Here is a 130,876-nt window from a genome sequence, read left to right as displayed (position 1 = left end):
ATTTAGTGTGAAGCTGTATGAGCGTATCAACTCTTATTTCTGGTAGTATATAACTGCGGAGAGACCAGAGGTCACAGAGTCAGTAAGTGCGGTCAAGCCCAATGCTTGGAAACGCTTCCCTAGCTGTGCCTCTGATTTGACTGTGCAGTTACTTTATGGCATATCTGACGTACTTGAGACCCTCCTGTAAAGACATCGAAGCAAGAATGGCCATCTTACATTTTCTTCAGCTCAAAGTATTTTCTCTGTTGGTTTTACCTGCAGGTTGAAATTAACGACCTTTGCAAAACGACCCCAGTAGTTTGTTTAGTACATGTGTGTGTAGATTGCTCAGACAGAACTTGATGTGTGTTTTTTTTTTTTAAAAAAATGTTTTCTGAGTTTTTTTTTTCCTTCTACCAAGGTACTGCGTGCTATGTCCCATCCGCGAGGCCTGCCTGCCCATCTGTACCCAGAGAGACCTCAAACTGACCTCCCAGTGCTGTTGGCGGGGCAATGAAATGATGATACAGACCCAGTTTATACGCCGTAAATAGCTATGAAAATGTGAGCCATTGTTAGTATCCAAGCTCCTCTTTGTTCCTGCCCACTTTTCCAATTTGAAAAGGTCATTTTCAATTCAGCTAACCAACAATGGCAAGTGGATTTAGCATCCTAAGTTCACTGCTTGAACTTTGGAACTTGGAAGTCATCTGCATATTCTAAGTTCCCAGGCTAACTCACTAGTTTTCAGTGTGTTGCAGCACAGGGCATCGAACCCAGGACTTTTCTCAAGGCAAGGCAAGCACTTGACCTTGGAGCACCACTCCAAGTTTTTGTCCCCTCCCTCCCTCTTTCCCTCCCTTCTTTCTTCCCTCCTTCCCGTCTTCCCTCCTTCCCTCCCTCCCTTGTTTTTATCTTTGAGACAGGTTTCTTCCTAAGAAGCTCAGGTTGACCCCAAGTCATTAATCTCTTGCATCTTGCTCCAGAGGTTGGGGGTACAGTGCCAGGCTACCACGTCCCCTGATGAAATAACTTTCAAACAACAGTATAAAGTATTACTATTGCCAAATAGATGGAGGGTTTTGTAGACATTTTTCAAAAATAGAATTTTTAAAAACTTTAAAGGATTTCGAAGTTTTATTCTGATAGTTGGAGCAAAGATTTCATAAGAATTTGAATGTTTTTATGGGAGTGACCTATGTAGTAAGATTAACTGAACTATGACCTAGGAAATGCATACAAATGAGAGTGAACACAATCTATGCATGGCTCTGAGAATGAATGAAGTTTGTAGGAGGTGCAGTGGCTCTAGCTTAGCCTGTAGCTTCGTCTGCTGGAACTGTTGGCCAAGTGGGCTGCCACTTGGTTGCTGTCAGAATGAGCCAATGAGGTGCATGACGAAGATATCTGTGTATGGACACAAAAGAATCATTACTTGGTTTTCTACACTTTCTCTTTAAGAAGGGACAAGAAAATAGTTCCCACTGTTCATCAGTTCCCTTGGGCAGCATTGATTGGGATCTGTGTAAGTTGGTGTTGAGAGGACAGATGTTAAGTAGGAGTGAGCCCCATCTTCAAGGAATCTATGAACCAGAAGAGGGGGTAACTTTAACACATATTATACTGTAAAAAATACACGAGAGAGATCAAGGGCTTTGGAGTCCATGAAGACAAAGCAATGGCTTCTTACTGACCATGGAGACAGCACTAGAGGACAGGAGTGTGCTTGGGAGTCAGTTGATCCGAATGTGTAGCGAGAAGATAGCATTACAGGTAAAGAAAACAGTGAGCGCAAAGACATGGAGGTAGAACACGGCAGGACTGTCGGCAATGTGGTTTGCATTGGCCAGATCACGGGGTATCAGGTGCTAGGTAGGAGGACAAGGATGTGAAGGGGACTGTTGATGTCTAGTGTTTAGTTCCCTCTTCTGTTTCTCCATATGGGACTCTGGCAGACATTATGAAGACTTGCCTCGGATCTTCTTGCTTGCTGCTGAGTTTCCCGGGTTCACCTGGTGCTTGTCGAGAGAATTCCACACACAGAGAAGTCCAGCTTTGTAAAAAGATATCGAATTCTGCTCCAGGGAACAATACCAGGAAGAAAATGTTCAGCTCCCGTCTGCTCCTGGTCTTGTGAAAACAAATGACAGTCCCCAGACTCCCTCTTCGCTTATCAGGTAGAACAGGAAACCCTGGGAAAGAAAAATTTGGAGTCTGAAGGGCTCTTGTATCAGGGGGAGAAATACTGTCACCTTCTAACCTGTCATCTTGCATCCCGGGTCAGCTTCCTCTGCGCTTGCCAGAGTGACCTTTTCATGACCCTAATCAGACTATGCTATTTCCCCCTTCAAAAAAATTTCTCATTCTCCTTTGCCACCAGTGGAGCCTTCGATTTCCTTGTTACAGCATTCAGATACCTTCTCTGCTGAGCTTGTAGACTCTCGGGGGACTCCAGGAAGTATATGAAACTGGACCCAGGGGGATCAGATCTGGGGTTGGAGTTGTTGCTGTATGAATCTCAGTTCTTCCACTGGGTCATCAATTATAATTTCTTGCTTACTTACCCATCCTTGGCTCCAGATCACTGTGCGGGTGGGTGCTGTGCCTTACTCTGAGATTCCCCAGATCCCAGCTCAGCACTCTGCCTCTAGTAAGTGGGGAGAAAGATTTGTGACAAGAGTCATTCAGTAAACTCATGGCACCTGCAAGGCCTGCTGTCACCCACTGTTGCTAATGCTGAGTCCAGGTCTGTTATCCCTCAGGGATTGTCTTATTGGTATCTATTTTCAGAAGAAAATGCAATTGCAAGGTGTCTTGTGGAAGGCCCTGGGCTCTCCAGGCTCCTGTGTGCGCCACATACTTGCCTCTCCCACGTTCTTTGCTCAGGGTGATCCCCAAGCCTTTTACTTGAGTGTCTGCTGGCTGCTGCCTGCTGGATGAAAACCTCTCTTGTTCCACCCAGCACAATGTTGGCATTATCGCCCTGGTCCAGGGAAGTGACACATGCCTTTGGTCCACCCTGGGCCCCAGTCACAGACAGCAATCTGGTGACAGCTGCAGGGAGGAAAGAGGGTGCGTGAACACTCCTCTTTCCCGAGAGCCTTTACATTCCTGCTCCAGGGTTTGTGGTTTATGTGCAGCCTGGCTAGGGGGCTCCCGCGGATCTCAGGGCTCAGGCTCACAGAGGCAGAAGCTGTGAGGCCAGAGGAAATGTTTGAGGGACCCTTTGTCATCGTGTCCAAGTGCCTCCTATAGCCTAGTCATACCCTAAGTTCTGCCCCAAGGTCAGAGCACCCAGGCCCCTCAAGAGTACTCTGAAGTCTCCAGGGGTAAAGGGTTGTTTGAAGTGCTGGGGACACGGGTAAAGCAGGGCTCTCCCCTCCCCTTTAGAGGGGGAATGGCCAACAGCTCAGACCTGGAGTGGCCAGGTTGGCATCTTTTTAGAAGAACCCAGAAACTCAGATCTTTCACATAAACATTACAAAAAATTTTGCACATATACATGTGAGCTTATGTGTGCCTATGTGGTGGTCAGAGGACAACTTAAGGGCATTGACTGTCTTCTCCTGCCATGTGGGTCTCACTGGATTCATGTCATTTGACTTGGTGACACACCTTTACCTACTGAGCCAACTCAACAGCCCATACAATCTGTTTTGACGTAAGAACGCTGGTCATAGGCTAGGGATATTGCTCAGTATATGCCCAGCATGCCTGAAAGCCTTGGGTTTGTGCTCCAGTGCCACACAAACTGAGTGTGGAGGTCTATAATTACAGTACTAAGGAGGTGGAGATGGAGGATCCGTATATCATGGTCATTCTTGACCGTTTAACAAATTTAAGATCAGCCTGGGATACATGGGAACCCTGTCTTAGAAAAGAAAAATGCTGATCATTAATTTCTCGTTTTAGAATAATGCTTCTCAACCTTCCTAATGCTGTGCCTCTTTAATACAGTCCCTCATGTTGTGGTGACATCCGACCTAAGACTATTTTCATTGCTACTTCATAATTGTAATCTTGCTACTGTTATGAATTGTAATATGAATTATCTGTGTTTTCCGGTGGTCTTGGGTGACCCCTGTGAAAGGGTTATTTGACCCCCAAAGGGTTGCGACCCACAGGTTGAAAACCACTGTTTTGGAATATCAAGAACCAGCTAAGCCATGCCCGTGGGCTGTATCTGGCCGTGGACTCCTTCCCTATGGAGACTTCTGGAGTGCCTGTCCACCCAGGACAGAATGCTAAAGCAGAAGCCACCTTTTCTGAGAAGCTGACTATTTTATTCAGATGCTCAAGGCTCAAGGGAAGTACTGGGCTCCAGGGTCCAGAATGAACTAACCTGGAGCAAGGAAAATCCCAGAGCAGAGAGGAAACTGAGACACCAGCCGATCTCATCTTGTCCTTTGTCATGTGGGGAAATGGAGGCCAAGAGCAGGTAGAGACTTCTAGTAAATTACACAGGGCCGTAAGGGCGGAATGGGGAACAGTGGGGCGGGAATCCAGGCTCCATGACATCTTTGCCATAGTCCCTGGCCGGTCACTCTGCCCAGTTTGTGGAACACAGTGGCGAAGAGCTAACCTTAGGAAAGAGTCTTTGCAGTCCAGGGCATGACCTTCAACCCTTCTGAACTATACCTTCCTCATCTAGGCTAATACAACTCCCTAGCAGAGTGACAGGAAGGTTTAAACATGACTCTGTGTGTTGAATGCCTGGTGCCATGCGTGACATAGAACGAGTATTCTTCAAACGCCACTTGATGATTTAGGGAGGTAGTTATTCAGTGGTTAAGAGCATGGGCGTCAGGTGAGATGACCCTGAGTTCAAGTCCAGACTTTACCACATGCAGCTGTGGAAAACTGGATGAATTACTTCCCAAAGGCTCAATACGTTCATCTGCAAACTGAGGATAAAACAGCAGCCGGGGGACAAATGAGACCAGAACACAGAGCTTATGTCTTTCCCACTGTTGGAAGTCTTGCATTATGTCATCCGTGTGGGTTCCCTTTGAGAAAGTTGTCAGAAGCTTATGGAAATAGTAGAGAAATCTTGACTACATAGACCCAGGCTGCCCCCTGCAGGGAGTTTCTTATGTCAAAGCCCTGGCTATGGAACCAATTCGGCCAGCTTCCTGACCCCTGCAGGAGCATCTGGGCTTCTGGATGGGAGAATTGCCAGGCTTCCAGCACTTGCTGCCACTGAGGCTGATGAGGAGTGACATTTTGTATAGATATGAAACAACAAAACCAAAGCCAGGCAGTGGTGGTGCACGCCTTTAATCCCAGCACTTGGGAGGCAGAGGCAGGCAGATTTTGAGTTTGAAGCCAGCCTGGTCTACAGAGCAAGTTCCAGGACTGCCAGGGCTACACAGAGAAACTCTCTTTCAAAAAAAAAAAAAAAAAAAAAAAAAAAAGAAAAGAAAGCCAAAATCAAATAAACGGCTATGATATTTCATCAGAAGGACAAACTTTGGGTCACGTGGAGTTTGTTCTGATCCAGGTGATCCAGTGTGTTGGGGTGTGGGAGGAAGGCACACTTATGTGTTACAATCACATGTGGCACTGGGAACCAGAGATTGCATAAGACTCTAGAAATCCTTTTCCAGGGCTGAAAATGCAAACTTCTAGTCCTTCACATGGACTTTTCCGTTTCCCTAGTGAGTCCTCACACTAGGACGGATAGGTTGCTGTGGTCACCCCTTACATGGCCAGCACACGAGACCACACTGCCAGTGCTAATTCAGTGTATTTGTTATAACTACTTTGGTGGAACTCTGAATAGCTTAAACCCTAAGGCTGATGTAGGGAAAAGTTGCCTCCAAAGAGAGCGCAGATCTAGGCATGCAAACAGAGAATTCCCTCCCCTCTCCTGGCTCTTCCTTGTTTTCATAGTATCCACTCTCAGGTTCTCTCTTACTCAATCTGCTGCAAGCTTCCCTAAATGCCGGAGCATCCAGTGTATGCCTGATAACTGGAGAATCATGCCTGTCTCCCTGCAGTTCCGGCAGTGGTCCAGAGGGGGCACTCATAGCCTGGAGAAGCAATGATTTGAGACGGCTGGAGATGGTGGCATTGATGAGAGTAGTGTTTAGGTGGGACAGCTCACTTCAACTAGGAAATCCACTGGTCGCAGACTTAGATGACATATCATATTTTAGTTTTACTTATGTGCACACTTGTCTCTGCTGGCCTTTGGTGTCTTTTGCCTGTCTCCCTCAGGTATGGTGGCAGGAGGAGTTAGTAAAAGGCTATGCTTCTCATAGATTGTACATTTTGATCATTTAGAGCCCCACTCCAGGGCAGCAGCTCATAGTGGTAGATGTAAGCGCGTGTTTGTCACTGTGTAGTCAAAAATTTTAGTGCTGTGAATGCTTAGATCCTCATTCCACACAGGGCACTGATGGAGCGGGCGTAGCTCGGGGATGCCAATTGCTATTAATTTTTTAAAAAGTAGTTTTTAAAAATTTATGTATATAGGTATTTTGCCTGCATGTATGTCTCTGCACCACATGTGTGTCTGGTGCCCAGGGAGGCCAGAAAAGAGGGTGTTGCATCTCCTGGAACTTAAACTATAGCTGCTTGTGAGCCATCACGTGGATGTTGAGAACTGAACCTGGATCCTTTGCGAAAGCAGCAAATGCTCTTAGCCATTGAGCCAGCGCTTCAACCCCCATTTGCTGTTAATTTTTAGCAATGCTTTGTTTTCCCATTGTTTTTTCCTAGCTGTGTTGAATAGCGACACTTCTAGCTCATGTGAAACTCCTCTGAGGCCTTCCATAGCGGCCTCAGGTATCGCTGTGCCTGCAGTCTACTATGGGCCAGTGTCCCTGGTGCAGCTGATCAGACTCCCCATCTCAGTGAACAGACTCAAGACTCAGTTGGTCTGTTTGTAGCTACAAATTGCAGCTATCGTCGGGTTTGATTATAACCTGTGATGTTGGAGGCCCCTAACGCTGTGTTCTGGCTTGTGAACGTAATGTTGCCCTCCAGTATTCCAAGAGGTTTTATATATGGGAAAATACCCTTCTCCAAGAACCTCAGAATGTTCGACAGAAAAGGTTGAGTCTGTCCTTAAAAGGCAGGTGGCTTAGAGCAGAGTGTCTCACCTTTACTGCTGCACAGCTCTCGGAGATGCTGAAGGGGAGACCAGGGCAGGCCCTGTGGTTCTGTATTCCTCATCAGCATTCCTGATTGGAGATGACACTCTCCGTTGGAACAGTTTGAGCAATTCTTTCTCACACTCGTTATTAATAATCACAGAGCCAAGCCAGACTATCTGTACAGAGCATGGAGGAATGGGAGGATATCTTCTAGGCCTTCCACGTTCCTACCTGGCTACCGTGGCCCCTGCCTACCTGGCTACTCTTGGGGGATATTTGTACCCTGTGTGACCATGTATTTCTGTGATTCATTTAATAAAGAGCTGAACAGTCAATAGCTAGGCAGGAGGTATAGGTGAGACTTCTGGGCAGAGAGAGGAAGTAAGAAGAGGTAATCGAGACACGGAGGAGACAGGGAGAGGAAACAGGGGGTGCTGGATGGAAGAGAGGCAATGCCATGTGATAGAATGTAGATTAATATAAACGGGCTAATCTAAGTTATAAGAACTCATTAGGAACAAGCCTAAACTACAGGTTGAGCTTTCATAATTAAGAAGAGGTCTGGCTGTGGTTAATTGTGAGCTGGCAGTCAGCCCAAAGGAAAGTCTGACTCCAGCCTACCTCTGATATCACTTTTTCCTTGACTTGTTCCACTCCACCCTCACTTCCAGATCCTCAGTAGGACAAGCTCTTGTCCACCCAGTGCCTTGCACACACTGACTGTTTCCCTCGGCCTAGAATGTTCCTTCTTCCGCTTTCTCTGCTGATGCATTTTTGCCTTTCGCTAGGTATTTGAAGGGAGTTCTTTTCCTGGGGCACCCTGTCTGCTGACTCTGTAGCGGTTGTTTTCATGTACCATCTTTTTCTGTTTACTCTCTGTAATCCAGGCTGGCCTCAAACTCATGGAGATCCACCTGCCTCTTCTTCCCAAGTGCTGGGATTAAAGGCGTGCGCCACCACCGCCGCCCATCTTTTCCTGTTTACTTAGAACTTGTTTCTCTTCTAGACCGGCGTGCAGATGGCACATCTTCCATGCTGTTTATCTGGCAGCAGATGCCCCTGAAGTAAACATTTGTTGGGTGCATATGTAGGCAGGAACAAGGATATTCTTGGTATCTTTTTGTGCATTTGAACCACTTGTCTGGAAGGGAAGGAAAATGGAAGAAAAGTAGAAATATATTCCTCTTCTTTTTTTCTTTTTCTTTTTTCTTTTTCCTTTTTTTTTTTTTTAAAGAGAAACTGGGCCGAATGGTGGTGGCTCACGTCTTTAATCCCAGGACTTGGGAGGCAGAGGCAGGTGGATCTCAGTGAGTTTGAGGCCGGCCTAGTCTACAAAGCAAGTTCCCGGACAGTCAGGAATGTTGCACAGAGAAACCCTGTCTCGAAAAACAAAACAAAACAAACAAACAAAAAAGGAATTGGTGTGCACAACTTTAATCCTAGCTCTAGGGAGGCAGAGATGGCTAGATCTCTGTGAGCTTGGGACTAGCCTGATCTACACAGTGAGTTCCAGGATTCTAGGACAGCCAGGGATGTTGTACAGAGAAACTCTGTCTCGAAAAAAATGTATTGTGTCTGTGTGTGAGCATGTATGCATTCATGCACGTATGTGCATAGCGCATATGTGGAGGTCTGAGGACTAATTATGGAAGTGAGTTCTCTCCTGCCACACGGGTCCCAGGCATTGAACTCGGGCCATCAGCATCCTACCTGTGGAGCTATCACACTGGACCAGAATTATTCTTGCTAAAAATTATAGAATAAGAGGTCAGGAAAGAGGCTAACCCATGCCACATTTTCAAATTTTCAAGATTATTTATTCATTCATTCCTTCATTTATTTATGTGTTTCTGAGTGAGTGTGTGCACACAAGTGAGCTGGTGTGCGCACCTTTGTAAGCATGTGGAAACAAGAAAAGAATGTCAGATGTCTCCTTCTATGTCTCTCTGTTCTTTCAAGTCAGAGGCTCTCTTGAACTTGTGTTTTTTAGCTGGGCTGGAAGTCAGCAAGCCCCAGAGATGCTCCCAGTCTCCCCCCCCTCCCCTGGCTGGTTGCAGGTGCTTTGGATGCTTAGTTTGTTACACAAGGACTGGTCCTCATGATTGCTCAGCAGCTGCTCTTTACCACCGAGCCATCTCCTTAGCCCCTGCATCCCGTCTTCAGAGATGTCAAGATGTGAGCAAAGTGGGCAGCTTAAAATAGATGAAGCGCAGTAGGTCTATGTTTCTTTAAGAGTCGATGCAGAGTAAGTTTATGAAATCCTTGGTTAAATGAAACTACTGCAGGCCATCTCAGGGTCCTTGGCAGTGTGCATTGAGTCTCTTAAATGGTACAGTGTGGCCAAAACTCCAACCCTCACTCATAGGTCATTGCTATTCCCTTTCTCATCTTTCTATTCAGTAGGGCCTGACCCTCACTGTGGCGGTGGCTAAAAATGCCAAACCTAAATGTCCTCCCCTCCCTGTGCCAAACACATGGATGTGCTCCCTGGTGCCAACGGGCAAGGCCGGAGCAGAAGCTGACTCAGGAGCTCTGGGTAAGTTTTCCCTGTTAAATTAGACTTCTGGAGGAAATTTCTTTCCTGTCTTTAAAATATGGTTGTGTGAGGAGACGCCTGGGATCACAGCAGCCTCCTGTAAATATGGGGGACACACTGGCAGAGGATAAATGCCAGAATATAAAGGATGATGGGATTGGGGGGGGCACAAAGAATCTGACTCTAGATGGCATCGCTGAGCTGTTGAGTTCAGAAATCTTGCATCCTGGGTTTCGGGTTGCGCTTACCATCCAAGCCACTTTTAAGAAGGCAGTTTGGACTTGCAGGTAAAAGGGAATTTCCTGCTAGGAATGGGAAGCTGGTCTTTCTAGTTAGACAGGCTGAAAGGACTCATGACCCTCCTGGTAGTAATTACGTATCTTCAAAGGGGTTCCATCTGTGAGATGGGCGTGTTAACTATGGCTACCTGTTGGGTTGCTAAGAGGCCTAAATGAGATGCTGTGCCTGAAGTCCTTGCATAGGCACACTGATGGGATTTAACACGACTTCTGTTACAGAGTCTTATTTGGGACTGAAATCCCCTCTGCCATCTCAAGGACCCTGCGTTCTGCAGAAAACAAGCCACGTAGCATTGACCTTGCATGTTTGTGTGTATGTGCACATGGTACATACACGGAGGACAGAGGACAACTTTGGGTGGTGTTATGCAGATGCTCCTACCTTGTTTTTTGGGACAGGGCTCTCTCACCAGGACTTGGGACTTGTCAATTAGGTGAGGCTGGCTCGCAAAGGAACTGTAGGTATCCAACTGTCCCGACCTGCCCAGAACTGGGATAGCACACATGCATCATCACTCCTGGATTTCTTTTCCTGTAAAGCTTATGGATTGAACTAAGGCAGTGGGTTCTCAACCTGTGGTTCTTGATCCCTTTAGGGGTTGTCGGACGACCCTTTTACAAAGGTCCTATATCAGATATCCTGTATAGCAGATATTTACAATTCATAACAGTAGCAAAATTACAGTTATGAAGTAGCAATGAGATAATTTTATGGTTGGGGGTTATCATAACATGAGGAACCTGTATTAAAGGGTCGTAGCATTAGGGAGGCTGAGAACCGCTGAATTAAGGTTTTTTAAATTTTATTTATTTATTTATTTATTTATTTGCCTTAACAACTTTAGTGATTCCAGTCCTGGTTCTTAGTTACTTTTGTGCATAGTCAGCTTGTTCCCACGCCAGCTACTTCCCACCCCCACCCCACTCCAAAAGACAAGAGGACATGGGTTTGGGTTGAAATGATGTGCTTTTATGAGAAACAAAAATATCCAACAACAATAACAAAAGCCCTTCAATCTCCCAAGTCATTAACCAGTGACAATGAGGCAATTTCAATGATTGCATCTGGCTGGGGACGTTTCTAATGGGTCAGGAAAGTTGAAAGACATTGGCCAGAAAGAGAAGTTGCAGGGAGGTGACATTTTTTTTAAATGAGAGTACATTAGACTTCCCTCATAATCCCTCTGCCCTCTCACCCTTCCAACTCGCAGATTTCTCAGATCCTTCCTGATTTTGCTCACACTCAATCACTTCTAGAAGCTTCCTTGGTCTGCACCAGCTGCACACACCTTCAGCAACGTCACACAATCCTTTCTCAGGCCTCCGTCCATCCCTTTCTGCCTTGCATCCGATATGTCTGGTACATCTTACCAGGACTTTCTATTACTAGGCATGCCCCTGAAAGCAGGGCCCTCTTTGAGTCATCCCAGTGCCCCTCCCCCCTCCCCCACTCCGTGCTCAGCATTCAGCAGGTGCCCAGGAAGGGTTTGCTGCAGTCAGCTGTACACTCGCTATGCCACATCACCAGCATTTCGAGCATCATCCTTGTCTTTTCACACTTCTCCATTTTTCCTCTGTGAGCCCCCCCCCCCCCAAAGAGTGTGACACAGGCATCTCCAAGAAGGAAGAGCGGCCACCAGTAAACAGCTCAGAATGGTGGGGGGGGGGAGGGGTGAGAGAAGGTTCTGTTTTCACCTGTCGCGGGAAGAGAAAGAGTTCAGTCCCTGAGGTCTCTGGGGACAGAGCATGAGCAGGGCTGCTCAACGCCTCATTCTGGAATCCCCTCAACATCCACGCTTCTAAAAGCTTCCCCTGTGAGATGTAGCAGACCCAGGGGGATGTGTGTGTGTGTGTGTGTGTGTCCAGTATGGATGCATTGCCATCTAGGGAGGGACCAGTAGCATAGGCCAAGATTTTTCTTTGGGCTGTGGCCTATTTTCCCTGGACAGGGGCGGGGAGGAGTTGTCTATCCCGGATGCTTGCTGGAGCTATGGTGGGAACATTAGCCCTGTGGTGTGTAGGTCATCAGGCACATAGATTGTAATAAGGCTGAAGAGTACAGGCTGCAACAATGGCCTCTCCTATAGAAGGGGAAGGGTGGGAGTGTGTGCTGGGACCACTGTGGGGCAGGGAGAGGAGCCAGTTGGAGGTGGTAGGGGGAAGGGAAGTGCCTTTTTCCTTTTCCTACCATGAATTCTAGATTTGCACGAGGGAGTGGTCAGGACCAAGGGTCGAAGGAGGAGGGGCTGCTGCGCTGAGGAGAGGCCAGGGCCCATCCACGCTGTACTGATGTAAAGAATGGATTTGAGGCCCACATATCTAACTGCATCACCCCCACAGAGCGCTTAGCTCCTATTTAGAGGTGTGGAGGAAATTCTTCAAGAGGCCTCCAAGGTGCTCACTGATTTGGGTGGATCACGGTGGACTTCCCACCGGAGGGCTCGTTTGGGACCACAGTGAAAACTGCAAGGTCAGCATCAGCCCTGGAGACTGGGAGATGGTCCTGAAGCGGGGAGGAGAGGTCCCTCCAGGCACCTTTCAAAAGGAGAGTTAGACCTTGGGGACTCAAGGTGGGACAGATGTTTCAGTATAAAAAGGATCCCAGCAAAAGGATGGAGTCCCTTCAAATCCCTTCCCAGGTCCCACAGTACTTAGAAAAGAGAAGTAAGGAGCATAAAAATACCTCGACGATGTGGGCTCGCCTGACAGTACAGAAAAGCAAGTCTCATGGCAGGCAGCATGTTGTGTCCCATTATACAAGAGGATTATATCGCGTGTCAGGATAGAGATTTACATACATCTTTATATAAATGCATCTATATGTATAGAGCCTCCGCCTAGAACAGCCGGGCTTGCTTCTTCAGTTCGTTCCTCTTCCAGAGGGCGAGTCTCTCGAACTCGGAGATGGTCATGCCAAAGACTTGATAGAACTCCTCCTGGGACAGGTGGCGCTGCATGGTGTGGAGGGAACACAGGCAGCATGAGGATGTGAGTTGTGGATTCAGAGGTCTCTGGACTTCACTGTGGGTTTCCTGGACCTGGCCCAGGGTCAGAGCAAGGGAGTTGCGTGGTATATGATGAATGGATTGAGGCGCAGGAGGCCCTCCTGGGGGACCTCTGGAGGTATGCATGCTGGCTGGAGAGGCTTCCCTCGCCTCCAGCTCTGGTGGGTGTTGACTTTACCCAAGCTCTATTTGTACACTCTGGTTGGCCTCCCCTTTATAAATGCATGTTCCATGTATCTATGTCCATAAGTACACGTGATTAATGCTACCCAACTCCTCTTTGGGAGAAAAAGGGGTACACCCAAGGATTCAGGGTATACTGACCCTTAAATTGATACTTTTAAAAATGACCTAGCTGGCTTCTCATCAGAAGAATGAAAAAAATAAAAACAACCTCACTGCTTATATTTCTCTACCCACTGAAACATCCTTTCTTTTCCTTGTATGGAAATGAGTTTATCATGTAAACAAACACTCATCTGCATTTCACAGCAGGTTCTCATCCTCCCTTTTATTTTCCCTTCTTCTCTGTTCTCAGAAATCTGGAAGGTTCATGTCAAAAGCCTTTAACTTAGAAGTATATGACATTTAAAATACAGCAAAATATTAGGAGTTGATAGATTTAGGTGAAGGGTAGGTGGGTGTTCATTTTCCTATTCACACACTTTTACTGGAGGTCTACACATTTTCAAAATGAGATTTAAAGTCAAGTTTAAAAAGGGAAGTAAGTGCATTCCAGTGTCAACCCAGTGTGGAGCTCCACAGCTTCAGAACGGTTATTCCAACTGTTATTCTAAGTGTACAGAAATTCACTGAGATGTATACACTTGGTCTGATCAATTTCTCTGTGCTTTTTTTTATAATAAAGTTTATTTTAAAAGAAAATATATGGCCTATCTTTTGACTGCAAGCTTCCTGGACTCTCTGAGCCTTTAGTGTCTTCAGTTGGGCATTGAAGAATACCCAGTGAGGATTATGCATACAGCCACACAACAATTAGCCAGTTTGTTGACTTATTGCCACCGTGAGCTAATATTTTCGCACAGTTTTTAGAGTTAGGTAGACATGGATGTATAGCCTTGGGCAAATGGGCAGTCCTTCCAAGCCTCAGTTTCCAGTTCTAGAAGAAGGGACTATTCCTGCACCTACTTCATTGGGATGGCAAGGGTGAACTAAAGCACAGGGTTCATGGACATGCCTGATTCACTCACTTTTAGCATGGTGTGAGCTAGAGAGTCAGTTAAACAGATGACTCCCTCCCCACTTGTGGTGTTACTTCCTTTTCCTCTTATCTTCTGTGCTCGATGGTCCCAGCCTCGCTCACCCCTTGATATCTTCTATCACACGAAGCTCTCTTCTGTCTTAAAGCCTCAGTACTGGCTGTCCCTTCTGCCCAGAACGTGCTCACAAAAGCATGGATAACTTGCTCAGATGTCACATAACAGGTGAGACCTACTCTCGTCAGTTTATTTGCAACCACAGCTTGATTCTCCTAACTCCCAGTTTTATGTTCAGTCCTTCTTTGGCTTTTTACCCTTCCCCTTATCGCCTGCTAGCACAGAGTCACATTTGTTTTTCATCTGTGTCTTTTAGTGTCTGTTTTCTCACATAAGAATGCAAGCTCTAAGAGATCAGGTCTCTGTTTGGTTCACCGACACATGTAAATACATAGAACAATATTTAGCACCTATAATAAACTTCTAAATTATAAACTTAATTTGCTATTATTTTGTGTGTATGTACATGTGTGTACATGTGTATGTGATGTGTGTCTGGGGGTGCACATGCCACTGAGCATGTTTAGAGGGCAGAACAACTTTGTGAACCCCATTCTCTCCTCCCACCTATACGTGCTTTCTAGGGATTGAACTCAGGTTGCCTGGCTTGCATGGCCAGCATTTTTACCTGCTGAGCTATCTTGCTAGCCCTTTAACAGAGTTATGATAAATATTTATTGGATAAACGAACTTCTGTACTCTGAACTTCTTGAGGACACATCAGGGTCTAGAGCTGGTGCGATTTAAAAGCCATGGTGAATTGACCTGAGCTCCTTCCCCAGGTTGCGATTTATCTGGTTTGGGGTGAGAACTATGTGTGATGGATGCTTGCTGGGTGGTTCTGATGCTTGGGAAACTTGAGCTCCCTGGAGATGCTTTCATAAGAGACTCTTTTGAGATGGCGGGGAGCTGTCCCCTTCAGCACCACTGGCCATCTGAAGCCCCTTGTTAGGAAGATGTGAACAAATCACCCAAGGTTCTTGGGCTGCTAACTCAGGACATTAGAGCTGGGTATACTTACAGAGCTTCGTGGCTCATTTGCGGTATCCCCCACCCCCCACCCCCACCCCTTCTGCCTCTACCCTGGGTGAATTTCTAAGCATCAAAGCAAAGCTGGTTCCCATGCATTTCCTGAAGAGCACAAAACTTCCTCTTTAGAAAGCCTGCATTCTAGTCCACAAATGTGTTCTGACATCTCTCCTAACCAGGTCCCATGGTGCAGTACAGACAGTCTTTCCCATAGGAAGCTCAGGGTCTGGCCGAGGAGTTGAAATAAATGAGGGTGAGATATGTTGAACTGTGCTTGATGAAGGCAAGGGGAGGCTGGAGGACCAGGCATGTGATCCATCCTAGGGGAGGCCTTGGGAAGGATTTGGGTACTGTGGTTTCTAGAGCAAGGCCCTAAGATGTGAGACAGTCACAGGATGGAAAGCGCATGTAGGAAGAGTCAAAGGCATGGGGAGGCAGGAAGGACACATCATGAGATAAGGTAATTCAAGTTCCAGGTCAGAGGTAGCCTGGGGTGGGCACTCTATGCTAAATGATCTGTACTACCCAGTGCCGTGCCCAGGGCCTCTCTGCACTTATTATCTACACTATTTCAACCGCTCATGATGCTTCCCTCCCATCCAAACCTTACCTACCTCTTCCCGCAAGTCTGTGTCAAACAAGTAGGACTCAGTGACATTCTTTGAATAGCAGCATCCTAACATCTAGCTAGTACTTAATCCTCGGCGCATTGCCAAACTCTGCTCAGGGCTTGATGTATAGCCTCATTTGCTCCTCTTGGAAGCTTGAGGGAAGCATTAACCTGACAGTCTCACACAGCTGCAGCTGTGTTATCACCTGGTTGAAGCTGCCCACCTAGTGAGGGCAGAAGCAGAATGCGGGTTTGTAACGTGGGACTTCTTCATGCTTTCGTCCTTTAAGCAGTGCCATTTGCCCCATTCCTCATACCCATCAAAGACCTGGCTCTAGTGCAGCCCTGAGTACACAGGGACCAGATCTAGTTGTTGTTCTGCAGACAGAACATCCGCCCCTGGTGAGGACACCGGCAGCTCAGAACGGCACAGCTGGGCTGTGGAAGCTTGCTCGAGTCTCTGCTCTTGCAACAAGTTCCAACAGGTCCTTAAATGTCCTCATTCTGCCCCTAGCGGGGTCGGCTTTGGCAACTATGGGATCTCTTCAACCCAGACATCTTCCTCAGGGTTGTACAGTGCCAGACATGTTCAGACTGTGCCCTGAAATTGCTATGAATGTAGCCTAATGCAAAACTTTAAACTTACTTGAAACAGTAGGAGCGTTTTCTTGAGCTTTTTTTTTTTAAAAAAAGAAAACAGGTTCTTGAGTGTGACCTTTATAGATGACAAGGTCATACTATAACGCCAGCAAATCAGACATGCCAGTCCATACCTCTAAGCGCGTCCGGTCCACGTCCTTTGGCAGTCGGTTCCTCCCTCTTGTTGTCACCAGCAGCAGCTCATACGGGTAGATCTAAGGAGAAAGGCGGGCATGTCTAGCTTGGGTGGGGGATAAGTTTGTCTCTTCCAGCTTCAGTTTGAGCCTGGGCTCCTTTTTCTACCCACTAAGGCCAGACATTTAGTCAGGAGGAAGGGCTGGGTCCGCCCTCCTTGGGTTGGCATGATCCCCAGAGTGTCTTAACATTGCCAAAGATAAGCTTGGTGGTGGCAACGTCACATTAATGTAGGCCCAAGGCCTTCTAAATGTGTCTAATGGTCGGTGGCTGTTAAGCCGCCCAGTTGGCCCCTGTGGTGTCCTAGAGTCTTTAGGGACAGGAAAAGGGTTAGAGAAGACTTAAGGGAGAATCAGGGACAATGGGCCGAGGTGAGACAATGTTAGTCCTGAAAGGTTTTTCATCTATGCTTCTTCCCTGCATAGATGGTGCTGCCATCCTCTTGCTGCTCCCCAAGGTAGTGGTTCCCAGAATCCTGGAGACCCCAGGGTCTATGTGTTCTTTACCTTGTATTCTGCAAAGAGAAAAGAGACATGTACCAACCAGAACCCGCCTGTGGGCCGTACATCACTACCTTGGCTTCTGTCTCAGTGTCCTATGGATCTGCTCTCCACACAGTGATTGCTCTAAGCCATGGGAACCCCTCTCTTCCTGAGTTTATCATGGGGAGCATCAGGGCTGGTGTGAGCATGGTCAGTGGCTGGGGGTGGAGGGGCTTGCTGTTCTTGAGATGGTTTGTGAGGAAAGCAGCCTTCGAGCTATGTGCAATAGGAGGAAGGATCTGAGGCAATGGAGCCTGGGGACGTGATCTTCACCATCTAGGGGCCCTTGGAGGCTGTGTCATGGCCACTCAAGCCAGGGCCTACTCCAAGCAGCCAGGGGAGTCTGGCATGAGAGTCTGCCTGGCAGAGAATCTCATGGGGAAATTTCTGGGAACACTGGGCAGTTGGCTCCTATTGTTTCTCTCTACCATGTCTGACTGGAAGCGTTAGCCCAGTACTACAGGGTAATCAGTACTTTCAGGTGCTCTGAGAGCCCGGATGGGACAGACGGCCTGGAAAGCACCCAAGGTTGGGGACTAGAGAGGCTGAGGGAAGAGTAGGAAAAGGAGAGAGTGGAAATGACAGGGAGTGGGAACTCAGGGTTTAGGCAGAGCCCACCCTGGGGACAGAACCGGTAGCCATGGCCTGCAGGTAAGCAACAGTCAGTGCTCTACCGGGAGTCTCTGGGAAGTCTCGGGATGGCCTGCCCCTGCAGCTCCAGCCAGCAGCGCTCACCTCGCATGCCCCAGTTGACCGCGTTCATGCTGTCGTAGTGGAAGAGGTCGGCGCTCGGCGTCTGCAGGGAACACAGAGCGGCGCTGGCCTGAGAAGCTCACTGCTTCCCAGAAGCACTGGCTTACCTCCAGAATGTGGACCAGGCCCGAGGCACGGGGCTCTTTCAGTGGTCTCAGTCTCAACTCAGGGAAATGTAGATCTTCCTGCAATTTAGTCCCAGCATGCAGTGGGCAACCAGTACGGGTCCACTAATTCAGCGGAATGGCCCTTTAGTCCAAGATCTTCCCCGAGAGACAGCCCTATTGATAACTGGAAGTACCCCTTCCATGAAATCTCAACCTTCTTTATCCTGCGCATCCCTTTTCTTTTCTTTTAATACTGTCTTCCAACATTGTATATATTGGATTTATTTCCTGTTGTTCCTTATTAATACTTTGTTTTCCCTTACAAGAATCTAAACTCTGAAGAGACAGGAAAGTTTTAAAAGCATACATGAGTGTTTGGCTTGTATGTACGTATGCGCACCATGTGCGTGTGTAACTAGTGCCCGTGGAAGCTAGAAAGGGCTCTCGGAGCCCCTGGAACTGGAGTTATAGAGAGTTGTGAGCAACTGTGTAGGTACTGGGAACTGAACCTGGGTCCTTTGCAAGAGCAGCTTGTGCTCTTAACTACTGAGTCATCTTCCCAGACCCTGGACAGGGATCTTTTGTTTTGATCAATTACAGGTTCCAAGCATTCCGAAAAGAACCTGGCATGCAGGAGGAGGCTTTGAGTAAAACTGCTGAATGAATGAGCGCTGACCCAAGTGCACTGAAGACGGGCTTCTCTGCGGGCCAAGGCCTTATTTACCATCTTCTCCAGTGGCGCCCTGCCGCTTTACAGGTCCCACCCTAAGATGGTCTTAAGCCATCATAAGTAGGTTTACGGCTCCCACTCTTGAGTGTTTACACAGCTGACAGACAGATTCCTCTAAAAATCCAATTGGGTTCACAGGCCCCCTCTGAAGTTCCTTCCTGAAGTAAATGGCTTCTAATGATATTTCCATCTGGCTTCAGAGCCTCCCTCTTTCCATTCTGGTCACGTGACCTGGGACCGTGACTCCCCTCTGGAGCGTGAATTTAGGCATTATACTTCTCTGTGTCTAAAAGGCTCTTGCAGATCTTCAAGTGTCGAGGTCCCTCCCTGTACTGCTCTCAGACCTTCGTTTGAATTTATTTCCGTCTTATAGACTTTCTACCCGCTTGGCTATTTTTTCTCGTCTTGGCACCTCTGGCCACCCAACGGCTACATTTTCTTCGGGTCCATCTTCTAATTAGAACTGTGAACGTCACAGGAATAGTGACTTCCTTCGCTGTAGGGGAGACCCTCAGAACCTGGAACAGTGGCTCTTAGTCAGGGCTTAAAACTCAATACTTGTCTCTGCGTCCTTCCCCAAACACTTGCTCAGTGGCGACACTCCCCCACCCCGCCTCCAGCCTTTAACTAGCTCACTGTTTAAATGGAGGCTTTATGAACTGCTCGAGAGCCTAGAAGGCTTGAATCCTGGCTCTCCCTCTCACTGGGTGAGAGAACTGAAGCATGCAGCTCCCTTCTTTTTGCCTTTATTGCTCCACCCACAAAATGGGTTTCACATTAGTGACGGCCTTGCCCGAGGTGTGAAGTTAGTTGGCGCTGGTAAAGCCAGTGTGTGGCACAGAGTTCTTCACCAGATTCTCCCTGGGACTTCTCTCTACTGGGTGACCAGAGGGGAGGGGGGAAGTTACTACCACTTTCAGCAACCCCACCTCCACCGCAAAGCCTCTCCTCGGTTCTCGGGTTAGAGTGTTAGCATCTGGGGCAGAAGTTCCCAGCATGGCCCCCTTACCCTGTGCAGCCCATTTCTCCTGTAGGCAGGCAGTGAGGCAGATTTGGAGATGAGGGGATCTAAAAAGGAGCCAGAACAACGATCAGATCCCCGAGCCAAGGTTCCTCTCCCTGGGGACATTTGACCAATATTACCCTTGACCTAGTGGGAAGTGGAGTGGGATCCAGGAGATACCAAATTCTCTGCAAGTTGCCCAGATTGCCATGTGGAACCCTGCTCCAGCAGAATTCTAGACCAACCAGAAGCACCTCTTTATGCGCTCTGGCCTTGGTTTGTACGCATCTATCCTCTTAAGACAGATGTTTGTGTTTTGACCACAGGCCTCAGAATTAGAGTTAAGCTCAGAACCAGAAACGCAGGTTCCCAGGTGGGTACAAGAGACATATGACCTTTCCTTTCCTTTGGGAGTACCCCAAGTGGAGACCCACAATCCGACAATGACGATGGGTGGACTAACTTATCCTAGGACTCTGTCAATAGAGCTATGGGGAGCAGCGATTGCCATGGCTCTGTCCTTACAAGACCCAGGGGCTTTGGTGGGGCAGGTAGAACATACCGCTGTCAGCCAGGTAGTGTGAACGAGGAGCTGCAAGGGAGAAAAGTCCCAATTAGTGCTCACGGGTACAGACGGGCACGGTGGAGACATTGATTGCTTACAAAGAAACATGGCTTCATTCTCAAAGACTCTGGCTGCTAGGAAGTGGGGGAAACTCAATCAGCACTCCTTTCCAAATAGCCAGTTTCCTACTGTCGAATCTATCCTCTCCTCTACATCCCCGTCAGGCCCCAGTTCTTAGCACCTGTCAGGGAACACATGTTCTGGGATATTTGTTATATAGATGTAGCTGGGATGTGTATGCATGCATGCATGTATGTATGCATGTATGACTGTTTCCATATGTTTTTATGTGTTGTGCTGGTGATGGATGGCAGGGCCTCACACATGCTAGGCACATTCTTTTTCACTCAGTCTCACCCCTAATCAACAGGTGAATTTGAAGCAGTCTTGGTGCCCTGCAGAGCCAGAACCAGAGATGGAGAACAGCGCCCCATGTGGTTAGGCAGGGAAATGGCTTCATCAGTTCATACAGGCTCTACCCTTCATATATTCTATCAGTCAAATTAGTCCCCCTTCATCAGTCAAATTACTTACTCACCCTTCAGTCTCTTGTTTGTAAAATGGGAGTGACAGTCTGTCCTTTGTAGGGATACTGTGAAGACTACATATGTACTGGCTAGTTTTATGTCAACTTGACACAAGCCAGAGTAATCTGAGAGGAGAGAACCTCAATTGAGAAAATGCCTCTCTAAGAATGGTCTGTAGGCAAGCCTGTAGGATGTTGTTTTATTAGTGATTGATGGGGGAGGGTCCAGCTCATTGCGGGTGGTGCCATTCCTGGGCTGGTGGTTCTGGGTCTTTAAGAAAGCAGGCTGAATCAGGCAGTGGTGGCACATGCCTTTAATCTCAGTACTCAGGAGGCAGAGGCAGGCAGAGCTCTGTGAGTTCGAGGCCAGCCTGGTCTACAAGAGCTAGTTCCAGGAAAGGCTCCAAAGTTACAGAGAAACTCTTTTATGAAAAAAAAAAGAGAAAGAAAAAAGAAAGCAGGCTGAGAAAGCCACGAGGAACAAGCCAGTAAGCAGCACCCTTCCATGGCCTCTGCATCAGTTCCTCCTTTCCTTGCTTGAGTTCCTGCCCCGACTTCCTTCAGTGATGGACTATGATGTAGAAGCCTGAGTCAAATAAACCCTTTCCTCCACAAGTTGCTTTTGGCCATGGTGTTTCATCACAGCAATAGTAACCCTAACTAAGGCAACATCACACAACACGGTAAGATACTTAACACAATGGCAGGAGAGATGGCGCAGTGGTTAAGAGCATGCACTGCTATTGCAGAGGACCCAGGTTCAGTTCCCAGTACCCACATCAGGGGTCTCACAAGTAACTGTTAATTCCAGATGCAGGGGATCCAATGCCTCTGGCCTCCATGAGCACCTGCACTCAAGTGTACACACACACACACACACACACACACACACACACACACACTCTTAAAAAGGTATTTAGCACAGTCCCTAACCCATACATAATACTTCATAAAACTGGCTTTATCACCACCCCATGCCATTTTCAGTCTAAGCAAAACCGAGGTTTAGCAAGGCGAAGAGATGAAAGTTTGTAACCTTAGGTTCCCTCCAAATCAGGTCTGACCATGGCTTAGTCACTTCCTGGCTTTCTGGCCATAGGCAAGTGGATTAATGCTACTTCTCTCATCTATTGAGTGAGTGTTTCCTACACTGTGTGGATTGTAAGGACCAGCCGTGATGTCTACAAAGACCCGAAGCATAGTAGATTAACCAACAATGCCTTCCATCACCCAGCAAGCAGTGTTTGGAGACAGCCCTAGCAGGACTGAACTCCACAGAGGTGAGAAAGGAAGGAGGCAGGTGCACCTCTCCAAGGACAGGAAGGAGCTCTGTGAGAAAGTCTCAGGCTGAAGAGCTTGACAAAGTTCTGCTTGTTTACTTCCAGGCCCTGTATTTTTAAGCCATTCAGATGACTACATCTATATCTATATCTATATCTACATCTACATCTACATCTACATCTACATCTACATCTATATCTATATCTATCTATCTATCTGTCTATCTATCTATCTTATAAGATATATATATCTTAATTAGAAGTCAAAGCTCTAGATGGCCCAAGAGGGGGTTACTCAGGACAGCATGGTTTCATTTGATGCCCCATCTAGCCCTTTCCACACCCAGGAGAAGCTCAGGAGGATGGCAAAAGAATCAGGAAAGTGACAGCGACTGGGGCTACCTTCATGGCCTCTCCTGAACCCTTCATTAGATTAAAAGGTGGAATCTGGGGACTGGCTATGGTCCAACAAAATCCCAGGGAGAGGGAGATCCAGTTCTACGAATTCAGTGTTCTTGGGTTTCTGTGCCTCGGTTTCCTATGTTTCCTATCTCTGATGTAGGGCTCCTACTGCAGGGAGGAAGAAGACGTGGTGACTGTGCCTCCCAGGGGCCTGGTCCAAAGTAAGTAGCCAAGAGATGCCAGGACAGAGCAGTGCTTACAGCCATTGAGGGACATGTCATAGCCCGCGGTGTGCAGGGCCTCCCGGCTGCTGGTGGAGCTCCGTGGAGGGGTCCAAGGATCCGCGTAGGAACTTGACCGTGCCTTCATCTCTTCCTTCAGAATCAGCCGGCCAATCCCACTCTGGAGCTAGCAGGGAGGAGCATGAAGTCAGGAGGAGGCAATGGGGCAATATCAAGAATGACTGAGCCATTGTGCCTGACAGGAGCCTCTGCTGACCCTTCCAGAACTCTCTCTCCTTGTGAACTTCTGTGAGTTCATCTCTGCTCCCCGAATAGTCCTGAGTTCTGGATAAGGCTCTGGAGGTGTGCTCCCCAAACAGGTCTAACTGGTGACAGGACCACATTGCTCTGCCTGCAGCCACTGGTTCATCTCCCCATTTTACTTGAAATTAAAAATCTAAAAATTAACCAGTCATCTCTCAGTAGCAACAGGGCATTTGTTTGAGGAACTCTCCCTGACTCCAGGGCAATGAGAATCCTCATACACTGAAGTCGTCACTTATAGAAAGTGGTATAGTATTTGCATATAGCCTATGCAACTCTTCCTGTATGTTGAAGAAACTTGCATGAAGTTTCTTGCATGAAGTGATGAAGAGCTTGCATCACCTCTCACATGCTTATTAGCATAATGGGAACACCTTGTGGAAGTTCTTTCTTTTTTTTTTTTTGTTTTTTTGAGACAGGGTTTCTCTGAAACTTTGGAGCCTGTCCTGAAACTAGCTCTTGTAGACCAAGCTGGCCTCAAGATCCACCTGCCTCTGCCTCCCGAGTGCTGGGATTCATGGCGTGCACCACCACTGCCTGCCTGGCAACTATGCATTTCTTCTGAGATGAGTTTGAACTTGGTTTCTGTCACTTGCAAATGAAAAAAAAAAAACAGTCTAAGTCTTTGATTCGATGCTGTAGCCTGCTCACCTTGTGCATGCTGCGATCAAAATCCTCCTCTTCTCCTCCGGACGAGAACCTTCTGACTCGGGGCACTGTAGAGGCCAGGCAAGATTAGTTCCCCCGTGTGCTTTCTGCTCAGCCCTTTGGCTCCCTTCCTGCCTCCCTCCATTCCCCGGTTTCACGTGGCCATCTTCACTGCTGCTATCCCCCTCCTATTTGGGTTGTGGTTGATCTGTGTCATTCTCTTTCTCTTAAGTGGAGGCTTCTGAGGAGGCAATGAAGCCACCCCTGAGCTTGTACAAAGCTCTGTCTAGAAAGGAGATTCATTAGTGAAGTCAAATGTTGCATCCAAGTGGATATTGATGGGAACTCCTCCACACAACAGAGAGAAACAGCTTGGGGTGTGGTGGAGTGTCATGGCATCTGGAAGGTTTATATCTTCTACCTTTAAACACTAGGTTGCCGTCCTAATTGTAGGAACTCGTGTTTTGCTCCCCAGTGTATCCCTAGGGTCTGGGGCTGGAACCTAACAACTGCTGTGGAAGGAGTAAGAATCAGTCCCATCCCCTCCCAGGATTCTCAACAAATGATTGTGGGGAAGAGTTGGTGACTGCTCCCGATATGGATGGTAGAGTGCCGGCCTTTGGGCCTCTGTTAATACTACCTTTGGGGGACCCATGGTAGGTCCAGTACTCGGACTCTGAAGCATAGTAGGGGTCTGGTGAGTAGGCTGGACTATACTTGGACGCCTGGCTGATGTCTTCACTTGTTTTACTCTTGGTTGCTGTGGACAAATCACCTGCAAAGGACCCAAGGACAGCACTTCAAGAAGGCAGAGTGTCAGCTGGGAGCATCCCTTCCATGTCTTTGTCAAGCTCCAGTCCCGGGAGGCAAAGGCCATTTAAGGTTAGAGGTCTCTGGTAGGAGAGCCTGGGACATGAAACACCCGAGCTGGAGAAGCCCTGGGCTAGCCCCTCATTCTACATTTGAGGCCAGAGACGGGAAAGGGCTTGAACAAGACCACCCAGCCAATTTGTATCAGAATTGACTAGACTGCGGCTTCTTCCTGCACATTCCATGGACTCTCATGGTATACATTAATATCATATCCTTAGAGTAAAACTCAAAGTTTCCGAGTGAGCCTGACCCTTTCCATCCTGACATCTTTGAAGCCTGCTTTATTATGGCTTTGAACCACATTGAGGAAGGAATTGCTAGGCAGGGCCAAGGAACTTGTTGAGTTAGGTCAGCTGTCTTCATGTCCTGTTTGTGGAGGCTACATGCGAAGGAAGGGGCCCTAGACAGGAAGTAAGGAGAGTGGGGGTCTGGTTACAGCTAAGGCCACTTAATTTGAACACAGTCCTGGGTAAATACTATCCTTCTCTCTGTCTCAGCTTTCTCATCTCTAAACTAAGTACTTGGATGGTGTGGTAGCTCAGGTTCCCCCTGGCATCATGCATCCTTCCATCGGAAGTAATCCTGTAGCAGAGGTGACCAGGGTACTTACTCCAGAAACAGTATTCACAGGGCAGTAACTTTACAGTGGGGTAGACTGGAGACAGGCGGACAGGACAGAGAGCAGGGCTGGAGAAACCAGTGAGGCTCTTCAATCACTTTTGAGGAAGAGCTACAGGGAGGCAAGATCTGTGGTCCGAGGGCCAGAGTAGGGGCAAGGTCTATCTATGATCTGAGGACCAGAGAGGGGGCAAGGTCTATGATCCAATGACCAGAGCAAAGGGTCCCGGCATCAACGGGCTTTCATTCAGCTGAGGACTGTGCATCACACCCTTGCTGCTGCACCTGGTCTTTTAACTTGAGTCCTGGACGCCTTCCATTGGTTGGTGGTGTTTTTGCCATCTCTTAATGATGCAGCCACCTTCATCCTGGACTCCCGAGTCTGCTATGCTGCTATCTCCTGGAGCCCTTTTAGAAAACCTGAAGGACCCTAAGAAACACGGTTCTCAGGGGGCCTTTTCTCTGTCCAAGGCAAACTCTCTTTGGGAGGGTCAAATCATCTTTGGGAGCACCTTTATTTCTAGCCACATGCACAGGTACATAGGCTTCCATCTCACTGTGGGGCCTCTGCCCCACCAGCTTTGAAAACTGAAGGTGCCTGTTTAATTGCAGGACCTTAGTCAGATCATGGAGGTGCATATCTGCAGTTCTATCCACCGAGAATGTCTAGAACAACCAGGAGTTTGAGGCCAGCCGGGGGCTATACAGGAAGTTTAAGGCAAGCCTCTTAGCGAGACTCTGCCTCGCCCCCAACTCCAGGGTCTTTGGTGGCCAGAGCCACTACTTGCACTTGCACCGACCCTTTCTCCATCTGACTAGCTGGGCTCAGGGTACAAGATGGCTCCTTCCATCTCCAAGCTCGAATCCAAGCCTATGCTCTCCTCTGTTACTGCACTAGAACAGTGGGCAAATGCCAGCAGCCAGGCTAGCAGTTGTCTGCCTCCCCAAAGGGAAGACGTGCGCAGTCACTTGAGCTTTAATGAGTGCAGGAAGTCCCAGCATGGGCGACCTTGGTACTGGAGCTCAGGCAGAATCATGGGTACAGGAGTTAAGAGAGGACGCCTGGGCTGTGCATCCAGCCTTTCTCATTTTAAAGAGTCTGGGTCATGGAGGCAGCCTGCGAGTCTGTATTTTTAAAATTAGTTTCCAAGGAACAGGTGTTCCACAGGCCATTGTTTAAAAAGCACCAAATGAATGAATGAATGAATGAATGAGGGCCCAGGGAAGTAGTCGAGTGGTAGGACGCTTGTCTAGCATGCACAAGGCCCCAGGTATGACTTCCAGCATCAGGGAAACAAAATGTGAAAGGATGAAGGGTTTTCCTGTTCCTTTCTCATCTATGAGCTTCCATCTACACTCAGAAAAGCTTAAAGCAGAGGCCCCAAATTCGGTATAGGAATCTATGCCTCTCATAGAATTCTAATGAACAATTTGAATTATCAGCATTCTGAGTGCAGCTCTCATAGGGACGCAGGCATTTCCCGGGATCGCTCTGATCACAGAATTCAGAGCAGTAGAGAGCAGGTGAGGTAGGTTGGGGAGGTGGTAAGACAGGATTTAGGGGACATGAATAATTCCTTGCTCTTTTGAAATGACATGGACACACAAAGTCACCCCGAGGGATTGGTGGGGGGGTAGCAAGAAGGACTATGTTGTGGTCTTGCATCGTCTCATTCCTGGAAACCTGAGCAGAGCCATCTGTATTGATTATAACCCCCACACCTCCGTGTTTGGCCAAACTCTGTCTGCCTCTGACCATACCATGCCGTTTGTAGATCGGGGGTTTTCGGTAGATGTTACTTTCTCCAGCTGCCAGAGACCAGGAAGGAACAGTGGGGAGGAGAGAGAGGGGGTGGGGAGGAGGAGACAGCACTTGGTCAATTGATCTGAGAAGAGAGAGCCAGTCAGCAACTTTTCCCAAGAGGCCGCCACCTTCCCCCAGGCAGGTTTCCTTTTCCAAAGTTGAGCTTTCACTCCCACACGACAGGTTCCAGTAAAGCAGGAGAGAGGGCAGATGCATACAAATGGTACCAGGGAAAAGGAGGTGGGTTAAGTGATGGGCATGCAAGAGGTAGGGGAAGGCTAAGCAGGGCCTGGTGCAGGAAGTGTGCCCTGCTTCTCCCCCTAGTGGCTGCACTTCACTCCGTGCAAGAGTCCTCAGGAAGCTGCTCAGTTGTCTACCTTGCCCTCCCTCAGAATCAGACATACCGGCCCCTCAGGAATTGTTGGGAATGGTGTTAGTGAAACAACAGGAAAAGCTCTTGAGGGTGACTGAGTGGGGGTTACAAAGTTGGAAGACCAAGTCTAGGCCTGGCGCTATTGTAACCCAGTGGGCTCGTTAAGTTTTGTCAACTTGATACAAGAGAGCAACATCTGGGAACTGGGAAGCTCTGTTGAGACATTATCGCCATCGGACTGGCCTGTGGGCAAACCCGTGAGGGCCTTTTATCGATTAATGATTGATGTTGGAGGACCCAGTCCATTGTAGGCAATGTCACACCTGGGCAAATGGCATTGTGTTGTATAAAAAAGGAAGCTGGGCAACCTATTAGAGCAGGCTCATGAGCAGCATTCCACCATGGTCTCTCTTGAGTTCTTGTCTTGGTTTTCCTCAATGACTGACTCTACCCTGCAGGATCGACTCAAACCTATAAATAAACCCTTTTCTCTCCCTAGCTGCTTTCGGTCATGGTCTTTATCATAGCAATAGAAAGCAAACTCCAACATCCATGGTGGGGTTTCCCATGAGGCCACACCTACGAGGCCAGGCCTCTGGCTTCCTCTCACCCCCTCTAGTCCTACTGACTTTATTCCTGCCGCTCCCTCTGCCTGGGATGTTTCTTCTAGGATTGTCACATCACCAATTTTAATGTCACTCCCTCCAAGAAGTCTCTTTCTTCCCACCTCACCTAGCACAACCTCCCCAACTCTAGTTGCTCTTGTACAATGCTCTGGGCTTTTTATCCCTGTTTATATGATCTATTATAAAAAACAGTATATTAATATGGTATATTATATATTATAAAAGATATTAATATACAATATAAAGTTGCTATTAACATCTTCAATTACCCTTTAACCTTTTTTTTCATTCATGCACCGTCTCTATCCACACATTACAAGTATCACACTAACAATTGAGCTTACCAGGCAGCTGGTTCTCTCAATACTTTTATGCATATTCACTACAAAGCTAAGATCTTGGATGGAGTGAGCTCAATTGCAACCTCAGGAGCCAGAATACTATCTGGCTACCCAGAGAAGCCTAGAGATGGACCCCAGACCACCAGCTTACAGGCATCGTGGTTCAAGCCAAAGAATCCCAAGGCAAGCACCTTTCACCATTTTGTCTTTACTGTCAATCAGCAATGTACGAAGCCAAATCTTGGACATTTCTCTCTTCCCTGTCCCTTCCTTGTGGTCCTGATCAAGGTTGGTTATATGGAAAAGAGACCAGAGCCCATAGGTATGTTAGGACTGGAAGGATGAGTTAACATGGATGATTGGTTAGGGAAGGTTCCCCCAGGAACAGACTTCTCCTCAATGCCTGAGCAGCATAAAGCAAGTGGCTCAGGCATCTGGCACCCCCACAGAGAGCATGCATGCATGCTGGGGCTGGCGGGCTGGCAGCGCCTACCTGGGATGTGAAAGTGCTTGGGAGCCTGGTAAGAGGTTGGAGTGGAGGACCTCACATCTAACTGGCTATGGTATGGAGAGCTCCGGCCACTCTCAGGCCCTGGAGCATGCAGGCAGAGAGAACAGAAGCACAGAGAAAACAGGCATTAAACGAGGTAGCACTGAAGGAAGCAGTGAGGTGATGGCAGCAGCCGTGGGGTGGGCTGGATGTCCCAGCGTGCTCAGCTCCAGAGTGGAAGCAGCTTGTGCATTCATGCACCACGTCGGCAGAAACAATCTGACCTTTCCCCTCATTTAACCCCAAAGTCTGAGTCTGCCAAGAAGATACCTTTACCTGCTTATCCCCCCACCCCACCCTGCATAGGCTCCTCCCTCAGTTTCCCATTTTCTCCATTCAAACACTTGTTACTTCCCTTACCTCAAGGTGACTGTATATACTTTAACTGGCTAAGTGGGGTTGGGGCTTTCAGGTGAAGACCAGACCCCAACCTTGGAGCTATGTGTTTCTTCTCTAACCAGGGTCACTGGGCTGCCTGACACTTCCTCTCCTGGCAGTTCCCTACCTACAATCTTGCTGCTTCTCAGTATACCCATCTTAGAGACTCAGTCTAGGCCCACTAGTCACCAGAGAGGCCACGGGCTTCCAGAAAGCCATGCTGCTATGAAAAGTGTATCTTGTCCTTGAAGCTCAGAGACAGGAAGTAATCACATTGTCCAGACTCTTCAATTCTCACAGGGGTTTCCTTTGCCTTACCTGAACGGTAATAGTGATGAGGTGAACGGGAGAAGGTGGGAGACATGCCTTGCCGACTATAGGTGGGGGAATCGATGTATCCTGGGCTGGAGGCCCGCCTCTGCCGGAGGTCCAGGTTCTCATAGATGTCCTGGGGGAGGAGGTGGAGCTGTGAGCAAGGTCTGTGGTGTAAGTCTTTTAGTGGGGCAGGGGGACGGGGGCATGCTATGGAGTCTGGAATTCTAGGGGCTCAGGTTTAAGTCATCACACAACCTGCGGAGGGTGGGAGAGAGCTCTCAGGCCTTCATGCATTGCTCGAATCCCTTGGCTAGAACCATGGGCAGTGTCTGGAGTCTGATTAGCGATTCCAGAGACATAAAGGGGTCTGATGAGCATGTGGGATTTTTTTCGCTTCCATCTTCATGCCATTACTTGGTTGGGGGAAACATGTTGGGTTAAGGATCAGGCCCCTGTGGTACAGGGGACGGCTGACCAGGGAGCCCTTCTTGGTCATCATAGACAAATACCACTTTTCATATATTTTTAAACCACATTATGTATCAGATTCATTACCTGGGAGTAAGGAGATAATGTTCCCAGCGACTTTAAAAGCGAAGAAGTTGAAGGCAGCCACGGAGGAAGCAAAGGTAGAGAGGAGGGCGAGAGGAAGGGACAGAACATGGTTAAATGCTAAAATGGCGTTAAGGGGAGGGCCTGTGGCTGCTCCGGGGGACCCTCTCCAGAGGACACTTCACTTGGAATTCAAGAACATCAGACTGCTGGAAAGTAGTAGGAAGTCTTGTGATTATGACTCCCTTCCTAATGGGAGAGCTTGGGGCCACGCGAGGCCTCTCGGGAAATGGCTAGTTTTGATCTGAACCTAGGTTCCCTGACTTGGAGCTCAGAACTATTTTCTCAACCCTCCCCTGTCTCTCTATCTCCTTTGTGGTTCACCAAGACAAAGCCTAGGGGAGCAGTATTCAAATTAAGTGCTGGGTAAGGACCAGGTCACTGCTGTAAACTGGGGGGCTGGCATGGTCAGGGGCCTAGCAAGCTGGAGACAGCAGTTGGAGGCTCAGCCCACCGAACTGGGTGGCTGTGTTCAGCTGTGAGCAGAACCATGTTGGAATGTCTACTCAACGTTGACCAGATTCTTAATTTCTAAGACAAGTAAGAAAGGCGGATGCTTCTGTGAAGTCTCCTAACATTTACACGGTGACAGCTAATTTACATTTCTGAATGACACCGTGAATGAACCAAAGCCATCTGGGGGTTGGCTCTGACCCAGGGGTCCTGGTCTCTAGCTTCAGAACTGGAGTCTGCAAATACTTGGTTCACTTTTCCAGGCCCATTTTAGGGGCCAGAACTCAGTCCTGGGCTCTTCAACCAAATGGAACCCAACCCCTGTTGGTTTCCTTGTCACTGCCCAAGGACACAAGCTAGTGAGCAGTGGAGCTGGGACAGGTACCTGGGAGCCTACTCCCAGGCCAGGATCCTGCTGCACAATTGTTATAGCTCAAGCATCTAGAATGGAGTGAGAAAAATCTCTTGGAACATGGCTAGTCAGTATCTATTCTGCGATAGTTCTCCTGCCTTCTGAGCACCCCACACCTAGCAGTCATATAACGGTTTCTAAGTCCATCTGATGCTGCATCTTCATAAATATGTGTTCTGTTCTGGACATGAGGTTTTAAGTAAGGTTCACAATGTACAGAACACGCCTAACCAGGGTTTAGGAATGTCACTGTTCTTTGAGCCTAGGGTGGGATCAGAGACATGGGCTTGAGTATCAGCAAGATTTCACTGCTGTAGGAAAAGCAACATCCCAAGTAATGAGTAGCTCTAGGCTCTCAGCTTGCATGCTGGTTCAGTAGGGTGTGGTGGGGACTGGGAAGAATGAAGAGCCTAGTCCTGTTGACAGGGTGTGCTGCCATTCACCATTAGATGATGGAAATACACATCTAGTGCCTTATTTAAAGCCAGATTTTTTTTTTTGGATGAAAGCTCTTGGTATTTACAAGTTGGCTGTAAATTCCAGGTTAGGAGGGTCTGGAGGCCAATACTGTGGTGGCCAAGCTGTCTATAATGAAGTTGGCTGGGGACCCCAGCAGCACCTTGACTCTTTCAAGAGTCCCAGAGAGGGCAAGATGCGATACCTCTCCGTAGCCACATCTCTCAAGCATCTCGTCGGAGGTGTATCTGGAATGAGGCTCGTAGGAAATGAGGTCAGGGCGTTGCACCTCGTAGATGGACTTAACCTTGGGGAGAGCTGCCAGGTCTTTGTAATTAAGGATCTCATTATCCACTTTAGCCTGGGGAAGAGGAAAAGAGGCAGGAAAGAAGGAGAAAGATAAGAGAGAAGAGGAAGGAGAGAGAACAAAACCAAGGTTCGAGAGGATCAAGCGTTCTCCAGTGTCTACTAAAAGCACCATTGGGCATGAAGGGAGAGCTGTGGATGCTGGAAGAAGAATGGGTCCAGAGATTACCCATTGAGCAACATTTTTTGTGAGGCCTCTGGCTTTACCAGAATGATCCCTCCTAAATACTACAACACCTCTCTGAAGGAAGTATAAATACTATCCTTCAGATGTGGAAACTGAGGCACAAATGCCCATAACTGGGTCACAGGCTGCGGTCTGAACTCTACTCCTGGATGATGCCCGATGCTAAACCCTACACACAAAGATGTTCCTAGTTGCAGCCATCTTGGTAACTCTCTTCTGGGGACCAGTTTATGCTCACCAATAATTTACTCACACTATTGATCCCCAAACTAAGCCCTGTGATTTTGCTGTGACTGGTGCCATTCTCCGTGCCAGGGGCCTGTTTCTCACATGTTCTAGATAGAAATCTGCAATGAGTACAGTCTGTGATCACAGTCACTTGTCTTGACCTGGGGATGGAGCTCAATAGCTTAATGGCTCAACAGCTGTCTGGCATGCACAAAGCCCTGAAGTGAATCCCAGTACCACAAAAAAAAGAAAGGAAAAAAGTAGCTAGCTCTCTGTGGCAGCCACATGGCAGTATTGACCAATATAGAAATCATAGCAATGACTCTTCTTATTTTCTCTTGTCCAGGAGAAGAAAGGACAGGAAATAGTGCCACTGATGGGCATTGTGTGGGGTCAAAGGAAGAAGCTTGATGTGAATCTGAATGACTCTGCCATGGTGTCAAAGCCCACCTGAGCCTGGCAGGTGTGAGGATTATGTGTGAAGCCTTCCTCCTTGGTGGCAGACTCTTTGTGTCCAATACCTCCACATTCTTGGTCTTGGCTCCTTTGCCCTGTGGTCAACCATGCTGCTTATCTCTCTGCTCCCCGGCTCTTCCACCCACCTCCCTTGGCTTCCTTCTGTTATTCAGTCTTTCTGCCTCTGGGATGCCTTTTCTCAACTGGCTCCCGATGGTCAGGTCTCCTCCGTTACTGGGAGCATCATAAGGGTGCACAGTGTCTTTATCCCCTGCTTCTTGTCATAGTTACAACTGATTATCCATGGCCTGTATGTCCAGTGTCAAGAGGGTAGCAGATCTGTCCATCACCGTCTCTCCAGGAAAGAGCACAGTACTCATCACAGACAGGAAGCTCAGCACACACTGAATGAATGAATGCATAACCACAGGACCCCTGAGGTCATCTAGATTAACTCTTGTCACTTCTGCCTGTGGGAATGGTTCTGAAGACGGGAGCTTAGACACGTGTAAGGGGTTTACTTTGTTTCTGGGCTTCTCAGATGTTTAGAAAGGCCTCCTTTAGCTTTGCAACTCCACCCCCTTTTTTGCATATCGACACTTCTCCTGTCTCTCTAGCAAACAACACTACCTATATACCAATATTATTCCACCTCTACCTGCCACTCTGACCGCCTAGCTGCTGTCTTGCCTGGTCTCAGTTAAGGAATAGGAAAGGAGGTGCCTGAGATTTATTTTAAAATTGCAGGTTTTTTTTTTTTTTTTGTCATTACACTGTCTTGAACTTTTAAACCATTGCCGAGGCTCTTGGTTTACTAGGTTGCGTGTCTGAGAACAAGGTCCACGTCCTCCCCACCCCCTTCTGTATCCTCAAGATTTGGTATGCCACCTAGAATAAAACAGGCATGGCCCGAATGGGTTTAAAAACATTTTAGGTGCTAGGTCAGGGGTAGGCAAAGCCCCTCAGCTGCTAAGAAGTGATACATACGCAGATGACTCTGTTAGGCGACCCAATGCTGGACCCAGGCGGTGAGATGGAAGTTTCAGATGTTCGTCTATGCTGTGGGAGAGATGAAGTCGAGGGGTGAGAAGCAGAAGTTCAGGCTTAGAAGGGAGAACACAGTAGAGAACGCAGCTCTTAGAGTGCTTTAGCAGGACTGTTGAAGCACTCTGGCTACCTTTGTCCTCCCTCTTTTGTCTCTGCCGCTTCAACCAATGTCTCTGTGTGAATGGGATCTAGCAGGTCTAAAACTTCAGGATGTTGGGCAGAATATGATTTTTTTTCTAGTTATCTTAGCCATCATTTTAAATAGAGAGTTGATCATAAAACTTCATTTTGGGTTATCTCAGCCAATAATGTATTTATTTTAAATGACTAAAACTGCTTAGTATTCATTCCTTGATAGCTTAGTAAACAATGCAGAAGCAAAAGGAAGCTCACATACTTGCGCAATCATGCTGATTCTTTACAGTGGACCCTTGGCAAACTGACATCAACTTAAGTGAAAGCCTTAAAACATCTGCCTCTGCACGGTGGCCATGATGGACGGCCAGCTCCCAGCCCCAATAGCGTGATATCCTCTGTGCATCTCAGAGTGTAGCAATGCATGGTAATGGGAAAGTCAAGACTGAACCAAAGACCAGTGGGGAAATACATGTGATTTTAGAGATCTCAGATTCCTGATGTGCAAAAGGTGAATGGTGGTGCCCCAGGACTGCTCAGTTTCCATCCATCTCCAGGCATTCTGAATGGGGCTCCAAACAGTGAATGAGAACTAGAGGTGGATCTGGGGACACGCATGAAGGCTGAAACACTTGATGACACCACATCACACAGTGATGAAGTGGAACGCTTTGTTTCAAGCCCCCTGATTAGCTGGAGGAGGACTCTTGATGTGGTGCTAACACATATCAACAGCTGTCCCAACAACACTTAATTTCCCCGTTGAGTTAAAGAGTGTGCCAGCAACACGAGCTAGCATTTTGAAGACATTTTTTCAACAACTATTTCATTATCCTTGAATGTATCGTGTTTATAACCAGCGTTACTCCTCACTACGTGGCAGCCACAAGGCCTATTTTAAAATCAGTTCAGCTAAATGAAAATGAGTTGAGTTGCTTTAAAGGAAGGAAAAGAAGGAATGGGTGCTGACATAAAGAGGTGGCACGCAGATGCAGCAAAAGGTCTCAGGGTTTTAAAGTAGAACTCAGGGTTGGGAAATTCTCCAGATAGGAAACTGAGAAAAATGACAGCTAGGTCTTCTTGTACTTTAACGGGAGCAGGCCTTAGAAAGCACAGAGTGGGGAGTCCCATATGAATGAAAAGAAATCACACATCAATAGGACCAGTTCTGTCATTAACTGGATGAAATGGCAAAGGAGACGGGTTAATTAGCTGATCAGAAATTGTGCACCTGTGGGTTTTTTTTTTTGAGAAGATTCTAGTAATGTAAGAGACTCTTAAGGGGCCAAGTTGACAGCAGGGATGAGAACATAAAAGCATGTTAGAGCTCGTTTTGCTCCCCAACCCCAACACACATCTTAGGAACCTCTGCAGCACGAAGAAGCCAGGAACTCAACCTCTTCCTGCAGTCTGGGAAACCCCGTCTCCTTCAGTACCAGGGACTCAGCTGCACAGGCCTTCCTGGCATTAGTCACAGTGCAGAAATTCTGAGGGACCAGGGTCTCAGCTGGTCTGCTGTGTGCCTGGGGACAACACTCTGCATCTGCCCGGCTGCATCCTTACTGTCAAATGATTCTCTTTCGACTTGATTTTCTCACAGGCAAAGTAGAGATACAATTTCTTGCCCCGTCTGCCTCAGGAGGTTGAAGCAATCCAGCCAGGGAGGAGCTATGAAGACATTCTGCAAACTGTCAGTTACTGAGACGATAGCAACTATAATTACTAACAAGTAACCCTAGGCTAGGGAAAAACCATGGCATAAGCGCGTCAGATTGGCTGCCATCTTGGCCGGCATCGGTATGGTTATAATCTCACCCACCCTAGATACACTTCAAAATCTTCTGTGCGTCAAGTCCTTTACTGTTTTCAAGATTTTTTTCATGTACAAGGTCTTAATCTACCCAAGCTTCCTGAAGCAACTCTTCCCATCAGGGAGCCCACAGAAATGGACACACATTTAACTGGTACTCTCTGCATGAAAGCAGAGCTTTCCCAACCTGTGGCAAAAGGTAGCATGGAAGACCATGCTTCTTACCTTGAGCTTCTTCTCGGCCCTGGCTGCCTGCTTGCAGATCGGGTGCCAAACCTCAGAACCTAAAGGGGCCGGGAAAATAACAGACTCAGATCTCTCAGAGCTGACAGTGACCAGAATCCTCACTTTACCTCGGTTTGACAGCACGTGTACCTTACACACACACATCAGTCAGGAGGAGAACTTTGTGTCCTGGCTTTCTTAGCTTCCTGTTGTCTTGGAGAGCCACTGGCATGCCAATTTGACTATATATACACCTTTTCAGGGTGTCTAAATCCTCCTAGGCCTCTCAGTTCACACGGCATCCTCATGAACTTCCTTACCTGCCAGTTGGGGGTGACTTTTTCCTCCTCGGGGCTCCATAGTTCTCTGAGGTCTCTTCACACTTACAGTCTCAAGTCATATCAGCTCATGAATTTGCCACCCTAAGTATATCAACGGCACCTTCTAGGCAAGGATTGAGCTTTATCCACGGGTCTGTCTCCCATAGCATCCGCATAGGGTTTGCCTTTAGTGGAAGCCCGTGGGTTTGCAGGGTGCAAAGATGAACAGACGACTAGCCGTGAGTGACATAGAGCAGGTGGCCAATGAATATTTGTTGAATGGATGAATGGCAGTGGGGGTGAAAGAAAATGACAAGCCATGGTTAACCTCAGCTTTCTTTTCTCCTCAAAGACTTAAGAGAGAATTAAGACTTATCAGAGCTATTGCATTAAAGGGGAGGAGGTGTCATGGTGTCTATTCTGCTTGGGAGCATTGTCTTGACCCGATAATTCCTCAGAGGCTCGAGACCCTTCCAACTTAGCACACTAATGTTGCTAATACCCACATTTTATAATGGGTGGGGGGTCCAGTTGGCTGGCTCCAAACCAATTTGGAAAGGCCAATTTGGAAAGGCATGAACAACAGGTGGTTGGTCACATGTTGCAAAGCCGCGGATGCTGCACATTCCCCCAAAGAAGGGACAGGTGTCCTGGATTAGAAGGGAAAAAATAGGAACATATTATCCCTCTGGAGCCACTCCTCTGGTAACCAGCCCCAGGAGGAAAGGGGCCAGCAAATGGCTCCATTCCGAAGCACCCAGCTGGCATTTGTTTGTCTGACTTTGTTTCTAGGTTGTGCTTTCCGTGATAGCTGTTGCCTGGAGCCCCTAGGACTAGAATATCAGTGAAGGCATGGGAGTCTGGTGTGAGATCAAATAACCAGACCCTGGGGAGAGGAGAGAGGATCAGCCCCAAATCTGGAGTCCAAAGTTCTTTTCTCTACGCAGCCCTGATACAGCGTTGCTCTCTGGGTCCAGGTTCTTCATCTGTGTAAGCACCAAGGTAATACTTGGTCTTAGAGATTATCTTCATCTCCAGAATTCTTACTCTAGGGCTGGTTTTGTCTTTTGTGGGATATGAACCCCCACTTTTTATCTGCTAGTATTCTTGGATGTGTTTAATTATTCAAGAGAAGTTTGATTCTGTCTAAAGTAAAATGCAATGGTTATCAGAGCCCAGCAGAGGGACTCTGGGTCTGAGGCTTGAAGCCAGTGAGCACAGGGTGTGTCTGCTCTCAAGCACCGGGTTGTGATCTCTCCTTTGGGGAGTTTAAATTACAGAGAGCATTTCCGGTTCCTCTCTGAGTTGCTCCCCAGTCCACCAGGAGTTGTTTACCACTGTGGCTACGGCAGGAAACACATGTTCCAGGTCACTGTAGGAAATGCTTGAGGTGGACGTGGAGGTCTGATGAGGTCATGAAAGTAAGTGAAAGACAAATAGGAAAGGAGAAACAGGCAGAAGTCCAGGCTGGGGCAAACGACAGAAGCGTGTGTGGGTTCAGACTAAATCGTCTCTCTTACTTTGACTCCATGACACTGATGTATCTGATCTGAAATAAAACTGAGCCACAAATGGCTATTAGCTTTACTCTGCATGCAGGAAGGCGTGCTTATATATGAACTGAGAGTGGGGAGGAAGAATCAAAAGACAGGAGGAAGATGTAATTAGAAAATGAAAAAGGTAGGGAGTTGTCAGAATATCATATATATATAAAGGAAAGTAATAGAAAAGGGGGATTGCTGGTAGCTAGCAATAAACTCAGGTAAACATAAAAAAGTAATTTTCCCCCATGAAGACTTGAATGAAATTATGGTCTCCTGAGCATGTATGCTCTTGGCCACCAGATCAAGAGCATGGCCTCAACAGAAAGAAAACAGTGTGCTGGCTAGTTTTGGGTCAACTTGACACAGGCTGGATCCATCTGGAAAGAGAGGACCCCAGGTGAGAAGATGCCCCCACAGGATCAGGCTGTGGGTAAAATCCTGTAGGACATTTTCTTGATTGGTGATTGATGTGCAAGAGCTCAGCCCGTTGTGGATGGTGCCATTCCTGGGCTGGTGGTCCTGGGTTCTACAAGCAGGTTGAGCAAGTCATAAGGAGCATGCCAGTAAGCAGCACCCCTCCATGGTCTCTGCATTAACCCGTCACTCTAGGTTCCTGCCCTGTTTGAGTTCCTACCCTCACTGCTTTAGATGATGAACTGTTTTGGGGAACTGTGCGTGAAATAAACCCTTACTTCCCCAAGTTGCTTTTGATCATGGGGTTGCATCTCAGCAATAGTAACCCTAAGTAAGTCACTAGAGAAGCAGGTGATCTTTTTTTTTTCCCCTCCACAATACAGTGTCTGGCTCATGTGAATGACTGATTGGATTCTCCCTTGGTATTTTTACAGTTATAGTATGAAAGGTACTCAGAGGAGGGTGGTAATCAGAACAGGGAGGGCACTCAAAACCAGTCCCTAAGGTAGCATCTTCACCCTGGGAAGAGAAGGTAGAATAGAAGGCTGAACTATACCTGTGTGCATTTCAGAGCTCTCCGAGGGAAGAGCCTTTCATTAGATCTGCAACAATAACTTAGGGCAAGAATTCCGGGGAAGGAAAAGTAACTCATGAACTGAATGTTCTCGCTCAATTGATAACGAGATCCCGTCTTCCACAAGTTTTCAAATATATACCGAATAGGAAAGAGCCCAGCATCAGTATTGTGGAAGGGATTCATCATATGCCAATCACACTGACAGATTTTACACAACCATCTCAATCCTTAGAGGTCTTGTTTCTATAGTCGTAGGTCTCTCCATATACAGAAGACAAACATTTGACCTGTCCAATAATCCCCATGTGAATGCAAATTCTACGAAGAGAGAGATTCCGATGTATGTGCCTACAGGGATCAAAGAGTCTCAAGAAATACTTATGGAGTGAATGACTAGAGAAAAATGAGCTGGTGAGATGATTCATTCAGCCTGCAAAGGCAATTGCCACCAAGACTGTTGACCTGAGTCTGATCCCAGGGCCTATACGGTAGGAGGAGAGAACCAGCTCCCACAAGTTGTACTCTGACTACACGTGCACTGTGGCAAGTCTCCACATATGCACGCATGCACGCATACACACGCACACACATACAAAGAAACTAACACAACCACAATAAAACTTAAAACAAAGCAAGATACTTGATGTTAGGTCATTCGGATGCTCTAAGCGGGGCTTGGAGATTTGTGCAAATAGAGCAAGCCTCTGATTTTGACAGCTAGAGTTATGGAACTTTCACTCGGATGAAGTTGGTCAAGGTGTGACCGTATGGAACACAAGTCTGGTCACCTGGTGCAGACTCCCAGGCCCCAGGCTGAGCCCCTGATACCAGTTTCTGGGAGGTGCGGCTGAGAATAAGATCCGACAGCTCTCCAGGTGACTTTTGACTCTAAAGATGAGAACCAGTTGGCTAAACACAATACGGTGCTCCAAGCTAAGTTTTAAGAATGCTATGGGACAGAGAAACCAATGGTCCAAGACAGAACTCTAACATCTTACGTGAATGGGACATGTTTTGCTTGGACTCCTGGTCCGACAAGTCACCCTCTCTTACTCTCTGAGACTGTCGCCCACAGTTCCAGGCTTGTGGTCGAAACCTATTGTGAAGGTAATAGGCTCATCCACTGACTACAGATAGAAACCCAAATCCAGCATATTCTTCAGGCCCACTTGAATGCTCAGCAGAACCAGTAGGACTAGTTAGTTAAGCAGACCCCAGACCTGCAACATCTGGGGTTGACAGGATGCTAGGATCCCACCCACCTCTCTGCTGGGCCTTGACATTCAGCTTGCCGACGCCTCTTTTAGAACATCAGAGCTGCTGCTGCTGTGGTTGTCTCACAGAATACCTAGTGAGTCCAGAGTTCTGGGCCAGCACTGTGTAAACACTTTCGAATCTGAATGTTTTTAGACAGTGTGGGTTGCCACGATCTTCCCAGGATCTAACTCACAGCCCTACTCACTTGGCGATGAAGGTGACTGAGTTTCAGGTTTCTGATTCTGCAGGGAATTCTGCCTCAACAGGTTTCTTCAGATGGCTCATCACCACAGCAGGATGAGGTTGCTCGGCATTCTGTCTCCATGGTAGCGGCACTGCCTCCGTGACATGACCCCGAAGTGACCTGAGAGTTGCTCTGTTAAAAACCCTATCCAGGGATGGAGAGATGGCTCTGTGGTGAAGAGCACTTGCGGTCCTAGAATCCACATAGGCAGTTCATAGCTGTCACTCCAGCTTCATGAGATCGGCTGCTCTGGCCTTCCTTAGACATCTGCATCCATTTGCGTGCATGTGTGTACAGCATTGGGAATGGGCAAAAGCTTCTTAAGTATTTATTTTAAAATGATTACTTTGAGAAAGACTCCGGGCCAGCCACATTCAGAGAATCTGGTTGGATCACGTGCTCCTTCAGTCCCAGTCCAACTGGCCTTGGTGAACTCTCATTAGATCAGTCCCCTTGTATCAGTGGGTGATCGCACTCCTCGCGGTCCTGATTTCCTTTTTCATGTTCTTCCTCCTTCTGCTCCTCATTTGGACCTTGGGGGGCTCAGTCCGGTGCTCCAATGTGGGTCTCCGTCTGTATCGCCATCCATCGTCGGATGAAGGTTCGGAGTCTTTCTGAAAAGCCATTGACAATGACACTGGGACTTGTTTCCTCTGCATATACTGGATTTTTGGGATCCAGTCTGTTTGGATACTCACCTTCCTGGACCTGGAGGGAGGGGGGAGGAACTTGAACTTCCCACAGGGCAGGAAACCCTGACTGCTCTTAGGGATGGAGAGGGAGGAGGAGAGAGAGTGGGGGGAGTGGGAGGGTGTTGGGAGGAGGGGTGGAAATGGAAACTTTTATAATGTAATAAACTTTGAGAAAAAAATAAAAAAAATAAAAAGCAGATTGTGTAGGATGGAAAGGGAAAAAAAAACTTGTTAAGTGTCATACAACAAATTTTCTTTTCTTGATTTTTGTCTTTTCAACAGTAATTACTTATATTTTAAAGTGAATCTTATACATTCAAATAATGGTGAGATTTATATTAAAATATTATTTTAAAGCAAAAAAATTGATTACTTTGACGTTACGTGAATTTTTATCTCAAGACAAAAGAAAACCCCTGCCCCATAACCCTAGAGGAAGTACATTGCTTCTGCAGACTACAGGGCACTTCATTCTTTCTCTTTCCATGAGGGTACAGAGTCTCTCTCTCTCTCTCTCTCTCTCTCTCTCTCTCTCTCTCTCTCTCTCTCTGTGTTGTGGGTGTGTGTGTGTAAGCTTGTCCCTTGGCTCTGCTCTGTATAACAGTATCACCGCTGCCATCATCTTGGGTGTCAGGGGTCTTCCCCAGGCATCGGGCACTCAATGCATTATTTAATATGGTATCCTATGAGGCCTGAATCCTGGTTGTGCTGTGTGCAGCTTTGCTGGTTACATTGTCCAGAGCAATTCGGTTCTGCTCTGTGCCTTTGTTTGGCATTTAAAAGGTGGGAATTGATAATATCAATCTTGCGGGTTTTTTGTAAGGATTAATGAGCACACACACGAGAGAGAGAGAGAGAGAGACAGAGACAGAGAGAGACAGAGAGACAGAGACAGAGAGAGAGACAGAGAGACAGAGAGAGAGAGAATGCACTGGAATGATATCTGCTTATAGTAGGCATTACATATAAATATTTTTATCATTGTTAATATTATCTCTTCTCTCCCATGAGAAAATACTGTGCTAGGGGCTAACTAGTTTGGGTAAGCTGAAAGAACTCACAGATAGATTGGAGGAGGAAGAGGTTTATTCCTTGACTCCCAGGAGCAAGGCCTGGGTGAGTCAGAGCACAGCAGCTGAGGGGCTGCAGGCTGTTGTGAAAACAGTTCACTGTGGGGGGAAGCTCTTAATACCAAGAAGCAAACATCTCAATGGTTCCAGGAAGTTCCTAAAACTGATCAGATTTAACAGGTTTCTCCCTCCCCAAGCTTATATAGGCAAAAGGGCTGTTGAAAGACACTCATAGACAAGCCAAGACAAGCCTGGAAGAGGCTCAGGCCAACAGAGCCGGTGGGAAGACCTTTTTCAACAAGCAGAATTGCCTGTAGGCTGTGCAGTTTGCTCTAGATTTCTAGATTTTGTGAGCCATCACACATGCTAGGGTGGCTTTTGGTGATGCAACTGTCTTTGAGTCATTTCTGCTACTGTTAGTAGCCCCTCACCCATACACCTGTAAGTAACCCCAATGAAATTCACTGGTTCACCAACTTAGACTTTTGTGGTATCCTACTTTGGTCTGTCATCAGTTCCCTATCTGGGGTGAATATATGTCTGCTTATGTCTCCCCCAAACAAGCGAGGGGACACAAAGACAAATGACTGGCTATATAGGTGATGTTTCTGAACAAAAGCCTGGTGTGGCTGCCACTGCACCCTCTTGGCATGAGGAAGTAGTCTTGAGGCTTTATCAAGAGACAGAGGGAGAAAAACGTCTGGTAACCACAAACAGAGTTACCATAGAGGGCATCAAACAGGAAGGAACAAAGAACAAAGAAGGACCGAGGGTCCAGTGTCAGGGGATGTGAACAGTCATGAGAATAATCTGAAAGATTAGGATACATACTAAGCAATAGGTATTCACATTTTTCCTTATTATTATTATGAAACTTTATAGATGCTATGAGGAGGCTAGGAGGAGGACACCTTGAGGATTAGGTGGGTCCAAGGGATCCAACATATGGACAGGGCAAAAATTATATTTTTTTATTATTATGAATGCTTTGCTTGCATGCATGTATGTGTACTATGTGTATGCATGGTACATGCGAAGGACAAAAGAGGACACTGGATCTCTTGAAAATGGAATTACAGATGGTTGTGAGCCACCATGTGGGAGCTGGGAATAAATTTCTCTGTAAGGGCAACAAGTGCTGCTAATCACTGAGCCAATCTTTAACCCCTATTATTATTATTTGTGACTCTCTTTCTCTCTCTCTGTGTGTATATATGTGTGTGTGTGCGCATGCGCACATGTGTGTGGGTACAGACAGGATGCTGGGCATCTTTTTTTGTCACTCTCTGTCTTACTCCTTTGTGTCAGGGTTTCTCACCAAATGAGAAGCTTACTTTGTAAGCGAGGCTGGCTGACCAGCAAGCTCCTGGATTCTGTTCCCCAACCATGCCCATCTTTTCATGTAGATGCTGGGGATTCAAATTCAGATGCTTGCATAGGAAGTTCTCTTGCCCACTGAGAAGTTCTCTCACCTTCGCCCCTCCCCAGCATTCATTATTATAACACATTTAGAGAGTGCCTGGTTCTGGGGCCTCATTCTGCATAATTAAGAGTCCCTTGAAAACATCAGTATCTAAAAAAAAAAAAAAGGATTAATGACAATATAAACGTAGCTAGCACTGAGAAAATATGCAAAACCCAATTTAAGCCTTTTGTTTTTGTTTTTGGATTTTTTTTTTTTTAAAGACAAGATCTTGCTATATAGCTCAAGGTAGCCTTGAATTCATGATTTGCCTGTCTCAGCCTCCTAAGTCTTCTTCCTCTCCTCCTTTCTCTTTTTCCTCTTTTTTTTGTGTGTGTGTGGGTTGCGTGTGAGTGTGTGGGCATGCACAGCCATGCGTGCATACGTAGAGACCAGAAGAGGTTATTGGATATCTTCTTCTGTCTTCTCTAGCTTATTCCCTTGAGACAGACAGCATCTCTCGCCATTTCAACTAGGTTGGCAGTGAGCCTGCCTTTATGCTGGCGTTACAGGCAGAAGCACCCATGTCTGGATTTTTACCTGGGTGCTGGGTCCTCATGCTTGTGTAGCGAGAGCTCTTATCCACTAAGTCATCTCTTTGCCTCTTTAATGCGCTCTTCATGCCATGATGGTAATATTGACATAGCCCAGCACTGACGAATGTGTTGCCCCCGGGGCACAGCCACCCCTAGGGGTTTGCCATGAGCTCTGACTGGCAGAGCCAGAAGTACCTGGCTGTGCACTGAGCCCACATCCTGCAGCTGATCTTCATAGCAGACCCGTGTGGTGGTGAAGCCAAGGTCCTAGGAATTTGGATGTCTTAGCTGTTTGTTCACCTTTGTCTTTCCAGCCTGGCAAGGGCCTGGCATTTGCCCAATTGAGGTAATCAGAACCCCTTTGGGACTCCTCTGATGAGCTCAGATGGGAATGACACCTCTCTGCCAGCCGCTGGCTATGGGCTGGCTGCACCCTTCTTCCCATTGCAGGGCTCCGTGGCCAGAGCAGGAGAGCAGGAGGCCAACACAAAAAGATGCAGAGAGAAGACTGGTCTGGGGACATCCAAGAGTTCCTCAATGAGGCTGCTTCTGGATGTTTCTCAGTCCCGACAGCCTATCAATCATGCCCCTTCTGCCTAACGTGGTTGGAGCTCAGCTGCCACCTGAAAAGTCCAGACTAATAAAAGGTCTACTCAGACTCAGACTCGAGTATCTGACACATTCCTGACTTGCCCTGAAGGCAATTTTGTTTCTTAGAAAATAGTGGAAGCAACTGGGAAAATTGCTGCTCTGGACCTAATTTTGACCAACATGAACAAATTGGCTGCGAGGTAGACGTGACATGTAACTGGTGAGAAAATGGTCACATCACTTTGAGTTTGTGGCAACCTGATCTGAACAAGCTGGAAACAGACTTTGGACATACATGCTTCGGATACAACTCTGTAATATTTCCTGTGCGTCAAGATGTTAGGTAACCCTTAAAATCTTCAAGAAAAAAAAGGAGACATTTCATCAAAAATTAAAATGTACTCTAAAATGAGATGTGCTTAGTACAGGCAGACTTGAGGGAATAGCAACTCAGTAAAAGAAAAAAAAGATGTTTGAAAAATCTAAAAATTACACAGCAGGGTTGGGGAAACATAAGTCTTTAAGTTTTTAAGCATAACTCCTTCAACCTAAACTGTCGCTAGAGAGAGCCAGTGGAAAGGAAGAACCCTGAAGTGTGGAATGAGAGCCACCCAATTGGCAACTGTGCCTCAGCAAGTGTGGTTGGAGATCAAGAATGTGGGCTGGTATGCCACCGTCGGAGACAACTGCAGGCCCTTAGTGGGACATCTACTGACCTGGTGCACCTGTCAGAGTGACCTGTCAGGAAAAGGGGGCCTCTGCTAACCGTCAGTTGCGTCTCCAGCTGTGCCGGGACATGCCTCCCACTACCAGGTCCTTGTATCATCTGAACTAAAAAGAGCGTGGTCTGAAATAGCCTCGGCTCTACAGAGAAGGCAGCCCGGGATCTGTGGGGTTTGCATTAACACAACAGAGGCTCTTAGCTTTATTTTTGGATCATGGCATTGCTCAAAAATCAGGGGACAGACATAGACCTTCTTTCTAGAGGAACTTCTACATGTGAAATCTGGCAGGCAGTTCCAGGAGATCCACAGTATTCAGAAGGCTAACTATGGAGAGATGGCTTGGTTGGTTAAGTGCGTGCTGCTCAAACATGAAGGCCTGAGTTCAAGTCCCAGAACCTGTGTGAAAAATCCAGGCATGGTGGTTTACACTTGCAATCCCAGTGCTGGAGAGGCAGAAAAAGGCAGATGACCTGTCACCTTCCCTGAGTTGGCCAGTTCTAGGCCTGTGAGAGACCCCGACTCAAAAGTCAATGCAGGGCTAGTGAGATGGTATAGCAGGTAAAAGTGCTTGCAAATCCAACAGGCTGACTTCATTACCTGGAATCCACATTTTTTTTAAAAAAAGTTGGATGCACTCAGTGCACACATCTGCAACCCCAAGACTCCTCCTAAGCTGAAATGGGAAGTAGAGACAGAGAATCACCTAGAAGTTTATAGCCCGGCTAGCCTGGAGTAGACAATGAAGTTCAGAGGAGAAAGTCCCCACCTCAACAAGGAGAGGACCAGGTCCTGAACTTTGTCCTTTGACCCTCATATATACAGTGTTGCTCAGTTGTATCTGCTGCAATTGATAAAACAAACAACAAACCAAGGCGGAGGAAGGTCACTGGAGGCTGTGTTCTAGTCCACACACACACACACACACACACACACACACACACACACTTTTGTAACAGTTAAAGCAAAATGCTTTGATGAACTGGACATACTAGTTCTTCATAGACAGACTAGTCAAGTGTTGTGAATTCTCTAATCCCGAGTCCTTGGCGGAGGGGTGGGAACCACAAAGTACATGTTTTTCGATCACCTCGTTAGAGTAGGTCAGAGGCCTTTCAGTACATTCCCACTGTCTTCAAACTCTCCCTTTTCACAGATTGGTATTGACATCTCGACATCAACAGACAGAATGGGGCAGGGCACTGAAGCCCCAGTGCCATACTTGAACAGTATAGATGCTGAACCAGTGAGCAGACCCACGATGATCGCCATGTTCCTCACGTTTAACACTGGCGGACTTATGCTTCGCTACAGTACTTCCATTAGCAGTGTAGGGTCTGCCCCAGGATTTCAAAATGAATTCATTGAGTATGCAAATGATAAGAGCCGGCCTTGTATTTTCCAGTGTCAGCTGTCTCAGATCTCTGACAAAGGGGAGGGGAGTGGTACACGGTGCAGCTAGAAGGCTGGATAAAGGCCACACCCTGCTTTCCTGGATGGAGGCATGTTTAGGAGGCAGAGCACGCGCACCACATTTAGAGTCCGACGCAATGCCTACATCTGCAGCGACTCTGGCCTTTGAGATTTCAGTGTAAGTTCTGCCCTGAACCTGAAGCATTTCAGTTTTATTCTGCCACACTACGACCAGTGACCTAATTTCCTAGGGAAGCCCAAATGAAGGGTTTGGATAACAAACAGATTAGAAGTCTGGCCTCTTTATACAAATAGCTGAAAAACAGAATGTGCAACAGAGCTTAAAACAAAGGAAAGGAAACTCGCTGTAGTCTCCAGGGGGCCCAGAAGTCTCCCACAGATGTCAGACATCTCCCAAGTAGAGCCCATTGGAAAGCCATCACACGGTGATTAAAACCCAAAGTAGTGAACCAAAGACACTCCGGGGATCATCTACCGGCACCAGCCTGTCCCTGCTACAGAACCCCGAGACAGAGTCCAGAATGTGGGCCCTAATATTCTGTATTTCCGTCCCACCCCCCTCCACACCCTGCTCTAAGGCTCTCAGCACCGTCACATTCGTTCTGCCCTTCAGTGCTCCTGAGGCGCATGTCTGTCTGTTCCTTCTGTTCCATGTATATGAATTGTCTCCGTTTCACCACCATGGGATGCTCACTTCCATCTGGGGACTTCGCACCTGTTACCCTCACTGCCTCTCCTCTTCATTGCCCCTCCCCATTACTCATGCTCAGGATCCTGGCTTGAAATGTCCTTTCTTCAGGGGAGCCTCCCCTGACCTCTTGGTCTTCTGATACATTCCCATTATCCCCAAACTTCCTCCTCAGAGAGAGTTTTGATATTGTTGCTTCTGTTTGATCAATGCCAGTCTCTCCCATCTGGCGATAGGCTCCATCAGGGCACCAAACACGCCTGCCTTGCTCATCTCTAAGCAGAGTGCTTGGCACGCACTAGAGAGCCTGGAGCAGTGTGACCTCCATTGGAACGGATCAATGAGAGAGTGATACCAGCCACACTTGACAAGGGAGGCAAGAGACTCAGAGGAGAGAGTCACTCTTCAAGATCATGACCCATGGGCTGGAGAGATGGCTCAGTGGTTAAGAGCATTGACTGCTCTTCCAGAGGACTTGAGTTCAATTCCCAGCAACCATATGTGGCTCACAACTACCGGTAATAAGATCTGGTGCCAACTTCTGTCTGCAGGGATACATGCAGGCAGACCATTGCATACATAATAAATAAATAAATCTTTAAAAAAAAAACCCACACCAGTTCCCAGCACCCACATTAGCTCGGAAGGTAACTCCAGTGCCCTCTTAAAAAAAAAAAAGTGGAAGTGCTGATCCTTGAACTCAAGACTGCTCCCTCTCCGCTGGCTCATTCCACGCCTGTACTGCCATTTCTCGAGTCCCGGTGCTGTAACTTGGAGAGTGTATTCTAATCTCAGCTCCCGATGATAACTGAAACTCCTGGTGGCTGCCACCCACACATGACACCCATAACCAGCATCATTATGACTCTAGCACCCATGGCCCAAGCCCCCTCATGGCAGATCCCTCGGCACCCCTCGAGGCAGGTCCTCTCTACCCTGCAATTACTCCCACTCTCCCAGGAGCCAGAAGAGTAGGAATGGGGATAATTATTGAGAAGGTGACAACTCTTCTTCACAACCAAGAATATCTCCCACCTCCTGGAGGCATTTCTGCCTTAAGTTCTGCGGTGCATTTTCTCTCACAAACACAGAGCTGTTGACTTGACTCCATTGTTTAACTCCTTCAGTATCCGTGGGAAGTTGGTAAAGTTTCTAACTCCTGGCTGGGAACTCCCTGAGGGCAGGGCCTTTGTCTCCCTTGCTCCTTCCTGCCTCTCCAGCTGTTGGAGCACTACTGGACACAAGCTAGGCCTCAGAAGATACAGGTGGTATGTGAACAAAGAGAGAGCTGTCTCTCCGGGAATTTACTACACTTGTATCTTACAGGGACAGCTTGAAGTCTATCATACAGGTTAGACAATCAAGGTCCAGAGAGGCAAGAGGTTTGTCTACGGTAAACAAATTAGTAAGCAATAGTGCCAGGACCAGGTCTGAAGCAATCTAGGTCAAAGTACCAAAGGGGGAAGAGAAGGATTTAGGATTGAAGCAGGAAGGCAAAAAGATGCTGATTGCTCCATGGTGCACAGATGGTAAGGTAGGTGTGAGGGCAGGTTCAGCACCGGGAGGTTGAGAAGGTGGAAGGAACACTACACAGCAGATTTTCACCCCAAGTGCAAACTTTACATCCTAGTGGTGGTTGGTGGGCTAAGACTGGTAATACAGGGTCCTGAAGCAGGAATCACTCAGGATCGCGGAGGGTGTTGGTGCTCATGGGGAGCCACGGGGACCAGACCTGGTTATCAGCCCTGGTCTCAGTCCTGTGGAGGAAGGTGGAGAGAGCCTGGAGGGAATCCCAGGCCAGGTTCTTTTTCATCCTGCACACTGATTGACAAAGGTCTCTGCCTTTCTCTAGGCGTATCTCCGCCCTCGTCTATACGATGAGGACTGTGGTTTTCCAGTTTAAAGCAGCATCTTCCCCCATCTAACACCTCAATGATGGCATGTTCAAGGAAGTAGTTAGAGTCCCAGATTGTTTGAAATGGTTTCTTCATTGAGTCCCACATGGGAGTCCCTGCCCAACGCGCCCAGTTTCTGCTGAATAGTTCTGGGCCAGCAGGCCTCAGCTGAGGATGGTTTTGCCCTCTTCCCTATCCCCTAGGATGTTAGGCAGTATCTGAGACACTTTTGATTGTCACAATGGAGAGTACACACTCCTGGCACCTTGTGGGTGTAGACCAGGGATGCTACTAAACACCCTACAGTGTACAAGACAATTCTTACACTGAAGAATTATCTAATGACTCAGCCAACACCCTAGATAGTCTCAGTATCATTCATAATTTAATCTTTTCCTTTCTAAGTCCCCATAGCCTCTTGTATTTTTCTTGTACTTGGTTCCTCCTGGCTTGTCTAAGAATTGTTAGTCTTCTCCCTGCTTCTGAGCCCTAACACTGACCCCACTGTACTCACCCTCTCATGTAACAATATTGGGGGGGGGGCTTTGGGGAAATGACTGTATTGTGAGAGCAGAATTTCCGAGGTTGAGATCAATACCTTTATGAAACCACTTTGTCCCCTTCAGCATGTCAGGATACAGCAAGAAGCTAGTACTGGTATGAAGGTACACCATCACCAGACAGTAAATCCGTGGGCGCCTTGATCCTGAACTTGCCAGCCTCCAGAACTCTGAGCAACACACGTCTGTCATTGATGAGCCACCTTCAATGTTAGTTTGTTTTGCAGCCTGAACAGACCGCGGGATCAACGGTTAGGTTTTGAATCTCAAATGTTTACCACGGGCTCATACTGGGAATGCTGGTTTCTCAGCCGGGTGCCGTGGGAGGCCAAGGCACCTTCAGGAGGTGGGGCCTGACTGGCAGAAGTAGGTCACTGCAAGTGGGCCCTTGAAAGTCAGAGCCTGAAGCCTGGTTCAGGCCTTGCTTGCCCCCTGCTTCCTCCTTCACCATGATATAAATAGCCTACATCACAAAGTCCATGGCCATGAACCCTTCCTTGTCGGGATGGACTGAAGACCTCTTGAGCAAAAAGAAATCTTTTCTCTCTTTAAGTTGTTCTTGCCGGACACACTGCTAACAGTGATATAAAGAGAAACGAGCACACCAGTTCCCAGTCACTCACCAGAAACTCTGCTCTTGGCCCTTCTGTAGGGGACCTTCCTTGGCATGATAGCCTCCCCTGTCATGGTTGACAGTCATTCACGGAATTATTGAGTAACACCTAGTTCCTGCCTTGGGCTGTAGTGTTGTGACAATACAGAGCTTTCACATGTTAGGGGCCCCAGAAGCAATTGCTAACGCGAAGTTGGTTTGGCAGCATAGACGGTGGCTTTGTTCAAGTTCTAGATACAAGGCTTGGTGCCTTGGTGAGAAGGCCTCAGATGAGAAGCTGAAATGATTGTGTCAAACCAGCGGGGTGGGAGGGGCCTGGAAAAGTCTTTCAGAAGAGCAGAGCCAAGAGCACTGTGATGTAGTGGGTTCAGGGGCTGGACCGAGGGCAGAGGGATGAGTGGATGTCTAAAGCAGGAATCCAGGGACAGAAGGGCCAGCCAGGAGGGGAAGCACCGTGGCTTTCACCCTGGGAGCCCTGAGCAGTGGCCTACTAGGAAACTCTGAGATGTAGCGAGTTGAAATGGGATGGAACAGGACAGGTAGAAACTGTGTGAACTCAGTAGCCTGGGCATCCTCCCCCCACCGAGGTTCTCTGACCCCTTGGCCTTGTCCAGCTCAACCTCCCACCCCCACGTGGAGCCAGAAGAATTCGCTCAGAGGATTGCCAGGGAAGCAGGCCAGTGGAGCAGTCGGTGGAGGCACACGGGGATGGAAGGCAGATTACATGTCACCTCATATTAATCATTCCGGCAACTTCCCTCATCCACCCAGAGAGGAGAGAATTAATTGCAATCCTGAAGGCAAGCCAACAGCAGTGATATCGCTGAAGAGGAAGGAGGTTATCTCTTTTCCAGCCATGAACCTATCAGAACGCCTTTGAGGGTCAGATTTGCTTACCTGTGAGATACATCTCCTCCCCTTCGGTGAACATCTGGTGGCAGCGCACACATCTGGCACAGGTGGGGTGGTAGTGTTTCCCTCCTGCCTGTGGAAATCAGGATATGGAGCAAAACATCAGAACTGAGACTACTGTCCAGTAGGGGCTGGTGGGTGAACACTTTTTGGAAACATTGGTGGGTTTGGCGTCTCTCTCCACGACTCTGTGGTGGGATGGGAGGCTGCCCGGGGGCAACCACAACCATATGAGAGTCTTCCCAGATAGCTTGGTGGTTTCTTCATGGGTCTTGATGGAAGCTCAGGGGATTTCCCTAGACATGGGCAGGGCAATCAGAGGACACTATTCCCCATCTCCCCATTGCCCATAAGGAAATGATGAGTTGAGGACTGCCAGCATGTTCCTGAGTATGGGGGCCCTTAACACTAATGATATTGACAATGACTGTAAGTACTACTATATGAACTTGAGGCTTAATAACATTGTCTCGGAACAAGGAAGGAGAAGATAGACAGGTCGATAGCTAGATCCTTTCCAACCCTGTTTTTGAGGTCTGATTTCACCAAGGCAAATGTACCAGTGTCTACCCATGCATCTGTAGCATTATTTAAAACACACTCGTGTAAGAATGAGAACAAGCATGAGGCTTAGAGTCTTTACAACAAGAAAATCTGGCTAGAACGATATTCATTTTGGGCTGCCTTCAATTGGCAAACGACTCTGTTTTTCCTGTTACGTTGTACCAGTTGTCTGTTAAGTGAGTCAACTTAAAGACAGATTAAAGTATTAGGTAAGGCTGAGTGTATAAGGTTTACAAACATGGCAAAAATTATGAACACAGCTTAAGGAGGACAGATTTTTTTTTTAATGTGCTCAGTGCATAAATTATGTTACGTGAGAAGCAGGACCCCCTGGGGCGCTCCTAACGCCTAGGCTAGAACGCTGTACCTGGATCGCTCAGCCTGAGCCTGGCCTATCTAACCTGGCTTTAGTAAACACATTCCTTTTTCTCACTTTCCTTCCCGACCAATATTTCATTTTAAAATGGAAATGAGTGCAAATTTTTTTTTTGGGGGGGATAAATGGTTTTTGAGAATGTTGTGTTTGAAGGTCTCCCTGGAAAGAGGGAGCAGGGTCACCCCCCGACCCCATCCCCATCTCACTTCTGCATTAGATACTAGAATCTTACTCCAGAAGACCTGATGTGCCAGGGCCCTTTGGTGACACGTCTAGAATTTGCACATGGGAGGAGTAGCACAGAGCCTGGGATGGAAGGTAAAGCGCGATTTGAATGAAATTTCCCCCCCCCCCCCCGTAACAGCACAGGTATTTTTAGGGGAGGGATGAGGTAAACGGATGACTGTGGAAGGTCATGAACCCCCTTCTCTAAGCCAGCACTCAGTCTGATGTTAGTTCCAAAGTCACAACCACGTAAAGAAATCTTATCTGCAAACAGTCTTAGGGGTGCGGTTCTTAGGGTGGGCTTTACTGTTTTGGAGAAACTCTTTTATCTCAAAACTTAGCAAGAATGTGAAAAGGGCAGATTCCGACAAAAGAAAAATAATCTTCAATGTCCCCTTTCTCCATTCTTGGTTGTTTCTGTGGCTCCCGCCAGTGAGAAAATTGTCCTTGTTGTCGGGTAAGCTGTGTTCAAACTTCAGAAAGAGCCTGCTATTTTCCCAAGCAAGGAAGTCGTGGGACCGATCCTCCAGTACCATGACAAGGATAATCAGCGTAATTAGTAGCCTCTTCCCACCATGTCTCCTTATCATTTCAATTACAGGGCCTTTTTTGGGCCCTGATTTTTCTCTCCATCTGGGCAACAGTGGCTCCGCAATACTGAACGCACATCTCCTTAAATGTCACACCCGCCACCCTGCTCCAGCTGAAAAGAGACTTCAGGCCTGTCTCAGCAGCCTTGGTCCTGGATGGCTTAGAAAACAATGTGGTAGAGGGGAGGCTGCCCTGGCAGCCTCCACCCAGCATAAGGGGACAAAGGCAGAGAGATGCAATCAGCCATTTTACACACCAACAAACGGAAGCCAAGAAGGCAGGGCGGAAAAGCAGCAAAGAGCTGGCACCCCTAAGGAAGGCCATATTAGAGCGCACCGAGCATGGCAGTCAAGGTCTGAAGTGGAGCAAGAACAGGCTGTGGTTCTTTTTGCTGAGGACATAGGAAGGAAAGGACTGACACTCAGCCGTTCTGTCCCCAGAGAAGGAAGGAGCCACGAGATGGCCTCAGAAGAGAATGGGAATGTTGGGATGAGAAGACAAGAAACAGTTTGAAGTGTCTGCGGTATCCTGGAAATACGCTGGCCTTGTACTGGGCGGTTACTGCCTAGCCAGCATTCTTGCCCATCTTCCAGAAATAGCACTAAGCTTGACTCAGTTGGACCACCCGCTATCAAGCCATATGGTTATATTGTGTGAGCCCCACTGATGAGCTGATTCCAACTCTACGGGCACAGTGAGATCAGGGATGGGTCCGAAGTTATCCAGAGAGCCCCCAGATGTTTGCTGAACCATTAAGAAAGAACATTGTGTTAACCACTCCAGATGTGGCTCTATGTGGCTCTGTGATAGGGTATAAGCCTAAGCAAATACTCCAAGCACAAAGCAGAATCCTTTTCAGAATAAAGGCGATGCAGAAGAATGTGGAGCCAAGATGGTCAAAGACTCAAGGGATCTTAGTCAGCCTCACTCTCCAGCTAAGCCTAGAGCCAGAATGATGCCCACATTCTTATTATGGGAATGGACACATGTCCTTTTCAGCCCCCACTGATTTGAGACTGGCTTCTGCCTTCCAACTAAACAAAGTCCTGCTTAACATACTCATTAGGAAAGAAATGACAGTCTACACTATTGACAAAGACTCGCTTAAGGTTTCGTGGCTAGACATGGTAAAATTAGAATTCAAATCCATGATTTTTTTTTCTCCCGACCCCTGGGTATCTGAGAGCCTTGGGCACCACTGTGGGATCCAGGAGGCTGTAGTCCCAGACTTCATCTCTGCCTCTGACCTTGGAAAGGTACCACTTGTCTTGGGTTTCCTTTTTTTCATCTGTAAAACAAGGAGACTGGGAGAGCTGATTGTTAAATGTCTTTTCCAGGGCAAAGGGAAAAAAAAAAGTCAGTAACATGCTGAGGGAGCTAGTACGAGTGGGGTCAGTGGGAATCCAGTCACAGCTGCCTTGAAAGGAGAGACCGCCACACTGGGAAGCAAAAGGCAGCCACTAGAAAACCTTGCTAGCTGCAGCCTAGTGTGCATCAAGATTCTTCTCTTGAATCCAGCCTTAATGGCCTTCCCCCTACTGACTCCACAACTTGCTAGCTGCTTCTTCCTTGGTTATGTAGAAGCAGTCAGCAATGAGTATTTAAGGCAAAATTTCACCACACACACCAGCCTTTCCCAGCCCCCTCATCCCTTAACTTCTCTACAGTTTGACCAAGATTCCAACTGAACCGCCATGTTTCCAGAAGCTCCATCTTTTATGCTGTTCTCAGTTTCCCTTTCTTACCTTGTGTGCACAAGCACACACAGGTCTACATATGTGCGTAGGTTCATGTGCATGTACATGCTTGGGAAGGTCAGAGGAGAGTCTTCTAGAAAATATTTTTATTTTATGTGCACTACTGCTTTGCCTTCATGTATATCTGTGTATCCTTTTCATGCCTGGTGCTCACACAGGCCAGCAGAAGGCACCAGAAACCCTGGAACTGGAGTTACAGATGGTTGTGAGTTGCCATCTGGGTACTGGGAATCAAACCTGGATCCTCTGGAAGAACAGCTGATATAAGCCATCCCGCCAATCCATTCACTTTGGTTTTGGAGACAGGGTCTCTCCCTGGCTTGAAACTTGTCAAGTAGGCTTGGCTGGCTGTTCAGCGAAGCCCAGGGATGTGCCTGTCCTTGCTTCCCCAGCACGGGGACCGTGAGTGTGAACCACTGCTCCTGACTTTTTCATACATGTTCTGGAGCTCTCAGGTCCTTGTGTTTCAAAGGCAAACACTTTACCAACTGAGCCAGCTCCCCAACCCTCCTCCTAGTTCCTTGATTATCTCTTCTTACAACAACTCCACGTCTTTGTGCCACCCACAGGCAGCCATTTCCCAAGGCTGGTGATAGCCCTTTCCCGGTCTGCCAATCTCTCTCCTCTGCCTTGGGAAATCTGACTATTCTCATACTATTATTCAATTCTGAGTGCTTCTGAGGTCTAGGCTTTGTCTCTGGACTTTGATCTACCTTCCTATCTGTCCTCTTGAAACCTTCCTGGGATTTCAGTCACATTCCATCTCAAATGCTCACCACGATTCTGCCTGGATCACCTTGCTTCTTCTCCATCTCCGGTTCCGCAGATGCCACACTAAAGTTCTCGTCACCCAGACCCAACACTTTGACACAACTTTGACAACAACACTTTGACACAACTTTGGCTTCTTTCTCAATCTCCAAATTCTCAAGTTGCCCCACAGTGGCTGAGCTACAGAATTTCAACTTCCACGGAGCTGGAGACAAAGGGGGGTTGCCCTTGGTCACAGGGGCTCCCTGATGGCGTCTCTTCCGGTTTCCTGTGAGCACCATGCTACCTTCTCTGAGGTGCAACTCTAACCAGGTCATACCAGCTCAGTCTCTCCACAACTCCCCAGTGCCCACTGAATCATCCATAGACTCTTTATTCTTGTACCTCACAGCCCTGGATCCTGGGCCCAACGACCTTTCCTGTGTGCTTCCGTTCCCTCTGTTCGGCCCTCTTCACTAGTCCTTAGAGATGCCTAGTCATTTGGTAATTTACTGCATTGGATTATCTGATTCTCTCTGACTCCCTATAGTTAACTTTCCACATCACATTCAGTGCAGGTTTCAAGCACATGCCATCTTATCACGCTGCTCCTTTTTAACGTTCTCCAAAGGTTCTCCCCTTACACTTACTATAAAACAAGATGGACACAGTCCCAGGAAATAGGCCCTCTGTGGCATACTCTGTATTCCCACCCTCTATTTTCAAGGCCACGTTGGCCTTTCTCCCTGTCCTGTCCCCTGGCTTTGCATACACTGACCTCACGTCCTCAGAGCTCTGCTTCAGTGCATCTCCTCACACAGCCCTGTCTGGATTGCTGTGCTTGTCTGCTGGACCCGCATGGGACCGTAGAATCCTTTTCAACTTGGTCCTCATGGTAACCACAAGCAACTGGCAGTGCTAATAATTCTGCCTACAGTGGCTGAACCAGCCCGCCACTCCTTAGTCACTATCAGATGCAAAGTGGAGGCCTACAGAGATGAATTAGCAGTAGAGACATGCCACAACTCAATTGTCCCTATCCTTAGGGCATTATTTTCCCTTTACACTGAACTCTCCAAGGTAGGTGGCCCCAAAATATGGGCAGGTAGCAGCTAGTCCCACAGGGTGTGGAAAGAAAGGATAGGAAGGTCAACGACTCAGCAAGGGACTGTAGGTTGTCTGTCACTGGCAGAGAGAGCAGTGCATCAGAAGCTGGGGAGAGCTGTTGCCATGGCGATGGACCAGCCAAAGAAGGGCTTAGAGAGCAAGCTGCTAGACAAAGCTGGTTCTTAAATGAGCACATTACCAAACAGTTAAAACATAAAAGGGGCTTCCATCCTGAGGTAGAGCTAGGAGGAAAAATCCTAATTGGTACTCCTTAGAAATCTGTCTGAGTCTGAATCCAAAGAAGCAACCGATTTCCCCGGCACAGCAGTTTTTGAACCAAGAATTATATTGTCCACATTCTACTTTGGGGGTTTTCAGATCCTGGCAAGGCTATCTGGCCAGGGCCATGCCGTAAGCTAACTCTGGGAGGTTTAAGCACTGGAGGAAAGGACCCAGGGTGAATATCTCTTCTTCGGTGATGATTTTTTGAAGTCACAGGTCCTGCTTGCACGTGGTGACTCAGCCTCACTTACCTCCAAGACCCTGCCGCTGATGTACCGGTCACATGTCTCACATTTAATGCCGAACTGGGAGTGGTAGTCAGCCTCGCAATACGGAACACCATCCCTACAAGAGGAAGTTGACGTGAGAAGTGAGTAGAGCGAGGAGGGTGTCCTCAGTCAGGACCTGGTCTGCGGTGATGGGCCAAGACTGGGAGCTTCGGAATGCTTTTCAAAATCAAACTGCCTCTCAGATCTACAGGTAAAGAAAATCCATGGGAATCTGCATTTGGTGAGGTCCCTAGGCACTGATGGGGCCACGGCGCTGGGCTGTCGTTTTTGAGTGTGACCTTTTATTTTTCCCTTCCCCTCCCCCAAGAGTTATCCAGACCCACCTGCTTCTCTTTCCCCAAAGGGCTCTTTTGAGAAATTATTCAAGACACGCTTTATTTCCTGTAGAAAATAAAATGCTTGCACATGGTACAGCATTCTCAAAGCATAAAGGAAATGTCTCCTTTTTCCTTTTAGCCCATCCTGGTTTCCCTTCTAGGGTGTAGTAACATGATCAATTTCTTACAGACCCTTAAGAGTTTCTCATTTAACCAAAAATTTTATTCACAACTGAGAGAACCATTTGGTTAACCTGATGGACCAGTGCCTCACAAGAAAGTCTCCCATAAGTAGTGTTTATGCCCTGTGTCTATCAAGTGCTTGGACTCAGTAGACAGAGGTCAGATTGCCATGGCTTATTCTTTTGAATTATTTTTTTAGTATTATCTGTGTGTGTGTGTGTGTGTGTGTGTGTGTAGACATGTGGATGTCACAGCGTAACTGTGGAGTTTATTCTCTTTCCACTTTTACATAGGAGTTCCAGGAATCAACTTTTGGATTGAACTCAGGTGTCAGTCCTGCGTGATAAGTGTCTTTCTCCACCGATAAAGGCTCTCACCAGCCCTGCTATGGCCTGTTACACTGTTCTCTATGGCTAATAGCTGGCATTTCTTGCGTTGATAGTGATTGATGCACACGGATCATGTCATTTCCTGGTTATGGCAGCCCAGGGAAGTTGGTCCTATTTCACTTTCCAGTGTGTGGAATGAACAAGCCCAAGTGTGGAATAGGTAAGTAACTTTCCTAGGTCACCCAGCATCTGCTTACACTTGCAGCTCAGACTCAGCGGGTCTGGTTTCTCCCCACATTTTCATGAGGATTGAAGGAGATGGACTCAGTATATCCTAGGATCTAGTCAGTGCCTGGCTGGCTCACTGTCTACTCAGGAAAGGCAGTAATCACCACAGTGGCTGTGAGAACCCTCAAAGAGACTGTTGCCCACTTTGGGGTATAGGGTAACATGGCTCAGACACAGACAGGCCTAAAGAGCAGGCAGGCTATTTCTCTGTCTCCACCTGGAGCTCTTTGTGGGTGCGAGGTGTTAGCATTGCCTGAAGTTAAAGCAGCCCTTGTCTGTGAACCCATGAAACCTCCCTGACTCAATTTCCCTGACCTCTAACCACATTCTTACTCTGTGGATGTAGGCACGGGTAACTGCAAAGAAAAAAAAAATTGCTATCTGGGTAAAGATGCTGATACAACTTCACTCAGATTCCTGGGTTGGGGACGCCTTAGAGAATTGGAGACATACATGAGTATAAACAGAGACAGATGGGAAAGAGCACATTTACTGTGTCCTTATTAGATAGGGAACATAGGGCTTTGGAACATAACATCTTATTAACAAATGAGCATGGTGAGACTCAGAGCTGTTGAGTCCTTGGCTAAGGTCCCCCATGCAGAAGGATTTCTGCCTTGAGTATCTGTAATAGATTCATGGCTTTCCTACCACTTGGCTGCAGCAGGTGAGGGGCCCAGAGCCAGACTGCCGATGCCCAGGGAGGCAGGCAGTCTAGGCTGGGACTCCAGAGCTCTGCGCAAGCCCTTATCGCCCCAGAAAATTCTAACTTAGAACCAATGACTCTTGGCTGGTGACGTCCCACAGACATTCCTTACCCAGCATGCTTAGAGAGGAATGTCTGCCATCTACTGAAATGGCATCGAGGGCTCTCAGTGACTTGAGCAGCTCACCTCTACAGCCTGGCACCCTGCTTCGCCTGTGTACACACTTGAGTTCCCAAAGAGGAGGTAAGTGTTTAACTCATGCCCACCCTACTGCCCTGGATGGGCTAGGACTTTGTCTCCAAGCTTGTCTTTGTGTTTCGAATCTTACCTACTCTTTCAAGGCCCAGCTCACACCTTCCACGAGGCCCTCAGACTCCAGATGCCACTTGCAGCTAGTTAGAAGGGACCCTTCCTTTCTCAGACTCTCGATAGCCTCCCCCCTCCATTTGGACCTTGGACACAGGTGGATATGTCTGGCCAGCAGCTATTTCCTCTTTCTGGATTTTTCCTTTGGAGGCCACCCTTTCTTACTCCAGCTTTCTAAGCGTCAGCAAAGGGCTGCCTTAGGGGTTGGGCCCTCCCGCCCTCCTGCCCTCCTGGTTAGTGTTTGAGAGGGAATGGTGAAGTAAGGCAGCTAAACCAGAGGGAGTCACCAGACGTCTGTGGCAGTTTTTACAGAAAGGCCTCTCTTTTCACTAGGCCTGCCGAACTGATGATCAAAACTCAGGCACTGTTGGGATTTTATTTGCTACTCCATTGACCTGGGGATAAATCTAATGGAGAGGAAAGCAGAGGAGGGAGGGAAGGATGGAGAGAGAAAGAGAGCAGGGGAGGAGAGAGACTCTGTAGTGCTGAAGACATCTTTAAGTGTTGGGAGCTGTGAACCCCCCAAGATCCTGAATTTCTTGTAAACAACTTGTAATGTTTGCAGCTGCTCTGAGCATGAGACCCTCAGGAGTTCCTGATGACAGGGGAGTGGTTTCTGGTGGGTTTGACTGGGGTGTGGCTATCAGTTAAGGATCTCTATATAAGCTGCTCCTGGTCACCATAAAGGGGACATTCCTGTTTCAAGGATGACCCGTGTCTCTGTCTGTGAGTCTTTGTGTGTTTCAATCTCCAGCCCCTTGCCTGACTCACGAACTGTATGGTGGCGCATAGAGCACAGACAGGGGTGGTGCGCTACATTTAAGAAGCTAGTGTACCTGTGACCTTCCCATGTCTGAGTCAAACGACTCCAATTGTTGCTTTCCAATGTGTTGTGTGGGGCTTTTGGTCACTCATGACTGACACTTATTACCCGCAGGCTCTTTCCATAACCCTTGGTTTCCCAATTCTTCCTGTCCACAGCTTGTCTGCCATGGTGAATATGTCTCCACAGCAAACGCAAGCTTACATCGCCTGGCTTTGGACCAGTCATGGGACAGAGGAAGTATCTGGGATCAGAAAGTGTCAGTGTGCTGAAGATCGTTGCTCACAGTTGCCTTTGGGGATTTGAATATATATATATGTGTGTGTGTGTGTGTGTGTGTGTGTGTGTGTGTGTGTCGTCACCAGTGCTGAAGCCTGAAGAGAACTTGTCCAAAGTTGCTATGTAGTAAGTCCCTGAGGTTGAGTCCTCTTACCTGATAATTTGATATATCTACTATCTCTGTTAAATCCATGAAATAGCTGCGTCGACTTCAGGTCAGGCATTGTGTTAAATGCTAGGGATCAGTAGTAACTATATTAAAGTCCCCAACCAGGGAGAGACAAAGAGTAGAACTGTCACTGCACACATTACTTACTCATTTGAGGAGCTGTACCATGAGAGGTTTGTTTGTTTGTTTTATTTTTGAGATTGGGGGGGGGTCTCCGTTATAGCGCTGGCTGTCCTGGAACTCACTGTGTATAATAGGCTGACCTGAACTCACAGAGATTCACCTGTCTCTGCCACTTAGTGCTAGGATCAAAGGTGTGTACCATGCCTGCCCATTGGAGGTTTAATGTCCTAGCCCATCCAAAGCTATTTGTTAGTTCTTTGTGCATAGTGAAAGCACAGTACATGGTGAACCATCTAAGGCCTGCATGTGAATATGTATAATTATAAATAGGGGTAGCCTGTGTAAGAAACTGGGCAGTCTGAGGGTAGGAATGGAAGAACGGAGGTGGGGAGTGATGGAGTGGAGTCACCTCTGAGTTGGAGACATACGGAAGGAAGGGAAGGAACCACAGGTGAGGACCACCAGTGCATCATGGGAGAGGAAACAACATGGGAAGGCCTAAGGAAGAAAAAGGCTAGGATTGTGGCCATGTGACTTGTGTGGCTTCCAATGGATGTGATGCAGGGTGATGCTGGAGATTCAGGAGAGGACAGTGGGCCAGGCCTTGCAGGATGCAGAGGCCCAGGTAGCCTGCGGGAGAGGGGGAGATGGAGCAATACTCACTTGCTAATGTACTCCCCCGTGAGGATGACACTACAGGTCTGGCATTTGAAACAGCTGACATGCCACTGCTTGTCCAGTGCCAGGAGTGACTGGCCATGCTTAATCTCCTCTTTGCACCCAGCACAGTCTGCAAAGACAAAAGTAGGACATCTTGGGTCCCTTCGACTTCCTGCCATCATCTCATGCCATGGGAACCCAGTCCTGGATGCCATTCTCCTCTTGCCCCCGACTCTGGTGCTGCCAGTACCTAGAGACTTTACCAGACAAGAGGAAAGGTTGCCAGAGCTCTGGCCCGTGGGAGAGGACCATGGAATGAGAGGAAGGAACAAGCTTCCCCACTGCTCACCATGACCACTATTTGTCCAAGCTCATTCTCCCTGCCGTCACCCCAGTGCTGGCCATACTTGCACCACCGAGAAGCCTGCACATGCTAAATTGCAGCCCCCAACTATTTCACCACGATCTCTGCATGGTGGAATTTGAGAGCTCTGTTTCTGGAGACAGGTTGCATCTTTCCATTCCTCTTTAGGTAAGGACCACGTGGTGCCCCCTCTTCTTGGTCAACTTGACTGGATTTAGAACTCTATGGAGACACCCATTTAGATGGGAGGGTATTTCTATAGAGCTTGGATTGAGGGAGGGAGATACTGCCCTGAGTGTGACCGGCACCACCCTATGGGCTGGAATCCCGGACTGGGTAAAGAAGAGAAAAGGAGGAAGTTCTCTCTCCCAGCGCCTGCATTCCCTTCCTCCTCCGTCTGATCTGCTGAGATGTGTGAGCGCATGCCCACTGCCACAGCTGTGACTTGCTCCCGCTGCCATGTTTCCCCTGCCATGATGGTCATGATGCTATATTCTCTGAGCCATGAACCAAAAGAAAGCTTTCCTTATTAAATGGTTACTTGCCAAGTATTTGACCACAACAAGAAAAAAAAAATTAACTAGGGAAAGGACATACTTGTGTTTTGTGCTGAAGCTATTTTCTTGCCTAGCCTGGTGCTAGGCACAGAGTAGGAAACTCAAGGGATACTTGGTGAAGAAAATATGAATGACTGGATCTCACGGCGCTCGGGCAAAGGAGCGAATTTACCACGCTCATCTTTCCCCAGCATGCAATCAGTGTCTGAAAAGTCTGTCCCAAACCAGAAATATGTTTTCTCTCTCTGTCACTGTCACCCTGGAACCAGAGCTGGAACAGAAAGTAGGATGGAGTTCAGTGGTCTGGTCTGTCTATTGTTCAAAAAAATGTAAATAGGGGTGGGAAGGGCAGGAAGTGGAGTCAGCATCCAAGGCCATTGGGAAATCCTGGGAATTCAAGCCTTGCTGATCAGATAGATGGTCACTTTAGAAGAGGAAAATGGTCACTGGGCAAAGTTTATCAGAGGTCAAACCTCTTTATTGGCATCACAACACACACACACACACACACACACACACACACACACACACTTTGGAGTATACAAGAAGAAGCCACATATAGACTTGGGGGAGCCTGGCTACACAGACAGTCCTTAATCTGGTCCTTAGAGGAGTTGGTGTGTCTAGGAAGCGTTGGTGTGTTTAGAAGGTTGTGGGGGAGCATCTGGGACTTGATGACCCATGTGTAGAGTCAATTTATACAGCACTGAACACGTGACTGCCAAGCACCATTTTCAACATCCCTGAACATGTCCTGGGGCAGGACAGTCCCCAACTCTAAAATGCTTTAAGCCTTCAGATAGGCTAGAGAACAAGGCACTTGAAGAATTAGCTCCTTCCTGTTCACTTTTCTGGAATCAGTACCTAAGTCTCCCTGTTAATAAAATTATCCCCCCAGTAAAACTGCAGGTTTAAAAATTCAATGACCTTGGTAGGTCAGACGCCTCGTCTGTGTCCAGACAGACAGAATCTGGTCACACTTTCTAGGTCATAAATATAACGCTTGTGTTTCTGCGGCTCCTTAAGCGAACCTAACCATTACAGATGGGCTCCAAGTTCATAGGGCACTTGGTCCAGTGTCCCAGCCAGGGAAAGGGAGCTACCAGATTTTTGACAGGTGGTGCTTATTTTACGCTTTATTACACACCGAAGACTCAGCCCTTTTTGAGTCTGTTTGTGCCCTGTTTGGGCAGGCTTGGCTGTCAAGGATGTCTCCCTTCCGTGGAGCTAGGGCTTGACCCTGTCACTTATATATCCAGGAGCATGCTTCTCTTGTCCTCCATGACGGTTCCTTCAAATAACGAAAGGCAACCATGGTCTGTCTCTCCCTCACCCTTCAGGTTTTACGTTTCTCTTGCTGTGGTCGTCCACAGTCACTTGGGAACGCCATGTGGTAGGCATTGTGTTAGCCATTAATAAAACTCTCTGACTCTTCAGTAAGACTTCCTTGGTGATTGACTGTTTGCAGAAATGGCCACATTCCAGTAAAGGTACCATCTGAGCGATAGGGAGACACCTGAGATGAATTTAGCACTCGAAGGTACATCCAATTAGGGGCTGGTGGAGGGGAGTGGCTGGAGGCTGGGCTGAGAGTCAGTGGAGGGGATGGTGAGCAGCTAGCCCAGGCAAGAGTCTTCTCCAGCCTTAGTTACTCTTCTCAGGGTCTTCCCTACGACCAGGTCAGTAGAGCTAATGCAGGTCTCACATAACGGGTCGTTCTAGTTCTTGTGTTTTTCACCCACATCCTGTGTGTTACCAAATCTCTGATCTGAAGCCCGAGTAATTCTCCTTTGAAGGGAAGCCCTGCTCTTTCCTTTTGAGGATTCTTGGATGCCCTTTATTTGTGGTTTTTCTTTCTCTATTACTCTGCTGGTCTTCCCTTGAAGGGCTTCCTGTTTCCTGAGATTTTTTCTCTCCTTTTTCCTTCTTTCAGTCTTGTCCACTCCTCTCTGGGAGCCCGTGGGTCTGGTGCCATGAGCAGGGTTGGAAGAGTCACTCCCTGTCCTTGGTGATTTTGCTGAGCCAGCTGCCCACTCCTCTCTATTCCAAAATTACAGCCTTCCGCTGGCAGAAAGCACAGTGCCCCCACCTGTTCCTCTGAAATCTCTCACTTTATTATCCAAGCCTCTAGAGATCCCGTGCAGCCATTTTTAGCCTAGTTGCTTACATCATCATTCCATTTAGGTCAGCAAAAGTAAGCGGGCTCCGTGAGTCACCGTGAGTTGCTCATCTTGCTCTAGGCAACCTGTCTAGGAACACAGGGGCTTTCCATGTAGAAAGACACACTCTTGATAGAGGGTGTTAAGTCTCAGAGCCAGATCTCATGCCTTAACACTGGGGTTCCTTTGGAAAAGTCATTCATGATCTTCAAGTCTCAGTTTTCTTTTAAAACAATTACTCTCACTGCCTTCACAAATATGTAATGACTAAATGAGATATGAACTGTTCCTTTATTACAATGCCTGGCAATAGAATAAAGGCTGGAAGTGGGGCTGCTGAAATGGCGGTGGTGATGATGGTGGATAGTGGTAATGGAGGAGTTGCTGGTGATGGTACAGGTGCTAATGATCGTGATGGTGATGTGGTGACTGTGGTGGTGATGGTGATGATGGTGGTCGTGAGAATGTTGGCGCAGGTGCTTCTCCTGCTAGCGATTCCTCTTTATGAGATCTACGAGGAGGTGGTTTTCTTTTTTTTTTTCATATGATAACTTGATTTTTACCTCTTAACAGTTCACGACTATATTCCTCGGAGTAAACATTATTCTTGCTTTTCCAGAACATAACCATCCTGCAAAGATGAAACTTCACACGCTCATATATCTTGAGAAAAGACTAAGTTCTTTGTCCATTTCCCTTCCCCTGGTTTGTTTTTCTCCATCTTGCAGATCTGGCTTTAGTTCTATTTCTTGGGTGCTCAGGAGACATTCTCTGTGCCCTCTGGTCAGGAATTCCATGCACTTGTAGCACAGTTGCTGGCTCTTTTGGGAGAAAATACTTCAAGGAAATCTACTCTGTGGATCCGTGGGTGGAGGCCTTTATTTCTGCGACAGCCAAAGACCTTGGTTCCCCTGGAGGTTGCAACATGCTCACTTGTTTTTCCTTTTTACCCCCTAACTTTCCCTCGTTTTTTTTCACTATCCCAATCTGCAAAATTATAGAGGAGACACTTTAGAATCTCTTTGTTAGAAATATCTTCTAGAATGTTCCCATATTAGACACTCATTCAGTTGAGAAAGCCTGCTTCCTGTCTGAGACCCCAGTGCACACACAGTGCACACACACAGAAACACACAGTGCATCCGGGAGAATTGACACTGGACCTAGGAATCTTCTCCATGCTCCTTTGATGTGCTTTCTACATTAAACGTGGGGCAAGCCAGCCTTTCCCATTGCTGTAAGCGAATACCGGAGAAAAACAATTGAAGGAAGAAAAGAGTCCTTTTGGCTTGTGGTTTTGAGTGTTTCGGCCTGGTTACGGTGGGCCATTTGTCATCTTAAAGGATGACATCCTAAAGGATTCGCCAGCCTAAAGGGCACTGCTGCCCACATTCAGGGTGAATCTTCCCCTTTAGTTAACCCTCTGAATTGTAGTCTAAACAGTTATGTTAGCTTGATCCCTGTGCAGGAGCACAGTGCTTGGCACAAAACCCCTGCGAGGATGGTAAGGTAGCCCATTATTATTTTATATCTGGGGAAATCAGGTCTTAGGGAGGCTACCAGACCATTCGTCTCCTGCAGAAGGTTGGCAGCCTCACAACTCAAGCTTGCTTCCCTCTGTTCTTCACACATGGGACCGCTGGCCTCTGGACTCCAAAGAAGGTAAGCCACAGAGCCACAGCCCTTATCCCGGGCTTCAGTCTTCTTGGCATGGGAATGTGATTTCAAAGAGTTATGAAGGCTGGCTGAGTGCACACTCAGCCACCTCAAGAGAAAACCTGGCCAGAGCAATAGATTGTTCTTGAGTATCATCAAGGACACTGGAGGAAGAGCCCTGAGCATCACATCCCAGGAAAGGATCTGACTCCACTGAAAGGAAGGGCAGGCACGGGAGGGAGCCCATTCCTTGCCTCTCCCATCAGCCCGCTATGGCTAGGCTGACTGTAATGGAGCCCCTGGGAGCTGAGGGCTGCTGATGCGGAGGCTTCTTGGCTCACCCTCCTTGGTGTGATACATCTCCAGCATGCTGACTGTGCTGGTGCCATGGCTGGCTGCCTCTGTTCCCACACAGTAATGCAGCACAGGAGGCTAATGGGTTTTCATTGATTCTCTTGATGGGGCCAGCCAGGGTGTCATATAACATGAAAGATCACTGGAGCTCAGTGTGGCTTAGGAGAACCAGGAGGCTGGGTCTGTGTGTGCTTGTGGGTGCAGGCAGTCCACAGCTCTATAAGGGCATCTAGGAATAGTGATTTAAACATCTGGCCACTACACACTTGAATGGATGGACTGTGTAGCATAGCGTAGGACTGCCCTAAGACACACTCCCAATCTATGCTTTCCCCTTGAATCTGTGGCGTGATAAAATATACCATTATTTTGGCATGGTGGATGCCTTTCTCGTGACAAGATGTCATTCTCAACCTTAGGAGCAGCTAAGGAATCACCCACAAAGCTCACACAGAATGATGGCACCAGATCCCATTCTCTCAGGTTCAAGATGAGCCCAGAAATCTGTCTTTTCACAAGCTGATGATCCACAAGGCTGACCCAGCGGTCTTGGGATCATACTCCGCGAGGCACCAGCACAGCCCATGGTATTTATTCCCAGGGCATTCCTGACTTCTTTCATGAGCTTTAACTGCAACTGCTTAATGGAGCTTCTAAAAATTAAGAACTACCAGTAACAAAACACCCCATCGACTGTGGTGCACAGCCCTTGGTACACAGGACCAGGAACCCAGCTCGTCCTGGAAAACAGCTACTCAAGTAGCTGGCCGGTGGCTCAGGCATCACCGCATATAGCTAGGTAACCCATCTCCCCCGAGTTGTGCTGTGGAGCCTGTGTCTGGGCTGTATGTCCGCTGGGTCATGCTTCAGTATCCATGGAGGGTGGGACCCTCCCCTGCTTCCCTCCAGGACAGAGTCCTTGGGAGGACAGTGCTCATAGACAGGTGCCTGTGGGGAGGACTCACGGCTTGGTCCGCGGATCTTGATGGGCTTGCTGCTGGTCATCGACTGGGAGCACGTCTGGCAGACACATTCTTTACCACTGAAGGTCACCTTATCTCCAATCGGGAAAGGCTTCCTGTGGGGGTGGGAATGAGGAAGAGAATCAGTTTCTCTTGCCTGAAGCTCCTGTGGCTACTGCTGACTGGCAAAGCCTATGCTTGGGTATACTCTAAGACGTGTAGCTTGCTTTCTAAAGCATCCAGCAGGGCAAGTGCCATTCAGAACGACAGTCTAGCTAAAGCACTCAGGATCTAGGGGGCCAGAACCGGTTGATGCGGTGGGCTATTTATATCACGTGACAGCGATAAGTCATACTGTGGCTGTGAGCACATGCTCCCCAGCTGAAACGGAGAGGCAACCCCACTCCTCACAGTGTTTATCCTATCTCTCTAGGCGGGCCCCAAAGTTGTCAATTCCTCCTCCTCCTCTGTGTTTGTTCAGTTTCTCCAGTTGGGGGGCCTCAAGCTCCTACATCTGCCTGCCCAGCCAATGATAAAGGACTCACAGATCTCCAGTACCGTCAACGGTGTTGAGTGGCTGCTTTTGCGTCTGTGGTGTGGGGTACCCGTCACATGTGTGCGCTCTGAGTTTAGGTCCTAGCAAGTGGCCCCACTTGTCTTTTTATCAGCAACTTGGGACACTGGAGGGAAAGCTGGGGTGGGAATTAGGGTAATTATATCCTCACTGTTCTGATTTGTTATTATTTTTACACAGCCATTAGTCAGAAATTCTAACTGGTTACTCTGTTTGGTAACTAACCAGTGATGATTTTACAGGGGAAAATAATTAATCAATACTTTCTTTTCCCAAAAAGAAATACACATGTACTCAAATCATAGTTTGCTTATGACTTAATCAGAGATGGCCATTAAATTTTAACACATTTGTGGGCAGGGCTGAGGTTTCCTTTATTTTGTTTCCATCTCCTTAATGTGTTGCTTGGCATGCGGCAGGGCCTTGGTGCGCATTGCTAAATTAACACGTGGTTGAGCTGTCTGGTAGGGAAGTGGGCAGAGAGGAGCTGTCCTGAGAGTGGTTGGACGGCTGTCACAGTGGGACAAGCGGGCACACTGCAGGTCGGACACCAGACACAGGTCTCTGCACACACCCTATCCGTCATCTTCACGAAACCAACGAGGCTGCAGTGGATTTGACCTCCACTACTGAGGCTTACACAGATGAGGCCAGATACTAGGGTCATTCTTTCAGCCAGAGATAGTGTTGGGAGGATGGAAGACGGCTATCAGCAGACATCCTTGTGCTACCCGAGGATGAGGGTGTGGAAGCCTGGGCCAGATGGCTACTTGGCTTCCAGACGAATTTCTGAGGGACAAGGTACTTGGTGGTTTTCTTGGGAGCTTTTGAAGGGAAATGAGATGCTGCTGAGCATGGTGTTTGGATCCTTAACCTGTTGTCATCATAGGACAAACTAATTCTTTACGTCAGACTACATGGGACAAGATGGGATCCAGCTGCCGGACGTTTTGAAAACCATGGCCCTACCAGAGTAGTCCATTCTCAAGTTTCCAGAAACCCAGGGCCTAGTATAAGGCCTATACACTCCCAGGTTGCCTAGGGAAGGCCATGTCTTCCTCTTCCCTGGGGTCTAGCCAGTATCCCTGGTCCCCTGGGATGCTCACCTGCACAGGCTGCACACGAAGCACTTAGGGTGGTAGGTGCGGCCCAGCGCAGAGATGACCTCACCCGTGATGAAGTCCTGGCAGCTATCACAGCGGGTGCCGTAGAGCTGCTGGTAGTCCTGGGTGCAGATGTACTCCTGGTTCTTGAAGAAGAAGCCCGACTGGGCCAGGCCACAACCGCACACTTGGAGGAACAAGGGGAGAAACAGTGTAGGTTGAGTCTGGCAGAATCGGTAGGCAGAAGATCCTTACTAGCGGAAAGGCTGATGTCTGACTTTGTCATTGGGAGCCACAGGGTGGTGACATGTCAGAGCTCATGGGCCTTTGGGTCATTTGCATTAGATCATATGGCACTCTTCAGAGGTAGGTGTGTGAGTCTGGTTTGAACTCCCAGGCCTGGGTGGTTTGCACACAACTCAATTGCTACGGATGTATATTCCTTGGGGACCGTGGATATTGTACAATCTTTTCAACACACTGAATTTCAAAGCCTTGGGACTCTCGACATGCCACAGAGCTGGTGGTATCGTGAATCTGAGAAAGCAACAGTCATTGAAAAAAAAATCCCCTGGGAGACTGCTATATGCTTGACTCTCCACCAGGTCAAGAGCAATGTGGAGATGCCAGCTCCAAATCCTTAACAGGAGATAGTTTGGGGTGGCAATGGGATGGGAAATGTGAGGTGTCTGGTTGGTTCTTGCTGTAGACAATAGCAGGGTTGGTTTGTTTCTAGGCGTGGATGCAAAATACACAATCCCTAGACTGCAAAGAGGCAAATGTGTCTCCAGAGAGACAGTACCATGCATTATGGGTGATGTGGCCATCACGTAGGTACAGACAGTGGGGAAAAGGCAGAAACCCCGCTAGTGCGGAGGGAGGGACTATGGGAGGACCCTTGGCTCGGGTGGCGTCCATGTGAAGCACTGACAACATGAAATGCAACAGAACACAGATGCAGGAAGCCGCCAGCCACAGATGTACGCGGTGGGACTGGGCCAGGGCAGAGTCTGAGGGAGTGAAGGGAAGGCACACAGGAAAAGATGGCTTCAGCCCACTGGGAGGAAGGCAACAGTTCCGTTTAAGAAGTTCAGGTTTTGCGTATGTGAGATAGCTCCTGGGCTGAGGGTACTAGGGGTGAGGTGAGACATCCCAGAGGCCACAAAACAGTGCTGGCTTTTGTCATTGTTCTTGGCCAGCCACCAGAACTCGATGGCTCTACCTCTTGCTGAACACAACACACACGTGGGTCACAGGACTCAGAGAAATCAAGCTGATACCGACTGGGAAGCGTTCTCCTGCCTGGCACTGTATGGAAATAAAGAGGAGTTAGGTAGGAGAAAAACAGGTGGATGCATAGGTATCCGAACAACCAAATTTATGGGGGAGCAAGCCCCATCAAAGGAATCTGCTGTGTGGGGATAAGATTCCCCAATCGGAAGTTCATTTATGAAATGAGTGTGATGAACTATGGAAAGAGGCTGTTTCTTCCCTGGGAGTTAAAGAGTCTCAGAGACAATGAAACCGCAGCAAGCAGAAGAAGACGCTAGTTCAGCCAAAAGCAGAATGGGTCAGTCAGGGATCAAAGGAAGGTAACTGGACAGGCCCCTGGGTCCTGTGTCTAGTTCCCCTTATCTGCACCTATCTGGAGACTGCCTGATAGCCTGGGTTTCCACATGGGCTGCCTTTGGGTGGAAAAGGCCTTGACAACACAGCTAGCCTAAAGAGTTACAGTTCTCTGTACAGTACCTGACAGGTACTCTGGTTTTTGGCACGGGTTCCCTGAGGATTTGGGAAACTACAAGGCGGCTCTCTCAAGCCTGGCCAGTGGTAGGGAAACCAACAGAATAGTTTCCAAGCCGGTTGATCAGTGGAGCCAGCGTTTCATGGGTGACATCACCTCAGCAAACACTATTTCATTACTGAGAGTTCTGCAAAAGGAGCCGGGCTGGAAAGGGGAGAGCCTTTCAGAGGCGAGCAAACATGCCTCACAAGTGTTTGCTTGCTTCTGTAGGCTGGCAGCAGGCTTAACAGACAGCGGGGGATGGGCTGACCTGGGAATTAGATCACCGGGCCCTGGTCTCATCCTTGCCACTAGGTCTCTGGATGACCATGAACTTGGCCTTCTCCTTCCTGGGGCCTCAGTTTATTTCTGTGCAAACTGAAAAGGCTGAGATTTTAGAACTGACCTCCTGTGGGACCATGAGAAGAACTTGGGGCTTGCTGTGTGTCTGAGCATTCTGAATTCAGTTTGAAGTCTTGGGGAAGGGGATGGCAGGGCGGATGGTGGAGACGGTGGTGACAGGAAGCCAGGAAGGGCTCAGTTTTCAGGCACTATGAAAATGTGTCCTCTCAAACAATACCTGGCCTTGGGAGCAGGCAGAAGCAGAGCACAGGCTGTTCTGGGCACGCAGGTGGTAGATCAATTGCTTCATGGAATTAGTTGGGTCATGGCCTACTACCTCATTGGAAACAGCTCCTGTTTTTCCCTTCTTTTTTTTTTTTTTTTCTCCTTTGTTTTCTCTGCCAGCTCCACCTCCAGAGTCATCTCTCTCAGTGGAGAGAACCAGGAGGCCATGAGAAAACTCAGAACAATCAGTTCCTTCATTTCCTCCAAGGAGCTTGAGGAGGAAGTTTCTGGTAGGAAGGATGTAAAAGTTGATAAGAATCTTAGGGACTCCTGGAAATACAGTAGGGAGCAGGGATGGGGGGCAAGGAGCAAAAAGGAGCGGTACAGCAGGTACGGATGAGGCCAGGCGGAGCCTCACACACATGGCACACGTTACATGAGGAAATGATGAGAATGAACACACATGGATAGCCATTATGTGCGCGCGTGCGCACGTGCACACACACACACACAAGTCTGATGATTTAAAAAAAAACCAACCACTTGGGGCTGGGGAGATGACTCTGGGTAAAGCTACTGCCCCCCCCCCACCAGGCATGAGGTCCTGAGTCTGGATACTCAGAACCCATGTAAAGCCAGCCCAGTGGAGCACATCTGTAACCCCTGCACACTTTCAGCGAAATGGGAGGTAGAGACAGCTGGCCTGGAGTATGTATGAACGAGGTAGAAAGTGACCTCTGACCTCTACTTGGGGAGACACACACACTCTGTTTTTTTCTCCTCCACTCAAAGATAAACACAAACCCAAAGCTGGGTAGTAAGAAAGGCAGATTACCCAATTAAAAATGCTTGTGGAAAATGCACATGAATGTTATCTGTGAACACACTGCCTGGAAGTCGCTCTCACACACAGCCACAGCATATGCCCAAGAGAAATGTACTATTTTGCAGGTCGCTGGACTTTTGTCTGTGGTCCTTGTCTACATCTCAGGTGTTGCATAGTTTTAGAGTCCCCTCCCTCTACTGTAGCTCCTTTGTGAGGTGAGGGGCTAGCTTGCACTGGGGAGATATCAAGCGTGCTGGGTCTAGAACTCTGCCAGAGAAATCAAGGCAATCAAGACTAGATTTTTCTGAAATTTCAAGATTATAGTTAGAAGGGCCTGCAGGGCAATCTAATTCAATATTTAAAACATTTTAATTGTGAAATATGTAACACACAGAGAAATACATCTGTACAGTTTAAAGAATAACTCAAATTTGTATCCACATGTCTGTCCCAAGTTTCTGAACTAGGATATTCTTGGCACCCGAGGAACCTGTCTGTAGCCCCCAGATAGCGCCCCCTTTCTGCAAGTCACTGATTGGGTGTTTATTATCCCTTAACGTTTCTTTGTGGGCTTACCATTTATGATATATCCACACATAACAGGTCATTTAGTACAGCCTGTGTCTGAGGTTGTCACTGCTGATCCCTTTGCTCAGTCTCTGGGGCCTGTGTAGAAGTCACGTGGGGTGGATGCAGCTGCAGAGGCCGTCCCATGGCTGCGAACCAGCTTTGGCAAGTGCCGCTCCTACGACCCTGCAGCTATGAGCATCGCTATCTACCTTCTGGTTTTCCCTCCTTTTTCTCAATCGATGTTCCCACCAGCAGATCCCTTAGATCCTCAGTCTCACCAATAAAGACTTGGGGAGACCTGAGTTTTCAACATGACATGTGTGAAAGGGTACCAGAGTGCGACTTTACATTTCATTTTCCTGATGATTAGTGAATTCGAGAATATCTTCCTATGTTTATGGGCCATTTGTACTTCTTGAATGGTAAAAGGCTAAAATCTTTCACCCACTGAAGCTTTAAGCGGTGTTTTAGCTCAGAAATGAATCTTTTTCACTTGCCACCGTTAACACCCGTAGTTCCGGATGAAGTCACATCCTCAGATTTTTGTTTGTTTGTTTTCCCCAGGGGAGTGAAAAAGGGTTTATTTATCTTACAATTCCAGGTTACAGTCCATCACTGTGGAGGAATCAATTCAGGCGCTCAAGCAGCATCACAAGCGTAATTACATCCACAGTCAAGAGCAGAGAGAGTACATTGCACCTGCCTTTCCCAGCTTGCCTGTGCTTAGTACCCAGAACTAAGTAGCCCGTGAGTTTTCTTCACTCATATACAGGGTTCACCCAAGAATTAGTGTCTCCCACATGCTGGGTAGGTCTATTCATGTCAATTAACAATCAAGACAAACCCCATAGACATAGCCCCAGGCCAATGTGAACTAGACAGATCCTCACTGTGACTTCCTCTAAGGTGATTCTATATTGTGACAAATTAACTGTTAAAATTATCCAGAGCAACATGTGTCCTGAAGATGCTCAGCCATGAGCTTTATCACGGAGACTCTGGCACACAACCTCAGTTTTTACACTGTCAATTTCCCATTGTTTTCTTTATAGCTTGAATGCTCTCTGTCACATTTAAGAAATGCTTTCCTACTGTGAAATACTGAAAGGATGCCTCGATGTTGCTTTCTAGAAGTTTGGTTTTGCTCTCCATATGGCTGCAGCCCACCCATCTGGAATCGACATTAGTGAGGGCTATACGGTAGGGATTCAGTTTCCCCCCACATGGAGACTTAATCACGTCTGTGCTGTTTATTAAGCAGCTTAATTGTTCTCCAGTGATCAGCAACAGACCTGTTTCCTTGTGTGCTTTGTTCTGGTTCTATATTCAGTTCTGCTGGCCTATCTACCGGTCCTTAGTCCACGACCCCGTGTGTCAGTAACTTACACCCTAACAATACACGGTGAAGGCTGGTAGGGCAGGCCCTTGATTTTGATGCTGGTCTTCAGGGATGTGAACCATCACAGACCTTTTGTCAAGAATTCAATTTTAACAGACTCTTAATTTCCATGGGAAACTTTATGGAATATACTAGAATTGCTTTGAATCGATAGTTTATCCAGTGTGGCGCTGTCATCTTAAATTTATTTTTTTTCGATGCATTGATTTTATTTTGTATGTATGGGCGTTCTGCCTGCATGTATGTCTGTGTACCACGTGCATGCCTGGTGTCCTCAGAGGTGAGAAGAGGCACCAGATCCCCCGGAACTGGAGCTACAGATGGTTGTATAGGTGCTAGGAACCAAATCCTCCTCTGCAAGAGCAACTAGTTCTCTAAACCACTGAGCCATCTTTCCAGCAAGTCACCTGTCCTCTGAAGGTCCCTAAAGTTTGGGTCTTGGTGGATGTGCCTTGTGGCTCTGATTAACCTGTTCCCCTCTTTATACTTCTGTGGCTTGATAGTTAAGTCTAGAAAGAACCAATAGATGCTTGGTTCATTGCACTTTTATGGTTTGGGGTGGGGATAGAATTGACTATTGACTACCACTGTCTTGATACATCATTTTGTCGGAGCTTTGCAAGCTTAAGATAGTCCACTTACCCAGTTCTTTGCTACTGACCCTTCTTTTCTTTTGCAAAGGGGTTTTAACTGCAGACCCAGGGGTTCAGTCTGAGGGAGCTAGAGGATCACTCAGTTTTAAACATTTTAAAAGTAACTTTTAGTAAGTTTCACTTTGACAGGATCAAAGTTTTTTAACCCAAGTTTTGCAATCTGTTGTTCTGAACTGTTGAGAGCATGTTGTGTTTCCACTATAGCGGCACATGCGGTATCTTACTGCTTTAACTTTAACATTTGCCTATTTCTCCTTTCTATATAAGTGATTTTTCAGTCATGTTGTCTATTTAACTTGTATTTGTAAAGAACTCACTTTGGCTTTGTTCATCTGTGCTTTTCAGTGCTGTCTACTCTTTCCTTCCTGATGTTTTCCTCATTCTCACTTTGCTTTTCAGTTTCTCAAACTTTTAGAACGGGGAATTTGGCTCACTAATGTTCAAACTTCTTTTTCCTGTTATGATTATTTAAGGCGATTGCGGTTGTCTTTTACCACTTAACATTTTCGAACATAAGCGCTTTACACATCATTTCTTCACCTCTTATCACTGCTAAGTATTTTCTATTTTCCATTAAGATTTTGCTAATCATTGCATCTTGCATCTCTTCTCTTCCATCTCAGGGTCCCTTCCCTTCTGCCTACAGAACACACTCCAAAATTTCAGTTCATGAGGGTTTGTTGAAACCAAATCCAGTTTTTGCCTAAAAATGTTCTTTGAGCAGTCTTAATGACACACAATTCCATGCTATAAAATTCAACTATTTAAAATGTATAACTCAGTCATATTTAGTATATTTTAGTATATTTGATATTTTCTTCACATCTAAAATACACCATAAACCCATTAAAATCAGTACTTACATTTCTTCAACTGCTTCCAACCAGTAATCTTGCTTATTCTGAGTACTTCATATATGCAGATTGAAATATGTATTTGTGTAGTGTTTCCTCCATGTTCCAAAGGTTCCTTTATGTTGGAAAATGTATTTCATTCCTTTTTATTGCTGAGTATAGATAAAATGTATTTTATTTGCGTTCATCAGCTGATGGATATTTTATAGCCCCTTTTGTTCAACTACTACGAGTAGTACTGCTATGAACATCATGTCTAATACTTTGAGTGAAAACATTTTCACTTTTTTTTTGTATGTGCGCATGTGTAGGCATTTATGTATGTGGGGGATGTCAGTACCTGTGTGTATGGCACAGGTGTGGTGGTCAAAGGGCAACCTTGGCTGTTGGCCCTTAATTGTCTTCCAACATTTGTTTGGCCTGCAGCTTTTCCACAAGGCAGGATAGCTGGTTCATGAGCTCCTAGGAGTTCACCTGTCTCCCCTTCCCATCTCACCATCACTTGGATTAGTTGCATTTTACATGGGGTTGGGGGGGGGTCCAGTCTTCACTCTTGGCAATCATTTCCTCAGACTCTGCTTTCATTTTTTCTTAAAATGAAAATCACCCAGGAGTGGAACTTTGAATTCTACGCTTGACTTAACCTTCTGAGGAACTGTCAGACAGTCTCTAAGACAGCACAGTTGTTTATATCCCCACCAACAGTACAAAAGGGTCACAGTGTCTCTACATCCTCCTCAACACTTGCACTGGGATTTTCTGGTTTTAGCCATCTTTTGTATAGGAACTTGTGTGCATTGTGGTTTGATTTGCTGTCTTTGAATTCTAATGATAATGAGCATTTTTATGTGATATATGCATAACTTCTTTGGAGAAATGTCATTTCCTTGGTCCATTTTGACACTGGGTTAACATTTTTATCATTACATTATAAAAATTCCTTACATAGCTTGATCTAAGTGTTTGATTAGATATCTAATAAGTAATTATTTTCTTCCATTTGGGCCCTGCAAGGAGTAGTCCCTGTATAAAGTGCCCTCTCTCCTTCCCTCCTTCCACCTTCTCTCTACCATGCAGAGAGGCTTACCATGGTGGCTACCTGTAAGCCAGGAGGAGTCCTCATTAAAGCCCAACATGTCCTAATTTTGTACTATTATTTTTTTCAGAAATGTCAAAACATTTCTGTTTTTAAGTCAACCAGTCAATGGTATTGTTGTGACAACTGGAGGTGACTAGACATTATATTATGTTGATCCAATTGAAATTCAAGCTATCTTGGCAGCATTATCTGTTCACATTCTTAAGGGTGTATTCAAGTCAGGCATTGTAGCACACTCCTTAATCTTAGCTCTTGGGAGGCAGAGGCAAGTGGACGTCTGTGAGTTCGAGGTCAGCTTTATCTAGATAGCAAGTTATAGCCAGCGCTCTAAAATGAGACTTTGTCTCAAAAGAGAAAAAAATCAGGGGTGTATTTTGAAGCATAAAACTAAGCTTTGATGATGTTTAATTTGCCTGTTTTTTCTCTGCGGAATCTCCTTTTGATATTGTCTGAGAAGCTGGCACCCTGCTCAAGGTCACAACGATTTATTCGTCTATTTTCTCTTTAAAATTTTACAGTTTAGCCCATATGTTTGTCTTTGAATAATTTTGAGTTAATTTTTATATGTTTGTATGAAACAGTCTATTTTCTGTCTTTTTTTTTTGTCCGTGAATATTCAGTTTTCCTGGAACCATTTATAGAAAGATCCGGTTTTCTCTATTGAATTATTTTAGCACCCTTGTTGAAAATAAACTGGCCATAAATATAAAGGTTTATTTCTGGGCACCTGATTCCATTCTATTGATTGGTAGGTCAATCCTGTGCTGTCACCACCCTGCACGTTTATTAGCTTTATTCGTGGCGAGTTTGAAAAGTGAGAAGTCTTGGGTCCTCAGTGTTCATCTTCATTGTTTGCTCTTTGTAAATAGATGTGAATTTTATGGACTGATTTATGCTGTCTCGAAATGCATATATGGAAGCTTTACCCTCTGCCCTGATGGCATCTGGGTGTGTAGTTGCCGTATGATAACTAGGTCTAGGTTTAGATGAGGACTTGAGAGTAAAGCCCTGTGTATGCAGTGATATTAGGCCCTATATAAAGTGCTCTCCCTCCCTCCCTCCTTCCACCTTCTCTCTCCCATGCAGAGATGTAGTGAAAGGAGCGGCGGGCTACGTTCCCGCCTGGATCCCAGCTTACCCCCAAAATAATTACACGGAAACTGTATTCATTTAAACACTGCCTGGCCCATTGTCTTCAGCCCCTTATTAGCTAACTCTCACATATTAATTAACCCATTTCTAATAATCTGTATATCACCACGAGGTCGTGGCTTACCGGGAAGACTCTAACCTGGGTCTGTCTCGGAGAGGAGAGTCATGGCGACTGCCTCATTGCCTTCTTCCCAGCATTCTGTTCTGTTTACTCTGCCTACCTAATTTTCTGTCCTATCAAAGGGCCAAGGCAGTTTCTTTATTAACCAATGAAAGTAACACATAGACAGATAACTCTCCTCCATCACAGAGAGACTTACTATGGTGGCTACCTGTAAGCCAGGAGTCCTCTTTAGAACCCAACATGTCCTTATTTTATACTAATATTTTTTTCAGAAATGTCAAAAAATAAATTTCTGTTTTTAAGCCACCCAGTCAATGTATTGTTGTGACAACTGGAGGTGACTAGACATTATATTATGTTGACCCAAGTGAACTCAAACTATCTTGGCAGCATTACAGTCTAATTCATGAAGACAGAATGGCTTTCTGTGTGCTTTAGCATTTTCTAGCTGTCATAATTTTTTGTTATATTTGTTTGTATATATCTGCAATTGTAAGTAGAATTTTAAAACCTGTATTTATTGTGTGTTGCATGTGTGTGCATATACATGACACAGTGCATGTGTGGAGGTCGGAGAACACCTTATGGGAATCAACTCTCCTTCCATCATGTGGCTTCCAGGGATTGAATTCAGATTGGCAGTCTGTTGGCAAGTGCCTTTGCCCACTGAGACATTTCACCAGTCTGAATTGTTTCCTCAGCTTTATTTTGTTTTAGCAGTGCCAGGAATTGAACTCAGGACCTGTTGTATGCTAGGCAAGTGCTCTACTGCTGAGCTATTACATCTCTAGCTCTCTCAATTTACTTTCAAATTGTTCATTGCCGGTGCATAAACACACAAATGGTTTGGAATATTGATCTTGTGTTGTGAAACATTTTATTTATCACTTCTAATAATTTTTTTCATGCATCACATAGGTTTGGCTATACATGAGATCAATAGAAACCATTTTTATCCTTTCTTTTCTCTCTCTCTCTCTCTCTCTGGTTTTTGAGACAGGGTTTCTCTATGTAACAATTCTGGCTATTCTGGAACTCACTTGTAGACCAGGCTGGCCTCAAACTCACAGAGATACTCCTGTCTCTGCCTCCCAAGTGCTGGGATTAAAGGCGTGTACCACCACCACCCCAGCTCCTTTCTTCTCAATTTATATGCCTTTTAAATTTAATTTTCTTGCCTAACCCAGTATATCATTGAGCATTAGTGGTGAGATCAGACATTCCCATCTTTTCTTTATCATATAGGAAAAATTTTAGTCTTTCACCAGCAAGTATGATGTTATACGTTGGGTTGCCTTTGTTCTAAAACAATGGTTTCTATGAATACATTACCCTACTTTGACGATTTTTTTCTTCCACTCCACGAAAGAACATCCTACTGTTTTCTGGCTTGCTTGTTGATGTGAAAGTATCAACTGTCATCCTATCCACCATTCAGATGCAGATGATCCGTCTTTGATTTCTGGTTACTTTTGAGATTACCTCTTTATGTTTGATAATCTGAGGTTTCATTCTGATGCATGTAGGCTGCATCTTTTATATTTCCCTGCAGAGTTTTTATTAGACTGCCATAGATAATGTCTATTCTAATACGTACTCTAGTCTCCAGCATTCCTGTCACTTCTCTCCTCCACGATTTGCAGTTTTTGTCTCCGAGATACTCATTTTTCTATGTTAATTCTTTGAGGCCTGGCATAAAGCTGAGCTTCTTCCAAAAGGATTATTATTTGCTTTTACTGTTTGTCAGGTGTGAAACTTCGTTTTAAATCTCTGACTCTAGAAAACACCTGAACTCATCTGACCTGAGCTACCGTCAAGATGGAGGCGCCTCGGCATTCCCTGCCCTCCTATATACTAAGCCACTGATACCACCTTTGAACAGTACCAGTTATTGAAGAAACACTTCGGAGTGGATCTCTACTCTGACTGGGAGGCTTGTGAGGTTCTGGCCACCAGACTCAACCTGGAGGAGCAAGTTGAGACTTAGTTCTAATGACGCAAGCACAAACAGAAGCAGAAGGGCACCACGGTGCATGTGCTCTATCTTATCCTGGCCCTCCTTGCTCTGCCAGCCAATTAGCATCCTTGAGCCCTCATCCTACCCTACATAGCTCAGCCTCTGGCTCTACCTTTTTACTAGTCATTTTACTGCCAGTGCCTGCAAGAAGGATGGAGAACCAGGGACCTCTCCAACCACCCAAGAAGGCCTCCTTGCTGGCGAGTGAGCACAGTTGTTTTTAATGGGGCCGGAGTGTGGGTCCAGGTGGGAGTCTTCCCGCGACAACCATACCCCCTGGCTCCTAGGAGTTCTGGAAGCCTTAAGGAGACTCAGCATCTGAGTAACAAGGCGGAATTGTTATGCCACATAATCTCCAAGGATTCCTGAATCTCCAGAGAAGGCATTCTGCAGTCCCTCACTGACAGGTGCCTGGTTGCAGCTTTCAGTGTTCTCTTCTGAGAGGGCTCATATCCCCAAGGCTGATCCCAGACTTAATGTAGCTCGGGATGACCTCCAACTCCTGGTTCTTTGCCTCCACCCTCCCATTTTGGATTTTTGTTTTATTTTGTAGTTGTTTTGTTTCTGGCCTGGTATCTGAAGCCTCCACCTCTCAGGTGCTAGGCTGCTCAACTGTTGGTGAGATTTTTGGTTGTTTAGACTTTTTTCCCCATTATTAGATCTTTTTTTTCCCACTTAGCACCTATTTTACTTTTAGTCAAGCCCCTCTCCTGTGACGTTTCATGCACCACCTTGCCCTAGAATTAGTTTTCTGGTGTGTTTCTGTGTGTTTATTAACACCTTTCAACTTGCTTTGTAGGGACGCGTTGGGCTTTCATTTCTATCCAAGGCATATTGAAAATAAAATTATTCATAGAAACTAAAAATATACTTTGAGTCATAAAATGTATACACAGTATGAGTATCATCCATGAATCATGTAAAGGGTGGATTCTCAACAGCTGCATAGACATTTCAGTCCCTTGTACCCAGTAGACAAGCTTCCTTGCTCTCCTCTTTGCTGTTGAGAGCCATTTTCCCATGATGCACTGCGAGCAGGCCCTAGGCAGGGCCTCTGCTGTATGGTTTCCTATTATGTCCCAGCTTTGGTGACTCTAGCATGGTCTGTTTCTTTCTGTGATCTACTTACGCTTGATGTCCCCAAGGCTTTGCACAAACCATCGGGATGAAATCTGGGCCTGGCTGTTCCACCACCAGCTCCACTGACTGCTTCTGACCTGTGTCGGTTCCTTCTTTTTATCTCAGCACAGTACCGCGTGTTGGGAGAGTTACAAGGGGCCTGGATAGACATTTCAGAATTGCCTATTGAAGGCAACGAATCTCCTTACTTGTTAGGGAAGGAAACCCAAATCCTGTCATTTGTTTTACCCGAGCAGCTGACCTAGAAATATTCAGAAAAAATAATGGTCTCTTTTCCTCCTTGAAATCTTCGTCAAAGGAGACTCTATACCGCCTTTTGGGGATTGTGGATGTGGTCAAATGAGTCCCTTCTCTGCATTCACACCCTTGAGATCTGAGGCTTCAGATTTCCCCACAAGAGGCAAAGTTTCTCCAGGAGCTTGAGTCTGGCTTGGCTATTGGCTTGTTTTTGTCAACAGTAGGACATTAACAAGCATGGCCCAAGCTGGGGTGTGAAAGGTCTTGATTACTGAAGGGTATCCTCTTGTGCTTGGAGATCCGACACCACCATATGAAGGAGGCCAGGCCAGCCTGTTGGAAGCGAGAAGCCAGGTACAGGCACTGGTCCTGTCCGCGGTTACATTTTGTTAGGAGCCAAAGGTAACTGCTCACACTCTCTTCAGAACAGCCATCGCAGAGACACATGACACATCCCTCCCTCATGACATCTTTGTTGTTTTGATTTTCTGTCCTGCCCCCAATTTCTGAGATGTAAAAGTAGTCACGCACCAAAATACTGTATAGCTCAACTGCATTAAAGATTTTGTCAATTCTCAATATAAATATACAATTTAAGCTGCACAAATTAAGACATATTCTATATATGCTTCTACAAACACGTTGGAGAATATGATATATATATATATATATATATATATATATATATATATATATATCAATACAAAGTCCAGTTGGGTCACAAAGAAAGGAATTTAGGTTTCTTCTCTGTGGCAAAGAAAGCCAATCTCAGATACACGAGGCTGAGGTAATGATTGATAAGAGGAGATCTGGAAGTTTCTATTGACCATATATTCAATATAAGTTAATGGTAAGAATTAAGCCCTTAAGAAACCAAGCCAGTACAGTCCCATTGACAGAAACACAGTGCTTGTTATATTTGTCTGCCCTCGAGACCTGTGATGCATTCTGGGGATCATGATTTAAGAATAACATTGAGGGCCTAGAGTGGATCAAAGAGGAAGCCTCACGATAACGACACAGGAGGGGGTCCTTGAAGATGAGGCTCACTTTGAGGACCTGTGATATAATTTGTCATGGGAAGACCTGGCTACGAGTATCTGAAGCGTGGTCACAGAGGACAGAAACAAAAAGCACACATTGAACTTTCAGCATATAACCCTAGGATCACCAGGTGCCAGTCACAGGTTCCGGATCAAGCTCGCAAGTGGTTCGCCATGGCCATGCCTGCTTTGTGAACTTGGCAGCCTGGAGGCAGAGATGGGAGGTGCCTTGGGAGAGGTATTTGTCAGCCCCCTGGAGTGGAGCATGGCTTGTGGGCGACAGGACTCTCTTTCAGATAAGCCTGCTCCCTTCCTGCTACAGTGATCCTCTCTGTTTGGGAACGCTGAGTGAGCCTTGGCGTAGGATGCAGGACACTATGAGTCAGCTCTATGTGGGTAAGCGGTAGCGACAGAACATCTGTTTCCAAATGGCAAATCTTTTTTTTTTTTTTTGTTAGACTTCTCTGCTGAGGACCGCCATACTGTCACAGAATAGCTGTACATCTCAAAGCCAGACTGGGTAAAACAGTCATTCACTCCCTAGCTGATTGAGAGTCTCAAGCAGCATCAATCTTTTCAGATGCAGACATTAGCTCTAAGGATTGTCCTTTTCTCCTGGCCAGCCTCTGTTTCTCTGAGGAGGCCAGGACCCCCTCACACACACCCTCCCACCCATCCAGCTCTAATCTCACTCAAGCGTCCCCTTGGGCTCCAACCACTTAAGGGCGAATTCCCAGAGGAAAGTGGTGGCCTTTACAGCGATCTCAACAGCTTGTTATATTCCCGTCCCTAGGCATGTACTGGCAGGGAGGGGCCAAGAATCTGCGAAGGAAGCTGAGACAGGGCCTCCTACCTTGACAGGTGAAGCATCTGATGTGGAAGTGGTTGTTATGGACGCGGACCACTTCCCCTTTGCAGGTGTCTCCGCAGCGGTAGCACTGGATGACGTTGGAGCTGCCCCGGGGACTGTAAGGAGTCTGCTGGTAAGGAACTGGAAAAGGAAAGGAGAGATCACTGTCTAGGAGGTTCTAATTCTTTGAAAAGTCAGTCATTAGTCATCATAATCTTAACTAGGAGAATAAGAAGTAGGACGGGTGGGAATTATCTCCCCACCAGACAACAGTCCCAGCACATGGTATATGCCGGACTGAGTGCCTCTGAGATGAGCCCATGAGCCGCCTCCAACAAGCAAAGACTCAGGCATGCACGTAGCCTTTCCTTGCAACAGTAGAAGCCAAACTGTTGAATGAAGAGACACGAAAGAGGAAAGAGTGTGCTCATATGCTGCATAAAGTCTGGGCCAAGGTCAAATACCTGACAGGGGACCCTTGGCATCGGGATGGAGCTGGAAAGGCCCTATTGCCTCATGCTGCTCTGGCGGAGTGACGCTTCAGAGCGAGGCATTAGTTATGTGTGTGATACTGCTGTAAACAGACCCACTGCATTGCTAGTCCTGGAAAGCGCATACGGTCATGTATGGTACAGAATATTTGACAATGATACTAATGACCGTGTATCCTATACTATATATTTTATTATTACTGTACAGTCCAGCTCCTTAAACTGTGGGTCAAAGCCTCAGATGTGGTCACGTAACTGAGCGGGAGAGGGCTGAAAAAAAATCTGACAACAGTAGAAGATTTCTGAACAGGCAGCAAAGGAAAGAAAATTAACCCAAACTCAAATGTGTTGTGAATCTCGCTGTTCCTGGCAGCGCTCACCTGCGTTGCCCTGTGGAACTTTCCCGCAGGCTTGGTTTGGAAAGATGCTTGGGGCACTTCCCCTGCTCATGCCCTCCCACTCCGCAGTGCTAATGAACGCTGCTTCAAACACCTTGGCTCAGATTTGAGACCACGGTATGCTCTGCACTATAGCGGTTTTACGGATCTACAAGGCTTTCCCCTGTCATAGAAATATAATAGTTTAATTACAGAAAGCAAAAACTTCTGCTTCTTTCCAATGGTCAGGCCCGAGCATGTAAGTAGCAAATGAGTGTATCTTTGGGTTATACGGTGTTAGAACATTTGAAAAACTTCCCTAAAGAAACTGTTACGTCAATTTTGACTTTAGATGGAGGCAGAATTTCCAATGATTTCTGAAATGGTTATCACAATACTTTAGCCATTTCATACAACATATTTCTGCAAAGTGCCACTATTAACTCTAGATAGTGCTGGAGAGATCTCCTCACTATTAATCTTCTGTTTAGACCTACTCATGATTCCTTTTGAGATCTATTTCCCATGAGATGTAGTTGATGTAACCACCCTAAAGTCTTGGAAAATGACGAATAGGTACCTTCCTAGACCACAAGACCTCAGGGTTGAAATGCCATTACAGCCATCTGATGCAACCCGATGAAGTAGCTTTGCCTCCAGTCTCTCTTGTAGATGGCATTCGTGGCCTTTCACGAAACATCATTCAGTGCCTTTATTTCCACTCAAAGTTGGAGACATAGTTAAAAACTATCTGTTAGAAGGTTCAGTCTTGTTCTGAAAACACCACTTACGCACGTAGACTTCACGGGTTATAAGTTTGCTTGGACTCTTGGACTACAGAGGGGATCACATCATTCCAAGGTTCTTGACCTAGTGCAGTTGCAGTCTGTCCACTGGCGTTGGGATGCCTTCTAGGCACATGAAGGAGCGCACATGGTGACATGTGGCAGTGGAATCTGCATGGAGATTGTGTGTGTTCCTTCGAGGGGAGAGCACTTGATTAGATTATTGCTGATCTCTTCACCTAGCTATAAATGGAGCAGGTATTGATGGTGGCCAAGGTGTTGGAGCCTGGATCCATGCATAAGCATCCCTCATGAGCAAGAACAAATCTTGGTTGTCATGGCTTCCAAGACTTCGTTAGGGCAGCACAACCAAGACAGTTTCTATCTGGTGCATCTGGCACCTGATATTTTCCCTAACTAAATTCGGAGTTACCCATACCATCGTTAAGCCAGTTCCATAATCAGGAGGTCTATGATCTCTTCAGCTCATCTCATCCTCTCCTCTCTTTTTAATGACAAGAGAACAGGGTCTCTGTCTTTCCTAATTACAAGTGTTCTGAACTACAAGTGTGCTGTAGAGCAAGGACCTGGCTGCTTAACCCTGAAACTGGACTCTCAGAGGTTTGGTAACTAGGGTGGGAGAAAAAAAAAATCATTTTTTTTTGTTAAAAATAAAGACAGTTTCACTGGCCTTGAACTCATCATTTTTCTGTCTCTGCCTCTCAAGTGCTAAGATTATAGGTATCACCAAGATGCCTGGCTCAATTTCATAATGCCTCTCTCCATTACTCATTTTTTCCTTTTCTGCCTTCAGTTGAAGACAGAAAAGATAAATCAAAGAAATGCATTCATTAGCCAGGTAAAGAAATCATTAACTAAATTTGAATGAGTTAACACGGAAAAAATGCATTCGCTGCCCTGCCAAAGGCTGAGAAATGACTCAGTGGTTAGGAGTGCTTGCTTCACCCATGGCATGCAGCTCCCAACCTCCTGTAGCTCCAGCTACAGAGAACCTGACATCCTCTTCCGGTCTCTGTGTGCACACATGCATGCACCCAGGTGTGTGTGTGTGTGTGTGTGTGTGTGTGTCTGTCTGTCTGTCCTGGAAACGTTGACTGGAAACATGGCCGCCGTGTCTCCACAGCTCAAAACAATTCTCCTCACCTAGAATATTCCATGAAACATTCCCTTTAGTCCAAGCCCTTCTCTTTCGTTTTCTAACTTCTGCTCAGAGTCCCCTAGAAAATATTACACTCCCCCCTCCTCTCTGGCTCGTGAGAAAATATAAAATCCTGCTCATATGAGCAGCATGGTGGGATACCACTGCCAAGGGAAGCAAAGCTGTGAGCCTGAAAATGAAGTAAGAACAAATAGTACAGCCATCCCCACCAGGGAGGAAAGCTTGGAAGGCTCTCAAATCCCCACCAGACCCACGGCACATGTGCTCATCTACGACTTTTGGTTTAATCTGCTTTCTAGTTCAAGGACCGCCATTCAAGACCAATTAATTTTTTTTTTCTAATTATGGAAGTGCCTTCGTGGGCTTGATCCTCCAGAATTCAGTCTTGAGCCTGATAAAAAGAGATAAAATTAGAGGGGGCGGCGGAGGAGAACAGGCCACTGTGCGCTGGAACTTAACTCTGTCCCTCCATCCCCACCTCTGGGATGAGGTTGCTGCCGGGATGATGGGCATGGTCAAAGCTCCAGGAGGGCGTGATGTCTCTAAGTACATCATTAGCGGAAATCCAGGCACCCCTGGGAGAGCTCTTCCACGTTGCCCATAGAGGCTGATTAGAAAAGGGTGCTGTGATTTGATCTTTTTTTTTCATACTAGAGCGTGTCAACGGACCTCTAGGGTCAGGGATGCTGGGCTAAGATCGCCCACAGACGCCCCTGCCTTGGCAGCGATCTCATTTGCAGCGAGATTTTGTACTTTTTGGATAATTAGATTAGGAAATTAACCTAACAATATTTTTTGTGTAGGTGTGTATGGGGATGTGTGGAGTACACCTCCCCCCCCCAACCATCTGAAGCTCCTGTGAAATGCTGATTTATTTGTATTTTCGTCGTGATGCCAGCACACAGAACCTGGTGCTTTGCATGCACATGCTCAACAAGCTCAGTTACTGACCTTTCCCGTCCCCCAAATAATGGGATCTGACTTGCTGATTTTCTCCTGGTCATTCCCTCATCCCACCTTTTCAAACCTATAAAGTAGGGAGGTGCACTTACATGATTTATTACATTGATTTTATGGGCAAAGGTCTTTTAGATTCCAAGTTGATCCACATTCAGATTCCCAAACTGCCTCAGGTGTAAGGAACCTGTCCTTGAGAGCATCATTTAAGGGTGGTGACAAGCCTTCAGGACAGTAGTTCTGTTTGCTTGTGATATAATCCATGTCATTGCCAGGTTTAGGCAATATAGATTATGTGATATGCTCTCAACATACTTCTAGGAACCTCTGATTTCATTTAGAATTATTTAGGCGAGAGTCCCCACTGCTGCCAGCCCCCAGAAAGTGCTATCTAGTGGTGCGTGCTAAGCTGGCAGACAACAGCCTATATCTGCATTGTCTAGTATACTAGTCGCCATCTGTATGTAGCTGCTGGACATCTGAAATGTGGCTAGCATGACTGAGACACTGAGTACTCTTGATTTTAATTAATATAAGCTTACATTTAAGTAGCCATGGGTGGCCAGTGGCTAACATATTGGACAGTGCAAGTAACACTTTCAAAAATGCAACATGAGGCAGAAGAAAAGAAATGAAGCTTGATTGAGTTCTGGCAATATAAAAACAGCTCGTATAAATTATCTTACAGATAATACCTTCGACATAAGCTCTCTCTCTCTCTCTCTCTCTCTCTCTCTCTCTCTCTCTCTTTCTTGAGAGAGAGAGTCTTTCTATGAAGTTTGGAGGTTAGCCTAGAACTCACAGAGATCCTCTTGCCTCTGTCTCCTGAGTGCTGGGATTAAATGTGTACACCATCACACCTGACACAAATTATTCATTTTTTATCCCCAAAAGTTTCAAAGTTGTATTAAAAAGCAATTTGTAATTGGGACTAATCACACACACACACACACACACACACACACACACACACACACATACACTCTGAATTTGATATGGAAACGATAGGTTCTGAGCTGTATAAAAAGCACCGATTTTCTTGGCCTGGAGAGACGGCTCAGTGGTTAAGAGCACTGGCTGCTCTTCCAGAGGACCAGGGTTGCATTTCTAGCAACTGTAGGTAGCTCACAACCATCTGTAACTCCAGTTCTACAGAATCTGATGCTCTCTTCTGACCTCCAGGGGCACTCCATGCACGTGGTACACAGACATGTATTGAGGGACATACACATTAAAAAATTATATATATATTATATATATATGCATTTGACATAATTTTCTTCTATTTTATAGTTGAAATGAAATAACCATCATTGTATATACATATATATCTATATCTATCTATCTATCTGTCTATCTATCTTATCTATCTATCCATCTATCTATCTATCTATCTATCTATCTATCTATCTATCTATCTATCTATCTATCTCCATTTTCTTTATCCATTCACCTGTTAGTGGGCACCTAGGCTGATTCTTTGACTTGGTTCTAGTCAAGAGTTACTTGACGCACAGCAGTGTGCAGACATGTCTGTTGTATGACTACTTAGATCCCTTCAAGTACATACTGATGAGAAGTATTGCTGGGTCATATAACAGGTCTAATTTTAGCTCTCGAGGGGCCTCCACCCTGATGTGCATAGGGGCTGCACGAATTTACATCCCCACCAACTGTGCACAAGGGTCCCCGACTCTATTCTCGCCAGCATCTGCTTGTTTCCCGTGAGGCCGGATTCAGCATCGGATTCTGCACCTGTGTTTCCTCCCTGGCTATCTTTTTACGCCTTCCTGTGCCTTTCTCTGAGCGGGCTAGTAGTGACCTGGGTCCGGTTTCCCTCTCTTTCTAATTTTGGATAAATCAGATGACTTCTCCAGCCTCAGCCTTGTTCTTGGCCACCATGCATCTTAGACAACCTGATTTATAAGGTTCGCTCTAATTAACAAATGGTTTTGCCTTCGTGGTCTGCTTCTGGGCTTCTCTTCTTCCACACTTCATCCTCTCTACGAAATGGTCTTAACATTTAAACTAGACTCTGTTTTATGTGATCAGATTTATTAGTCTCTTTAAAAGCAGATAATGGCACAGGTTCCCTTATAAGCATTATAGCTGAAGTTATGTTCTTTCTACCCATGGGCCACCTGTGCAATCTTTTCTTTCTTCTCCCCAAGGGTCACCTGACCTTGGAAATAAAAATGTTCTCATATTTTAATAGAGTGCCTTTCGAATGCTCTTTAAAAACGAGAGGCACCTCTGCTATGCTGGAGTATAATTAAAAGAACAACAACATCGACTTGGAGGCAGCCTAACAGCTTGACTAATTGGCTCGAAGTGTAATAAAAACAGCTGAGTTTCTGGTTGCAAGGTGAAGCATCCAGCAGAGAAGCCACTGCTTCAGCAATGAGCTGGCAATGGCCTGGGGCCCAGAGAAATGCACACCTAGGCGGGGTGCAGGGTGCGGCAGCTGCCACACGCAGCGCGCTGACTTCATTAGAACCCGAAGTACCCTGAGTGTGTTCTCAAGTACTAGTTAAGTACCAAGGAGACCCAAGTGTGGAAGCCCGCACTTTGTTGGCGGTGTGAAAGGTTAAGGAGGCTTGCATAGGAATGGATCTGGTAACTCACAATGGGACATTGGGTTTGATTTTTGAGTTGAAACAGTCCTGTGGGTATGATCTAGCTTCCTAAGACGAGGGCACAGAGACACTAATCTCTGCACTGGAAGAGGAAAAGCACAGGTCACGTTTGGATGCTGGGGTGTGGGTGGACTGGGGTGGGCTCTGAACTGCAGTCTTATAACTTGATTGCTGTGCGACTGAGCAAGTTGCAAAATTGAGCCTTCAATTTCCTATCTTTAGAATGGGACTAACTCAGCATTTGTATTAAGTAACTTAGACTGTGCTCAGAGTACTCTTTGGCAAATTACTTAGGCTCAAAAAGCAATAACTAATTTCAAAGTCTTCTCGAGTCCTGTACCCTTACCTTGAATCTGTTGTAAAAATTCTTCCGAAATTACCCAGATCAGCTAGCCACTGAACCTGACTCAGATTGTTCTTAAATCCCCTGCTGGACAAATTCAGCAAGGGTTCCTTTCTGTCCCTTCCTGGTGGCTGTCAAAATAAAGCTGTTGGTTGCTGACCACTAGCCATCTTGAGCAAACCTCTTCCTTCCCAGAGCACTCTGTCTAAGGCTCTCAGTGGGCTGCAGAAGAATGTATGAACCGGACACTTTCTGCTGTGGGACTGAGACAAGATCTGCCTGTGCAACGTATTTTGAGCACATCTGTTGTCTCCAAAGAGGGAACTTGGGCTTTGTAGTGTTTGCTTATTTAGAATAAGTGAGTGATGTGTTGTTTCTTGTCACCTTGGAAGGCCATGCATGTGTCGTGACAAGAACACTCAGACCTTTGGCACAGAAAGGGGCTGAGAGGTTCGCACATATGCACTGACTTGGGAGCCTCATGGGGCAAGGGCCATGCTTTTGTCTACCAGTTTCCTCGCAGCACTGAACATGTAGTACACGTTCATCTCGCCATGCTATTTCCTTCTCATTTGATGAATGAATAGAAGAAAGACCAAACTGATTCATGGAACCACTGAGCAAATGAATAAGCTGAGGCCCAGGGGAGAGGGTTTGTCAAATTTTCACAAACCATGGAGGCTTGCCTCAGGGTGCAAGAGAGTCTGTTTTAGAACAACTGAACCGTAGTAGGCAAACCCAGAGGTCAGCTTGGCTGGCCCAGAACCCAGGTTATAGAAAGCTGGTCAGAGAGTTTAGAAAGGGTGAGCTTATCCTAAGTTAATGGCCATGCTGAGGTCTAGTGTGGCATAGGTGACCAGGGCCAGTTTCCAAGATTTAGAAGCCTAGGTGAAGCAGGAGGGTAAACGCAGCAGTCAAGTTTGCCAGGGCAACAGATAAAAACTCAGAGGGGTTCCTCTCTCTCAGGAAGTGTGCTCAACAAGCTACACGGGTCCTCCCAATGAGTTTCCTTCACTCAAGGAAGAATGCCACTCCCCTTATTGTATGGATGAGGAAAGTGAGGTCTAGAGGACTGGGGCTACGTGCTCAACGTCACACAGTTAATAGACGACCAGTTAGTATGGCTCTAACTGGATCTCAGGCTCTGACCATAGTCATGGTCTGCCGGCAGGGGCTTCTCTGCAGGAGCCTTGGGGATGAACAGCTAAAAGGGTGTCTAACTTCCTCTGACAGCGGCCATTTATTCTCCTAAAAGCCATTTAGAAAGAATCCAGAAACCATGGTTGGAGGATCCTAGAGTACGGAGTAGGACCCCTGTAATTCAACACCCTTAACTGAGGGTGAAGCAGCCGTGATAGCCGTTCTCAGGCCAGAGCACTTCGGTCCTGAGTTTCCCTGGCACAGACCGAGAGAGCTTGGCAGGTGTGCATGCTGGCCCTCGAGAAAGACGAACCCTGTAGGTGCTGGCTTCTGTAACAGGGTGGAGGCATGAGTCTTCTCAATTCCCCAGGTCTCCCCACAGATGGTCCTGGCCTGGCCGTGGTTTCCCGGATCAGCAGGTTGTGAGCACAGCCGGATACTCGTGAGGCCTCTTTAAAGGCAACAGAATGCCCTCTGCAGCCCTGCTGCCAGGCTCGCCAGCATGCCTCACAGCCGTGGCTGCCTTCTTCCAGAGAGTGCTGTCGGTACATATGTCAGAGCGGCAAGCTCTTGGCCAGACGGGCTGCCCCTGACAGCTGCTGCTATAGGCAGTTACAGCAGAAGGACATGTGTCTGACATGATATGGGCTTCATGGCACTGACCATCATGAGTGAGGAGGCACAAGTGGCCGCCACACACTCAGGGACATATTGACTTTTCATAATTCCCCTTGGCTCTACTTGAATTAGGTCTCTCTCTCTCTCTCTCTCTCTCTCTCTCTCTCTCTCTCTCTCTCTCCATATCTATAAATATCTGTTTCTCTTTTGCCATAAGTGGAAGCCCATTTGAGTTACTTTGCCCCTTCCTGCCTCCCCTCCCTGTCTGCTGTCGACTGTGTCTGTGCCCATGGCTCTATCCAGAGGGTTGGCACTGGGTTTCCTTCTAAGGACTCAGTTTAGATGCGCCTTTTCCTTTCTTGCCCAGAGAGCCCCCTCCTGGCCCCCAGGCAGAGGAATAATCTTGTTAACTCTGAGATAGGAACTCTTTCTGTCCTCCCTAATTTACGCTTTGTGTTGAACATTTGAATTTGCAGTAAAGCCCTTCTGTTCTTCTGAAGGCACAGGCTCTGGAAATTCTAAAGCCAGGAAACGTCTCTGTCAGCCTTGCTTTCTGCAGCCCTTCCTGACCCCGAGGCCTTGTTCACTGAATGGGGGCGGGGAGGGAGGTGCCAACCCTCAGTGCTTCAAAAATATTGTTTGGTCATCTTGGTTATGGGGTTTTGCAAATCCACTATCCAAAGCTGGGTAAGAATGGCTGGGAACAGACAAGGAAGATGGGTGGAGAAAGGGAGACTGTACTAGGTCTCTGCAAGCCTTGGGATTTTTTTTTTTCCATTTTGGAGCAGGATCCCATCAATCAATGCCAGCTCTCTTATCCCTCACCTCCTTTACAAACACCCAGTAATAGTAGAGAAGCCTGTATAAAGTGGTTAACATTAATTGTGCCATCATCATCACTAAACCTTCATCGGCATCGTATCATTTAATTCTCACACCCACCCAGGAGACAGACACTGTAGGGAATTCCCAGGCCCAGAGGGGATAATTAATGTGACCGAAGCTACCACCCAAAGGCTGCAGCTGAGTGCACTCAGCATCTGTAGGTCCGGGAGAGGCCCACTCTTCTCTTTTGCCCTCCTTCTTTGGTGGGGTGTTCTCAGCAGTATCTCCTGTCCAGAGCACCCCAAAAGAAAAGGCCATGCTCTTCTCCCTGCTGGTCACCGGGACTTTGGGCCTGCCTGGATATTCTCAACGGGAAGAATGTGGCTGTCTCAACCTGGCAGCCCCTTTTTCAGGGTCACTTCACAGCTTATCTAAAAATTACCATTTGGGTTTTGTCTGGGGCCCTGGGAACCATGTTGGAAAATGGAGGCCCTCAGGAAGTTGGCAATTGTCTTTGTGCTGAGTGACTCAGTTCCCTGGCCCCTGAGCCAGAGGCTTCAATATTTCTACAATGTTTGCTTCCTGAGACCCTGGCAGTCCATCGAGCTCCCATACACTGTAGAGAAATCTCGGGGATATCAGCTAGCAAACTGGCTCCCCTGGGCGCAAAGGTTTTCTCATTAGAGTGGAGGGGCCGAGAAACATCTAATTTTCTAGAAATACCTAGAGGTTTCTAAGTTCTTCCCTCCTCCCCCACATGGAATGCAAATATATTTTGTCCTGGTTGTTATTCAGGGAATTTCCCTGGACCAGTTGTTGTTTGGCTTGGACGTGCCTCCCAGACAGGCTTTATTTGGTGGCCTGGTGTTTGTGTTTAAGGTCTTACAGATCACCATGGCTCCTGCCACCAGCGGCTCTCTGGAAGTGTCAGCACTCAAAGGATCAGGGTTCGGATCCTAGCTGAGAAGCCAGGTAGATGGACTCAGAACCATGGCAGTCAAAACAGATCACTGTTCGCCCCGGTCTGTTCCTGCCTCACCCTACCCACATCCTCTCCCTTTACAGATATAACCGTGAGCCTCCGAGAAGGGAAGAAGTTGCCCATGGTCCTCATTGTGATGGCCACATCAGACCTGGGCAAAATACTGAATTTCAGGCCAGGGATATTTCATCAGAGGGCAGGGCACAAATTATGGAATCCTGGAAGCTACTTTAAGCTTTCTCAGTGCTCAGATGTCTGGGCTTTTTTGAGGCTCTCTTCAGTGGGTAAAGCCCTGGATCAAATGCTCAGAGTTCTGCAATGCTCCCCTCATGACCTCCATGATGTTCACTAGAATCTCATCACCTACTCCACATAAGCCCGACCTAGCTGCAGGCCTCGGCTATGAGGGTGTTAACCTCCTCTTCCAGCCCCTTCTTTCTCATCCCCTCCTTTCCCTTAACATTCTCTGCTCTCTCCATCATTCCTCTGTCTTCTGCATCAGAAAACCTGTTCCTTCGCTGCTGTCAACTCTCTGGGAAGTCTCAGCTTTTCCCTTCCCATTTCTGGAGGCTTGTTTGCCTACCTATAAAGTTACCAGCTGCATTCTGGGATCTCCCAGCTTCCTATCACATTCTATATAATTGAATGTATAGCAAGTACAGGTTGCAACATGCAGCTCCTTTAGGGGTGTTTGATGAGGATGGCAAAACTGAACCAAGGTACCCCAACTGAAGAGATGAGCTATCTAAAGGAGGGGAAAAAAAATCCTACCGATGTTAAGTCCCAGTCTCTGGCCTCCATCCTTGGAGCTCCCATCCCTATGCCCACCAAACCTTGACCCCTCCCTTGAGGAGGGTCAAGACAGCCTGCCAAAATCTTGACCACTTCCCCACTCTATTTAAACTGCTCCCCCGAAAAGTTCTCTCATCCCCCTCCGTTGTATTTGCAGCTTCCCTGTCCCCCCGTCATGGCCACCCCATTAAACCTGGATATTTTTTAATTTAGCTTGTTGTGACTTGGCTTGATTGGGATTTTTGTGTTGGCAGAGAGCTCGTGTTAGGAAAATTCTTAACAACTGAGTCCCAGGGACTGTGGCCAGAAACTAGATTCTGCTTGTAGGTCACCGTTTTGGGTCTCTGCATCTATATAGGCAGATGACCACAAAGTCAGTTTCTATTACTGTCTGAGACAAGCCACATGCTGTTCCCATGCCTATAGGACCTAGAGAGACAGAATATTCCTGCAATGAGGTCTCGCGGAGCTCCAGGCTGGAGAAGGAAGCGCCATATAAGCTTGTTACTCTCAAGGTTTCTGTGACATTACACTGGGGCAGGAAGCTGTTTGCAAACTCTTTCAGGCCATGACCCACTGGGAAAATTTTCTTTCACACAAAGACCCCGGATATAAATCTGTGAAGCAAGGTGTCACTATCAAAGCCTAGCACACATAATACATACTCACATTTCCTTTTTCTTTTCTGAAAAAGAAAATAATTCCATCCCATTATTTTATTCCATTCTATTTCAAATGCTGTCTGCTACCGAATAAATTGATTTCGAGATCTGCTAAGGGGTTGTCAGAGGCTGGAAGAGAGCCAGATGGTTCTAGCTGATGGTGGGCTGTCCAATGTGGTAGGTAGCATTGACCACATGGCTATTGAAATGACAATTCATTAAGATTTAACATTCAAGCCAAGCAATGGTGGAGCACACTTTTAATCCCAGAACTCGGTGGATCTCTGAGTTCGAGGCCAGTCAGGTCTACAGAATGAGTTATAGGACATGCAGGACTGTTACACAGAGAAACCCTGTCTCAAAAACCAATAAATAAATAAATGAATAAATAATAAATAAGCAAAAAAGACAAAAAGGATGAACATTCAATCCTGAGTTATACTAGACAATTTCAAGTGCTCGGTAACTGCATAGACTCCTAAGCTGCTGTCCTGGACAATACAGAAACAGAATACTTTCTTCAGCCTATGCTGTTCTATTTAATGTCTGGTTTAGAGCTAGCTTCATAATTTTGCCAACAAAGAGCCTGACATCCGAGGCCCTTCATAAAGGGTTATGAGATTGGAGACACATGGAATTGGAACTAACTGAAGCCTCAAGGATTTCTGCCCGTGGTTAGGAGCAGTTGACACGAGGAACAGGCCTTGAAGGTTCATCCTCACTCACATGGTCACAGACCCCATCTGGAGCCTAGGTTTTACATACAAGGTAGTGGATACAAACTCAGCCTCTGCAGAAAAACAGAAGCCAGTTTCCATTCCCTACTGGGCAAGTGTGGAGAGAGACTGGGCTACAGTACCTGTCAAACCAGGGCTCATATCTAGGCTTTGTCTCTTACAGGTTGTGAGTGTGAGCCAGGGGCTTCATCTCCCTGAGCCTTAGTTTCTACTTCTGTAAGATGGAATAATAGTATTGCTTTTCGGAATTTTTGGAAGACTCAGAAAGCAGTAAGTCCATGGCAACCAAAACTTGTTACAGTCATGATGATGACGCTACTACTAAAAGTTAAACATCAAGGAACTATAAAAGATGGACACACTTTTTACTCCAAAGGAAGTTCCAGGCTACAGTAAGGTAAATGTGATATTGATGGTGGTGATGGTGATGTTCATAGTGATTGTGGTGGTGGTGATGGTGGTGATGATGATGGTGATGGTATGATAGTGGTGATGGTGATGATGGTGGCGATGATGATGGCAGTGATGATGGCGATGATGATGATGGTGCGATGTTACTGATGTGGTCATGGTGGTGATGGTGGTGGTGGTGGTGATGATGATGGTATGATGTTAGTGATGATGGTATGATAGTGGTGGTGATGGTGGTGGTGGTGATGATGATGGTAATGATGGTGGTGGTGGTGATGATGGTGATAATGATGATGGTATGATAGTGGTGGTGATGGTGGTGATGGTGGTGATGGTGGTGGTGGTGGTGGTGATGGTGGTGATGGTGGTGGTGGTGGTGATGGTGGTGATGATGATGGTATGATGTTAGTGATAATGGTGGTGGTGGTGATGGTGGTGATGGTGGTGATGATGATGGTGGTGATGATGATGGTGGTGATGGTGGTGGTGATGATGTTATGATGGTAATGGTGGTGATTTTGTCTCTAACGGGTCATCTAGTCCAGCGGTTCTCAACCTCTTTTAGTGTCAAACGACTCCTTCACAGAGGTCACATATCCTGCATGTCAGATATTTACATTACAATTCATAGCAGTAGCAAAATTATAGTTCTGAAGTATAATTTTATGGTTGGGGGTCACCACAACGTGAAGGACTGTATTAAAGGGTCACAGCATTAGGAAGGCTGAGAACCACTGACATCCTATTCATCAGCTGATGACTAAGACACATCACTAGTAGCTACCCTCTAAGGTAGGGCCTTGTACCTATGTGGCATGATAGGATTATTAATTATTTCTAACTGGGAAGGGAAGGAAGGAGAAAGAGAAAAACTGGGGAGAGTGTCCTGGAGAAATGGTATTGAAGTATCTGACGAATTTGTGTGTGTGCATCTGTGTGTGTGTGTGTGTGTGTGTGTGTGTGCGTGTGTGCGTGTGTGCGTGTGTGTGTGTGTGTGTGTGTGTGTGTGAGCGTGCACCCATGCATCCCAAGTCACAGGTGTCACAGAGAGCATGTGTTGGTCATAGGACATCCTTATGGTGCTGTTTCCTTCTGCCTTTACATGGGTGCTGAGGATCGAACTCAGGTCACCATGCTTGCAGGGCAAGCTTCTATCCCTGTTGAACCATCTTGCTAACCCTCAGAAAAAAAATGGAATTTTTATAGTTATTAATAGAGTGCTGGTCCTTGATGTGTGGGACCAAAAAGTCAAGACATGATGAGCAGCCAAGAAAAAGAAGGCAAAGAGCAAAAGGCAATAGACGAAAGAGAAAACTCTCTTAGATATCATTTGTGAGGGAAACAACAGGAAGGTTTTACTGCACCAGCAGACAAAAATTCCCATTTTAATCTGGGCAACAAATGACCATTTTAATTTTCAAATTTAATTTTTGCAATATGGAGGGGCAGGAGGAAGTGTTTGATCTCTGTGTGTGTGAGTGAGAGGCTCTTGGTGGTGGCTTACGCTGGGTATAATGCCCTGCAAACAGCATTTTTCACCCAGAACTACAGTGGACATCTGTTGTTTTGCCTGCTCAGCATCTGTTCTCAGCTTTTTCTGGCAAAGGAATCACTTTCCTGTAAGAAGCCATTCCATGGAATATGGGTAGGACCGACACTGTCCCAAGACACAGTGAGGGTGCTAGCCCCCTTTCCAGGCTAATGACAGGCACACGACTTAACCCTTCTGACTTTTTCTTCTTGTAGGAGCTCTTAGGGAAGACACCTGCCTAATGTCTAGTAGGGAACAGTCGTGAGGGTTTTGCTGTCATCTGAGTTTCCTCTTGGAGATGGCCTCAGAACTGAGTGTGAACAGGTTTCTGAGTGTTTTATTTGAGTCTGTGGATCTTTATGGACCTGAAGCTCTTGTGTGTCTGAACTTTCTGATTATACAAACCAATACAGTACACTCTGCCCTCTTTCCCCGCTATAGAAAGATGTGAATTTGAGTCAGGGTTTTGTCCCTTGGAGCTAGCTAGACTATATCCTAATACTTAGTTTTCCATCCAAACTATAACTTGTCACCAATTTAAACTGAGTAGGTGCTTTAGGGGCACTTCATGCTGGAGTGCATGATATAACATGACCCATAGCTTAAGTAAGGATACAGGGATGGTTCAAATAGACTCGACTCCTACTTGCCTTCAACTCTGGTTCTAGTGTGGGGGAGGATGGAGAAGGTTCTGTAAGAGAGAAAGGAGACCCAGCTGCTGCCTTCCCAGCCATCATTTCTTCCCTTCCTTTCCTGAACTTCTTTCTTAGTGAACCCCCCTCAGAGCAGACATGTCTTTCAGAGAAGGTGACAAACTTTTTCATCTTGGGGAGGGAATCCTGACCAGTGAAAAATGAATTTTAGTAATTTCCTTCCTTTGCCAATGGGTTAATTTAGGCAAAAGACAGGTGATGCGTTGCTGGCCAATGAGACACCAGAGAAGTCTTTAGGAGGTTGGGTGGATAGAACTGGGTCCTGGGAAGGTTTTCTCCAGTGGATAGTGCTATCCATATGCAATGGTGGAATTGTGCGCTCATGCTGAATTCCAAGCCACTTCAGACAGAGACCATCGGGGGCCTTGATGGTATTGACAGAACCTCCAGTGAGCTCACCTTGGCCCTCTATTTGCTTTCTGTGATAGAAATAAACGTGTCTATATGGTCAAGACCAGTCTAGCTAGGATCCAGCATCTGTTGCCGCAAGCACAATACAGAACCTGAAAAGACTCTGGTCTGGGAGCATCTGAACAATGGGGGAACGTTTATCAGAACAGTTCTGGATAGAAACCGGAGAGCTGGAAGAGATAAATGTGTCCCAGAGCAGAGGGAAGAATGGATAGAAACCACAACAGTTTCTTCCAAGGCACCTTTTACTGCGAGACATTATTTCTTGAAGTGATCAGCTGACCACCTGATGTAGAATTCCTTAAGTTGGGCTGGGGATTGTTAAAATACCGATTATAGGGCACCACCTAAGATGTCACATTCTAAAAGTCTCCTCTGGACATCCCTTTGCTCATCCGAGGATGAGAACCCTCGAGTTAGTAACTGGAAAGAAAAGCTAAGCATTCCTCGGCGCTAAGGCAAGAACACAAATAGCGTTATCAGATAATGTGCCAGCCTCCTCCTGGGTATTACAAACTATATTTCTGCAGTATGTTTGCCAACTTTCATGAATGTTTGAAAAAAATCAACTGGCATTGAAATACTGTCCCACTGATGCTAGATTAAACACACACTTCATTCTCTCAGCCACAGCAGATGGCTTTTCTTCTCTAAAGTTATCCTTTCTTTTTCTGTCTTAAATTATTTTTATTAATTCATTGAGAACCTCATACGTTGTATTTTGATTCTATTTATTCCATCCTCCAACTCCTCCAAGATCTATCTCTTCATTCCATACCTAACCAACATTATATGATCCTTTAAAACAAACCATTGAGCCCAGTTTGTGCTACCCATACACTCTTGGATATGTGTGGCCTTTTACTGGAGTGTGGTTGACGTACATCCTTAAAGAAAACTAACTCTTCCTTTCCTATCAGCTATCAATGACTCCTCAGCTAGAGGTGAAACTTCATGGCTGCCTCCTGTCTCTTGTCTTGGCTGAGTTTTTGGGTGTCTTGTGCCTGCTGTCACACTGCTGTGAGTTCGTCTGTGCAACCTTCCCATTGCGTCCGGTAAGAACAGCATTTCCTTACACTCATCCACTGCCCCTGGCTCCACGACTCTTGCCTTCCCCTCTTCTGCAGTGATCTTCGAGCCCTGGAGGTGGGAGGTATGATACGAATGTCCTACTGAGGGCTCAGAATGCCACTGTCTTATTCTCAACCAGTTGCAGCTCTCTGTGTTGGTCTCCATCTGCTAAAGGAAGCTTTTCTGGTGAGGGTTGAGAGATCCACTGAGAACCCGGGTCTAGACAGGTTAAAGCTTCAAAGGGAGAATTTACTATTACTTTGCTAAATCGACATGGTATTAAGCTGACTTCTAATGACTTATCCCTACACCCATAAGGCTGTCATTTCTTTTAAGAAGAGTATTTTGGGTTTGTGATTGTAGCCACCCCTTACCAGGCAAAGATGAACAACTCAGGTCACTATGCTAGTAGCGAGAAGAGCAAAGGTGTCTCCCCTCACTGCCATGTATGATAAGTCCTAAGCCTTGAGGCCTCATAGTCAGCCTGTTAGTGTCATTTATGCAAATGAAAGTCATCCCTTGCACTTCCTGGTCTACCCCATTGTCTATCCACAGTCAAGCTGCTTGCCGATAGACAATCTCTGGATCAGCCTGCTCATCATTGCTTATAGCTCCATTTCAGCTGTGAGCATCACTCACCACAGTGGCCTTCCTACCATCACCCTCTTCTAGATCACCAGTTCTCAACTAGGGACAGCCCCCAGCCAGGGTTATTTGGCAATGCCAGGAGACATGTTTGGTTATCAAAACTATGATGATGCCGGTATGTTACTGACACCTAGCACTACTAACCATCCTATAATGCACAGGGCAATTCTTCCTTCTCCTCTCAACATGGAGTCATCTGGTCTAAGATGTTCGTAAGTGTCAAAGTTAATCAATCCTGTTTTAGATAGAACTCCATCCCACAATTCTCGGGGGAAATGCTGTCCACCGACTCCCCTCAGCAAGGTTAGCTGTGTCATTGGTTCTCATAGGCCTAGGAACTCTCTCTTGATGGTAGTCTCAGTAGGTACTCGGATAATTATTTGTTTGCTCTCAAGGTCTCCCAAAAGACTCTTCTCCAATATCAAAGGCGGAGGGAACTTTTGAGTTTGGCTCTCTAGTCTCAGTGCCAAGCATAAAACCTGAAACATGGTAACGTACAATAAAGATTTAAAAAAATAAGACAAGCCTACTTAGTAAGCAATCATGTGCAAACATGAAACACAGTGATCAGCCTAGCTCCTGCCTAGGAGAAGGTGATGCTCTTGTTGAGGGCACCTGGAAGGTCACACCATACATGGAGTGGAGCTTTGCAGCCTAGGGAAAGTGTAGTGAGAATCCTACCATGGCAGCAGTTCTGGAAAGTTTAGGTCCCTGGACTTCTCTGTACAATTAAACTTTCCCATGAATGCCAAAGAGCATTTGTCTGTATCAGTTGTATATATAAATACTTATCATGTGAGCAATCATACCTGAGGAATGATAAAAAACCAGAAGTACAGAAGCACAGATTCCATTGGCTGCCAGAATAGTGATCATACCACACATTGCCTCTGGAAACCTCTACTGTGGACTCAGGAGGGGATGGGGAAGAAAAGAACTTAAGGTCAGTTTACAAATCATGCCGATTTTCTGGACTTCTCAGGGGGTCTCAGGGACTCTCAGGGATCCTGCAACATCTTTGAAAGGGTAACACTACATGAGTCTTGATGCTAGAGGGGTAAAAATCCCACAAAGGAATCATGGCAAGCTATTTGGAAATGCTCCATCCAAGTTAATCCACTAATCTGTAGAAGCTGGGTTGCACTGGGACACTGCCCCAAACCTGTACTCCGTGGACCTACTGAATGATTCCACAGCATGAAGCCAACTCCTGTCTGTCTTTGGGAGCACTTTCATGGGACACAGCCACACAAATCAGACCATTCATTGCTTACACAAAACACTGCCTAACACACCTTAAGGAAGGAAGGGCTTGTTTGAGGCTTATGACTTCAGAAGTTTGGCTGCATGGTTTGCTCAGTCCCTTGTTATGTGTGCTTGTAGTGAGGTAGACGACTATGGCAGCCAAAGCCTGTGGCGGAGGAAGCTGATTGCCTCCTGGTAGTCAGGAAGCAACAGGTGTGTCTGGCTTCTCCATCCCATCTATCGGATGGCATGGCTCACACTCAGGGTGGGTCTTTCACTCTAATTTAACCCTCTCTGGAACTCCTCTTACAAACATACCCAGTGGTATGCTTTATTAATCTAGGCCTCTCTAAGTCCAATAAAGTTGACCTCAAGATGACGTATCGCAATAACCACGTCTACTCACTGGTTCATCGTTTACGGTGGCTTTCAGATCACAACAGGAGCAAAGACCATGTGACCTGCGAAGTCCAAGGTATTTATCATATGGCTCCCAATAGAAAAGTGTGCTCATTCTTGTTCTTTAGAATGTGAAAGTTATCTGGGTATAGCGGTGCACGCCTTTAGTCTCAGCACTTGGGAGACAGATGGGGAGCAGATCTCTGTAAGTTTGAGGCCAGCCTGGTCTTCATAGTGAGTTCCAGAATGGCCAGAGCTATATAGTGAGACCCTGCTCAAAACAAACAAACAAACAAACACAAATTAAAACAAACTGAAAACCAACAAAATCCCACTCAAACCAAAAACAAAGCCAAAATAAAATGAAAGAAAAATAAAAGAGAATGTGGCAGATGAGATTTCAGCTTGATGTCAAAACCCTTTTAAAATGAGCTCCATCTTAAAATAAGTTGGGGGTTCATGGGTAAAGAAGGAAAGTGGGAACAAACATACTCCCATCAGGTGAGGGCAAAAAATGATAGACATCTTGAGTGCTTTGTTTCCAACCCTCCAAAGTTCAAAAGAACTGTGGTAAGTCACTTAGCATTTTGGCACACTAAGTAGGTTGGTCCTAGAGAGAAAACTGACCCCAAGACAGAGATGCTCTGTGAAGACATGGGTGGCCTCTCAGGGTTGTGCACTTCCTACATGTGGTTGAGGCTGGAGGACTATAATGTTGACAGGATGAGAAGCCAGATTGTCAGGTATCAGATGCATGATTCCGTCAAGTCAAGAAGTGTGAACTCAGTGCAAACGGGGACACCTGAGTGATGTGGCTAGGTCGAGATAAAGGGAGCAGCAGGTTGTTGTCCCAAAGGCATGCCCCTACTTGGTTTCAACTGGTTCCTGCCCTGTAGGGACACAGCTCGGTGAAATTGGAAACTTGGATTTTAAAGTAAAACTCCCAGCTTCTTCTTCTTCTTCTTCTTCTTCTTCTTCTTCTTCTTCTTCTTCTTCTTCTTCTTCTTCTTCTTCTTCTTCTTCTTCTTCTTTTTTTAAATTTTGGCTCAAATACCAAACAAACAAAAATAAAAAAGAATATAGTATGAGCCAACTAAAACAGGTTTATGGATTTTTTTTTCTTAGACTATGAAGATGGGATGACAGTTGGGCCTCTGCCAGCTTAAATACGCTTTGATTCTCAGAGGATAAAAGCAACCCCTTATATTCATTCAGAATTTTGTTTTGATTTCCACAGTAGCCTGTCATCCCATGTTTCCCCTGTTTAGTAGCAAATTCAGGACTTTTGACTTCAAGTCTAGTGTTCACAAGACAGTTGGAGACGGACACCTGCTCTCTGCAGAGAGGACTGGGTGGAGCAGCAAGGACAGGGGTGGTGAAGTCTGGAGAGTTAAGCTGTGTGAGTGACCAGGAAGCCTCACAGTAAGAAGTATAGACATGAGCCAGTATAGACATGACCCAGTAGAGACATTACCCAGTATAGACATGACCCAGTAGAGACATTACCCAGTATAGACATGACCCAGTAGAGACATTACCCAGTATGGACATGACCCAGTACAGACAAGACCCAGTACGAAAATGACCCAGTACGAACATGACCCAGTACAGACATGACCCAGTATGGTCATGACCCAGTACAGACATGACCCAGTGTGGACATGACCCAGTGTGGACATGACCCAGTACAGACATGACCCAGTACGGACATGACTCAGTACGGACATGACCCAGTACAGACATGACCCAGTACAGACATGATCCAGTATGGACATGACCCAGTATGGACATGACCCAGTATGGACATGACCCAGTGTGGACATGACCCAGTATGGACATGACCCAGTGTGGACATGGCCCAGTGTGGACATGACCCAGTATGGACATGACCCAGTGTGGACATGACCCAGTATGGACATGACCCAGTGTGGACATGACCCAGTGTGGACATGACCCAGTGTGGACATGACCCAGTATGGACATGACCCAGCAGTTGTCTCACAGAGGATCCCAAGTCACAGCTTTCCATATTGGACTTCTCTGAACTTCAAAGATATAGAAACCAATGGACACTTGAAATATTCTGAACTGGGTTTTCAGTCACTTAGAGAGGATTAAGAACTTGCACTGTTATAGGACAAAACAGCAATGGCTCAAAGTATCAGTGGGCACACATGACTATATTCCAAGCAAACAGTGCCTGCAAAAACAGGAGGTAGATCAGAACCTGGTCTGCAGGCCAGAGTTTGTCCACTGTTCTACAGAGTCTTTCAGTGGCCTGACAAAATAGTTATGCGTCTATACTGTGTCCTGGCGCCACCCATCCTTCAAGGCCAACTCAGAGGTTATTTAGCTGGGTTAAATGACTAGATAATGTGGGCAGTTCCTTCCCACTGTGAGATTCAAAGATGCTTTGGACTACATTGTCTCAGATATAGGGCTAGAGCCCCTACCTCCAGTTCAAGCTGTGTTTGGAACTTGGCAAGCCTCCAGCCAAGTGCCCCCAACTGCAACCACCACTTCCGTCACTGAGCATATGCTGGTGGAAGCCTCCATTCATAGTGAGCCAGTAAAAATGCAGGGAAGGGACAGCTAGCAGATCTTTCCCGTTAGAGTCCAGGCTGCTAATTACTTTTGTAAAAAGAAATACATAAACATGCAGATGGCAACTGTAGTAAATATGATCTTCTACATATAAATATAAAAATCCTACCCACTCTTCGAGGCCTTTCTCATATGTACCACATTTCTAGAAATAGTCTCTGGTTTTCCTTTCATCCCCCCACTCCACATATGAGCTACTTTTCTTTGAAATCTCATGGCACGGGTTTCTCCGGGCTAAGCTGTGCTGTCAGACTTGAGCAGGCATCTAAACTCCTAGATGTCTTGTCAAAACTCGGATTGCTGGGCTCCACCCTGTGGTTTCTGGTTCAGCTGTTCTATGATGAGGGCTGAGAACCTGGCTTTCTCTAGCCAATCCCTCCACGATGCTACTCGGTGACTCTGAAGATTACACTTTGAAAACCCCCGACACAGCTCACACGCAGGACTGTGGCTTGTGTGTGTGTGTGTTTCATCTTGCCATCTGATTCGAAGTCATTTGAGGAGGCAACGTGTGTAGACCTGGAGTGTTCCTTGGTCATACACCAAACAAGCCACAGATGAGATGAGGAGGTAAAGATTTCTTTCCCCCCTCAGGATGAACTTGACAGCTGCTTCCGATAGCAGGTGCTTCTTGAGGCCACAGAAAAAGTAAAATGCAACAGATTTGTTCCCAAGGAGTAACCAGCAGAGGAAATCCACGTGGTTATAATAACAATCACACCACCATTCAGGTGGAAGGCCAAAACCGAAATGAAATCCATCGAAGTGTTATAGGACCTTTACTTTGCAGGAGTGGTTATCAGGGTGGGATGGGGGAGGGAGAACAGAAATACGAAAGGCCATCTTCATCAGAAGGAACTGCCAATGGCCTGACTCATGACCCCAACCCCATTCAGAGACTGAATTCCTGACCACCAGCATCTCAGACTTTTAAGGAGGAGAAGATTAAGCAAAAATGAAGTCATGACGTAGACTCTAATCCAACATGACTGGTGTCCTTACTAGAGGAGGTGAAGACACAGGCTTCACAAAGGATTGTGAACACACACGTGACAGCAGTCACCTGGCAGGTCACATAGAGGGTCTCAATAGCAGCCAGCCCTGCCTGACCCCATCCTTGGACGTCTATGTCAGCATTTGTGAGGAAATAACCTTCAGTTGTTTGCGCTGCCCAGGATACAGTAGTGCACTATGGCGGCTCCAGTAAACGATTTAGTAGAGACCAAATCATCACCTTAAGTGGGTGATACAAAAGCTGCTAGGATGGGCTGGAGGGATGGCTGTGGCAGAGGACCTGACTTCAGTTTGGAGCCTCACAACACAGAGTAGCTTACAACCTTACAACCCAACTGTAACTACAGTTTTAGGGAATCTAATGCCCTTTTCTGACTTCGCTAAGCAACACACACACACACACACACACACACACACACACACACACACATTGACAAAATAAATACAAATACATACATTGACAAAACACACACACAAAATAAAAATAAATAAAATCTTTTTTTTTTTTTAAGCTACCAGGAAATCAAGCCATTCAATGGCCCTGGAATAGGAGGCACTTAACCCATCTACCTTCAGCCCCATCCCCAACCTGGGGGATCCCAGGTCCTAACTGGCCCCTTCCAACTCATTCTCTGCACAGCAGCCAAACTGATGCTTTCAAAATCCAAATCCAATGATACTCACCTCAGACTCCCATCCAGGGGCACTGACTACTTCCCAGTGGTTTCACTCTACCCTGAGACACAGCTAGACACCTTGCCATATTCTAAAGGCCATGTTGATTGGACTCCTGGCTCTTGTTGGCCTCCTTATGTTCATCTCAGACAGGTTTCATCCGTCCCCCACCCTGGACTTCCTTCTTTCCTTTCATTGCATCTGGCTTCCTCTGCACACGGGCAGATCCTCGCTCCCAGAGAGGCGTGACGGAGGTGCTTCTGGGCTACATGGATCCACATTCAGGGAAACACACAGGGGCTGACAGCTTTCAGCAGGTAGAGGTCATACCTGACCCACTCAACTGCCGTCAGTAGGCAATGGTCTCGGGAGCAGCGGTGAAGAACCAAGAGCACAAGCAAGAGGGGAAGGTGAAGCTAAAACATGAGACCTCCAATGCGAATGTCGGTGAGTTCTGGGGACAACACCATTCACCTGGGAGCTGTAAAAGGAGCTGAAGGGTGACATTCTGAGCCTGCCTGCCAAGACAAGTCACCTGCTCTGACAGACATGATGAAAGGGCTCTTTCTTTTTGGTCTGGCTCGCTCGCTGCCCTTCGAGTTGCAAAGGGAAGCAGCTAAGCCTCCACCCTATGGGCACCATCCTGAGACCATTTTGTTATCAGTTAGTTAGAGACACCATGCTTTCCCAATGAGACTCTTGGATGTGTGAGCAGCGGTATGGCCCAGAAATACTATAAAATCCTTGCAATGAGGGCAGTGGTATGTAATGACATTAGATCCACAGTGAACTGACTCTTCCCCACTTGGTCCATTCCACCTGTAACCCAAATATAAAACTGGGTTTGCTTTGTTTGCTTATGGGCAGAGCTGTTCTAGACTTTAACAGGTAAGAGAAACACTACCAATAACCAGAACTAATAAAATCACTTCAGATCCTTGCTGACTTCTGTCTCTCTCTCAAGCAGTCAAGGGAAGAAGGTATCTAATAAATATCTAGCAGACAAAGGTCAACACAATGCTTTATGTTTTGTGCCATGTGATCATCTCTGGCCCAAAGAGTAGTAAGGAGATGATTTTCCCACCTATTCCAAATGTGCCTGATGCCAGCCCAGTCCTCATCCATTTAGCCAGTTTTCTTCCTACAGAAAATATATACATTTAGGTAAATATCTTCCTGTCTTCCTGCCCTGTAAAATGTTCGAGAATTTTCCTGGCACTATTGGTAGCAAAGCTGATTATTGGCAATAGTAAGGTCAAGAAAGCACAAGACATTCATTGTCTCTTGCTTCTCAAACCCCAGCTAAGTGGATTGTTCAGACAAGAAAGGGGATCACATCACTAAAGCACCCAAATATATTCACTTGCTCTGCTTCTCTAAGCTAGACTCATAGCCAAAGAAAAAGCCTCCCAGAATGCCTACCTGCTAGCCAAAGAGGCATCCTGACCTGGGTCAATTCCAGGAGTTCTGGTACAATAATTAACATGTAGTCTAGAGACCCAAACTCACTGAGGACAGACTCTCAGAAGAGTAACAGAGAAGTCCCAAATTACACTCACAAAACGGTTTATTGACAATATGTGTTGGGAAGAATATGAATTTCAGGGGAGACAGCCACGAAGACAAGTGGAATTGTGGCTAAGGGGCAGGTGGGTGGGAAGAGGGTGAGCCGCTCCTCTAGTCCAAAGCCCTTGGAGGTTCTCTAAATCATTATTTATGTTCACACCCACTGTGGACTTTGCTACTAGCTGTGGAGTATTTTCCCCATAGCACTGATGTCACAGATGCTGAGGTCATCTAAAACAACACGCTCATTCAAGTTGCAGGACTGAAGGCATCTGAGGGCGTCCTGGGCAGGTTAGCTGTGGTCGATGCCCAGCTGCTCTGGCTTTGGAGGTTTTCTCTGGGCCTGTCTTTTGTCAAGGGGGGAAATGGGCTCAGGGAGGGCGGTGGCATCAGATCCAGGCAACACAAGAAGAAAGGTGGTCTGATGACCAGATACAGAGTGTGAAGAGATGAGGGTGGTGAGCCCCATGATTGGCCAGAGGTCCTGGAGAGCCAGCCGGTAGTGGTGCAGGCCTTTAATCCCAGCACTTGGGAGGCAGAGACGGGTGGATCTCTGGGAGCTCAAGGTCAGCCTGGTCTACAGAGAAACCTTGCACACCCCCCCCCAAAAAAAAAAACAAAAAAAAGAAAAGAAAAAGAAAAGGTCCTGGATAAAAACATGAATATGGACCTCCTCCTCCTGGCCCACTGCCAGGATTGGGATGAAGAGGGACTAGAGATGGGGACCATCCCCAGGTCATACATGGCCAGTTTCTTTGTGTTTCAGATTCTTCACCTGTGGCCACATGTAGGACTTCCAGGCCATAGGCCAATAGAGGAGACATTTACACAGTCATCCATCGAAAGTACCTCAGTCTTCCCAAGGTCAAGGTGTCCTAAAGATTTCTCAGGGTCCCCTGGCAGACACAAAAAGCTTTTCTCAAGGGACATTTATTCTGGCGTCACTTTTTCTGGCACCCACGAAACCCCAGTGAGGACCTGTCCCCAGGCAGGAAGTTCTGAGCACAGTTAGATCCCACAGTCTGTGCGCTAAGGCTCAGGCACATTGACGGAGTCATTACTTGTCAGTATTTACTGGGCGATTTCTATGTGCCGGGAACTGGGGAAATGGTTGTGTTTCCTGGGCACCCGGAGTTGAGAATTACATGAGAAAGCTACAGTGAGTAATTAAGCAGACGGTTTACAAAATGGGGGGAGTGGAATGAAGGAAATGAGGAACGGGGCGGGGGGGAAGTACTCCAGCTTGACTACAGAGATGGGAAGGCGTCAGCTGTAGGCCGGGGGCTGGAACAAGCCTGCTAGAGGAAAAGTCACACGCAAGGGACCTGAGGCTGGACGGGACATGCTCACGTCGAGGAGGCCAGTGTGGTTAGGGTGTCAGGGCCACGGAAAGCAGTAAAAGATATTGGAGAGGTGGCTCTTGAAATATACAATGCTTCGAGGTTTGCCTATCAACCACTAATACTTCTACGGGTGTTCTGGTTGAATGAGCTCTTTAGGACAAGCTGGCCGACAGGTTGGGCCTGAATGAGAGGAGCAGCCTCAGAGGCTTCAGGCTCAGCAGGGCAGCTGAGATCGGAAGTCAGTTCTGTTTTTAAGATCAGATTCTAAGGGGATAACCATGTGCCACACTGAAACTGTGCACAGTTTATTATTTCTAAACACATAGATACTACCAAGAGTTTTGGTAAATACTCAAAGTCGTGATCAAGGTAAGGGACATTTCCACATTTCCGTCTCTCCTGATAATTTGTTGTGGGACATTTTGCAATTAGTCACTCTTCTGATCAAAAGCAAACTCCGCTATGATTTCTTTATATGCGTGTTGTTTTGTGGGCATGTGTTCATGGATGTGCATGCATATGCACGCAGGCAAACATGCGCATGTGTGTACACAAGAGTGCAAAGGTCAAAAGTTGATGTTGGTGTCTTCCTCTATTGCTATCCACCTTGGTTTTTTTAGACAGGCTCTCTCACTGCGGCCAGAGCTCACTGATTTGATTAGACTGGCTGTTCATTGAGTCCCAGGGATCCTCCTATCTCTGTCTGCCCAATGCCAGGATTAGAACTGTGTATACGGTGGTGTCTGGCTTTTCTTTCTTCCTTTTTAAAAACACGAATGCTGATCTCTAAACACAAGTCTTCAGGCTGCGTGGCAAGCATTTTACTGATTGTGACATCTCTGTTATGATTTCTGCCTATGTTGATTAATCTTGCCGGTTCCCTGTTATGATTTCTGCCTACCACGATTCATTCTGTCTGCTCTTGAACTTCACATAAATGGAATCAGACAATTTATATTTTTATTTGTGACTTCCCTATTCACCGGTTTCTACCACTAATTCATGTTGCGGCTTGTATCCGCAGGTTGTGACTTTTTCTTAGCAAGTGATAATCTATTGTATAAATGGATCCCGATCTGCTTATCTAGCCGTGTGCAGACAAACGTTTGGGCTGCTTTTAGCTTTGGGCTATTATGAAGGAGATGCCAGGAACATTCTTGCATAAATCTTCTGGCAGATCTGTGTTTTCATCTCTCATGAGCCCGTAGCTAAGAAAGGTGTTGCTGGATCACAGGTAGGTGTGGTCTGAATTTATGACACTCTCATGCCGTCCTCTAAAGTTATTGTCATTTGCATTTCTGCCAGTGACATATGAGAGATGCCAGCCACCTGGGTGGGTGGATGCGGACCTTTTAAACTGCATTTCATCAGAAACTAATGATGTTGAGTCCCTTTTCAGGGTCTGTTGGCCACTTGTCTTTATTCTTTTGGGATGTCTTGTGTGGGTTATTCCCTGTTTTTACTGATTCTAGTGGTCAAGGAAGTGACTGCCTACTTCAGAGTCAAAAGATACTGAACCTATACTTTCTTGAGAAGTCTTATGACTTTAGCTTTTATCTTCTTTAGGTCTGTGGTATATTTTTAAGGATTTTTACACATTGATTAACAGGGGTCATGGAATAATGGCAGCAGGGATGGATGGACTTGTCAGCTGTAAGGACTCCCTGATTTTAATTTTGTTTTTTAACTTTCAGTCTTTGTGTCTCTCATATCCTCTAATTTTATTTTTAACATTTATTTTAGGACAGGGTGTGGTGGTCTGAAAAAGAATAACCTCCCCCCCCAAAGGCTCATATATTTGAATGCTTAGTCACCAGGGAGTAGAACTGTTTGATAGGATTAGAAGGTTAGGAGGTGTGGCCTTGGAGGAAGTGTGTCATGGCGGTGGACTTTGAGGTTTCAAAAGCCCACGCTAATCCCAGATTTTCCTCTCTTGCTTATGGAGTAGGATGCAGCTCTCAGCTCCTGCTCCAGCACCTGCCCGTGTGCTGCCATGTTCCTGTCATGATGATAAAGGACTAAACCTCTGAAATTGTAAGCAAGCCCCCAATTATATGCTTCTTTTATAATATTTGCCTTGGTCATGATGTCTCTTCACAGCAATAGAACAGTGACTAAGAAACGGGGTCTCATGGAACTTTGGCTGTCAAGGAACTCACTGTGTAGATCAGGTTGGCCTCTAATTTACAGAGTTCCACCTGCCTCTGCCTCCCAAAGGCTAAGATTAAAGGCGTGCGCCACCATACATATCCAGGTTTTAAAAAACTTTTTATTGTGGATATCGTGCATACAAGTTTCAAATCTCCAACCACATGCATCTATGCGGCCACATTCAGGTTACCGGAGTCCTCCTTTTTAATGTCAAAACCGTTTCTGAATCTCTCTGTGCTAGCACTCGTATCTATGTCAGATCTGCTGGCAGCTTTCTGTCAAGCTGAGTGTCCCCCAACACATGCACTGGCAGATGCCATGTGTCTGAAGTCCAGCACGCACAGGCGTTCTCTCAAGCTCTGGAAGCTATTCCCTGGTCCCGCCATGGTCTGGGGCTGCAGATGGGGAGCAAATGTATCCACAGCTGAGCAACACATGACTCCCGTCCTCAAGGAGCTTTGGATTTAAGGGGCACGCTAAAGAACGTACTAGCAAACCACACTGACCTATAGAAAATGAATTGCAGCCAGAAAGATGTCTGAATCGAAGTATTCAAATGAAATAGACTTTAGCAGAAGGCCTAAAGTCACTTCAGAAGGGGATGAAAAGAGTTTGTATGGAAGAGGGTTTTATCCTAAAGATGGCTAGGAGCGCGGTGAATGAGAAAGTCTGTAAGAGTGAAGCACCTGGCTTATAGCCGCCCCCTTCCCTTGTTTGGAATCTGCACAGGTGTAGATTACAGGAGCCCAGCTGAAAGCAGCTGAAGCAAAAATAGAATTTGTTGGTTCTTACAACAGGGAGGTCTGGGGTGGGAGGTAGCTTTGGCTTCAGGTATGGATGGACTCATGGATTTTTCTATATGATTGCAGCTATGATTTCATTTTTCCCACTTTTGCTAGATAAAATGGCCTCTGGTGTCCCTATATCATCTCAATTTAGTAACCTTAATGGAATGAGTAATTCACCTTAAGAATCAATGTGACACTAGGTGGTTGTGACATACGTACTCAGGGAGGCAAAGGCAAGCAGATCTCTTGAGTTCGAGGCCAGCCTGGTTTACAGAGTGAGTTCCAGGACAGCCAGGGGTACACACAGAGAAACCTTGTCTTCAAAAACCAAAACCAATCCCTCCTCCCCAAAAAACAATGTGACCACTGGTTCAGGGCTGCAATTAAAAAACAAAAACAACCTATTTATGGAGAGTGTTCAGAATGGGATCTAACATGTAATAAAGTCCTGTTGGCATACAAACGAGTTCCACAATAGCCCAAAATGGAGTCTAACAAATTTTTATTTATTTATTTATTTTAAAATCTGGGGATAAACTCACAGTAAGGGTAGCTATCTGCAGTCCTCTGCATGCGCCGGAAACTGGAACCAATTGGCTGCCGGATTCAATCCAGTTCCCAGCGCACACTTTTCCTCTCCAGAGACCACGCCCAAAGTGGGCCGGTATCTTAAAGGCTATTGGATGAAGGAGTTCCCACAGCGAAGTCCCTAGTTACTAGCTAACAATTCAGTCCTGTGTTACTAATACATGCTTCTGCTCCCCTTTCTCAAGAAAGTGAATGATGAAGGCATGACAGTGTCACAATAGCTCGTACAATGTGATGATTACTTCACATATTCAACGGGACTTCTCCCAATACACTTAACTATATTTCATCACGTTCTCACTATCTTTTGGAGTGTTTTCCACGTGCCGGGCACCATGCTAAGCATTTCACACCCGTTCTTTCACTCCCCTCTCGCTCCTCTCTAGAGAGGAAACTGACGTGTGGGCAGGGAGAGATAAAGCGAGCCAGGGCAGGTGATGTGGCCCTTCAACAGTGCCGCTGGAATCTGAACCCGAGCTACCTATCTGACTGTGTAGCTCAAGCACTCACCACCACCTAGCTTTCGCGGCTGGGTCAGTGACCTAGATTTTTTTTAAAGTTTCTCAATTTGCATAGTGTCAGACGGCAGAATCAGATATCAGATCCACTGCTGGGCATGAGAGTCGTGATGCAGACAGTAATGCCTGGTGAGCGACCGTGCCATGCCCTCTCTACAGTCCCAAGCTCGCCCCCTCAGAAGCTACTGTACCACTGCATGTTGCCAACTCCCCGGGCTCTGCAGTGTGATCGTTAGGTGTTGCCGCGAGTTCTTCCTAAATAATGCACAGCCTTCAACCGGTCACTACTCAGCTCAAACCCTCTCGTGTCTCTGCCCTGACTGTAAACTGTAACACATACTCCTTAACTGGCACCCGAAACTCTCAAGGACCCGATCCTCACCAGCCCTCCAGCTTCATTTCACCCTATGTATCAACTCAGGTTTCCTACTGCATGTATACAACAGCTGGTGCCCCTGACCCTTCCCCAAATGCTCATGGCCTTTGATGTTCTACATCCCGCTTACCAGTCAAAGGCCCAGGACTCAGGAGTTGTGGGATGCTTGCCAATTGGAATAACTAAATAAGCCATGTTGTCCCTTCCCCATGACCTAACACAAATTTGTTCATCTCCTTGAAGTCTAGATTGAATGGTACCTTCCAAAGCCTTTCAGGGGACTTTGCTTTGCCTTCACACCTCTCGTTTCTCTGTACCCCAAGGGTTCCCTGATAGCACAACCCCCAGTGCCTGTGCCTTGGAGATGCAGGGTGAAAATGGTCTTTGGTTGGGATCTCTGTCCTGGGTATCTCAGCTGCCTGAAACATCATTGCCATATAGGTTGGGGATTTATTTATTGTCTGAGTGAATGAGCAAATAGTCCCGGGACATCGAACTGCAAGACTGACCTCCAATCCATGAGTTCCCTGGGGCTTCCATTGCAGAAAACGGAAAGATGGTGCAGAAGGGTGGACAGGAAGGCAGAAAAGGTGGCCTCAGCCAGATGGAAAGGTTTGACACCTGCACGGCTGCTTCCCAGCTTGTGGAACCTTGTCCAGGTGATTTATTTGTGAACTTCAGTTTCTTTTTATGTAAAAGAAGGATATTAAATTGATCTTTTCATATATTTACCCAAGTCTCTGTGGCCCATTTCAAACTGGAGTTTGGAGCCAGCTGTTTATTGTCTGAGCCAGTTTCTTTTTCTGTGAATTAAGTCTAATATATGGTATCTACCATGCAGGATTTTTGCGAGGGCTCAGGGGGTTAGCGCAGGAGAAGCCATGAACCTGTGTCCTACATATGCTGGTACAAGCAGTATTCCTCTAAGGCTGAATTAGGAGCCCAGGATCAAGCAGAACAAAGCAGGCAAGGTCTGTCACTCAGCTATCATGGGAGTTCTCAAAGGGGACAAGAGATAGAAAGGAAGTCAGTGAGCTAATGAACATAACCATTATGGGCTGTGCTAGGTCTGTCTGTGTAGAATGATGAAAATACATCATAACGTGGGACCTGTCTTAGACACAGAACTCAGGGCAGCGTTGTAAAGATTCAATAAAGTAATATGCTGAAAACACGCAGGCTGCAGTTAGGAAAGAAGACCTCTTCGTTGGGAGGAGGGGGAGAAGGAGGCATCTCTGATGGAGGTTGGGCTTCTCATTGTTCCAGAAAAGCTGCCTCCTAGGTTTCCTCTTATGTGTGTGGCAGTGCCAGCTGTGTGTGCCCTTTGAAAGGGGGATTTACGGTCACCTGAGGTGCCTGTGCCACATAATCCTAACATCAGAGGCAAGGCTTCCATTTTGACTGTGAAAATACCATAATTCACTGGATGCCTTCGTCTCCCTTTGGACAGCAGGGCCAGGATTCCTAGGCGGTTTCCTGGATCTTAAAATGCAGGAGCAGACCTCAGGCAGCCCCCCTGCTCCTGCAGGCTGAGAGTGGCTCGCAGCAGGAAGATTGGCACTTGGTGGAGTACGCTTCAGGTGCTTAAAATAGATCAACTGTGTCATTAGACTACTCAAAGCCGTCACCTCATTGGCTCTGCCGCTGAGGGCAAGTGATGGCAGCCCGTGGAGAAAGACCTTCGTTTTGCACAAAAATCAAGCAGATGCAAGGAAGCAGCTCTGAAAGATTCTGCCCAGGGTGGAGTGGGGGAGGTGGTCGGGGCGGGGTGACTGGAGCTGATCACCACTGCAGAAGTAGGATCCTGCCCCAGCAACCCACAGCAACGGGGGAGCCTGTGTGTGCCCTTTGTCTGGCGTGTGCTCCACTGAAATATCTGAGGGGTTAACTACACTCTCGGGCAGACATGGACCAATTCATGATGTTGAGCCTAGGTCTTCCTGCTCCCTAGCAGGTTTTGCATCCTCCACTATTTGGCTACTTCTTCTGGAGCACATGGTTATCACTGTCCTTGCTGAATATGATGTGTCTGGAGGTAGAGCCTGACCAGGGTTCCGCAGAGCATGGCTCTCATCTCTTAGAGTCCACATAGCCTGGAACACATAGACCAGCAGCCCACAGTGCTCCGTGTCTCCTCCTGAGCCCGAGGCCAGTCCCCCTTGATGTCTCTCCTTCCTTGATAGGGTCATTTCGGTGGTTGGGGTTGGGAGAATTCAACTAAGAAATGACACGGTCACGTATCTTTATTGAAGGGCTTTGCAGAGAACGAGGGCTTTACATTAACCAATTCATCCCTTAGATGTCTTTCGAGCTGCTGTGTCTAACAGGCACTGTGCTTTGCTTTCTGTGAACTTCCCCGGGGGGGTGGGGTGGGGAGGGAGGAAGTTGTATTCTAGAAAGGCCCCGGATAGCTATGGGAGATCCCTGTCTCTCCCAGCACTTGCTCCCAGCAGTTGTCCTCCTGAGCTGACACAGAGCTCATACTGTGACAGGATGTCCTCAGATGGACCAGGCGTGTTTTCTATGTCACAACAAAAATGGAATGGCCATGAAACGAGACTCGAAGAATACCTTGTTTCAAGCACTAGGGACCATTGATCCAAAATAGTCTCCTTTGCTCTGGGTTCTATTTTTTACTACCATGTTCTCTGGTAGCAAAATCTGATCTCCAGGAGACAGGGTACCCTACCTACGTTCAAATGCATCTATCAGGATAAGATATCCACCCCCGGGATAGGTCAGCTAAAGAAATAAGGGCCACAGTTCCCTTCAAGGGGACTTTAATACCTGGTAGTAGGTAGGAGATAGGCTGATCGGCTACCAACTCCAGGCAGGACATTCTCCCATAAGCATCATGGAGAAGCTGTGACTTCTACAAACAAAGATGCTCTTCTCCACATACGATGCTATATGGATCATTTACTAGATTAAACTATAAAAATTCAAATGCCATAGTGGCAACATAACATAGAAATTTTTGTTAAGTAATAGGAAGTGGGGGCAACTCTGGGGATTGGGGGCGACTGTGGCTAAAGAAACTTGTATACATACAACAAGCATACTTACAGTATAAATCCTACTGACTGTGGTCATACTGCAGAGTGGGGGACAGGGATTGGGATCTTCTAGTTTTTTTTTTTGTTTTAACAGGGTTTCTCTATGTGTCCCTGTCTGTCCTGGAACTTGTTCTGTAGACCAGGCTGGCCTTGAACTCAGAGATATCCATGTCTCTGCCTCCTGAGCGCTGGGATTAGAAGTGTGCACCACCACCACTAAGGCTCTACTTTTGTTTTAAAGATAAACTAGAAATCCCAATTTTGAGTTACCTAATAATTCAAATTTATTAAACACTCAGTACAGGGCAAACACTGCACATCAGCCACCAGGGCCTCATCGCGCTTACCTGTATAGTCCATGAAAGAGAGCCACACTGGCTTTATTTATTGTCTGTTACCAGAATCATGCTTGGTGCAGACCTAGCTTTTTAACAAATAATTTCTGAGCGCCTAAATCATCCAATTTTGATTTCATTTTTGGCATTACCAGGAGCTAGGCAAACTGGAAACCAAGACCATGCCTGTCAATTCCCTTATACTACAGAATACCACAGTTGAATACTGTCCTGAGTGGGTGTGTCATGTGTGTTCAGCAAACTGAGTGTGAGCATGCTAAGCCACCTTTGGTCCTCCCTTGTATGAGGTACCCACTCCTCTTTCTTTCCTAAGACAGAATCATGGGTAGCTCAGGCTGATCTTGGTGGTTGTGTAGCTGGGGGTGACCTTGAACCTTTGATCCTCCCTCCTCCTCTTGAGTGCTGTGATTAAGGCGCAGGCCTCCATCCCCAGTTTGGACAAGGAATCCAAGCCAGAGCCTGTTGTGTGTAGCATCACTATATGCACACACACTGCCAACTGAGCACTATTTCTAGCCCAAGATGACTCCCTTTCTGGTCAGGAATGGCAAAGCGAGTGTTTAAACATCAAAACTGGAGAGAGAACTGAGGCGACACCAGTGTTTCATATTACTGTCAGCATCCTGGGCCAGCTCTGGGGGCTTGGAGTTTGGAGAAACCTACCCACTGAGAATATTTCCTTTTGAGGGGCTTTGCTTGAACAGTTAGGGCACCGGGATTGACTTGTGTCTTCCATCCTGATTCAGACTTTAAGATCTCAAGACCTGGTTTCTCAGAACATGGCCTGATTTGTAGATAGCCTTCATATAGATAATCAAGTTAAAATAAGGCCACAAGGGTGGTCGTAATCCAGCATACCTTGTGTTCTTACCAGAAGAAGCAATCTGGACACGGATACATGGACAAACACACACACACACACACACACACACACACACACACACACACACACACACACACACAGTTGGAAGCTCTGAAGAGAAACAAGAAGACAGCTAGGCATAGGCCAGGAGACATCTGGAGTCTCAGATCATCAGAGGGAACTTGCTGTGGTAAAACCTTGACTTTGGACTCGAAGCCTCAAGAACTGCAAAGCAACACGTCTCTGTTGTTCAAAACACTCGGCAGGTAATATACTTGGCTTTGAAAACCCTAGCGAGTTAATAGGCTCTTTTTACTCTTTTTTATAATCACTTGGCATGTGCGATTTGCAACTACAGATGGATTTATTACTTTAAAAAAGATTTATTTTATGTTATGCATATGAGTATCTTGCCTGCATGTATGTATATGCACAATGTGAGTGTCCGGTGTCCTCAGAGGTCAGAAGAAAGCATCAGATCCTCTGGAACTGGAGTTAAGGATGGTTCTGAACCACCACACGGGTGCTGGGAACTGAACCCAGATCCTCCTGAGAGCAACAAGAGCTCTTCTTCGCTGAACCATCACTCTAACTCGCAGACTGACTATGCCCAACAACTCCATGAGAAGTCTTATTAATACTCCACGCCCTCTTGATTATCATCAAAGAAGGGAAGTTAGGGTAGAAAGGGGGCAATTTACTTATAGACACACACAGCAAGTCAGGGGTAGGGATGGATTTAAACTCAACAATTTCAGTTCAGAGTTCCCGTAAGAACTACAGGATGACAACTTAATCAGCAAACTACCCAGAGCTGAAGGTGTTTACACACTTCTGGGTGTTTTCTGTTCATTTACAATGGAATCTGGTGAACGTTGGGTGAGAGCCAGGGGTTGACCATTCACTAGAGCAGATGCTATCTCAGCAAGATGAAACATTTGCCAGACAGGGAAGTCGGGATCCAGAACGGATATCACCTCCTTTATACAATCCAAGTGATCTTGAAATCACACTCTAATTTTCAGAGATGTGTGCTGTTATTTTAAATGATTTAAAAAAATGGTTTGTTTACATTATTCCTCTAGGCCCCCTCAGGTAATCATTATCAACAAATGCTTCATGATTTGGGAACATTTCTTTCCAGGTTTGGAATTTCTTGAGTGACATCTTACCGCATTTGTGGTAGGAATGGCTCCTTCTCTTGAAGTCTTAGGACACTTTGGCGCAAGCAGTGGCATTGGCAGAGGAAGGACATCTTGCTCCCTGTGCTGGTGTCTACACACTGACTGCTCTTGTCTCCTGCCTCTCTTCATAGCTGGCTTTGAGCCCTGTGTGGCCATGGGAGGGTAGCTATCATAGGTCTGTCAATTGCCTTTCTTGCCCTATGGCTTCTAGCGGGACTGGGCCACTGGGGTGAACCCAAGAGAGGGCAGAATGGTGTTGGTTGCCCCGGCTACTTCTCTAGAACTGGGGTGGTTGCTCTCTTGGAACCAACGGTTGCAGGCCCTGTTAAGTAGTCATACCCAGTACCAAGCGGAACCTTCTGGCTCCTTCCTTCTGCCCTTCAGGCCAGGTGCCATCATGATGGGGTTGTGGAATGACTGCCATAACTAACCTCTCAGCTCTAGGCCATTGCTGAGTCTTTTATTTTTCTGCATGTTCCCCACACATTTGTGAAGAAGCTTTTTCTCAAACTCACTATACATTGCCCCCTGTCCCCTGCCAGAAGCCAAGCTGAGAGCCCAGCTGCTTTTTTGTTTGTTTGTTTGTTTGTTTTTGTTTCTAATGGATCTCTCTCCTACTTCTTCTACCTTGTAACCTGCATGAACCTTGGCCTTGTGCCTTTTCTGAACCAGGACAATGTGTGTCAACCACATAGGAGTCTCACTTCCTATCTGCCCTTTATAGCCTTTAAGCCCGGTATAATGCCAGGTTAATAATCTTCCTGAAGGTTATGGCTTATTTATATACAAAACCCCATACTAGTGATTGTAACAATGAAATAATCTGTCGTCTAAGAGCCTGGCTACTATGACACCATCAGTTCGGAACCTTGCTTTACTCAAGGGCCAATTTCTGACTCACCTCTGTTCGCTGAGACCCAACACTCACGAGCATTTCATTTGGCTCTCTCAAGAACCCTGATCGTTTGTATCTTACCAATCACACTTTAGACATAATCTCTTATGTCTGAAATCACACAGTACATGACAATCCTGAATTTGAACCCAAGAATCTATATGTCAAAGCTCAATTTCTTCTTGCCGCTAACACTCTTGTGGGGTTAATAATTTCTGAACACCCTTTCCAACCAAAGAAAGACTGCTGAGAAAAAAGTGACTTTGATAGCCTGCCAGGCCCCAAGAAGGAGCACAAAGGATTTTGTCTGCAGTGTGCAGGAGGCTCATTCCTCCTTAAGTGTGATCCATGCCTATGTTTTGCATAGAGGAGCCCCGAGAGCTCTCACCCAGTGAGCGATATGGCATTTTATAGGGCATGGCACTGACGCTGGTGTTCAGGTCTTCAAGAATGCTGGGGTCAACTCGGTCTCTTCTAGTTTGGGAACTCCTGGTATCAGCACAAGAACTTCAACAGAGACTAAAAGATTACCGCTGCCTGAGCATGCACCGTTGACGGATGGTCTCCATGACTGTAGACGGTGACAACAACCGGTCTGGGTTCATGGACACCCCAGAGTGTGTCACTGCCAGAGGCTGCATGCCATAGCCCATGTGGAATTAGGTATTTGCAGAGCTGGGCCTCATGCAGGGACCTCATGCAAACACACAGAATGACAGGGAACAAGTTCTGAGACTGTGACCATCCTCCATGGAGACGTTAGCTAGCAGAGGGATACAGGGAGAACTTGGCAGCTTTGGAGGGTGGAGAGGCCAGATGGATGACACACAGGAGTAGGCAGAGGGGTTGGTGTGGTGTGGAGAGGACTCACGACATTGAGGGTCACGGAGCGGGCTCTCAGAGGGATGAAAGGGGCAAACAGAAGAAGGACACAGAGCCGGGTGGCAGGGTGCATACCTTTAATCCCAGCATCCAGGAGGTTAAAGGTAGGTGGATCTCTCTGAGTTCAAGGCTAACCTGGTCTATAAAGCAAGTTCTAGGACAGCCAAGGCTACAATGGGAAATCCTGTCTCAAAAAACCAAACACCAAAACCCACCTGCCCCTCCTGAAAGGACACAGAATGGTGTAGTAGAGAAGGGGTGGGGCTGGATTGCATGCCATGCTGCTGAAGGTGCTGCAGACAGTTAATATGGGGGAATGACTGAGGGGGTGGGATAGACCAGTTAGGAGAGGCCTCTGTTGGGCAGGAGACAAATGGTCCCTCGAATTAGATTGGCCATGTGTAAGAGGAAAGAGAGCTGGATGAGGAAGCCAGCCCTCAAAGCCAAGGCCTCTCTCCTAGGATAGAGCGTTTCAGCTGTGGGTTACAATTTATATGGGACTGGGGAACAATGCCGGGGTTGTGAAAAATTTGGCAGTGGTGAAGGTTCCTGAATGCTTAACGGACACAGAAGAATCTAAAGTCAAACAGGTAATGAACTTGGCATTTCTGGCAGGTCTAGGCTGTGCTGTGTCACATGACTGTGCTGTGCTGTCTCTTCACTGAGAGCGCTAACACACCACATGGTGCCAAGAACACCGTCCGGAACACCTTAGTTCGCCTTTGAAACTATTGCATGTTTATCACGGTAGTGTTTTCGCTGTGTCTATCGACTTTTTTTTCTTTTATAGAAATGTAATAGTTTAATCATGTGAAACAAAAGTTTTAATACTATTTTACTATCATTCATCAGCAGGCAAGTATCAAATTAGTATATTTTTTGATTGTATTATGTTAAAACACTTGTTTTTTTTTTGCGGGGGGGGGGGGGGGGACAGGGTTTCTCTGTGTAGACCTGGCTGTCCTGAAACTCACTCTGTAGACCAGGTTGGTCTCGAACTCACAGAGATCCTCCTGCATTCACCACCACTGCCCGGTAGAACATTTGCTTTTAGAAAGGGCTATTTGTGTTGCTTACTTTACTTTCTCTTTGTTTGTTTGGTTGGTTGATTGACTTTACTTTCATGAAAAATTGTTAAATAAAATTTTGGCTTGGGATTAGGACAGAATTTACAGCAATTTCTAAGATGTCCCTAAAAATATTTCTGTCATTTTGTATTGTGTATTTATGTGGGATCGTGCTTTCAGAATTGATGATTATAAAACTGAAACATGACAAACTCTGAAAATGCTGAAGATAATTTTATGCCCTGCTGTATTTAATAGTCAACCAAGATTTAATTAATTGTGTGAAAATAAATAATCATATCATGGCAGTAGGAAAACTTATTTTAGTCTTCAATATGTAATAAATTTATAGTATTTATATATCAAAGAATTGTCTCAAGATAAATTTCTTTATAATTTATTATCAGTGAAAATTTGTCTTCTTTGGAAAATCACTTTTATATTTATATTTTATTGTTGTATGTGTGTGAGCATTTTGCTTTCATGTATGTATGTACAGCGCATGAATACCTAGTGCCCACAGAGCTAGCAGAAGGTGTCAGATCCTCAGACAATGTGAGCCGCTATGTGGGTGCTGAGAATCAAATCCGCAAGAGCAGCGACTGCTGAGCCATCTCTTCAGCCCTGATTACTTGATTTCTCTATCTGTTTTACATACCTATCCACCTGGGGCTAGGCAAATGCTTCCTGGGTGAAAGGGGACTACGAGTGGAAAAGCTCTAGGTGGCCCCTTCCTCTTCCTCACTGGCTCTGAGGGCAGAGCCCACCTGTTGCACACTCTGGTCCATCCCCCAGCCCCAGAAACACTCTTCTTCCAAATGCCTTGCCTATGCTGATCACCATGGATCCGGAATAATGCTGAAATCTACACTGAGTAATAACTGGCCGGGCGCTGTCCTATTGTGTCATGTGAGAAACAACTGTCTTATTAATAAACATAATGTATGCCTGTGTATAAAGCATCTCCTTGTCAGTCCATGTCATCCTGCAGATTCACCATCCAGCTATGCTTCTCAGCTCCCGGGGAAGGTGTGAGAGGCTAAGTGATCTGCTCGCTGATGTCCAAAGTCAATGTAGTGGTGACAATGCTCCCAATGATGATCAGAAGAAAGAGGACAGGCTGATCACCTGTTGCTGACAGGAGGACAGCTGTGCCCACAGATAAATCCTCTACTAAGTATTTTACACAAAATTTCACATGTAGTTTCCATTCCACTCTAATTTTATTTTTCAGAGGAAAAAGATAAACCGAACTGGGAAACCCCCCAGTACAGACAGTGTGTGACCAAAGTCCCTCTCTCCTTCCTGATAGACTCTCACTTTGTAATCCAGGCTGACTTGGAACTTGCCAGGTAGCCAAGGCTGACATTGAATTTAGGCAAGTTGTCCCACCTCAGCCACCATAAATCTGGGATTATAGGCTGGGCACCACAATACCTGGCTCTAGCTGATCTTACAGTTGCCTCCAAGCCGCGGCCCTGTAGGATCGTTCTCCAGATGAATTGATTATGAGTTGAGCAATAAGTTATGGTTTGCCTGAACTTCGATGTTGGCACCCGAACCACTGACTGTCAAATACAGTTCACATCCTAGGACCTTTCAGAATCCTACCATTAACTAAATGACTTGGAATGACCTGATATTAATAGCAAACTGTCATCTACAAAGCTGGAGCAATCTCCCAGCTTCCACGGGAGAGTCTGTGTGGAGCCAGCAGGAGAAGTGCCCAGTTTAGTAACGGGGGTGAGGACCCCTTTAACTGGAAGTGAGATACACTCTGAGAGTTGTATGAATTTAGGCTATTTCACATCGCAAAGGGGAACATTTTTGATCACATCAGACTAGCCCAGGGCCTCCTGCCAACACTCTGCCTCTGTGGCCCTATGGCCCTGTCACTCCTATGAGGTCTATTTATAGTCTCTCCATCTGTAGGTTCTCTTTGTGGGGATGAAGTTCAATGATGAAGTCCAGTTCTCAGGCCCTGAGTCTGAGTCTCCCCAGAGGGGGTTCTCCAGCTACTAAGCATTCTTCTCTATAGGGTGCTTGGGGTTCCCAAGGCTGTCCTGGTCATTTTATTGCCTATGTTCCAGGACCTCTGCAAGCGTAACACTCCCTGATTAGAAAAATGACATTTTCCCCAGTATGTATCTATATACAACATTTAAATACGTAGACCATTATTTTGAAGGAGGGAAGGACAGAATGAGGGAAAATATGCTTGCATTTTGTTTTTTCCAGTCTGAAATAGAGCTGCTAACAGGACAAGCATCTCAGGATTCTCGACAGTGAAAAGGCAGAGTCAGTTTCTATAGCCTTTCTTAGTTCCTGGGAAAACAGATGATCCATCCTTCTTGTCTATCAGTTACTGGGAAATAGTCCCATACATAAACTCCCCCCTAGAGAGAGGAAGGAGTGGCAGGCAATCCACACCTTAATTTTTCTGGAAGTACACAGATGCAAACATACAGATAGCCCCCCAGTGACAGGTTAGACAGGACTTGCCCCCACCCCCTCCCCAAATCTGGTACAAAGCCAAAGCCATCATTTCCGATTGTCAGCTAAGAGGAAAATTCTTTGGCTATAAGAGGGAAAGGGAGCCCAGCCTCGCTCACTTGCCGAACACAGCTATGTAATGCACAAAGGAAGACGGCGGAGACGTGAGTCACACAAATACGTAGTAAATAAATACATTTCATTTCCATCTCAGCAGCTCGGCTTTGTTTTCCTTGTCTCGGTGCCAAGGCCTTGAAATGGAGGGAGGGTCAGGAAACAGGGGTCTAGGCTGGCCATAGTCTCACTCAGGTGCCGACCCACTCCCCCTGCTTGCCCTTACTGCTTATGTAGAACTTGACAATTCTTAGATCAGAGGGGTCTCTGATTCAACCCTCCCGGTCTTGCAGCTGAGCACTCTGAGAGGCAGAGTTGGGACTATTCCCAAAAGTCGGAACCCCCTGCTGGGAATGCATACAGGAATCCTCCCTTGAACAGTCCTATTTGGTGCTGGGATGAACCCAGCAAGCAAGTTGACAAGAGAGCAGGACAGTGACATTTGAACTCAGTTATGTCCTCCTAAGGCATTGCCCAGGTCGCATTAACTCAACCAGAGCCCATGGTTAGAGCAAACGTTATTGGAGGCAGATTGTCCCTTCCTGGATTGCTGAGAGCATTTCATAGTAGCGAGGGCCCAAACCAGGAGCAAAATGTCTGGTCCAGGTTCTGCAGGGCAGTTATTGCCTCTGCCATTACTAGACCTGGTCCTCAAAGGGGTTGTCACTTCCTCTCATTCTCCTGTAGGCTAAGCAGCCTCCCGGTAGGTGGGCAATCAGCCTGGACCACTGAGGGAACCGAAGCTGGATCTTTCTTCCAGACTCAAAGGTGACTTCATGAGGATTTGTTTATCAAATTGCTCTTTGCTATCCCAGGTCCGCCCAGGCCCGCCCACGGCCTCCCCGCTCTTCCCGGGACAAGTAGGGCCTCCACGGATTTCCAGATGTGGGCATGGAGGTCTCCTGGGAGCCCACCACAGTCAGACAATGGCCACACTGCTGCTTCCTAGGCCTTTCCAGGCATAGCTAAGAGACAGCAGTTTTCCCGACAGAGGCAAGTGGCGCCGCCGATTAAACATTAGCAAAATCATCAGGAAAAGGCAGACCCCCAAAGCTCTCTCCCTGTGCCAGGGAGCTCTGAAAGCACCCGAAGGACGGAATCCAGGGTCAGGTGTCCCCGCAGATACCGGCTTCCTTCCTCTTTCCAGGCAGCCGGGGCGCAGGCTCCTGAACCTCCCGCCCCCACCCCTGTTCCCATGGCAAAGGAGAGGAGGATCCACTTACTGCTCGTGTTCATGGTGATGCCTTCGCTGTGGGTCTTTCATTCAATACGGAGGCCCCGGTTGCGTTTTAAATCTTGCGTTCTCCTGGCCTCACTCATCACCTAGGGGTGAAAAGGCAGAGCGGGACCAGCTGTGTATCCTCAGGTGCGCTCTCCCCCTGCTGGTCCCTCGCCGTCTGGGCTGGAGTCGTTGGCCTTGAAGGCTAGTGGACGAGCAGGGCAGGTGAATAAGGAGGAGGGGCAGGCGAGGAGAACTCGGGTGCCCGGTCCCCCGCACCTGGGACCCGAACCCCGGGCAGTAGCGGGGCTGGAAGCGCCGGCTCGCTTGCACCCCGTGTTATCCCAGCCGGCAGGCTGCGGAGCCCGAAGGGGGTGTGGACCACAGGGAGGCAGGGCGGGGGCAGAGCGTCCCCGCCCGGCCTCGGGAGCAGCGACCCGCCCCGAGACCCACCTCTTGGCCAGCTTTGGGAGCCAGAGGCCCCTGCCCCGGCCCCTGAGAGCGGCTCATGAATCCCGCTGGTCGTCTGGGTTCTGGGATGCCAGGGCGAGCCAGGCGAAACCTGAGAGCTCGCCATCCATGATGTGGGCTCGCGGCTTGGCAGCGCGGGGGGCGCGGCCGCTCGCTGCTGCCACCTGCTGGACGCGCCGGCGCGTGTCCGAGGCTCCGCCCTGCAGGGCTTCTGCTTGGGTGCTGGGGGTGGTGGGCGGAAAAAAAATAGGACTCCCATGTCCTGGGGCCAATACGGGGTGGTGGACTTGGGTCTAAGTGATGAACTGATACAGGAAAAGAAAGTTATCATTGGAAGGGACTTAGAAGGGGAAACTGGCTTTGCCGGAGGAGAGCTTTTCCTTAGCTCAGGACAAACTGGGTGCACTATGGTTTGGGGCAGGTCCCTACTAAACTGGAGCATGGGGCAGTTGGACCAGTGAATGAGACGCTGGGGATCCCTTTATCCTTTAAACTCGTGCTCGCTCCCACTCATTACTCTCTTGATTCCCGAGATCACTAGATTAATTTGTTATAATCGCTCACCTCCTCTGTCTCACTAGAGATGTTCACTCCATGGGGGGGAAAAAGTCTTCTCAGTAGACTCCCACCATCAAGGCCTGGCAAGCAGGTGTCAGTAAATATTTGTTGACAAAATGACCGTTGACTTATGTGGCCCTAATATGACACAACCCTAATTGTGGAAGGTCGAGGCACCTTCACTCTGAAGCTCTCTCACGGCTGAGGAAGGCAGCAGGTATGTGACCTCGTGACACAAGGTCCCTTCAGCTTCTGCACAGTCGACTAGCTCTTCCTCAAGTTTTTTTTTTTTTAAAGCAATTAGTTCTCATGGCTATTTTTCAAATATTTTTTGGGTGACAACTGACTGAAATAGGGTGGGGCTCTTTACATTCCTATGACTGCGGACTCTCTCACCATCTCGGCCTAATTTATGCTTATTAAAATATAACAACAACAACAAACCAGACGAGAAGAATGTCTATGTCACCCAGTCCGTAGAGTGACTCTGGTTGGAGCTTGTATGGCCTCAGAGAACTGAATGGCCACACCCTCCGTGTGCTCAGTTCTAGTGCACAGCATCTTGTTGGAAGACCCTTCTGGGTTAACTAGAAGTCCTATGTGACAATAACCGTGTGTGCTTGAGTCTAGGGTCTCCGGTTAAGGTGAGATTGCAACCCTCTTAACACCGGAGAAAAGGCACCTTTTAGATAAATAGCATGTTTGTGCCTGCCACAGCCGGGACTGTGGGTATGGCCGCACACCCAAGGCTTGACCGTAGCTGGACAACCTTTAGATAAAACTAAATCAATCCTTAGATAGCAATGGATCCCAAATAGACCTTGATAGTGTCTCACGGTTATCCGTTGAGGTGGAGGGTTGAAAATAATCCCAGCAGATCCCTAGTGGTTCTCAGAATTCTGTGTGTGTAACAAGTTTTGGGACGCTTGAGGAAGTACAGCTGCCTAGGCTCTGGGCTGATTCCCTTACTAAGCAGTTCAATAGGTCCACCAAGGGACTTTTAGATACATCATTGTGTTGAAAAGGATAGAGGCCTAGAATAGCATTAAAAACCCAGTAAGTGACTAATAAACTATTAAGTTCTTCTCAAAGATATCTCTGGAGACCCCCTACAGATTTAGTAGAGGATTTCTTATTCAATTCCAAAATATCTTAGTAGGTTCTAATTCTTGGAGAAAAGTTATTACCCCTCGCCCCCGGGGGGAAAAGTCCTGATAAACAAGATGCATAAAAATAACCAAACTATTTCCATAGATTGTCACTCAAAACTTCAGTTAACTTTTTTTTTCAGATTATAGAGCAAAGTTGAATAGAAAAATGGTATACATGCCTTTTCATCCAATCAATAGCAGTAATATGGAATGGTTTATTCTGTGCTCGCTTTGTATACAGTCCCGGAGGAGCACAGTGGTCAGGAGGACAGACAAGTTCTCTACACTCACAGAGCATCAGCCCCACTGGAGACAGGAGAGAAGATGGCAGTTAACCATACAAAGCCTAAGTTAGGAAAGCCCTATGACTGGTGGCCTGGTTAGGAGCCCACAGCTGTCTTTAGCCCGAATGATTGACTCTCCCAGCCCCATCACTTCCTAGCTGCGTGACTTCCGACAAGAGACTCAGCCTCTACGAGTGTCAACTTCTTCATCTATGAGATGGGTACAATGACAGCGGCTACCTTTTGAATTATTGCAGAAAACAGAGTGGGATGCAGGAAAGCGTGATGATGTAGACTAATCACTAGCGCCATCCTTCACTTGCACCTGTGCTCAGTGACAGTCGGGCCATTTCCTAGACAGATCCCTGTTGAACCTTTTCACGCCTTAGCGTTTCCTAGCGACATGCAGTTTAACCGCTGGTTCTTCTACTCTGGGATTATTTCAATAACATATCCTGCCGGAGGCTGTCAAATTCAGTCCTTAGGAGAGACCTCTGAACCATGGACCCCTCTAAAAGATCCAAGAAGCTTCTATGAGGGTAATGATATTATTTTCTCTTCAAGGTTCTAAATCTAGGAAGAAAGGGTTTTTTTTTTTTCAAAAGGTCCCAAAGCTGTTCCTAGGAGGATGTCCACAACAATCGGAGGTAGCAGGAAAGACACAGGAGGAAGTGGGGGTGGTGATCTGTGGCTGTGGAAGTCATCAGCAAAGCAGAGCCACGGCTCCCTCTGGGCCAGAACACAGGGGTGACAGCTATAGCGCAGGGAGCCCTTTGTTTGGAAGTTTGTTTTGAACTTTGAGGATCCAGATGGTCATAAACAAGTTCTACTTGGAAACAGGCTCCCACTTGTTGGAAAGCCCTATGACAAAAATCACTGGGAGACAATCCTTCTGCCTTCTTTACAGAGAAGAGGATACCAGTTGGGGCAAGCTTTAATGGCCATGGTCTGGCCTCTGAGGCTGTGGTGGGGCTGCCTGTGCCATGGATTTTCTTCACAGGGGCTTGACCTCCTGGACCTAACCAGAGTCCTGTCTAGCTCTACTCTGTCTCACCTTCTGCCCACACCTCCTCTCCACACATTGCTAATAAGTAACACAGTGCTGAAGCCCTAACTTTTCTTTTGTATCCATCTTTCTCCTCCACCCCCATCCTGTAACATCTCATACTCTTCTCAGCCCTATCTGCCTGCTCCTCACCTTCCGTTCTGGTGCCGTTGCTGTACATTGGTGAATGTGTGTGTGTTCATTCACCCTCACCTTGATGCACAGAAACACAGGAAGGCTGATTATAATCTAACAACTGCCCCCTCTGCTTATGGGAGCGCCTCACCAAGAGCGAGAAATTCTATTCTTACTTTTGAAAAATAGTGTGTAGTAACATGTAGAGCAAAGGGGCCTTGGCTTGGAAGTATGTGATTAAATGAGAAAAGAAAACTATAGGAAAATGTATCTGGAATATTTGCAGTCAAGCGCACCATACTTGTGGACATATATATTGACTGTACCATAGACTAAGATATAGAATACACATAATATAGCACATGAGGTGATTACATTATCACCCCACAAATAGATTCTATGGAGATACCACATGCACATGCCACTGGCATTCACCTGAGATTCAGCTGACTTCTGAAGATTTGAAAATATGTTGGAAATATTTGAAAAAGTCTGCTGTGTTCCTGTTGAATATGTCTAGACTTTCCTTGTCACGGCTTCTTACATGTAAAACTACTTGTAGCACCTTGGTCTGTATTGGGCTTTATAGGTAATCTGAAGATTACTGAAACACAGTGAATGGAGTGCAAGGCTAATAATATGTACACATTGTGCTGTTGTATAGACACC

The 130,876-nt window shown here is 46.8% G+C and overlaps 1 protein-coding gene across 8 annotated transcripts; it reads right to left on the bottom strand.

The window, feature by feature from the left end:
• Window positions 1-10,865: 10,865 nt before the first annotated feature.
• On the bottom strand, window positions 10,866-127,175 carry Ablim3 (actin binding LIM protein family member 3). Of its 8 annotated transcripts, none has more exons than XM_087896010.1 (23): window positions 127,017-127,175; window positions 126,568-126,768; window positions 83,862-83,999; window positions 69,548-69,731; window positions 67,871-67,983; window positions 61,819-61,945; window positions 57,533-57,626; window positions 51,615-51,702; window positions 36,099-36,157; window positions 33,869-33,940; window positions 31,850-32,005; window positions 30,267-30,296; window positions 29,715-29,844; window positions 28,962-29,060; window positions 27,086-27,133; window positions 24,474-24,608; window positions 23,837-23,901; window positions 22,901-23,048; window positions 20,370-20,399; window positions 19,814-19,872; window positions 17,950-18,010; window positions 16,612-17,186; window positions 10,866-12,868 (listed from the first exon to the last, which is right to left on the bottom strand). In XM_087896010.1, exons 2-22 carry the CDS (start codon window positions 126,578-126,580, stop codon window positions 17,164-17,166), a joined length of 1,872 nt encoding a protein of 623 aa, XP_087752136.1. In that variant the 5' UTR covers window positions 126,581-126,768; window positions 127,017-127,175; the 3' UTR covers window positions 10,866-12,868; window positions 16,612-17,163. The 8 variants fall into 8 exon arrangements, with proteins under 8 accessions (XP_087752136.1, XP_087752137.1, XP_087752135.1 ...); XM_087896011.1 differs by having other exon boundaries at window positions 126,568-126,667; XM_087896009.1 differs by lacking the exon at window positions 127,017-127,175 and having other exon boundaries at window positions 126,568-126,926.
• Window positions 127,176-130,876: the final 3,701 nt, after the last annotated feature.

The sequence above is a fragment of the Myodes glareolus genome, chromosome 13 (genome assembly GCF_982192425.1).
Source record: "Myodes glareolus chromosome 13, mMyoGla1.1, whole genome shotgun sequence".
In the NCBI taxonomy this organism is placed as follows: domain Eukaryota; kingdom Metazoa; phylum Chordata; class Mammalia; order Rodentia; family Cricetidae; genus Myodes; species Myodes glareolus.
Note: the sequence above shows the minus strand (reverse complement) of the source record. Positions and strands in the feature narration are given on the sequence as shown.

Bases quoted from the DNA above. Each gene is read 5' to 3' on its own strand.
- Ablim3 (XM_087896010.1), bottom strand. The intron at 29,845-30,266 runs GTAATGAATCTG...CTCCTCCCCCAG, and splicing joins CATTATCTCCTTACTCCCAG to GACATCTATGAGAACCTGGA. The intron at 18,011-19,813 runs GTAAGGGGGCCA...TGTTCCCTGCAG, and splicing joins GGAGAAATGGGCTGCACAGG to ACGCCGAGCGCCGACCTCTT.